Below are 144,179 nucleotides of genomic sequence, written 5' to 3' on the forward strand. Positions count from 1 at the left end.
CCTAGTCATTGAAGGTATTCAAAAATATCGAAGAATTTGAACAGAGTCTATCTAGAAAATATTGAGAATTGAATTTGACATAAGAAAATTCTAGTGAACATTTTTCTGTTGCAAATTTCATCTAGAAACTATGGTCTTCGGCTTTTACACCTTTCGTGGGACACTATATATTTGTCGATGCACAATTCAAAAAGCAAAATACTTATCAAATATCATGGAAATCTATTGCACGTTTCGCCGTAAATGCGAAACAGACATATAAACATACAAACATATATATGAAAAAAACATCTTACCTCGCTTGGTAAAACTTACTTACTATGACCTTACTTCGCTTGGTCAACAAGTTTATTGATCGATTTTTCTTATTATTCTTGTAGTATTGGAAGAATACTGAAAATTCTGTACCATTTGTCTCTCATTTAACATTTTTATAATCACAGAAAATATGGAACTGGAATCCTTAGGAAACAGGAACTGCAATCGACTTTCTTGTATCGAAATAATGTACCATTTGGATAAGGAGAAGAATCGCAGAGAAATTATTTGGGGATCTCTTATGTGATCACCATAGTGATTATCATTTTTCGAGTTAAAGTTCCTAAAGGGCTGCTCTCATTCGTTTAAATGGGTAAATTAACTGATTGGAGCATTACATTTTTTTAGTAATGTACTCTTTCAAATCAAATATCTCAACTCATCATTCTTTAATCATCATCTTTCCAATATAGTCATACAACTATGAACTTTAATTGTTTGGCTTGTCAAAAAAATTTCTCTCTCCAAGATCAATTTCTTTAGAATATCACTGAATCAAGGCTTCCGAATTGCCCACAGAGAGGCACTTATCCTTTGTACCGGTAACTGACTGAATATATTCCCACTCATGTAAAATATTATGCCTGGAATATAATTCGTTAGCAATAGGTTGTGATTATCGGTAGAATTTGAAACAGAGTCTTCTATACAAGAAAGTGGATTCCAGTTCCATATTTTTTGTGATTATAAAAATGTTGAATAGGAGACTAACAATTTCATTTCACTCACATCAAAGATGAAAAAACTCAAATCTTATAAGATTTTTGATTTTATAAAATAGCTGGCAGGCACTGAGTCTCCATATACGATAACATCTCTTCGTTTTTCTAGGTTACAGTTAACGATCTACTTAGTCGGAGGGTTTACTATGTGCAAGTAGGGTGTGGTTAGCTGGTGGCAAAGTCTATAGCTTATTGCTGAAAGAATTGTTCGACAACGGCCCATGTCTAGGCTATAACCTTCAAGGTATATCTATCTATATGATATTATAATTCTATAGTCGGCACATGGGTCAGCCTAGTGCCTAATAGTGTCTAGGTGGCAAGTGGTAAACATAGAGCTCAATATATATATACATAAAGCTAATTTGTAGAGTTCTTTGGTGGTAAGGCACATACACATTCCTCTCTAGGAGTGGCATGGAGGCGTTATCCATTCTACCATTACCACTGCCCTAGATGTTAACCGTGTGCCTTGATAAGAGTCCACCTTATGCCTGCAGATATAGCTGTGCAGATCTATTTTGTCCTTTGATTGGCCAAACCACTGTCTCCATTTACTACCCTACTGTTGCTCCATGCTGTGCTCTGGCCTTTGCTGAGATTCACCTCAAACTGTCAGTATTCTTAATGAATAACAGCAATGATCCCCATTCAACAAATGCTGACAATTAAACAAATTATCACTGTAGTAGGCTCGCCTAAATAATGCACTTATAATGGACTCACTCGTTTGTATTTTCCACGTGAATGAACAACTAATAAGTGCAAAATAGGGAGGATATATGACCTGAAGTATCAGTGCAGTATGTAACAGTAAATTTTCATTGAAGTCATGTGCGATTGGCACTCTTTGTTCATAATACTGGAGAACGTTCACCTGTAGTGGAATTTATGCTGTATCCATACTTATCTATGCTGTATCTAACCAGCAATCTAGTTGTTCATAACTTGAAAATTCATTTATTTATTCGTGGACAGAATCACAAATCATATAAATATGATTAGGAAGGAACAACAGGCTTGGCCCAAATCTATTCCATTCCCAAATTTTGATAAGTTAATAAAATGTCCAAAAAATAGGTTATGTTTCTACTGTAAAACGTTCAAGTTCAATTTTCGTCCAAAAATATATAAGCTAAACATTTTGAATTTAGAGAAATTAAAACACCAAACTATATTTAAATATAACACTTAATTATCACTTCATATTGAATTAATCAAGTTATTTTATAAAATTTTTAACCCAGAAATACACACAACTTCTCTCACTAAAAATTGAATTATTGTACATTAAAAACATCAATATTCTTATTAGAAAGGAAGTATTATTGATTCATTTGTTATTTGAAGCTTTTCATGATTAATTGGAAATTTATTCAGTATGTATTATCCAGCAAAATCATTTAATTCTAAATTTAGAGCTTTACCGTTAACCTAAACCTTGGAGTAATGTATTACCTTTTCTCCTTGGAGTAATGAGTAGGGGTGGAGCAGTGAAAGTACATAAGTACATTTCAGTCCACTACAGAAATTACAGAAGTAATTTATCGAAGAGAGCCTTCCTTTCCACTTTTCCAAACACTGCGTATTTTCCCACTTCAGGATTTATTTACTTTCAAAGTATTAAGAATTTTCTTTTTGCGTAGTGGTAATGATGGGTTTTTCTGACCTTGCTTTTCTGAAAGACTAAGAGAGAATTCCATCTCACGACTACCTAGAATAAACTTAAGTTTTTTTTGTGAAATCCGTTGTTTATCTAGGTCTAAAACTATAGAACACTATACCCAATGATGGCAGGAGGAAAACCTCCCTTACATATTTTACCAAAATTATAAAACCGTAATTGTTTCAACAACATTATTTAGACAGTTCACTTCAAGTGTTATCTTAACATATCAGATTGTAGACTCAATCTTATTGTAATCTCTTCATGGATATATTAGTGCATTATAAGGCTTCTAAGCTGTATTACTTTCCTTGCCCTATTACCATAGGTAGTGTACACGATATCTCATCAGCCAATTAAGCCCTATTACCATAAGTAAGGAAAGTTCAGCTTTCTAAAAAAAATTAAGGTACCCAAATAGCTAAATTTCTATACGTTGCAAGGTCCCCTGAGTCCAAAAAAGTTTTTTTTTGGGTATTGATCTGTATGTGTTTTTGTGTGTATATGTCTGTGTACACGATATCTCATCAGCCAATTAACGGGATTACTTGAAATTTGAAACTTAAGGTCCTTACACTATAAGGATCTGACACGAACAATTTCGATCAAATGCAATTCAAGATGGCGATTAAATGGCGAAAATGATGTCAAAAACAGGGTTTTTTCGTGATTTTCTCAGAAATAGCTTCAACGATTTTGATCAAATGTATACCTAAAATAGGCATTGATAAGCTCTATCAACTGCCACACGTCCCATATCTGTTTCAGGAAAAATTTCAGGAAATCTGATGCAAAGTTTGATTTTAGATTTCCAATATTATCAGGCTCCAGATACAATTTAAACGAAAAATTTCAAGTGCAAAAGATTAAACATGAAAATTTCCACAATTAATCTCCAGTAACATTTTCACCTAATAATCAAAATAAGCTCGAAAATCGAGAAAATGTGATTATTCAAATACAAACTTTATGAGAGAGGCAACTGTTGATTCCAATGCACCTAGAATGTATTCAAGGTACCTTGGTTGATTCTATTAAATGATTCCCGCTTCGCTCGCCATATCTGTCTAGCCAGGGGGATCCGCCCCCTTGACCACCGAATGGATCGTCCATAAATGAGATCAGCGGGCTCGCCTGCATTTTTCATTTGAACATGCTTCGTTCCATCAGTAAGTCAAAGTACTGAGAAAACGCAGAAAAGCTGAGGAAAACGTTGGAAAAACGCTGATTTTGGGCGTATCTTTGGCGTAATTTCAAATTCCTTCTAACAAAACATTATTACACCCTAGCTTAGCTTCTGTACTAAATTTGAACAATTTCTGTTCATTTGTTCTCGATAAATCTGAGAAAATGAAAAAAAACGCTAATTTTGGGCGTATCTTTGACGCTATTACAAATTTCTTCTAACACAATATTATTACACCCTAGCTGAGCTTCTGTACTAAATTTGAACATTTTATGTTCATTTGTTCTCGATAAAGCTGAGAAAACGCTAAAAAACGCTGGAAAACGCAGTTTTTGGGCGTATCTTTGGAAATTCTTCCAAATCCGTTCTTAGTGCGCCTCTAAAGGGCCAACTGAAAATACCTACCAAATTTGAACGTTTTTGGTCCGGTAGATTGTTAGATCTGCGAGTGAGTCAGTCAGTCAGTCAGTGAATGCCATTTCGCATTTATTTATAGATTCACTGGAAGAGATAGCAGAATTTATTATTGATCTCGTCAGCTGATTGATTTTAAATTATAATCGAAAATTTCGACAAGGAAAGTTGTCTGAGTGCGCCACACCAGATTTTTCAAACTGTTTTATGTTTCTGAATTGTTGTGCTTTGTTGCTCCTAGTATAATTTTGAAACCATGATTGTATTATTTAACTCTTGTATTATTCAAAGGGAGAATAAAGTTGATTTTCATTCTCATTGTACTGTACTGTCTGATAGCAGAAGATGGAATAAGTCCAATGGAAACTGCGGCTTGATTCTAGATACGAAAAAATATTGTTGTATAATACATTTACCCATTTAAACAGACTTTCTCAACCTCTATCAATTTTGAGAAACAAGAATAGCACATCAACGATCAACCCAGAAAGGTCATCAACTGGTCTAATAAAAACTACTCATTAGCTATTCAGCAGTACTGGTTTATCACACCAGTAGTGTTTTATGTGATCACTTTCGTTGTAATATGCAATCTTGTATGAATTGATTGCATCGATCTGTATCAAAGTTGAGGATAAAAAAATGATCTCATAAAAAATCCTCGAAGACCGCTATTGAACCTGTGAAATCTCGTGAATCAAGGCTTGTCATGGACCGTCCTGTTATCTGGTACACCACGCCCCTTCAAATACTTGTGCAACACGCTATGCACTCAAAGTCAAGTGTTTAGATTAATGTAGGTGGTAATTATTACTATGCAGAAGATATAGAGCCATTAATTTAGAGATTATGACCGTAACCCGGTCTAGCTGTTGAGGGAGAGTTACTATTTTATTTGTAATGGAATCCTCCAGTTTGAGAATTCATAACAAACGTCTCACCTTGTCCTCATCTAATGCAAAGCAGAAAAATATCTAGGTTGCGTTTAGACAGATTCGCCTTGAATTTGACGTCCTTCAGATCTAGATCTTAGAACATTCGGAGATCTAATCTAACTGTAGATTTGCTCCACTAACAATCGCCTAAAATCAACACTGTTTTCGATTGAAATTTTAAAACAATGAAATTCACTGTATTATTGCAATATTATAATGCTCCTTATTAGAAAGTTTGTCTCCAAGAGAGGATACAAGCGGAACTTGAAATAGAATAATAGCAAGACTTTCGCCTTGCTTTATACCACGTATAAAGGTAAGAATTAGCTTTTAAATAAATGTACAGCATACGAAATTACTGATTGACGCCTCATCATGGACTACTAAATTGATTAACTTGAAACTTTGCATAAATATTCTTAATTCACTAAAGATGCTCATATCATGACTATTTTTATTTTTATCAATCGATTCATTATAGTTTTAATAATTGAGATGAATTTATCCAAATTGTGATACAGAGTTTACGTGAGATAGAAGCCCAATCAAATAGATTTTTATTGTAAATTATAACAGTTTTGTATTATTTTCTATTCGACTTTGAAGTGGAACCAGAGCTATCTATCTATCTATATTTTTAATTCCAGCATCGAACAATAAAATTTATTTCCTGAGTGTGATTCCATCATGAGCTCCAGGATCGTGCTTGGGTGATGATCATGATAGTGATTATAATGATGATGAGATACTACAGCTTTAGGTAGGTTCGAGCCACCAGAAAGCTATTCGAACATATCAATAATCATATTTCGTGGATTCAGCTCTATAAGTGGTCATCCTTTAAGAAGAGTAGCAAGTGCATGAATCAGCGCGACCACAGTACTTTCTCCAATAAATTGTAAGGTGGAAGCTCCAATAAATTTCTCCCTGAACAAAGTTTCTGTTATAATTTTTGGGTTATGAAAATCTGTAGGTGTGTAGGCTTGGAGAGAAGCGAAGCTTTGAAAATAGAGTAAATGCTTTGTGAGAATGCTTTGAGCTTTGTAAAATATCACTCATACAAATTAATGTATTATAATATTAAATCATAATATTAGCGAATTGTTTTCATATCACATCATTTGAATTGTGTCAACAAATTTTGATTGGAGTAGGGTAAGTTATTTGTTACGTGCTTCTGTGAAATGAGAGGTCAATGTATGATATTGGAGAAGAGAATGGTGAAAAAAGTATAGTTCATAGATAGGTTCGTGAGAGCATAGCTTTATATCAGCCTCAATAGAATAGAATTAATAAACAATACAGGATGTCTCCGGCTATGATGGATTACTCGAAACAGGTTTCTGAGAGAATTCAAGTTTTCTTGTCATGGACATGATGTGATACCGTAGCGGCTTCAACATTGGTGAAGACATCTGCAAAAAAGTTGGCCTAACATTCTTTCACCGATTGTAGATCTACAAACAAGGTTGCTGGAAAAAGTTGTAATCTCCTTTAACAGATGTTTGGAGTGTTGACCACTCAGAAGTCATAGAGACACTGTTCAATGAAATATTCTCCATCAGCAGCAGGATAATGATTATTTATTATCAACCGTTGATCAATCTTCTCGATTCTCAACTGACCAATAAATCATCAGCTAAGATTTACGTTACTTCTTCTCGCTGGAATTAGATTTAAAGCTTCGCAAGCAATGTGAATGATGATCTAGTTCTTGTATTCAACACATATATTTGCATGAAACATGAATAATTTGCATGAAACAGAATACTTTTCGAATGGGCAAAATGCATGTCATCAGAGAGTATGTCTTGAATAGCTAGTTTTACTACTGTGATATCAGGGATGTAAAATTACAAGTGTTGCGAAATCGATTGATTTTGCCCCAATTGAAGTTTGATGGCTCTGGTAGGGAATCGTTCATAATCCCGTCAAGTCAAAGTGTTATATTCACTAAGATTGAAGCATAGAATGATAGAATCCAGTTACATCCAGTCATATTCAAAGCATAGAATAAAAAAACTCATGTATAGCCCAGTCAATGAACGTCCAAAAAAGCAGTTTCGATCCGAAAATTAAATAAAAGCTGAATTTCCCACCATCGATAGAACCCTCCCAGAGGGTCATTCTCCCAAAAGTCCCAAGAAATCCCCTTGGAGCTTTCCGCCCCAGCCCCCTAAAACATGAAAAATGCAGGTAAACACGGAAAATCAATTATATCTGTAACCATTGATCGGACACAGTTCTATTATATGTCATTCGATTTGTTACATTATGGACTACAATAATAGTTATATTCATTTTTTCAATAAAATTAACAGTTTTCTTGATAAAATAATATATATGTAAAAATTTAGGGGGTTTGCGATTTGATTTTTTTGTTTTCTTCGATTAACTTCAAAGCAAGTAGTTTTAAAGAAAAATGAGCCAGATAATTAATGTAGCCACTCTCATTGCAAATTCGTTGATGTATATTGTTTTGTATTTGCGATTCGATTTGACGCCGTGGAAGGGGAATCAGTCGACGCGGAACGGCGCGGCTGACTGTCTTAGCCATAGTAAACAGCAAACTGGAAATCAATTATCTCTGTAACCATTATTCAGAAAAAAATCTATTATATGTCATTCGATTCGTTAAATTAAGGATTACAATATTACTCAGATTCATTTCCTCAATAAATCGAACAGTTTTCTTGATAAAATAATATATATGTAAAAATTTAGGGGTTTTTCGATTTCATTTTTGTTTTCTCCGATTAACTTCGAAGCAAATAATCTAAAGGAAATTAGACAAATAATTAATGTAGCCAAATTCATTGCGAATCAATTGATATTTATTGTTATTTATTTGCGATTTGATTTGATGCTGTGGAAGGGGAAACAGTCGACGCGGTACGGCGTGGCTGACTCTTCACCATTGTATACAGTAAAATACAGTAGTAGGCCTACGGTACTGCTTTCTAAGTTGCATCTTATTCACACTATGGCGCTCGAAACAATCAATTTTGTCTATTGTTTTGACATGCGATGAAACTAATTTTTCACATTTTTATTCTCTAAATTCTCTAAAATCATTTTGTTGTTATATATGTGCTAAATCATGCATTCTATGACAGACAAAGATATTGTTTGCAACCGATAAAATAAATAGTCATACTATTACATAATATAATACATATTTAAAATATGTGTGTATGATCATAATTCTATGCTAGAATTTATCATAGGTTATGAATGTCAAAAACTGAGATAAATCATAGATTACAATAGTGTTAACAGTGGCAATTTCCTGAAAAATCATAGCGTGCAGTGTTTGCTGTTTTCTACTGTTAATATTCACATTTTCACAAATGTTTCACATTTAACCACGAAGTACCCTACCGTATAAGATTAATAATTGAAAGATGATTCATCATCTTCTATTATTTTTGTTAACATATCGATTTTTCACCTCCACTCGCATCTTGTCATTCATTACACAAGGTTGGCAGAAGCTTTTCTTTGTGTCGATTAATGTTGATTGAAATTAATTTTGATTAGGGCACCAAAAGAATAGATCATTTTCTATTTGAAGCATTCAAATTAAATCTATTGAACATGATTTTTTATGACTTAGCATTCACAGATTAAGTTGGGTGAAGCTATTTGAAAAATGTACCTGATTATCAATTTCATGGTTTTTATACCATTCTAGTTCATTGTGATCATTGAAGGGTTGAAGTGATGAGTTAGTTCAAGTGAATTCTAGTACACAAGTATATTGTGCTTATAATGGGATCTCTTTATTTTCTATTGATGTTTTGCTCCAGTAGAGAAAATTTTAAATGTTGGTTTTACATTTTATAAGCTTTATAAATAATATAAATTAACGGTAATATAAATTTGATAAGTCCAGTATTAAATTAATCGATGTTGATTTTCATTGTATCGCTTTGTATCAATGTTACTTGCACTGTTTGCAATTCATCACTATTTTCTCAAGAATTAGTTTTTTATGAATTCAAATGCTATTTGGATGGCGTTCACATTCCACTGGTTTTTTACAATAATTGTTACGTTGAAGAGTAATTCAATCCATTTTGGAAGTAAAAGGGAATCACAGTGCGATTTGAACAGTGGATAGTAACTTTGAAATTCAATTGCTCAATTCATTTCGGCTTGATACTATCATTTGTAATTATAGTTGATCAGAAATATGCATTGTATATAATGTTTATATTTCAGTTTGACTAATCTTCTATGACAGTCTCGCTTTCATTCATAAACATGATAATCCTAAATACGTTGATTACCTTAAAGATGTAGCTTATCTTACGTCGAACAATGTACAATAGAAACAATTTCCATTAAATTACTATTATTATGATCATTGGAATTTCTGCCTGTGATTGAGGAAAAGTCATTTTATGAACTTGAAATTCGTACCTAGAAAAAGTTGCATTATTACTAGAAATTTTGTAATTTTCACTATTTATTATAGCTACTGTACATTGATTTTTGTGATTATAGATATCAACTACTTTATTCTGAATCAGGATAAGGATAAATAGGGAAATTGTGAGATGGGGATGACATCCATAGTTAAATTTACATAGCATCAATTTGAAAGCTCTTATAATAATGATTTAAAACGGAACTGCGATTCTGGCTTGGTATTGCCTCTTCATGTTCAGTAAGAATAGAAAGCTTCAGAGTAATTCGTTCTCACTATATGATAGATAATATTGGTGATATTTGGTAACATTTGTTAATATTTGAACCGAATGTGCAACAAATTAATCTACTTTCAGCTTGAAAATTTTCAACTTATCAGGAGTACAGTGTTATCATATAGTATCTCAGGTGGGCCCACCCTTTTATTTATTTTTTTTTTTTGTTCACGTGATCTGATTATATTCATTCCATTATCAAGTATTTAAATTATAAAGAGTGATGAAACAAGATAAAACGCAAGAAAAGCTATGAAAAGAAATTTTGAATCTTCATTTTTCACAAAATAAGGATAAGATGAAGGAGTCGGATACATAATATATTATGAAACTTCGTTGAAAAACATCAATATCTGAAACTAGAGTTATCAAATTGTGTTACCTCTGACTCGTATGGAGAAGGCACAATTCAAATTAATATAATAAATTCTGTGAGCAAACAACGAAATCCTGATTTTTATCATGAGCATGGTTAAATCAAGAAAATTGTAATATTTTTTTAGAGTATTTGAAAGTGAAAATCTATATACAGCGCATGTCAAAACAATAGAAAAAATTAATTGTTTCGAGCGTCATAGTGTAAATGAGATGCAATGTAGACAGCAGTATTATTCTGTTTACTATGGTGAAGGGAGTCAGCCGCGTCGGCTGTTTCCCCTTCCACAGCGTCAACTTGAATAGAAAATACATAACAATATACATCAATGAATTCGCAATGAATGTGGCTACAATAATTGTTCGTTACATTGTTCTTTAAAATTACTTGCTTCGAAATTAATCGGAGAAAACAAAAAAATCAAATCGAAAAACCCCTAAATTTTACATTATATTATTTTATCAAAAAAACTGTTAATTTTATTGAAAAAATGAATATAACTATTATTGTAGTCCATAATTTAACGAATCGAATGGCATATAATAGATTTTTTTTCTGATTAATGGTTACAGAGATAATTGATTTCCAGTTTGCTGTTTACTATGGCTAAGAGAGTCAGCCGCGCCGTTCCGCGTCGACTGTTTCCCCTTCCAAGGCGTCAAATCGAATCGCAAATACATGACAATATACATCAATGGATTTGCAATGAGAGTGGCTACATTAATTATTTGACTCATTTTTCTTTAAAACTACTTGCTTTGAAGTTAATCGAAGAAAACAAAAAAATCAAATCGCAAACCCCCTAAATTTTTACATATATATTATTTTATCAAAAAAACTGTTAATTTTATTGAAAAAATGAATATAACTATTATTGTAGTCCATAATATAACGAATCGAATGGCATATAATAGAACTGTTTCCGATCAATGGGTACAGAGATAATTGATTTTCCGTGATTACCTGCATTTTTCAACTTTGAGGGGGGCTAGGGGGGAAAGCTCCAAGGGGATTTCTTGGGACTTTTGGGAGAATGACCCTCTGGGAGGGTTCTATCGATGGTGGAAGATTCAGCTTTTATTTAATTTTCGGATCGAAAAAACCTTTATTGACTGGGCTAGTTCCATCATGGTCCTCGACGGATGATTGAATATTCCAAAAAAAACTATCTTTGTTCAAAGACACTGTTCTTTATTCAGTAGGGAATTCAGAAGATTTAGGAGAGTGTAATCTCCCAAATGTTTCGTTTCATCAAGTATTTCATTTAATTTTACCAAACCGTATTCCAAGAACATCCGAGTTGTCTGAAATTCACAAGACTTCTCTACTGGAATCTGAAAATCATACGTAATTTTTCATTTACCTGAAGTTTCTTCTTTTAGAAACCGCGATAATCAACTTTGTTCCAAAAGAAAATAATGACAATCTTATTCTCCCTCTCTCTGACACTGATGAGATCTCTCTCCATTCCATCATAAAAACAGTAATTGTAGATTCCATACAATTGAAGACGTATATTATCGTTCTACTAAATTTAAATTGCAAGTTGTAAGCTGTAAATCGATCATGGAGAGAATTGCAGCTGCAGGACGTAAGAGTGCTTTTCAAAACAACATGAAAAAGAGCTTCCAGTTATTGAGGAGCATAAAATTGGAAAATCCAAGTAATGTCGCCATATACTATATAGAATTCTTCATCCAATTTCATATGGGTGGTCTTTTTTATTTTGTTCCTTTTGTGAAAACAGAAGGTCTGAACACATTCCTTTCTCACTAGGCTACTGTATTTATAATAAGCATATAATTCATACTGCGGGCTACGTGAGGTAATAAAACCAGGTCAATATCACTGAATTTCAATTGAACCTGCTTCCATTTCATTATTATTGGCAGGTACTGTACATTATCTGTCTTCTGTGACGGTCGGAAATGTAGCGGCATATCTTGGACACGACCAGCCGTCCTTCCAATGCCAGGCTACTCTGGTGCAGTGCAGAGCAGCCAAGCCCACAATGACTACTGTCCAACTTATAATCATTCTCAATATTATTGTTATTATCATCTCTGATCCAGGTTAACTCCCCCTCATTCGTAATAATAGGTTTTTTTTTTCAAATTCACAAGGATATCCAGTCACTTGATAAATTGAGATCACTTATCTTGAGGCTTGAGATAGAACATCATCATAACTATTCATGAAAATACGAATTTGTCAATATCAAAAATCATTCAGCTAGGCTATAAGCGGGTTGTTATCGATTTTTATCAGGGTTTTGGCTTAAATCTAACCTAGAAAATTATCATTCAGACCATAGTTCATTCAAATTTGATTAGTAACAGATAAAGTAATAAAATTTATTGTTGTACAGGTACTAAAGATTGTTAAACCTTCTCAATGAATATTTTAAGAAACATGGTAGACTCAGTGAGTGAGAATGTGAGTATGGAATCAACATTATTATCACCAACAATGTTAACTCTATTCTCTGAGGAAACGAGGAACGATAGTTATGAGGAAACGAGGAGTGAGAGTGATGAGGAAACGAGGACGACCACGAACGGTTTGGCAGCAAAACATAGAAGAGGCCATGGAGAGCAGAGGCATCCAACAAGACGTATGGAGAGATAGAGGCGGATGGCGTGTTGAGTGCGGGAAACGGCCGGGAAGGCTGTAAAAACCAGCGTATAAGGTATATACATAATGTAAGGTATTTACTATGAAATAATTATTATCCTCTCAATGATGAGAAATACTCTAGGAGTAAATGAAAAATTCAATTTTCATGTTATATCTTGAATTATAGAGATATACAAATTAGAACAGCATATCTGAGCATATTTCTTAACACAATGATAAAAAATGAGCTATTTCATTTTTCAGAAAGGCAGTAGGTGACCTATGAACATTTTTTTGGTATTTGAATGTTTGTTGTCGACCATAAGTATATATTATATTATTATGAAATTTCATGACAATGTTTATTGTGTTTCAGCCGGATAGGAGGATGTGGCACGACTCCTTGTCGACAACGGGGCATCTGTCAGTGAACTAAGCCAGAATGACTTCACACCGTTTTCTGATATCACTTCATAGTGATATTTAAATTGTTTTGAATATGAACCTTAACTCATGCAATCGCTGATATTGGAATCGCATTGGACTTGTTAATATTCATTCCATCAGCGAACGTAATTGTATCAATTTATTTGCTATTCTGTAGATGCTGCACGCAATGTTTTTAAGAACGTTGGGTATAGTAGCACCGTATAAAACGATAAGTTCTGTCAACTTGTGTGTTACAATATTGAGATATATTTTATCGAATTTCCTGCAACATTCGTCAACTAATTCTCAGCTACATATAACAAAAAACGGTAGTGATTTCGAATAAATAATATTATAGATTTCGTTAACGTTATTAGGATGAGTGAAGCAATCGTTCAACGACACCGAATGAGTCGCCAAAATATGCATGATGAGTCTCTCTGTCTACTAAATATCTTCCGCGTTCTTTTCCGCTTGGGCAATGGAGGAAATAAACAGTCTCTGCTAAGCTTTCTGACCATCATTAAGTACAGAGCCCACTCATTCTATCAGTTTGATTCGAGGTTCATCAGATTAGTTTTGAAATTGAGCAAAAAACCACAAATTCAAAGTTGTTGATCTCTTTTTGTGGTTGAAAAACACATTATTTTATTCGGAGGTTTCCTATCAATTTTTCGATTGAAAACTTCCAATTTCCAGATAGTTATGTAACAAGATGAACTAACGAATTTTTTTCTAGTGACATGAGGTAGATAACTTGTACGATAAATATTGGGTTTAGAAGTGTAGAACTAGAGCTTTTGAAGTGGCGTAATCTAATTTAGTAATACTACAGTGCATATTATGGAATGCTACAAAGTTGAAGTGTACATTGTAGATAGTAACACGTCTTGAGAATTGAAACATGAATCATTCCGGTATAACTTATTCAAGTAGAGAGCTCTAGGCCATGTTCAACAAAGAGATTAATGCGAATGAGTTATCGATGAATTACCAAATTGAACTTTGTACTTTCAAGCCAACCATATGTAGTTAGATGACTTCAGGGCATTACTACTTACACTACTCCATGGAGCTTACACATTGAAAATCTCTTCTAGAACGTGACCATTCAATTTGAGGTAGTCTCAATTCTTACATGCTGGACCTTAAAAAATAATCAGGACTGTCTGGTGAGCCATGAATCACTTGAAGTGTTGGCCAATTCAATCATGATACCATTTTAAGAGAGTATCTATCATTAGAAGATCTTAGAGCAATATTTTGTGATTCTTCTATATCATCGAGAGAAGAAGAAGAAAGGAGAAAGTAATAAATATTATGTAACCTGGTTACCTGATATAAGGCAAAAGAATTTCAAAAGAAATTGTAATAGTTTCGAATAACTACAATCCGGGTATATAATATGAAAAATGATAAATTTCTCTTACCTCAAATTTTGAAACAAGAAGTTCTTCTTTCACGAATTATTTCTCAAAAGTTGGAATAGTCACGAGGGTATAAATCAATGAAACAAGTAGAGATGAACTACTTGAAGTAGTTCAACTAGTTGACCCACAAGTATTTTACCCACTCATCAGTGAATGACACTGGTAAGTATCAGTGTATTACACTGATAAGTTAGAAAATACACTGTTACAGACACGATGTAACCGTGAAAATATTATTCTCATGAGTCCTTATGGGAATATTCATACTTGCTCGAACTGGCTGATTGGGATTAGTCGCATTAGAGCTCATGGAAATAATATTTCCACTAAACCGGACACGTATGGGTACCGATTCTGATGTAGTAATTGACATTGAGTGGGAATCATCCCAATTCTCATCAATCAGTTAAATTTAGATTGAGATATGGAGAAACTGTTATTTGTCATTTGTAATTCCACTTTCATTCCACTCTAATTTTCATCATGCATGATAAAACCTACTTTGAACTTTTTGGATCAAAAACTACTGCGATTAGCTGATGAACAGATATTGTGTTCTCGACCTACAAAATCAATCAAAAATGCAAAAATGTACTTCGCTCTTCGATGATTCACTGGTAGAGGATATCAATTCGAAAACACTTGAAAATCGCTAAAAAGTAAATGTAAGACATCTTCGACGCCAAACTGTGAACTATCATAACAAGAAATTACTATTTACAAGACAAAACATGAGTTTCAATACTCATGCGATATGGGCCAGATGAATTTTTCAGTTGATAATGACAGAAACACCTTCATACCAAGCAATAATTGTCAAGGGCGTTCAAAAGGCTTGGCCCGGAACCAGAACAGTATTTCTTGGTGATAAAAAATGATATAGCTTTTGAGGCTGTCAGCTTCTCTTACATGCATTACAGCATTATATCGTTCTCTCTCTATTTTCGTTCCTCTTTCTTGTATATCTCAAACACACTACTTTGGTGCAAAGAAAATACTAGAAGACAAGATTTGCAACGTTGTTTTAAAACAATACATTTTTGAACATTATTTATTAGTTATCAACACGGAAACAATTTCTGTTTGTGGAAGTAGATATTTTGATGTAGAGTGGGGTATCCATTTTCTACGTGGATGAACTTGAACTATGCTTGAAGGGGCATTAAACTTGAAGCATTCAATGTTGGCTTGCTCTATTGAAGAATGGCTTTGACATTACACCATGACTGAGCTTAACATTTTAGAGATTTCTTTTGGAATGATTAGTATGGTATCAAATAAAGAACATAATGCGATGACTTGCATTAAGCAGTAAGTGATGCCTGGTTCTGAGAGCCGGGAAGTGGCCTACTGGTGATAGACCTTGTATTCAGGATAGTACATTAAAGCTTATTGTTTTATCAGCTTATTGCAATGTAATATCACAATAATAACAACTATTATCAATAGTTTAGTGGACTTGGCAATGAATTTTTAGTTGTAGGAACTTGTCTCACATAGTTATCTTCCGAAGAGTGTTCATGTACAAAAAACTTTAGTGTATTAACTGATTCAAATAAGATAATGGATAATAAGAATAACATTATTTCAGTTGATGAAGTGAATATAAATGGATATTACAGTAACAATTAAACACTCAAATCAAAAATGACAATGTAAAAATCATAAATTCATATGCTAATATATAATCAATTCTATATGCTAATATAATTATAACATATTGCATTTTATGGCATCCAATTAAAAAAAACGCGTTTATTGGGAAGTTCCTATAAAATTTCCGATGGAAATTATACACACATTACCACATTAATCAATGAAACTGCATTTGTGACCTATTGAAGATTCTCATTGTTCTTAGTAGATTGGATTCTGTATCTTTGTCCAATTATTCGATCCCTTTTATCAGTGCAACCAATCTGAAGCACGCTCGTATTTCATTTTCCAAGTGAATAAATTCTCTCCTATCGGTTTTGCAACACATTAAATAACGAAGATCTCATCAATTTAATTGGATAAAAATGAACCTCCATGTTTGCTTGGTGCTGAGTTATAGCACTTAACTGGGTTGTGAGCTTAGCCATCATGGCTTCACCCTACCACAAAGCAATGGACTTTGCTTGTTACTTATCTCTGCACATTTACGTAACCGACATGAAATCGGCTATCTTGGTAAAAGGAGTGAACGTTAGCTCTTGATAATCTCAGATCACTCACACTTCATTGTGAGTACAACCGATGACAAAAGTAACAAAGGAGAATTACCATATTGTACGCTTTTACAATGTGGCAGTGAATCAGTGTCGCTTTATGGTATGACTATCAACAACCTTGGAAACAATACTTTTAAATTTACAGCAACCGATTGAGAGCAGAATTGCAATATGCTCAGAGGTAGTTTACAATTCATATTCCATAGCATTCTTACAAGATTTTTTTTCATGCAGTGCCATTTTGGATCCTGAGAAAATTTTGAATGACTGAATTCGTATATTATTTTTATTTCAAAACTTGATACTCGTAGCTCAGATCAACTGTCTGTCAACTGTCAACGATTCATCATTATTCACATGAAGAAAGGTGAATTGTTAAATTTTTTACCATCACCTTCCCGTTAGTTCAGAACTTACCTATATAGGTCAAATAGGAACTTAGCCATATAGTCAATATTGAATTTTAAAAAATCTAAGAAACAGGCCTTGTATTCGAAATGGAAATCGAAGACCAGTCGACGAGTTGACACCAACTTGTTCACTGTTGGTGAAGTACCGACAGGGTAAAACCTCGTATAAAGAATTTATTTTATCAATACTGATACAGGTATCTGATTTTTGCAATCCTCGACTAAAGATTACAAGCCTTTCCCACAAAACTGTCATTATGATCCCATATTGGATAGTTCTAGGTTGAGAGGAGCCAATCAATCGTACAAGTCTTGAAATTCTAGTTTCATGAGAAACAATTTCACAGCTCTTGGCGAGACTGATAGTTTGCTGAGCTTTGGTGGTAATCACCACCACCACACAGGGAATGGACGTGAGCGACTCCATTACCCTCCTTGCTTGCCAATTACCCACCTCTATTTATGGAGCTCTGAATCCCCATGAACGCAACCAACACTTGTTGTGGGTTCCTCACCCACCTCTGCTCTGGTATTTGAATGTAAATAATAGTCTTTCTTCAGAATGTTGTTCTATTTTCAGGGCGGTTGCGAAGAATTGCAATGAACTCAAATACTGTAACCGAATCTGTACGGTACCGTACTGTTTGTGATAAGGTCCATACAGTTAATAATGTCAAAAGAAAGTTGGTTTGTTCATATTCTCTGATTGTAACCTACATGAGTTTTAGAATAATCCTAGATAATGATAATAATGTCAGTTGGTGTGACTTTCATTGGTGGATACCTATTCATAGAATATGTTCATCTTACCGTTTGTATCATGTTTTGAGGAATATAAAAGTTTTTCTCATAATTGAAAGAAATCATTCATTCACATACTTTACATCGTCAAACTACATCCTATTGAAACTAAACCATATAGCTTCAGACATTTAAAAATGATACATTCTCTTCATGATCTATTATCTCAGTCGAAAATTTTTATCTGCATAAATTTATTTAGGAATAGTATATGAATGTATTTATATTGAATAGCTGTGAACAAACACTTTATTGCTTTTATTGATGATTCTCACATACATTGAGAATCAATATATATACATAATATACATAGTATATTATTCACATACATTGAGAATCAATATATAACATAATATACATAGTATAATATGAACATAATGGTTCAGATTTTCAATCTCCGTTGCAAAAACAAGAAGGAGCTTATCGAATCATGTTGTATTGATAAGACTAGGCTTTCTTTGTATGGATAATTGCTGAAGCCTAATTGACTTTACATTAAACCATATTTATATGCAATTTTAATCCTCCAATGTTGAGTAGTAGTAACTGTTCAATTGTTGTCTGAAATTGCTCTCAGCATACCGACAACTGAGCAATGTAGAAGGAAAACGTCGAGAGAAATAGAAGCTATTGAAACAGTTCAAGTGTGTAGAAACTTTTCATTCCATGTGTAGTTCACCATAGTTTAGTATGCTTTAAAATTGTTATATAAAAATCAGTCCCATCTAGCTGTCCATTGAAATGAGAGAGATTCTTGAACGGACTCACTGTGCAAGAAGTGGCCTCCTTGTATTATTATCATAGCGAGAGAATTATTAAATTTACATCTAGTTACCCATTGAACCAAAAGATATAGGTAATCGGACAGAATCAATTTCTTGATGCGAATGCTCAGCCTACTGATGACAAGCAGTCTACAGTTGAATGGGCAATTTATTATTCATCGGCCAGATAGGTGGAATAATTATTTATTTGTGTGGGTGGTCCATATAGCTTCGACCTGCAGGTTGGTATGACGAAGGCCTCTATATAGGGAGGCAGGCCTCCATTCGGGCAGACAGGCCTAATAGCACAGGCCAAGTACGTCTTGTCGTGATAGCCAGCAGACCTGCCGAAGGGCACTCTTTCTCTCTCACTCATTGCCCAATGTATTGTTTGATAAAAGTCCAATTGGTGCTTGAATTTGTTCCACGTATTCACAAAAAAACCTATTGTGATACATAGGAATTGGAACAATATCATTGAGCAAGCAAAGGGTAACAGTTCAAGTGCATTAGAGAATAACTTCCTTGTTCGAGTGATAAAAAGAAGAGAGATCGACTTGTACTCGATCTTCTTCCATAGTCAAATTCACTATTCTATCTACGAGTAATGTCGAATTCATCTGGGATTTAAAGGGAGATGTAGAATAACTAGATCGAGAAGTCAACATTAATTTTGTTAGAAGATTTTAAAATAAAGTATAATAATAAATTTTATTTTTAGTATGTATCTAGCTGCAACTTGAATTGAAGATTAAAAGTGATCAACATATCACTGTGATGTAACAAATATCAATCACTCAATTATCATCAAAATAATGTCTTCTTGAAAGTGAGAAACGGAACATTAGCATCATTGAACAGAACAAGGCAGAGTACTAGGTAACTTTGCCAGAAAAGTATGAAAAACTGTTTGAAATTGTTTGAATTCTATTGATCTCAGGCCGTTGATAGTTCACTCCATTGAAAGAGTCACCTACTCACCTAGTTGAAATGATTTCATATAATTCTTACTACTTTGTCTTACTTCCAATTTAATTCGAGAAAATAGATCACTTAGAATGTTGATGGTCTCATCACGAATCTTCATATTGAAAATGGAGAACAAACGTTTATTAAGTTACAAATACTGTCAGATTATGTAGCTTTTAGATCACGAGCGTGACGCACAATCTTTTTCCTCCAGCCCGCTATCAAGGGATCACGATCTTTGAATGATCGCATTATCCTTTGTTCATCTGCAACAGGTAATAAATTCGTAGATTCGTAGCAATGTCCTTGAAATACTTATACTATACATTAAATGACGAATTTCTCGCTGGGAAACATCAATCTCACTATGGACTGTTCATCATTGCTAAGTGAGTCTAGAGCTGTAGGCCTACGATTGAAGAATGGAATCATGTCATAGAAGTTTACAGATTTTGTTCCACTTTCAATTTCAGTAAATAATCTGGTTAACAGTCTTATTTTTCACTCATTGAAAAAGGATTAACTTATGAGGGATTTTTTTCGTTATGTGAAAGATTTGAAAACACGGTGGAAGGATTGAAAATCCAACAAAATAGTAAAATAACAGTTATGAATTTACAAATTCGAACTAAGATTACTGCAGTTACAAGTTCAACCAGACTACTTGATTGAGAGTTATTCTAATAATATGATAATAAGTATTATAGAGTATAAATCAGTATGAAGCATAATGATAAAGATTATGATTATCATTATAATATAGTGGAAGTTGTGAAGTTGTGCTCCTGGGGGGGTTATCTCTTATGATAGAGTCCCACGTTATGAAGCTATTGTGAGAAGTTGTGGATTGTAATTCCTTCACAGATAATACGATGTTTCTGGTATTTATAAGAGCAGTCTCTAAATTCCCTCTTTTGCGAATAAATTCACAAAAAATTAAGGCCTTCCGGCTCGCAAAATTACTGGGCTCAAACCTCAGCTCTAGCTCAGTGGTAGAAACATGAATTTTATAAATACAAATAATCACCATAAGGTTCAGTGATCGGTATTGGTAATTCTTACCGCTGCTTCTATGAAGTTCTTGAAGAATACCAGTAAGGAAATTAAAAGAATATTTGATGACTGATTATCAGTAACCATGTACCACTAGAGAATAATCAGGACCAACTATAGTTGTTTCTAGTTGATTCTTAAAACGCTCGTCGTGAATACAAGTATTCACCAATATACCCTTTCAAAATTCCTTAGAACTTACAACGCCAGTTCTTGAAGCTCTCTGGATCCTTATATGATATAACTGGAACCTTATTAATATAATTTCTTAATATACTTGTTCTGGCTGATAAAATGAATATCATCAAAGGATGATAAATATTGAGTGCTCTGAATAAGGTTAATATTACTTGATTCTATGATTTTAAGTGCTGCTAAATATTTGTTGGTACCAAAACAGCTCAAACTATATAACACGAGATGAACTAGGATAAAATAAATTCTATGATTTGTATGCTGACATAAAACACAAAATATATTCCCACAAAACAGATGTGCATAAGATATTCGATAAATCTATAATTCACTTAAATAATCTACTTTTAAAATCTGAATAATTATCACAGGCTTTGCTAATATTCACAATAATGAGTTTCAAATTCATAAATATATTATATTTAATACTGGTACTTAGACTTCCAATCAATACAAAATTCTACCAATAAAAACCTGTTCGGTCTATAAGTTTGATATGATATACTTGGTTCAATTACAAAATTAATATTTAATAAATTAATATTCAAACATGAGATCTCAGGGCTTTATATGAATTCGGGCAGTGCATGGAAGTAAGCTTCCTACATATAATAAATAAATTTATAAAATGTTCTTGTGAACTATGTGATATTGTTCAACACGTGGTGACTCTTATTTTAATTCTAATTAATAGGAATAGCGCTTTTTTATTAATTATTACCCCACTGAACGTAGAAAAATGAGCTCATTTGGTTTGACTTATCACTCACTGACTGAAGTTCTAGATGTTCTCGTGGATTGAATTAATTATTTCCAATAATTAATTAGGTAGGCTCCTTTTCGTCACTGCTGGGCTAACGCGTGATCCAGATTTTTATAAGTTTCTTTCGAATTAAAGCTATTTTTATGGGAATCTTTACAATTACGAACTCCTTGACAGCACTGAGTTCACAAACAATTAACATTCAACAAACATACATTACATTTAAAAAAGGGTTTGGCTTAATAATTCATTAAAAATTTTTTAAAAGGAATAAGAAAAAACCCTAAACTCCATGTGCATCCTCTCGGGTTGGGATCTTAAGCCAGAAGAAAGAGGTTTTTAGAAAAATTTGCTTCTTCCTAGAATAATTCTGTAAGCTACTCTCTGATTGGCTTCAATTTAATAGACTCAATACAATTGGTTGCCTTGGGAATCAGGGCTTCCTCGGCTTTACAATAGAAAAAATTAAATAAAAGAAGTTTTTATACAAATATATGGAGTGTTTATCTTAAATTGAATTCATAATAAATCGTAACATACGATTTTAATAGATAATACATTTAGTTTTTATATGAGTTTTGTATACTCTTGATTTATCATGCTTTTTTAGATTATAATAAATATTTATACAGAAATAATAGTTATTTGTATTTCTACACATCGACTTCCTTTAGTATACATAATATATCCTTTATGAGTGAATTTTATATGATTCAACCGGTCATATGGGTTGATCGAATAATCAGCTGATTCGTTCAGTATTGGTTCTAATAATTATCGATTTATCCAAGATCGACTAATTCTTTTCAAAACGTAAACAAGTAACTCTAACCTCAATGTTCATGCATTTTATTTTATTTTTTTTTTTTGTAATCCGCCAATAATAATTATGCCGCTTTATAATTTTTTGATCTTACCAATGGGTTCTCATAATTATTAAATCACAATAATACATGTTTTCTTATCGTTGTTGATAATGCTATTACTCCTAATCGCTAATAATACTTGATTTGAGTTGATTTACTCTTTAGATAGGTCTAACCTTCTTTCCAATTTTATAGTTCTATTACATTTTATTGGCTCATTTAGAAATATTTGGTGGTTTCAAATTACCACGTGACACAAAACGCCCTCTGATTTCTGATTTAAAACGACAATTCGAGAATATAATATAAATTTTATGATCCAGTTGGTTTTGGATCAGAAATCATACATGTTACAAAGTCTGCTAATAACTCTACTGAGAATCCTACCTCCTAACAATTCAACAACATATACAACAATAAATAAATTCAATTCAAATACATACGCCTTACATCGGCCAATCTCCTTCTACACACAATACACAATATAAACTATCTCCTCCTCCATACATAATATAAATCTTTTTTCTAATCCACGCTCTGCCCTCAGGCCAGAAGCACATTTGAATGTTGGTGCAAAATCATTGCCAACCTAACAAACTGATAATTCTCCGACTTGCAGAGTATAACATATTTTCTCCCTCAACATAGAACAGTGACTTGTACATTTTCATTTCATTCTCTTGCAGAAATTGGGCTTTGTTTTCATATAATGGATATTTTTAAGGATAATCTTTGGTAGGTTTTATCAACAAGAACTTCTTATTCCTCTAATACATTGAGACTTGGGATTAATGCTTTTGGTGGTAACTATGCGGTTTGATCATTTGGCGGATAATTTTAGTGATTTTCTTAATAGTTATACATAAATAATAATAATATAATATCTTTATAATATCTCTACATGCAATTCACATTTATATGACACTTGATCTTCTTATTCGGGGTATCAACTTTGATGATTTAATAGGCATTGACTACTCTGGTTTTCGTAGTGTACAGCTGGTTTACGTTGGCTTCGGTTTGTCACTTGTCGCCATCTTGATGTCTCTTCCTGCTACATGAAGGTAAGTTGGCTTTTAACATTAGAAGTTATTTATTCTCTTGTTTCATTAATAAGAAAGGTGTTAAAAATGGTTTCTAAATTTTTCATTTCTTTATTTTCAGGTGTTGTTATTCGAAGTGGATACTCGTCTGCGAAATAAGTGTGTTGCCTGGTGTTTGTTTGGTACGTATTTGTTGACAGGTAGGTCCATGAATCCAAATATTATTGTTTATATTCTTATCGCTTATTGTCCCGATAATACGGCTTGAGATTAGAAATATTTTCCCACCAAGTTAAATTGGTTTGCTTTCTTCATACAACTGAACTGTATTACGTTCAGTTACGGCTGCTGTCCGGTTGTTATTTATAGATGAGGCGGTCCTGATAATGATTTATCCTTCATAAATATAAAACCTCGGTATCTGTATACCTTTTCAAACATTCTTTGTTCATTATTGGTAGTTTCTTTAATCTGTTCTTTTCCGATCATCCTGTAGTCTCAATTCATCTTTCCTCTTATTTTCATCTAATATTCTCGGTTTCAGTTCGTTATAAATTAGTAGGCTCACAACAATAACTATTTTATAATATTACCTTTCCATCATCAATAATAGATTCTTTAATAACAACAACATAATATCTTCTATCATACCTACAACGCAGTCCTTTATCCATATCACAGCCATAACAAATAGTATACAATACATCAGAACATTTATCATTTCTTTAACAATATAATCTCTCAACATGTAATAGTCAGGTACTTTCACTCTCTTATTATAATTTCTTATTTCTTTTACTCTTCTTAAACACTGTTTATCTTTCATCAAACTCAATACGTAGTCCACTTTATTATTATCATCCATGCATGTTTCAATCGTAGTTTTCCTTTCAGTTCCGTTTTTATCCCTGTATGAATCCCTATTAGTCCTTCCGTTAGCTCCAGTTTCTTTCCATTTATTAGATCCATTTTGCCGGTCACATCGCTGATCTTCTGCTTTAAAGCGAATGTGCCGCGGATGCATGCCGTCGATCTCCGGTCCTCCATCCTGGTTTCGGTCCGGTGTCCTCCTCGGGCGTTTGAAACGTGCATGCGGCTTCCATCGTCGCGCGCGGTACTTCTTTTCTTCCGCCTGACTTTCCGCCTCCGGGCCTTGCGGTGCATGCCTCTTTTCTCCTGTAGTCGGTCATGCAGTCGGTCGTCCGGTGTCTGCCTCGGGCGTTTCCGTCTCCGGGCCTTACGGTGTATGCTTCTTGTATCCCGAATGTTGTCCTCCCGGTACTCCCTGGTGTCATCCTTTTGTTCCTCCATCCTGGGTTCCTCGGGGTGCATAAGTCCTGTGCGCGGATGCTTGTGGTGGTCCCTTGATGCGCGGGTGTGGCATTCAAAACGGGTTGATCGCATGTTTGCTCCATATTGCATAACTCCTTTACTATAACCTGGTGTTCCTCGGTGGCGGGTTGCTCTTCCTGCGGTGATGGTTCTTCAGTGGGAAATATAAGGCTCAAGAGGGATTGATGTTTACAGGGCGTTTCAAGTGCATGGCGGGCGGCGGTTTTGTGTGGTAGGCTGTCTTGTATGGGCTCCTGTGTGTCTGGTGGTGGGTCATTTGCATGTTGATTTTGTGTTGTCCTTGTTGTATGTGCTATTGTATAAGATGTATTTGTTTGGTTATGATTTTGTTTATTTTCGTCCTGTTTTGTGAAGGTTATTTTCCGTTTATTGTTTCTATTCCAGCGATCTCTGTTATCATAATATGCCTCTTTGTGATGCTGTTTACTGTTTCGGTATTGAATCTTATTTCTATAATTATTATCAAATGATTGAACTCTGTTATTATTTTCAGTATACTTCGCTCTTTGCGCATTTGCTCTGGCATTTGCTATATGATTTTCATTATTACTGTTTTGTTTGAAATTACTATTCTGCTGATTAAAATTTCTTGCTTGTTTATTTATATGATTTGGTTCAGAAGTAGCTGATTGGATAGAATGTAAATGTTCTATCAGTTCTTCACAACTGGACATCGAAGATACTGCCAGTGTCATACGAACGTTGAAAGGAAGCTTTTTTGATAAGATGTGGACCAGTGATGAATCAGCTAGAGATTCGTCTAACTGATAGTTTCTGCTCATCAGATCTGTTATAAAATCAGTGTAGGATTGTCTATTTCTACTATCGTAAGTGCATAAAATAATTTCCGACAATGCGTCCATCTGTTTACATTTACTCCAATACTGTTGCAGGAACTGGGAGATGAAGTCCTCCAGGCTGTTGATATCTCGCATCCGGCTCTGGAAAAACATCAGTGGCTCGCCAAGTAGTAAACTGGACAATTGGAAACGCCACATTAACCAAGAGGTGTGTGTCAGTTCTTGAACGGCTCTTATTTGGTCCACAAATAATTTGGGTTGCATGTGACGGTAGGAATTATCAAATTTTCCAAGATTTTGGAAAGGTTGAGTGCTATTTACTGGTTCAATCGGTATATAATGTATTCTGCTGGCTGGAATATTTTCCATGGATGTCGCTAGTCTAGAGACTCTTTCTTCACTTAATACGTCTACCCGCTTCTCAATTTCTTTAGGCACTTCATCCAGCTCATCGTTTAACTATATAACATCATCAATATGATTTTCTAGGTTGTTTACGGCAGTAGATTGCATGTCTTTTTTACTGTCTCCTATGCTTTTTGTCTCTTCATTGAATTCAGAAAATTTTTCATCAAATTTCTCTTCCCTCTTTTCAACACCTTCGTGGTCAGTTTTGATATCTTTTTGGATGATTTTGGTATTTTCTTCCATTTTATCCTGGATGGTTTTAGCGCTTTCATAGATGTCTTCTTGTATTTTTTTAGTCATTTCTTCTAAGGCTTGGGCGAGTATAAGTTTGAATTCGTTTATGAAATCTTTCGTCATGAAATTGGTAGTATAATCGACTGAAGAATCTAATGTAACATTGTGCTTTTCCAGGTTGGTGACTGCGGGTGACGGTTGACTGGCGATATCGGATGGCGATTGGGTGGCGGCACTCTCCGTTCCTTCGGCGGCGCTTGGGGCGATCTGCGAAGACGCCGGTACCGGGTTGGACGCCCTCACTCCCTCATCTCCCTCAGCCGGACTCTCATCGGAATTACTCGCATCAACGACGTTATCAATCTTCGTAGAAGACAATTGGGCTAAGTTTTGCGGGTCGAAACTGATGGAGCATATGCTGCCTCCCTCTCTCTCTCGTGGGGTCTCCGCTGCATCGTCCTGGGGCTGTTGATTTGCCGGTGTCGTGGCTACATAGTTTTGGGGATGTTCGCTGAAGTAGGAAATTTGCGAGTTAGCCGGCGACTGGTTCATAGTGACGTTATTATGGAATACTTCGAGTAAATAGCCAAGTGTGTTGCCAAGTCTCAGGAATATTAAAATGGATTCAGTGATAGTGCCTAGTCTGGATAAAATTGTGTTGTGTTGAAGTTTCAAGTGTCATGTACATATATTACAAAAAGACCTTCGAGTGCTACAGGTACGCTTATCAACATAGACAGATATGGCTTACAAATTACACTAATATAGTTCTTAGAATTTTAATTAGGGTCTTATCCTCCTGAATAACGATAGTATTATAATGCCTCAAATAACCTATAACCCTGGTCAGCATACAATGTCTAGATTCAAAGATCAAAATCAAATTTTTACTATAACTTTTATGGAAATTTCCATCCAATTTTTTTTTTTTTTTCTATTATGAGAATTATATTATCAAACTCGTGTGATACAGTTTGTCTGTATTTATGCAGCTTGAAAAATTTTAATTTGTAGAGCAACTCAATTATTTTAGCCAGAAACTTACAATAGATCATCAGATATATCTTGTCGAAACAACTTCAGATTATGTTTCTTGCAGCTTTCAGTTTTATCAATAATTTCATTAATCATTGATAGTAAGATTGAGTAGGTAAGCTTTTCATCATGCCCCACGTTGGGCGCCATTGTGTGAAGTTGTGCTCCTGGGGGGGTTATCTCTTATGATAGAGTCCCACGTTATGAAGCTATTGTGAGAAGTTGTGGATTGTAATTCCTTCACAGATAATACGATGTTTCTGGTATTTATAAGAGCAGTCTCTAAATTCCCTCTTTTGCGAATAAATTCACAAAAAATTAAGGCCTTCCGGCTCGCAAAATTACTGGGCTCAAACCTCAGCTCTAGCTCAGTGGTAGAAACATGAATTTTATAAATACAAATAATCACCATAAGGTTCAGTGATCGGTAATTGGTAATTCTTACCGCTGCTTCTATGAAGTTCTTGAAGAATACCAGTAAGGAAATTAAAAGAATATTTGATGACTGATTATCAGTAACCATGTACCACTAGAGAATAATCAGGACCAACTATAGTTGTTTCTAGTTGATTCTTAAAACGCTCGTCGTGAATACAAGTATTCACCAATATACCCTTTCAAAATTCCTTAGAACTTACAACGCCAGTTCTTGAAGCTCTCTGGATCCTTATATGATATAACTGGAACCTTATTAATATAATTTCTTAATATACTTGTTCTGGCTGATAAAAAGAATATCATCAAAGGATGATAAATATTGAGTGCTCTGAATAAGGTTAATATTACTTGATTCTATGATTTTAAGTGCTGCTAAATATTTGTTGGTACCAAAACAGCTCAAACTATATAACACGAGATGAACTAGGATAAAATAAATTTCTATGATTTGTATGCTGACATAAAACACAAAATATATTCCCACAAAACAGATGTGCATAAGATATTCGATAAATCTATAATTCACTTAAATAATCTACTTTTAAAATCTGAATAATTATCACAGGCTTTGCTAATATTCACAATAATGAGTTTCAAATTCATAAATATATTATATTTAATGCTGGTACTTAGACTTCCAATCAATACAAAATTCTACCAATAAAAACCTGTTCGGTCTATAAGTTTGATATGATATACTTGGTTCAATTACAAAATTAATATTTAATAAATTAGTATTCAAACATGAGATCTCAGGGCTTTTAATATGAATTCGGGCAGTGCATGGAAGTAAGCTTCCTACATATAATAAATAAATTTATAAAATGTTCTTGTGAACTATGTGATATTGTTCAACACGTGGTGACTCTTAATTTTAATTCTAATTAATAGGAATAGCGCTTTTTTATTAATTATTACCCCACTGAACGTAGAAAAATGAGCTCATTTGGCTTGACTTATCACTCACTGACTGAAGTTCTAGATGTTCTCGTGGATTGAATTAATTATTTCCAATAATTAATTAGGTAGGCTCCTTTTCGTCACTGCTGGGCTAACGCGTGATCCAGATTTTTATAAGTTTCTTTCGAATTAAAGCTATTTTTATGGGAATCTTTACAATTACGAACTCCTTGACAGCACTGAGTTCACAAACAATTAACATTCAACAAACATACATTACATTTAAAAAAGGGTTTGGCTTAATAATTCATTAAAAATTTTTAAAAGGAATAAGAAAAAACCCTAAACTCCATGTGCATCCTCTCGGGTTGGGATCTTAAGCCAGAAGAAAGAGGTTTTTAGAAAAATTTGCTTCTTCCTAGAATAATTCTGTAAGCTACTCTCTGATTGGCCTTCAATTTAATAGACTCAATACAATTGGTTGCCTTGGGAATCAGGGCTTCCTCGGCTTTACAATAGAAAAAATTAAATAAAAGAAGTTTTTATACAAATATATGGAGTGTTTATCTTAAATTGAATTCATAAATAAATCGTAACATACGATTTTAATAGATAATACATTTAGTTTTTATATGAGTTTTGTATACTCTTGATTTATCATGCTTTTTTAGATTATAACAAATATTTATACAGAAATAATAGTTATTTGTATTTCTACACATCGACTTCCTTTAGTATACATAATATATCCTTTATGAGTGAATTTTATATGATTCAACCGGTCATATGGGTTGATCGAATAATCAGCTGATTCGTTCAGTATTGGTTCTAATAATTATCGATTTATCCAAGATCGACTAATTCTTTTCAAAACGTAAACAAGTAACTCTAACCTCAATGTTCATGCATTTTATTTTATTTTTTTTTTTTTGTAATCCGCCAATAATAATTATGCCGCTTTATAATTTTTTGATCTTACCAATGGGTTCTCATAATTATTAAATCACAATAATACATGTTTTCTTATCGTTGTTGATAATGCTATTACTCCTAATCGCTAATAATACTTGATTTGAGTTGATTTACTCTTTAGATAGGTCTAACCTTCTTTTCCAATTTTATAGTTCTATTACATTTTATTGGCTCATTTAGAAATATTTGGTGGTTTCAAATTACCACGTGACAAAGTTGAGTTTATTCATAGAAAGAAGATTATTTTATTCTTTGGTGAAAATTTCATGGGTAACTAGCTTCACAAACCGAGAGACCGAGTGAGTGGTGATTGTTATAGAGTGTTTTTCTCAAAAAATGTTTCTCAATAGAAGTTTTCAAACGAAAGATTCAGTCCTAATGATTCAGTCGACATTGTAATGATAGTAGCCTATTTGATTAAACATTGTTGTTGCTATTCCCGTCTATTTTTCCATTTCATTTTTATTATTCGACAAAGCAGATAGCGCTACCTCCGCAACTTTTTCAGTTCCTTTTTCAACAATTTATCATTAAATCATTGAAAACTATTTTTTCTTCAGGAATAAAAAATGATCATTTAAAAAAAATGAACAGTTAATATTCCATCAGATATAATGGTATAACATAGAGGCTGTGTCAAGGCAGAGAATCGACAACGCTGTTCTTTCTTCACTGATATCATAACATTGAACTCACTATAGGCTTGAGTAACTGAGTGATAAACTTTATGAATAATGATTTGGAAGCTCAGTATAGGTTTCATGTGCCTAGAAAAATGATTCCCGAGACGCGCTCGGAGTTGTGGAGGAGAGTGTAATGTAAATACTGATGTAAACCCCTTCACGATCCTTAACGATCAAGAAATACCTGAATGATGAAAAGAGTCATGTGAGTATATTCCTTCAGCTCGAATAGTTTGAGGAATGATAGTGGAGAATTATGAATGAAGAATATGAATGATGGAAGAGAATAATGAGGAATGATTGATGAAGTAGTAAAGACATAGCTTGGAGAATTTATCAAGCAAAGGATGCTTTCATTGATAAAAAGAGGGTATTGACTGCAAGAAAATTGAGTCTAGAGGTGAGAAAACGGTTGCTCAAAACGTATATATTGAGCATTGCAACACATGGAAGTAAAGTTTGAACGATGGGTGTGAATGAAGAGAGAAGAATTTCTGCTTTTGAGACATGGTGCTACAGAAGAATGCTGAGGATCTGTTGGAGAGAGAAGGTAACGAATGAAGAGGAGTTTCAAAGAGTTTGAAAGAGAGGTTGTCTACTGAAAGAAATAAATAAAGGATGCATAACTATATAGTTGGACATATTCTTCGACATGAGGGACTAACAAAGAGAATAATGGAGGGAATGACTGAGGGAAGGAATGCGCCAGGAAGGCCAAGACTGTGGAGTACATGGAATAACTGAAGAAGGACCTGAGATATGCCAACTAGAGACCCCAAAAGAATGGCAGATGACAGAGAGACATGGGGAGTTACTGCCAACCAGCCCATTGGCTGGTCAAAGAGAGAGAGAGTGGAAAAAGAAATACATTATATGAAAACTTGTAAAAAATATCCAGTAATTGTTCAAATACTGTGTTGAATAGTTATAAGTTCTTGATCACTATGTCTAGAGGCTTTTGTACACTTCCATCCGGAATAATGATTTCCCTTGCTTCAGAGACTCACGATGGAAAATTGACAAAAATATTTCAAACATTATAATAAGAAATCTAAATATAAGGAAATCTAATATTATGATGATGTGGTTATTGAAGACGTCTTCGCCTCCAAACTACTTTTTACATGTAGTTTCCATTCAAAAAATAATAGAAAATGTAATATTTGTAAGCAGTAATAGAAAAAGCTGATAAGTCGCCAGACTGGTCAAATGTTAGTATTTTTCTAATGCTTCATTCTTTCAACAATATTATTAATAAATTGGCAGAAACCATGTCAACGACTTAAATGATGGAATGTTTGAGTGAATTGTTGGAATTTGAAGCTGTTTAGTAAGACTTGGATGGTCTCACAACCTATCATTGACAACTGTCCTGTAAACCAGTGATAGCTCACAATAAACAATCTATAGAAGTTTTCTCTGGTGATAGGTTCAATGAGAGTTTGATAGTGTAGGTACTACAAACGTCTTCAAGCATGTAAATAAATCCTCAAAGAGTACAGCACGTCGATTCAATTTATATATTCCACACGAAAAGCCACAACCTTGTGTGAAGAGATCTCTCGATTCAAAGAGTTTACTATCTCAGTGTTGTTAGAATATACATTACGGTATTGAATGAGAAGACCGATAAGAACAAGCAAGACTTGTGAAAGCGACAGTGCTAGCAGCAGCCTACCCCCTCCGGGTGTCGTTCGGAGTTTGGGTAGCCCCCACACCAGGCTATCGTCTAAGGGTGGGCTCCCTCCCTCGCCAAATTCAGGTTAGCAGAGGACGCGAAGCTGTCATTGGATTGGCAGGAGAGAAAGGAAAGCAGTTGCTCAACTGTGGCAGAAAACATACACGCCGAGTCGTGGTGCCGGTAGTCTAGTCTGCTCGCTAGCTTCGTCGCGTTTGCCCGGTTAAATCGCGCTCGCTCTCAACTAACTTTAGAAATAGTGAGTGACAGTTTGGTGAATTCGACGGTGGATATTACAGGAGGTGACCAAATATGCTGCTAAGGTACTGCATCAAGCTTACTTCTATTTATTTGACAATATTAATCAAATAAATAAGATTATTTATTGAATTTTAAATTATACTGTTAAAAAAATAATAATTGTTGGAATCATTCATGATCAATCAAGATCCCCTGATCATGGAATCATCCCAAAATCCCCATGGTGAAATAATCTCCTGGCAACTATGATGTGTTCTATTTAATGTTTCTTGAAAAATAAATTATAAGAGGGATCTTAACATGTATCAGAGCAAATGTGTAAATTGAAACAATTAAGGATAATATATAGAAGCAATAATAAATGAGAATTCTTCTCTTCTCATTTTTGTGTACGAATTGAAGGAACCATGGTTCTTCTCCAATTGTGGAAAATCTTACGTATAGGGGATAGCAATGTACCTAGAAACAATGTATTCTAGGTACCTTGGGGATAGCAAGAAGAGACTATTTTTTATTCACTGAATGAAATTGGAAAGAGGAGAAATTCTTTGTTCATACTTCCATAAGTTTATTCATTCCCAAGAGGTTCTCACCTAATAAGAGATTTTAAGTAGATTTTTAGAAGATTCAAGTAGTATACTTTTCCACTTGGGGTATGAATATTTTTCAGATTGAGTAAGCATTAAGGGGAGATACTCCGCAAATCCTCAACTGGGGTGATTTTACGACAGACAAATTAACTTTTAGAAGCTTGATTCGATTTTGAAGTAGAAAGAATACATTAGAATAAGAAGTATAAGATACCAGAGAAGAGTTGGAAAGGGACTCCCCTATATCGTTAATTATTTACCCTTTGATTTTTCCCATACGAAGTAATTGATCTTTCTTGGAAGAGTACAGTATACGAATATAAATTTCTTCTACTATTGTATTCTATCGTGAATTGATCTAAATATTTAAAGAGTGAATCACAGGATATGCCGGTTGATCACTATTAATAGAGGGCTCCATCTAATCACCAATAATAATGAATAATTTTACAACTTGCTGGGAGGCACAACAGTCTTAAGCCCGAAACTGTTCCCTATCCTAATGAAATGTATACAACAGTACAAATTTGTAGGCTATGATATGACATATTTCTGAATTTGACGATTTACCTTTAAAACAAGAAACTTTTTGGAAATAGCTGGCACAAACATTGAAAAGAGATGAAATGAAAATTTAAAACTTTTTTTAACATAGTTTGAAGGTCTATCATTGGAACTGATCCCGTAATATAGTCACTACTCGTGCTTCGCGATCAGCAGGGGGCTTCGCCCCCTGCAACCCAGTAGGGTGGGTTAGCAACCTCCGCGCTTCGCGCTCGGGCTGGGAGGCGGGCTTCGCCCGCCCGATCGCCTTCTATGACTCTACAGTGCAGTGTAGCAGCCTCCGCGCTGGATGTACGCACACAAGTGAAATGCCCTGCTTAAAAACTGGGAAATGATTTTTTACTTATTGTTCGTCATAATTATAAAAGTGCATTTAAGAGAGCAACGCTCCCGCAGTATATCTATATATAGCAGGAGCCGTCAGCAATCTCTATTCTGTAAAATAAGGTCTGCAAGAACTCATTGTATTAATCTTAAAAATTATCCTAATAGCTTTCTTCTGCAGTATGAATATTCCATTATACTCGATACTTGCCCCCCCCCCCCACCAAAAAAAATTACTCCATATCTTATAACTGACAGAAAATAAGCGTGAAATACCAAAAGAACAGTTTTTTCACTCCATATTCTGGCCAATACTCTCTTTGGAAACACGGCTCTATTCAACTTACTAGTGACATGAGAAGTAATTATGAAGCTTCCATTTCGAATCACTCTCCACCATCAGACCCAAAGGCTCAAGATTCCAAGAAATGCATCGACATAAACTTGTGTCCATAAAAATTAAATAGACGCATGCTTTTCCTTCATACATAGTAGTGTAGGCCTAGATTACGCATATATGATTATTTCTCTATTATATTAGCTACAGTCTGTCGTTGTTACCAATGTCAGGAATGCATAATATTTTCGATCTTACCAGAGCTATGACTAGAAGAATTGGAAGCAAACTAAAAGCTGTTCTTGACCTATATAACTAATCTAGACTTCGAGAGGCTACAATGGAACCGCCTTTGGCACCGGTTAAGCATCTCTCCATACAAATGAAATAAATCTGTTGCGTCTAAGCACGAAAATGAACTGGTCTCCATCATCCAATTACTGGCACGAAAATCGTTCGGTTTAGCCAACTTCATTACCATAATTGTCCATCATCATTGACTCTGGCTTATCTGTCGCAATATAGGTAGCTCTTACTCTCGAAAAAATCATAGTCTGAATATTGAGCAGGTCTAGAGAGACTCAGTTTGATAAATGGATGAATTAAAGGTGGAGACTTATTGAATTGAATCTTGATAAAATGAGATTTAGTGACTGCTGAAGTGGGATAATAAGCTTCCAACCAAAATGATATTATTACAGTAGAGCTTAGTGTGTTACCACGTCTCCCATGAGAACAAGAGTTTGGCAAAAAGGCCGGATTATCAGATAAACTCACATAAAAACATACTCGAACTATACTATTGAACTAATGACTTATCTTTGACAACTTTTATCAAATGCCAAAATGGACGGAATCATTCACCAGATATGTCAAATAACATTGAAATTCTACAGCGTGGTTAGACTGACTAGATATTAAGATTAGAGATTCAAATATATTATAGATATGGGTAACTCAGATAACAAAATATCTATAGAATGGAATCATTCATTTTCTGTTCTGTTAGCCAGGATCAGATGTTTCTATCACATTCAACTACCTACCATTTCTAAAGAAATTTACTTTGCATCTCTTTTTTTATCAAAAATATATTTTATCTAATTTCACGTTTTTCTTTTCTTTTCCTCTCTTCTTATTCTCCACATCTTCTCTATCTCTTTCACCTCTCTTTCTAATTCTTCTTCTTCTTTCAATCAGGGATTAGGCTATTGCCTGTTCCGACTCACATTCAGCTTGTAATTAGAATGAAAAAATCTGGTGTGGTACACTCACACAACTTTCCTTGCTCATTGAACTGTAAGCCTCATTCTCAAACGAGAATAATTTAGGGGTCACAATAATTTAGGGGGGGGGGGGAATAAAATAGGGTCACATCATGACAATTATTGGCGGCAACATATTATTTGCAACTACGATCAGACTACTGTATATGTGTATATATAATTATTGTTTTCAGAGTACTTTTCCTTCGTGTAAATTGTGAAATTAGATGATTTTTTTAAGTCGTCAAAACAGCTGTTCTACAGATGAATTATCTTGACTATCACTGTGTACTTTTTATAAACTGCTCTACCTACCTACCTACCTACCTATCTCATGCACGAGATGGAGGTTACAAAGTCCATTTCTCAAGGATAGGGTGGACCCCCCATTAGTTTCCCAGGAAAAAGACTCATGCCAGTTGATAGATCTGATAAATAACTATACAGGGTATGAATTTGAAAAAAATCGTTAGAGCCGTTTTTGAGAAAATCGTGAAAAACATGGTTTTTGGTCATTATCCGCTATTTTTCTCAATAATATTACGGAGCTCCTGAAATTTTCCCGGAAATGAGACTCATGCCAGTTGATAGGGCTTATAGATAGCTATCTATGATATGAATTTGAAGAAAATCGTTAGAGCCGTTTTCGAGAAAACCGTGAAAAAAACATGGTTTTTTCGTCATTATCCGCCATTTTTCTCAAGAATATTACAGAGCTCCTGAAATTTTCCCAGTAATGAGACTCATGGCAGTTGATAGGGCTTATAAATAGCTATCCATGGTATGAATTTGAAGAAAATCGTTAGAGCGTTTTCGAGAAAAACGTGAAAAACATGGTTTTTTAGTAATTATCCGCCATTTTTTCCGCCATCTTGAATTGAATCATTCATTTTCTGTTTTGTTAGTCAGGATCAGATGTTTCTATCACATTCAACTACCTACCTTTTCTAAAGAAATTTACTTTGCATCTCTTTTTTTATCAAAAATATATTTTATCTAATTTCACGTTTTTCTTTTCTTTTCCTCTCTTCTTATTCTCTACATCTTCTCTATCTCTTTCACCTCTCTTTCTAATTCTTCTTCTTCTTTCAATCAGGGATTAGGCTATTGCCTGTTCCGACTCACATTCAGCTTGTAATTAGAATGAAAAAATAATAAAAAATTAAATCTATAAATATTACTAAAATAAATATAATCTAATCTAATATCATCATAAGCTAATATCATCATCTGTTTTTTTTTTATTTTAGAATAAATATAATGATCATTGTCATCTTTTCCGTGGCCTGCCTATGTCTCTTTTGCCTACCGGTTTATACTTGAAAATTCTGTGAGGAAGCCTATCAGCAGACATTCGTTCCACATGCTCTTTCCATTGCTGACGATAAGATGCAACTCTCTCATCCAGGCAGAAGATATTCAGCTCTTTCCGTATATCCTCATTCCTGATGTGAACTCTTCTGTCACAGCCCTTAGTTCTGCGAAGAGAAGCGTCCTCTTATAATACTTTTTCCATAGATTCACAAAAGTTATCGAAATCCATAGTGTCATTATTTCATAAAAGTTTGATAGAGAATGTAAATGTTGATAAAATGTCTCATCTTTCTCACTTCATTCATACTTTGTTACGAAACACAGCTATGGGGAAGCTTTCATGTAGCTTTTACCTTCTTATTCGATAATGCTTGATCTTTCATATAGATGCACTTTGAATGTTTCCAAACAAGAAGTGAATTGCTGATGCTATTGCTTATTTTCACATTTCCGGAACAGGAACGTTGTTGCAGGATATCTCCAGTCCTATAGACCTATCAGATGTACTCCAGTGGAAGTATTTGTTTTATATTTGGAAATAGTGAATTCACTTCCAAAGTGAGCCTGAGCAGAAGTCAGAACAATCTCTCAAATTACAGTGATGCTTTTAAGAGCGATATTAAATAGGAATTATAGTAGTTTGAATATTATTATTATTTTCGAAAAAATCGAAGATGAATGGTTTCTTTGATAGTACGAAATGAAATGAAAAAATTCTTTATTAGGCGGAGTTAGGACTTTTAGTATAGTATAGTATATATATATATATATTAAGATGGTTATCTCAGGAGGGAATAGGATATAGAGAAAGGTACACATATTTGAGAGAGTTCTAAGAGAGAGAGAGAGAGAGAGAGAGAGAGAGAGTAATTTGGACTTCACATGGAAAATAGGCTCAATCATCGTACTACATAATACAGGTAAGTGTTTCCTTCTAGCAAGAGTCAATTCTAATCAAATAGCTAGAAACATTTCTGTTTTGAAATAGCTGTCTGAACAAGGTACGAAATTATTGGTTTTCCAAGCATATAATCAACAGCGACAGATTGGATTGTTGGTCCAAGCGTTCTCTTACTACGGTCCAGTAATCTAATATTCCACTGGCAATCGAATAAAACAGGAAACAACGCACAGGTTGAAACTTACTCAACTTTACACGTGCTATTTCGAATTGAGAGTACAACTTTCCCAACAGCAGATACTTTCCATAAATGTTGATAGATTGCAATCTTAATTATTTTAATACGCAAGCTGTAAACTGAGAAAAGGTCTTGAGGGTTTTGGGACGTTCAAGGGCTTTCAAGGTTCTCTCAACTCTCATTCAGATGTACGAAGTAACATTATTTTCTGTGAGAAATCTGCCAAGTATGATACTATTTCTAGAATGAATTATTGATAATTGTGTTATCGTTAATTTTCAACACATTCCAGTTTCTCCTATCTTTATGTGGAATAGAAAATAGCCAACGACATGTCTCTTGTCTCATGGACAAGAACATCTTCTCCACAATAGAACAAAAGTTTTTTGAAGAGAAATTTTCCCATTGACTCCGTCCTCTGAAATAAAAAATGTCACTTTTGCCATGTTCAATAGACTCTCCAACTCTATATTCATCCTTATTAGTAGTTCAACATCCTGTTTTTGTTACAGTTCTTCCATAGTAATTTCCAGGTGGTGGATTTACTTAGATAGGTTTTACTCACTTAGTTTCGTAAATTTCTCGAAGCTCAACAAAATAAAATAACATGGTTGGACAAAAAACAATATTGTGATTCCTCACTAATCGAGTAGCAAAATGTGAATGCTATGACATTTCTGTGGAAGGAAATCATTGCAGATGTGTTAAGCTCATTCCATAATGATAAACATGTTTTGAAACGCGTATTTTGTAACTGTTCTTTTGATCCAGCGCTGCAGCTGCACGCTTCCACTCATTGGCGGCTCCTGTTCATACACTTCCAACTGTGATTAATGAAATGCATGTCCTTGGCAAAGAGCGATACACTTCTAACTGAGAATCATTAATCATATTCTGAAGTCAATAGCTCCTTATAGAGATGTGCCTGAATCGGTCCAATTATAATATTAGCTTCCATCTAGATGGACTTGAATAGGAGCGATTGCAGCAAGTAATCAAATGGAATTCAAAATAGGTGTGGCAACAAGTCAAAACTACTTGAATTAGCTTTTATAAGGTGGGCCAGAAAATTTGGGTACTAATTTCTCATAAGTATTGTTCACAGTATAGTTATAGAATTTATTCAAGTCATGTCGCTACAAGATGATATTGTTCTACAGGAAAAGAGATGAATCGTCTTAATACTTTTGCTTATTACTTGAGAAGAGAATCATTTCACTCTAAATCTGATAATATATTATCAGGTAATGCAGCAAAGGTATTACCACAGTGTCTCACTCATGTTTAATTCAAAGCAATAAGAATTATTGATAACAGTATTTCTTGTGGATGAGAATATCATTTCTCTATAACTTTGAATGGAAACATAATCTCAAATCTTCTGCTCATACTCCCGCACAAACCAAAAATATCCTTGCCACTGATTCGACTAATTTATAAACAATCCAACCATATTTAGAAAATCTGTGTGTTGTAGCATGCTAATTGTCAAGAGGCGCTCTCCAAGTGAAGGAGAGTGATAGAGCATATTACTGTAAAAAGTTATTCCGGTCAGCAAGACCCAATCTATTTTGTAATATCGTTCAAGTTATTGGTGCTTGTTACTCAACTAATTAAAATGAAATAATTTTTTCACGTACACTTGAAAGCCTTTCACTTTGGAGCAGTCACTTCAAGAGAAAGGTAGAACATAATAAGTGAGTTGGAGGGGGAACAAGTAACAGAACCTCCCTTTATGCTTTGATGTTTGATTGCACTCCGATATAGTCTCTCAGTTCAACACATTATGCTGTTGACATGATTGGTGAATGGACCAATATCTGGTGTGAACTTTTAATGGACAGTAGAGTGAACGGACTTTTAAAACTGTGTAATGACATCTGGTCATGTTGTAATCTAGTTGTAATGCACCTATAAATTTTGACAATATTTGGCCGAGGTCTCTGATTACGTAGCTGAGAGCTGGAACTCCATTATTTAACGAGAAATGAAAGTAAAATTGAAGAACTTGATGGATCAGTAATTATCACAGCAGTGTTCTCTTAAAAGAATCACTTAGTTTTGATGTCCAAATAACTATGATTGTCCAAACGTTTCATCATATTTCTGAATGATGAGAATTAAAGAAGGCACACAATAATTTTTATACGTAGAGCATAGTTTATACACTGTGACATTAATTCAAATCAGTTGTAATATTGGATACTACATAAATTTCATAGTGATAATTTTTTGGAATCATATAGATTAAATTCATTCTCCAAAATGCGAAATAATTATGTGTCACATACGAGTAAAAATCCGATTTATAGAGAAGCTAAAACATGATGTAGAAATTGATATAAAATCCAACCCATGAACCTGTAAAATCTCTTAGGGATAAATAGAAAAGGGTTATTGATAGCCACATAACAAACTATATGCGGAGAGAGCTGGCTGTCTCAGGTCTGATGTCAGAGATTCAAGGACAAATATGATCAATTTTAGGACCTCTTACATGACTCATGACTTCTGTACTTAGGGCCCCTGTCGAACCCGGGGCTTCCGTTCTACTTTTACTAAGCCAGCGACTAAAAATCTCGACTATGATACACATGAATCAAAACAATATTTAGTGAGATTCTGAAAGAATATCGCCAATATGAACTTGTGGAAGAATAATTCCAAAATTCAAACTACAGAAAATACTAAAAAGCAGAGAGACATTATAATCCTTCTTCAATCTCTTTGGAGTGACATTGATGCGAGTTTATAATAAAAGAATGGCTGTTTGAAGTGGACTCTTATTTTCGACAACTTCATTATTTAAGAACATAGCACAAGGTAGCTGTATCTACAGCAATTTTGAATCACATAAAACAAATATTGAACTGATACCTTGGCGATGGGCTCAGACAGCATTCCGATGTTTTAAAAAACGTGACGGACATTCCATTTCAATGTATCTATCAATGTTATTACTCTAGCATAGATATCAGGATTACTAACTGAAGAATTTTAGATACCTGATTACTTAGTACCTCATACTCCTTGAGAATTTTCTCATACCCATACGGGCAGAAGAAATGTAGTAACGTTCATCTACATTGGATTATGTGTGAAATAGACGGTGCTGGACGAGTTTGATAATAGCCTGCACTGCAACATGAATAGTCAATGCCCTCCCTCCCTTCTCATAAGCTCTCACTTCTCACTCACACTCTTTCTCTCTCAACTCTCGTTAAGGCGCAATGAAGTGATAGTGGGATGAGCGGCTATTATAAGAGATACAGTTATATCAACGATACATAGTGATAGGTACTATGAAGATACAGCTCACATGCAGTATGCAGTTGAATGTTGTTCGCAATATGTTGACGTTATTTCTAAATCATAGGTACCTACAACTTCGATAAACGCCCAAAACCATATACATATAATGATATTGCAGGGAGTATGGAATAAGAAACTCCTTCCCGGATCTGGTTGTCTGTGAACTAGCTTTTGCGAATCACTAGTGAATGTTCTTTTGCAATAACCTGTATGTGGATGAAACAGTTCTCAATTTACAACAATATGGAAGAGTATTCATTATTTTGAATGAGAAAAGAGAGTCAAACATTGATGTATTATAATATAATACACGGAAATTGAGCACTTATTATTATTATCATCATACAGGCTTCCTCCCAGTTTCAAATTGAGAAAATTGAATATCAACGCTAGTTGGAATTATGATTGAGCGAAGATAAAATTCAATTATAAAAAATATGGAACATTTCCTGGCACATGAATAATTTTGGTGATTGAATTTGTTAATGTTAGATAATGAACAACTTTGAATTTTATGGCAGAGGTAGAATATACCTTCATACTCACTGAATTCTCTTGAATTGGAGAGAATAGGTGGATACGGAAAAGGTGAGGAAGATAGAGAATCTCCTAAGATAGTACATATACATAGATGATACATAGTTCATCATATGAATGAAAGAAAATAATACTCTACATTTGAGAAAATCTGCACTTATTTTTAAGTTTTTTTGCATAGCTGATAATCTTTTTAGAAAATTAATGTTCTACAAAGAACCTTGAGCTAAAGGTTTTAAACACAAAAAAGGAGAGTCTTATAATTATTAAGCTCCAACAATCCTACGACTGTCTGAATATCAAGTTAAATGACGTTATTTACTCCAAACAGTTTGAAATTGAAATGGAATTGTATTTACTAAGGAATATAGGAAGTATATTCTCTGGAATTACATTTCACATATGATTCTCATATAACTTTTAATTGTCATATTGTACAAAGCAGTAGGCCTGCCATAAGAGAATACGATCGTTTTCAATTGCCTGACCGGAAGCATGGCTCAAGACTTCAGCAAGACAAACCAAGAATCAAGATTAAGACTTGGTCAGTCACATTTTGTCCAATTACTCAAGAAAAACCTGTTAGCGCAACTTAGCTAGTGTGTTGGAGCAGCATTGGTCGGCTTAAAAAACTAAATTGAAGTGCACAGTGTAAAACCTTCTTTCATGACCACTGAATCCTCATCTCATAAAAGGAATGATAAACTAATAGGAGTGAATAAACCTGTTTTATTGATGCCGGTCATGCCTCCGTAATTACAGTTACAAATCATAAACTGGTATATTTGATGGATACTAGTTTAATCCAATTTCTACGAAGCGTATAATAATCGCAAATGAGAGCCACCCGAATGAAAGGATTGATTTGAGGAGCAAGAAATACCCATTTAGGATTTTTACTTGAACGCGTTCGTACTCGTTTGATATAATAGTAGCTGAATCCATTGAAAACCATGATACTTTTCTAATGAAGTAGCTGAATAAAATTCGACCAAGCTACTTTCGATTTTTATCAATTTAGATCATTATAGTCCATGTCATTTTCATAGATAGTTTTACCATTTTTTTCAATCAGATCGGTCCCGATATCTAGTCATAATAACGGTGATGAATGAAATGGTTAAATGGTTCGATTGTAAAATTGGACTTAGCCAAGGCCTTTGATACTATTCCTCACATCTTTCTCTTGAGAAAGTTGGAGGGTATAGGTTTTCGTGGCACAGTTTTGAAATTTTTTGAGAATTATTTGAAAGACAGATCACAAATTCTGACTATAGATGGAAAAACAAGTAAACTAACTTTAACTGAGTTCGGCCTTCCACAGGGAACGGTTCTGTCACCAATTCTATTTCTCCTCTATATTAATGACCTATTGAGACTTGATATAGCTGGTTGTCATTCGATCTCTTTTGCTGATGACACGGCATTGGTCTTTACTGGTTCAAGCTGGGATGAAGCTAAGCGCTTGGCAGAGTCTGGTCTCACACGTGTTAAATCATGGCTTGACCAACACATTCTTACACTGAATGCCAATAAGAGTGTATATATGGTATTCTCACCAGCAGTGAGCTCTCTCCCCAGAGATATTCTGAATACTGGTATCAGAATACACTCTTCAATCTGTCTTGAACGGGAAAGATTGCGGACTGGTGATGGAGATTGTGATTGTCACTCATTAAAAAACGTGAAAGAAACTAAATATCTAGGAGTCTTTGTAGACTCTCATCTTAAATGGAATGCACATTTAAATAACATGTGTAAGAAAATAAAACACATAATACACAAATTCCATAGATTGAATGAGCTCAATGACCCAACTATAATAAAGATGGCTTATTCAGCATATGCCCAGTCCATATTGCAATATGGTATTGGGGTATGGGGTGGAGCATTGGACATCCATTTTAATAAAATCTCCGTGATTCAAAGATATATTTTAAAAGCTGCACTTGGAAGACCAAGACGATATCCCAGCCATAGCCTTTTTGCAGAGTTCCCAGTTTTAACAGTGAGACAACTTTACGTGAAACACTTAATTCTAGCCGTTCATAAGTAGTATAAAAATCTCTTTGAAACTAACATTCCGTCGTATAATTTCTGTTCATCATCTCATTACCGCATTCCTAGAACAAATTTAACAGTATGCCGCAGGCAGTTCATATACATGAGTAATAGATTGATGAATATTTTGCCAGACCAATTAATCTCAGATAGATTTAATAAATCAGCCATTAAAAATATAGAGAGATGGATCAGAAGTAACAATGTTTTTCGCCTCATGTACAGTTAGAATCTACTTTATTAAAAAAAAATTTTTCTTTGATATTATTTTCATTAAGTTATATTTTTTTCAGATATTATATTACTACAATTATTATTATTTAACTTATTTATTTATTATTACTACCATTCAAATAAAATGTTTAATCATCTTTTATGTTTACGTTAAATTAAATGAAATCTTTAGGTACTCGTTGCTAGCACACAAACTTAGGTTTTGCTGGCAACGCCAATTAAATTTTAAGTTAAAAATTTTATTTTTATTCTGTATAAGTATGAAGTATTTGTTTTATTCAATATTGTTATCTTTATAATTGGCGAATAAATGATTTTGATTTGATAAACATGGGATTGAAAGAAACAAAATGATTGTTGTTAATTGGCACGGCTTGTGCTGTTCCAACTGGCTAATGTAGACGCACCAGCTTGCATCAATGTGTTCCTTCAATCTTGAAGAATTGGTGATTTGACCATTACAAGCTTATAACTGGCGTAAGATAGTGTAGTCAGCCTTTAAATCCGCAGATCTAAGAAGTATTAACGTCTTTACAATTATTTTTGTGATTTATTTCATCATGTTTGCATTCCTAGTTTTAGAGAGAGCATGGTTCTTGGTAAACAAAAAATAGCTGAAAAGAAAAATGGTTAATTTTTGAATGAAAATGCAATATTTTATAATAAACTTGATCATCCAATTTATTCACTAATCCTCATTCATAGTTATTCCGGATAAAACCATCTTATCAGATTCCCCTTCTTCAATATCAGGATTGACATTCATGATAATTTTGCAAGCAATAATATCTCAAAGTCTAGATCGTATTAAGGTCACATTTTCAATCCTCATGATTTTGTTCATGCGCAACAGTTCCAGATTGTTAGCAAATCAAATCTAATCACGTTTAACGGTTTTCGTCGTCTTCATAGAATTTTTGTCTGTCGTGATGGATGTTCTCAGACTGTGGGACCTTCGTTTGAGCTGAATCGTCTAGTCTGGTATTTTGACGTATGCAAAACTTATCAAAATAACTGAGCCGGTGAGTTTCCTAACTACTACAGATCATCAAATCATTTCAGGATTTACTGGTGCTTTATAAGCTCTCCAATAGTGGAGAACTAGTTCATACTAGTTGAACAATGGGGTCCATAGGTGATGAATTAATGGATTCTGCTTGCCTTGTGCAGGTCTATTATACGGTTACTGATAAGTAAGCTTTATCGCTCGGTCGCTAGCTATTCCTTTAGCAAATTCTTTCCTTTTAAGAAGGTTAATCACAATTTTTTCTCTCTTCTCATGAGATCTATTTGAAAAATTCATCACAATATGTAAATAACATGTGTAAGAAAATAAAACACATAATACACAAATTCCATAGATTGAATGAGCTCAATGACCCAACTATAATAAAGATGGCTTATTCAGCATATGCCCAGTCCATATTGCAATATGGTATTGGGGTATGGGGTGGAGCATTGGACATCCATTTTAATAAAATCTCCGTGATTCAAAGATATATTTTAAAAGCTGCACTTGGAAGACCAAGACGATATCCCAGCCATAGCCTTTTTGCAGAGTTCCAGTTTTAACAGTGAGACAACTTTACGTGAAAAACTTAATTCTAGCCGTTCATAAGTATAAAAATCTCTTTGAAACTAACATTCCGTCGTATAATTTCCGTTCATCATCTCATTACCGCATTCCTAGAACAAATTTAACAGTATGCCGCAGGCAGTTCATATACATGAGTAATAGATTGATGAATATTTTGCCAGACCAATTAATCTCAGATAGATTTAATAAATCAGCCATTAAAAATATAGAGAGATGGATCAGAAGTAACAATGTTTTTCGCCTCATGTACAGTTAGAATCTACTTTATTAAAAAAAAATTTTTCTTTGATATTATTTTCACTAAGTTATATTTTTTTCAGATATTATATTACTACAATTATTATTATTTAACTTATTTATTTATTATTACTACCATTCAAATAAAATGTTTAATCATCTTTTATGTTTATGTTAAATTAAATGAAATCTTTAGGTACTCGTTGCTAGCACACAAACTTAGGTTTTGCTGGCAACGCCAATTAAATTTTAAGTTAAAAATTTTATTTTTATTCTGTATAAGTATGAAGTATTTGTTTTATTCAATATTGTTATCTTTATAATTGGCGAATAAATGATTTTGATTTGATTTTGATTTGATAAACATGGGATTGAAAGAAACAAAATGATTGTTGTTAATTGGCACGGCTTGTGCCGTTCCAACTTGCTAATGTAGACGCACCAGCTTGCATCAATGTGTTCCTTCAATCTTGAAGAATTGGTGATTTGACCATTACAAGCTTATAACTGGCGTAAGATAGTGTAGTCAGCCTTTAAATTCGCAGATCTAAGAAGTATTAACGTCTTTACAATTATTTTTGTGATTTATTTCATCATGTTTGCATTCCTAGTTTTAGAGAGAGCATGGTTCTTGGTAAACAAAAAATAGCTGAAAAGAAAAATGGTTAATTTTTGAATGAAAATGCAATATTTTATGATAAACTTGATCATCCAATTTATTTACTAATCCTCATTCATAGTTATTCCGGATAAAACCATCTTATCAGATTCCCCTTCTTCAATATCAGGATTGACATTCATGATAATTTTGCAAGCAATAATATCTCAAAGTCTAGATCGTATTAAGGTCACATTTTCAATCCTCATGATTTTGTTCATGCGCAACAGTTCCAGATTGTTAGCAAATCAAATCTAATCACGTTTAACGGTTTTCGTCGTCTTCATAGAATTTTTGTCTGTCGTGATGGATGTTCTCAGACTGTGGGACCTTCGTTTGAGCTGAATCGTCTAGTCTGGTATTTTGACGTATGCAAAGCTTATCAAAATAACTGAGCCGGTGAGTTTCCTAACTACTACAGATCATCAAATCATTTCAGGATTTACTGGTGCTTTATAAGCTGTCCAATAGTGGAGGACTAGTTCATACTAGTTGAACAATGGGGTCCATAGGTGATGAATTAATGGATTCTGCTTGCTGCCTTGTGCAGGTCTATTATACGGCTGGAAGAAGCTTCTCTCTATTGTTCCATTCTAATATATTATTGGATACAATAATAGTGAATATAGATGATCGGAAAAATAAAGGAACTGAAATTGTGGTGCTTTCAAGATGGAGTGGCGGTGGATCTTTGTTTTGAAAACATATTAGGGTATAGGGTGCTAAATGAAGAGGTCTATCACTGTATCAAATCATATTCAATTTCAATGTCTAATTCCCACTTAACTTCTTCCTATTGAATATTGAGACGTTCTTAAAGGAGAATATATATCCTATGATAGGTGATGAGTTCGATCATAGAGAAGCAAATAGCGAAATCAAAGTAACCGAGTTCAAATAATCATATTCTTTTATTATGAGTAACTCATCAATTACATGAAATCTCGAATCAGGTTCACGTTGAAATGGAATGGGTACACTTCCAGTGCAATCATATCAAATCTGATATTGTTCCACTATCTTAAAAGTGTTCATTTCCAAGAGTGTTCAAGTATGAGTAATCATGATGTTCTTCTGTACCGTACCTTTTTCTATAGCCAAGGAAATTATATTATAATAAAGTGCCTCAATACTCTCACTGATGATGTACATAATAGAGTATGTAATTGCTGTATAGGCTAATGAATCTTTCGAGGCTATAAATTAGATAGCTAAAATAAATAATTCAGTACATGATTCAAAATATACTGGATAATACTTAATGGGAAAATCAATCAAGGCAGAGTCAAGCAGTTGAGTAAAATCACGAAATTTATGAAATTTCATGACATATTGAAGCATATCTAACTCGAAGCCTGTTTAGCTGTCGTCATATAAATGACTTTTGCACAAGATAAGTTAGCTATTCAAATTAGGATTAAGTAATTTCCGCTTTTTCTTCAATTAAAGGCAATCAGGAGATCTTCACCAACCGGTTCTGGAAATGACCGATGTTCTTTTCGGTTGAGATTATCAAAATGTAGAAATTGGGAAAAAGCTGTTTGAGGAGAAAATAGATGACTGACGGTATATAGTTTGTTTGGACTATTAGTACAGTAATACTTATTGAAATTTACAGATCGTTCACTCAAATTTAATTTTTGTGGTTTTTCAGCTCAGAGCTTTGTTCACGTGATTTTTAACTTATACTTTGTTGGTGATGAAAATGACAATTGGATATAGTTTTACAGACGGTCGAAGTATGATAGAGTTAGTGTTTGATGTGTTTGGATCCAGGAACATAGTTTTTAAATTCATCAGAAATATGCCAGCTGGTCTCAATTATCGAAATATGAAATAATGACTATCTACCACATAGTTTGGTGTCCCACTTCCATGAAAACTTCATGTACAATTTCAGTTGAGATTTTCCCAATTCTAAAATCTTCAAGGATGTATTCACAAAAAAATATTATTACAGAGCCTTATCAATAAGAACTTCCTCTCATTATTATTGAAGACTGTCAGATTACTATAAGACCCAATTTCAATTTTTCACGGATTAAAGAGATATGAATTGTACAACGATTTATTAGTTCAGTGAAGAAGGATTCTCGAAAGAAACAAACTTATATCATAAATATTCTTATAATAACTTGGTTAACAGTTCGAAAGGAGAATAGTAGAATAGAATATATGAGTTGATCCACTGGCCAAGTTGCATTCTCTAGGTTTTGACACTTCCTTACTTCCTGGAAGAATTGTTACAAAACAAACTCTTCCAGTTTCCGTCATCATCTGGTTCAATCGTCACAGTTGACGAATCCCTTTAAATCCATCAACAAATAGTTTGCACTCGCGAAAGCAAAGCTTATTCAAACAGGAAATAAATTCAATTGTGCTTGTATTATACTGTAATTTACTGAACTCAAACAAATGATATTGTTGGGTCCACATTTTGGTCAGTTTAATAAAGGGGGAGGGTTGTGAGATGAGAAGCAATATCTGAAGGAGGTTGCAGGAAGTGATGGAGATTGGCACATTTCAGTTACATTTTTGAAGTAAAAAAATATTATTCTCACAGATTGTTGGAGTTTTGATGTGTCAATGAAGATTGAATGTGGAATCTGTACTCTAAAGGAATGCCTTGAGTTGAGACTGATTGAAGAATGACATCTTGAATATCTTCTTCAATGAAAAATAGTTGTTCAAGAATGCTCATATTCATAATGTTTTAACACTAGGCTACATAGCTGCATAGCTTCCTAGTCCTATTCATTTTATCAGGCGAACTTCTTGATTCCAAATAGGAATCTTAAGAGCATTCAGAATAGTTTTTAAGCACGTTCTAAGCCAAGCATGCTTTGGTTGTCTGGAACCAATTAGTCCAGGCGCTGGCTTACATTGAGCATACATGAGAGAGGCAGAGAATTTGACTTCGGATTATTGTTAGGGGGTCTTTAGTGTATATGAAACTCGATGTCGTCACGTCCCAGGGTGGTCGACAGCTTGGGTGGGAGGGGGGTAAGTTGTAAAAAACGCGCGTTTATAAAATCGCCTGTCCTGCAGTTACTATTCATAGTACAGCTTTTAATTTTTTCTCAATATTATGTACACATAACTGGCTTTCAATGTGGTCCTATACTTTTTGCGATAAACCGCATAGTTTTTCCGTAAAAAAATAAAATATCTCGAAAAATGTATTTTTTATTATGGACTTTTTGTTATTTCTCGAATATTTAAGTGATTAGCCGACTTAGAGGAAAAGGCTCCCAATAAACGTTGTAGGCCGTTTCTTGCTGAATCCAATGATATATATAGTTTGGGGGTTACGATCATAGATGCGGCGGTGGGAGGGGGATAAGTAGCACTGTTACGCTGCGGCGCGGTCCTCCCCCATGATTAATGTGCGTAATGGCCTGTCTATCGCATCGCTCCTACTAGTCTATGCATTCAAATTATGTATTTCAGGAACGCTATCTTATGTATTTTCGGTCGCTGAACACGATTTTTCAACTCTCAAGCCTTAATAATTGATAATTCTCATCATAATATACTAATTATGGTCAAAATTACAAACTTCATCTCATTATCATTATTTATGATTACATTGTAATGATAAACCATCCTGTTAGGAATCCTATATGTGTTTCTCAATCGATAAAAAACTGATATTCCATTAAGAGAGAATAATTATTCGATTTAGTTCAATGATCACTTTGGAATTGCGAAAGTCAAGTAATGGAGTAAGTTAAACAAATAATATAGGCTACCCCATATAGAGCACCGTGTAACAGGAGTAAAATATTTTCTTAATATAAATTGACAGTTGAAACACAAATAATGCCAATTACTCCCATGTTATATGACTAAATATTTGATTACAAAGGAAATACAACTCTAAAGCTGAGTTTACACCAAAGTTATTAAGGAGATGTTAATATAACTTAATCTTTATAGATTCTATTAGATTGAACATAACTTATCATACATATGATAGACATATGTGTTTGCCAAGTTCCGTTCAATCTAATAGAATCTATAAAGATTAAGTTATTAACATTTTGTTACGTGTAAACGCAGCTTTATCAACTGATTTCTGTAACTTATATCTACTCATCTGGCTGAGTTTGACTGATTGTCTTGGGGTGGTACTTGAATGAAAGTGGAATGAGAGATATCTTTGTTGAATTTGAAATATTTGGAGAGAATACTGTTGGAAATCTATTGAGGGGAGATCAGTATAATTAAGGTGTGAGAGCAAGCAATCAATTCAATGAAACAACTACAAGGACTCATGAACGGTTCAAATATGAGAGATTGTCAAAGTATATTTGAAAGAAGTCAGGAGCTATTTGTAGAGTTTTTTAGAATCAAAATCAATGACTACTTGAAATATTTATGACTGATTATTGTAACATAGTTTAAATTATCTTAAATTGTATTCATGCTCATAAGGATGGACTCTGGTATTGCACATAGAAACTGTTCGAGAAAAGATCCCATAATTTTTTCATTCAATCACACAAACTATGTTATAAAGTCTGTGTCATATCTAGAAAATATAAAAAATACCCATAGAAGTGAAAAATAATTTCCAATAAGAAAACATTAACTCTATACAGTCAATACATTGACTCTCTGTCAAATGAAACCTTGAAAATTTAATAAATGTGACAACCGATCATGCTTTAGAGCAAACCCTCATTAGATCATCCAAAACTGAGTGATTGGAATAGCTAGTTCTTCAAAGGCTTTCCTAAAATGGCTGCTACTACATAAATAAATCTTCCATCAAAGATATTCTGTTCAAGTATGTTGACATCATTATGGATATCACTGGAGACTGTGAAGAAAGTCATATAATGAAGTAAAACAAGAATAATGAGAGATGAGATGATTTCCAGAAGCATAATCTTCTCAAGAGAACATAACATTTTTCTTCAAGACTCTGATGGACAACAGAATCTGCATAATGTTATCAATGGTCTGGAAGCGAGTGAAGAAGTGTGTGATTCTCTTTTGAACGTATAGAAAGAAATAGTTATTCGGTCTCCTACGATTTTTATCTGAACATAGTTGTGGCAAATTGTAAAAGTGTATTCTCACCTATAAAAAGAAACAAAGTTCTTTCATTCTCCACGATGCAATCAAACAAAAATCCTAGTCCTAGTTAATTCTAGAACAAAAAGATCTGATCTCTGTATTTTTACTAGGTAGCTGTTTAAAGATAATTCAGCATTGAAGTTTTAGTGCAGCATGCATTTCTACAATAACCGCAATCTCTGTCAACATCTGATGGATATTTGAAAAAAAACTCTCAATCTCACTTGGCCTATGAAATTGTAAGTGAAACTAGTTGTGGATTTAATTAAATCCCTAAATATCGTTGACAAATTCGCATAATGATGACATGGCTCTCCTGAATTCAACTCCTACTTCACTTTTCAAAACTTCAATACGCTGCAAGATTATGGAAACTTTGTGATGAGAAGAGTTATGAAAAATCTCAATAAAGATGGAGTGATACAGGTGGACATAGCTTTTTATGTCTATGATCTAAAATCAAACAAAGGTAGTGAACATATTAGAAGCAGCAGAGTAAAAGAATCACTCCAATAATATGCTCTCCAAACCATCGAGACTTGATTTCTAAATCTGTGGCAGAGATTTATTAATGTGACATGCAAGAATCTATAAAAGAATTATCCATACGTTAGCTACGTGCAGGAATACATACATTCATTCATTTGTGGATGAAATTACAAATCATATAAATATGTTTCGGAAAGAATAGCAGGCATGGCCCAAAACTATTCGAATCCCAAATTTTGATACTGAATAACTTGATACCATTTCAAAACAGTCTGAACGGGAATACCATAATGGATGAATCAAACAAAAGTTAGTGAAATATTATCATAATAACTTGGTTAACAGTTCGAAAGGAGAATAGTAGAATAGAATATATGAGTTGATCCACTGGCCAAATTGCATTCTCTAGGTTTTGACACTTCCTCACTTCCTGGAAGAATTGTTACAAAACAAACTCTTCCAGTTTCCGTCATCATCTGGTTCAATCGTCACAGTTGACGAATCCCTTTAAATCCATCAACAAATAGTTTGCACTCGCGAAAGCAAAGCTTATTCAAACAGGAAATAAATTCAATTGTGCTTGTATTATACTGTAATTTACTGAACTCAAACAAATAATATTGTTGGGTCCACATTTTTGGTCAGTTTAATAAAGGGGGAGGGTTGTGAGATGAGAAGCAATATTTGAAGGAGGTTGCAGGAAGTGATGGAGATTGGCACATTTCAGTTACATTTTTGAAGTAAAAAAATATTATTCTCACAGATTGTTGGAGTTTTGATGTGTCAATGAAGATTGAATGTGGAATCTGTACTCTAAAGGAATGCCTTGAGTTGAGACTGATTGAAGAATGACATCTTGAATATCTTCTTCAATGAAAAATAGTTGTTCAAGAATGCTCATATTCATAATGTTTTAACACTAGGCTACATAGCTGCATAGCTTCCTAGTCCTATTCATTTTATCAGGCGAACTTCTTGATTCCAAATAGGAATCTTAAGAGCATTCAGAATAGTTTTTTAAGCACGTTCTAAGCCAAGCATGCTTTGGTTGTCTGGAACCAATACAGAAACAAGAAACAAATCAAAACAATTTTACAGTTTGCAGGAATTATTTCAATTGGTTGCTGCTTTGTGCTTGAGTAAGACAAATTTTCCTGTACCGTCTTGATATTTGTATATAAATAACTAAATTTTATGTTTCATACGATTCTTGTCAAAACTGTGGTTCCAATGTAATTTATAGAACTGATTGTATAATTTATTTATTTATAGATTCATACATAAAATATGCAATATATATATATATATATATATAATCCAAGAATTATAAGATAATTTATTAATTCTGTAGAAGTAAGTATTCATTCAATGTGGCTGGATAATACACAGCACCTGATTTGGTTCTGCCTAAACAAAATTATTGGTACAAGTCTGACCTAATTGTTCACCTGCAAGATAAGAGCTCTATGATGAAGTCATAATCAAGAGGAAATTGAGCACGAAGTAATTTATCACAGCAGTTGAGCGTTCACATATATGGATCAGCAAACAAGTGAAAGTAATTGAAAAAATGTTACGAAATAATAAAAGGATGTTGAATGAACAGAAGGCGTGATTGAAGATCAAAGAGATTCAATGTTATTACTGAATCGTAAGGACCTTGAATCTGGTCAGGTATTCTGCTCACCTTCCATTCATGAAAAAGTAACTGTTCTTCAACTACTTTTTATAATAAGATTTGATGTAGATTTTGATCCACTTTCTCACTAAGCGGTTCTCCTTTTAACGTTTTTACAAGTGTGCGGATACGATTACTGTGCTAATTACTGAACACGTTCTGCCAAAATCTTGTCACTAATCCCTCACTTGAGAAATGCGGTACTATAAATACCTGAAATCTTATTTCATCAGCGAGTTTGAAGAAATTTGTAAATATTAATCATTCGTAATCAGATAACTGGCTCAAATATTGAGAAACCTCTGGTGAACTGAACCATTGACTTACTTACTGATGGTACCAGTCTTATGTTAACAGATTGTTACATGTTTCTGTTATTTTCATTGGTCAGAGTATGCTATGTTGACATGTTACAGTACCATAAAAATGCTATAGTGTCAGAGTAATAAAATGAATGACAAAAATCAGAAAACCAGATACAGAATCGGTGTTTCAATTAGTGCTGAAGTTGCGAATGTGACACATAATAATAATAGTAATTCCTTTTTCCCTCGTCCTGGTACCCCCAGAAGAAGGAAGTTTATTACAGAAAATATAACAAACAAAAATGAAAAATATACTTATAAAAAGAAATCTTACAGAAATATGAATAATAAGCAAAGTAAGAATCACAAATAATAAGAAAATTCATTTTCAGTGGAAAATTTCAAAAATTATACACCAGAATCATAATAATAATAAATGTTCAGATCAGATCGTACACTAAAAAATCTACCTATCAATGAAACTGTAAAGTACATTATCATAGAGTATTTTTCTCATGCATTAAGAAATTTGAGTTGAAGCATATTCATCAAAGAGGGTCCATTTGTTTACCAAATTGTTAATTCTTGGAGGAAATACAAGATTTATCTCTTTACAGATCTGCGTCATAGATAGTGAGAGATATGTTGGCTCGTAATATATGAATTATGAATATGATAATATAATAAGGTAATTCCAGGAGAGATGCCCCACCTAAGGAAATGACGTCATAAAAACCACTGGGACATCCAGAGGGAAATAGTATTTGGTGATTAAACATGGTTATCATTTGTCATCAACATCTGTTGGAAACATTACATGTTGGAAATCATACTGTTTTTAAATAATTCCATTTATAACACTAATACATTTGGCCATCTCTCCCATGTGTCCGGGTGAGATGCCCTTTCTGTTTGGGAGAGATGCCCCATTCATTAATATTGAGGTACTCTGAGAGAATGTAATTTTAAATTCTCAATGTTTTATTGTTTCAACAGAAATGAAATAAGAAATGTATTATTGAGTAAAAAATTACATGATTGATATAAGTGAATCATGAGTAAATCATTAAGTTGCATTATAAAATTCAATCAGCTTTTTCTTTTTTACTTTCCTTGCCCTATTACCATAGGTAAGGAAAGTATTGCTTTCCGAAAAAAATTAAGGTACCCCAATTTCTAAATTTCTATACGTTTCAAGGTCCCGTGAGTCCGAAAAAGTGGTTTTTGGGTATTGGTCTGTATGTGTGTGTGTGTGTGTGTGTGTGTGTGTGTGTGTGTGTGTGTGTGTGTGTGTGTGTGTGTGTGTGTGTGTGTGTGTGTGTGTGTGTGTGTGTGTGTGTATATGAGTGTATGTGCGTCTGTGTACACGATATCTCATCTCCCAGTTGACGGAATGACTTGAAATTTGGAACGTAAGGTCCTTACACTATAAGGATCCGACACGAACAATTTCAATCGAATGAAATCCAAGATGGCGGCTAAAATGGTGAAAATCTTGTCAAGAACAGGGTTTTTCACGATTTTCTCGAAAACGACTCCAACGATTTTGATCAAATTTATACCTGGAATAGTCATTGATGAGCTCTATCAACTGCAACAAGTCCTATATCTGTAAACATTTCAGGAGCTTTGCCCCATCTATGCAAAGTTTGATTTTAGATTCTCAATTATCAGCCTTCATATACAATTCAAACAAAAAATTTCAAGTGGAAAAGATTGAGCATGAAAATCTCTGCAATTAATGTCCAGTAACATTTCCACCTAGAATTGAAAATGAGCTTGAAATCCGAGAAAATGTGATTATTAAAGTGCAAACTGTTGGCAACTGTTGGTTCTATTAAATCATTCACTACGAAGAGATAGCAGACCTCGTGTGTTTCCAGCGTTATTGACCTATCACCAGCTGTCTCATATCTTTGAATAGTAGACTTGAGATGCGCGAGTACACTAGCGTCAGGTGATCAATTTTCATAACGGCAAGGAAAGTTGTGTGATTGCGCCACACCAGATTTTTAATCTGACGTATTTTCTTTTTGCCACAAATATTACAAAGTTCACCATACATGGTGCATGATTCATGCAACCAATGAGAGCATTCAAGACACTTAATCCAATCAACACTGTCTCTTGTAGTATAATAGTTCTCATCACATTCGATGCAGTTGTTTACTCTATCACTTTCATTTTCACTGTTTGTCTTCCTGAAACAATAAAATCATTAATTTATTTCATGAATAAATTCCTTTTTTTCTTAATACTGTGATCTGAAAAAACATTTCAAATAGGAAAAAGTCAAGAGCATCCTGAAATTCTAAATCAAATGTATTAGATCCTGTATTGGATTAAATTATTAAATAATTGAATACTAAATATATATGATTGAATCATATATTGAATGCCTAAAACCAGTTCTTATATTCATTTGAACTATCACATTGAATTTAATTCATATTTAATTGCAGTTTGAAATTTTGGGGCAACTCTCCCATACAGTTTGCTTGGGGCATCTCTCCCAGAATTCCATGGGGCATCTATCCTTTTGACAGGGGAGATATGCCCCAGCACCATGTCGATCTACAAAGGAAATAAGATGGCCGCCTACTACATAGAGATCAACACTACAAACGACTCACAACAAGTTCTCACCAAGTACATTTCAATATCCTCTTGGAAACGTTATTACCAGCCTCAAATATAACACCTTATCTTATAACGAAGGAAGAAAACACAATACTTACATGGATTTCGATTTTTACAGCCAAAAATAACAAAAGAAAACGGTCGTAATTTCTCTCTATTGTTGACTGGAGTTCAACTGACAGAATGAATGTACTAGAAGAGCCCTCTATCATTATGTTTGAGAACTACAGCAAGTGGGGCAACTCTCCCGGTGGGGCATCTCTCCTGGAATTAGCTTATTGAATATTTGTGAAAACTTTGAAGAGTAGAACACATAAGCTGTGCATTTGCATAGAATACATAAGCTGTGCTGATTACTACTTCTAGAGATCCATCTCAAATTCATGTTGTCAGTTAGTGGGAAGCTTGTCACGATAATCTGCCATCATTATCTTGCAGCATTATTGTCATGACATAACTGTGGCGATCAGTATTTTCCCGTTCATTAGCAACGGTAACAAGCTAGAGCTCACATGTTTGCATCCATCACGCAGCTCAATTCAGCTTATCAATCATCAGCATCCTACCATCTTCTTGTTGAGCCCAAGCTTTCTTCAGAGTCATATACGTGGACCGTGATGTAACCTGGCAGGAATTATGTAACTGAATGTCCGATTTAAGATTGATCGATCGATTAGCAGGCTATAATCGTGCTCGTCTTCTTCCACTTCATCAATTTTTTTTAGCCAATTTTACAAAAAGTTTATTCTTGATTAAACTGAAAAACAGTCACAAAATTCAAATTTATTCATTCCTTGTACAATATTACAAAAATAATCAAATTGACATGTTCAATGTATAAATACAAAAAATCAAAGTACAAGAGAATGTAAAGCTCACAAGACATGAGTCCGTGTTCGTGAGCTTAATTGAGAAATATATTAACTTCAATAACTAGAAAGTAAAATATAACGAAAATAAAAAAATAGAATGAGATACAGTTGAATGTAAGTAGTATACTATTGAAATATAAGTATAACAATGTTCCGAGTGAAGTTGTGAAGGATAAAAGACGTAAACTAGACAGCACAGCAACAACAAGATAAAAAAGTGTACTTTCTATAAAGTGTAATTTCATGGAAAGAAATTTTATTTCATTTTTTCTCCGATATTTTACTGATTTTTTCATTTACTTATTCTAGGGAGACTAACGAAGTGAGTACAAGAAGTCAAAGTTGTTGTTAATATGAACTTCATCATATAGGCTGCTTTTAGCATTGAGCCAAAGTCACTGTTATGCCATTCATTTCTTTCTCCAATTATTAAAACTCATTTGATATACGTGAGAAAGAATATTCTCACTTCCTATCAGTCTCACTGAACTGAAGTTCAGAAATTGTGGACTTGAACGAAACTGGATACAAGGCTTTACTACGTATTATTGTGCGATATTGCTGGTAGAGCAACCTTAAGTAGTCATAACTTTACTAAAGAGATAATAAATTCTCAAATGGCATAGCATTAAAGGTGCACTATAAATTTAGAGAAATATGGTATTTGGAGTCATTTCGCATTGAATCTCAATTTATTTCTAACAGATCAAACACTTATGAGATACTATCATGTTAACAAGAGAGAAAGGGCACCTAATAGGCTTCTGATAATGAATAATTTATAGTCAGATAGTAAGGGCCATTTGCACAGTGACAGTTTGAAGTAAATTTCATTTTAAACAGGATTAAATCCGTATCAAGTCTCGTTTGTTACAATTTGTTTCATTTTAAGCCACTAGCTGATTAAATTCAGTTTAAGCTTCGACTGTACAAACGGCCCTGAAAACGATTAGATTCCCCATAATGCAAAATTCAAGTCATTTCCAAGAGAAGCCCATATATTGCACTTCTAATGGGCTTTTGTATTGAACATGAAAGATCAGATTTCAAACCTAGCTCGACCAAACCTCACTAACCGCCAGAAGCCCCTCTATTGCACTAAAAACATTAGTATACTAATTGAAACATAGCTGAGAAATGAATGGTTTCTTCGATCCGGGATAAGTTAACTGATCCATGATCAGTTAACTGAAAATCTATGATTAGTTGATCCAGTATAGAATCACATTTCTAGTCAAATCAATTTGCTTCATCAAACCTTACTAACCGCCAGAACCCATCTAGTGCACTAAAACATTATGTACTTGGAACACAACTGAGAAATCAATGATTTCTTCTATGATCCGTGATAAGTTAACTGTTCTATGATCAGTTGACTGGAAATCGATGATTAGTTGATCCAGTTTTTAATAACTTCTCTAGTTGAATCGATTTTTCTCATTTAGATGAGGGAGATAAGATAGACCCGAGAATGCTGAGTTGAGGGCGGAGATGGAGTTAAGCTTGATTTGCCAGCTGAACAGATGTGATAAGTGGCCGGTCGATGAGAATTCAGAGGCCGCTTGTCGCAGATTCCAGCAGAGCCAAGATGTCGAGATAAGCTTCCATCAAGAGGAGAAGCTCCAAGCGTTGAACCAAACCTTAATGAGTCACGCAAGTGGTGGAGGGGAGAGGCCTTGTGTCGGCGTCACGTCACGTGTTCGTGCCGCGTGTCGTGACTTCCGGGCTGACGCGGTGCGACACAGGCTCCTCTATCTATCCATCTATCGATGCTACCGACTGTGCTCCACTCTCAAAGCTCCTCTGCATCTTATCAGACAACAATAATAATGCACTCTCAGTAATAGCCATTCAAAAACTTTGTCCCCCATCAATCAAGTCCCTTTGTACTCTCCAAGACTCAAATAACAATTCAATAAGCCTTTCTCCTGTGCTTACTTTCTTATATTTTATTTTTATTCCAAGTACAAAAGCAAATCATATACTATCTTCTGTTGTATAGGAAAAATCTTCATCGTCATTACCTCATACAGCTCACGGATGTGCCTACTATTAATCATTATACAAATTAGATCGAGTATTCCAAATGGGGTGCGACTCACTTTGTCTAACTTTTTTCTTGTGATTGATACATGAGTGCCCGTGTTTTGTAATGATGGTTGTCAACGTATGGTGGAGCTGTTAGTAGAGTACCAATTGAGTTGCAGATTCAACCTAATTTTAAAATAGTATTTCAATCGAGGATGAATTTTTTCGTGGATTTTCCTAGTGAGATTCTAATAGAGTCTGCTCCCCAATTCTCATAACCTCTGATATTATTGTACAGCCCTCTGTATTTGACAAATCTGAGAGAGATGAATTTATTTGAAAGGAAAAGGATATAAATGTTTCATATTGTTTGTGGCTGGAAGTCTGTCTGATAAATATTGCACAGTAATATTATTATTATAGTGTGATCAGCTGACCTTTCTTTGAAGACACCCCAAAGATTTGATTTTGAGCACACAAAACCCCCCCTCGCCAAAAAAAAAACATTTCGAGGACGCAATGTGCGCCCAAACCCCTTCTCCAACTCTGTGGTACCACTGGTGCAATTATTATTGAGCTTTGCTCGTTTCAAGTTGTTGAGATGGGATTTTTATACAGGTGAATGAGCTTCACCCATTTCACTCATTTACTCTCAAAATCAATATTTCACATTACCACTTTCCTATCGAAACAAACTGAGATTGATTCAAAATTAAGTTAGAGTCATGTCGGACAGATACAAGATGGCGGACAAAAATTGTGAAGTGACAGAGAAGTAGTTTTTAATTCGAATAGGATCCCCAATGAAACCTACTGTCAAATTATCATTTTAGATTATTATGTTGTTTCCATTATTTTTACCAACTCTGTATTACTAGTTGCGCTCTTGAAAAATCAATAGTTCATGAGCGACTCCTCCAACTCAGGGGGTCACTAGTAATTCATACTATCATATCAATACCAATATTTTATTAGTCCTATAATTATTATTATTGTTATTATAGTATCACATTGGTCATACGATCACTTATCACTCTGACCATATCTATTTACTTAACCATTCTATCTACTGTATTATCATTTTTTATACATTTAATCTAGTTGACATTCTTTTAGATTAAAGAGTTTGTCAAATTTATGGTTCACATCTTTCCAAACACTTCTAACCCCAATGAAACACTATAATCCTATAATGTTGTCTAGAAATATCACGAATATATTGAAAAATTACATACATGTTTCATTTATATACATACTTTTTCCCTGATCTTCTCAACTCTTGAATAACATTGTTCTGGTAACGGATAACCAAGTTGATAATAATGAGGAGCTTCTCTAAGATCAAATATTATTATCTACACTAAAAATGATCATCTGCACTCGAAATATTGAGTGAATGAAATCGATAGATGGATTTAGTGAAGAAAATACTCATATTGTTATGATTCTGTCAAAGAATAACTTCCTGGAGTTTTATCAACATATTTACGTGATCCCCAACAGACGTAACTCTGGGAAACCTGAGGTACTTCCTTAGAGAGCTGGAACAACAAGAATAGGTGAAAATCAGGGCGAATTTAATTGAATAACACATAATTTTCCAATTAAAAGAAGAATCTGTTATGTCGTTGTTTCATTTGGACAAAATGTCAAGCTGTCTCGAAGTAACTACACGTGGATATTATTACCGTAATTATTTCACTCTTGACAGAAGAATTTGTCACGCCTTATTAAAACGCAATCTCCACATAAAGAAAGTTTGAAGTGGTACCGTATATTGTTTATGGCTGTAGAGTTTCGACAGCCTTCTATTAGTCTCATTTACACGAAATTACTTTAAAATTGAATTCATATGAGTTGAATTCAATGTTGTGAGATGGAATTACTGCTGTCTCTCAAGTCAGTCATTTGTTTTTAAAGAAATCACTCTCTCTCTCTCCTTTTTGTCGTATTCTGAACTGTTGGGACTGACATTGAACATTGAAGCTATCAACTCTTTCAACTTTGATAGCTTGAAACTCTTCATTAATCTCAACTTTGAGATTTAATCAATATAAGAACTCATTTTGCGGATAATGTGATACAATACACTAGATTTCCAATTTACTTACAACGTGTCTTATGAAATCCATATTTCCAATGAAGAAAAGGTTTCGATTTTTTACATGATTGATTGAAACAGATTGGCTCAAGCTGAGATTCATGTGACGTGGCTCATGATTCGTATGTGGTACCAATTATTGCTTTCACGGGGCTGGGTAGGGTATACCTCTAACAATGACAATATTCTTCAAAATATTCCAATTTTATCATAATATTGAATCGTACGTATATTCTACACCTACTGTTCGATGAACCTAAATCACATTAAGTTTCTCTAGTATTGCTATAACTGTCCTTTACCGGAAGCATAATCATAGTATAAAAGTATAATTATTAGTCCACAAACATAAGATTTTACAAGATTTCTTGGAGAAGAAACATAACTAACTAATGCATTATTCAATACAAATTCTCAACGAACCATGCCGATATTTTTTTTTAATATTAAACCTCGTTTCTCACCATATCAAAGAAAGTGATTAAATATAACATATCAAGATCCATGTAAATAATCTCATTTTTCCGCTGTTCACTTCTCAAATTAGTTACTCATTACTATACTGAAATCATGAAATATCAAATATATAATAGTCTAAAATCATAATAGGAATGATTTATGACCACATTTCGCCAACAGAATTCTCCTTCAATTATCACTCAGTTTAGAAAATCAATTCAATAATTTTATGGTTTTCCAATAACGTTTCAATATTCGCTTGCAGCCGACTTATCAATATTATTTGCCTTATCCCTATATCGTATATCCACCAACTTAACTCAGCAAATGGGAAAATCTTAAACCCTCCATGTCATGATAGAATGGTGTGATTCAAGACATATTATTGTTTAATTTTTATTGTTGGTGTAATCTTCTTTAGAAATAATGTTTTTTCCTGTTTTTTAGGAGAGCGGGACTCCTGTTGGGGTGTCTTGCGTTATGTAGTGCCATCCAATACACACACCTGGACAGTGAGTGCGCTTTCTATCTTGATGGAGCCGGGAGAACGACGCTCTATGATTACTCATTGAATCTTTTGCGTGGACCAGTGTAAGTTTCCATTCCATCACTACTTCACTAATAACTCACTTGATTGCACTGAAGCTTCAATACTCGCACAGCTACTCACAAAACTATCACTAGCCGAAGTCGGAATATATCAAGATTGTAGCTAGATTTTTATTGGAAATACTTTACTTTAAAACAAGATAATAATATTTTAGAATACATATGTCAGGTAGAAGAAGAATAAAAATTATAGTTTTACTTATAACAGCTATGGAATGCTTCATTTGTTAATATTATGATGGAAGATGCGGTATCCATCATAACTAGTAATCAAATTTACAATGGATTTTAATTCTAGATCAATGTATTGTAAAGTATTCTAATCCATTTTAATCCTGATTGCCCACTCATTCATTCATTTTTTTCTCTTCCAACTGGGAAATACATTATTATCAAATGGAGGAATCCAACACAGGACTACCTTTTGGGTTTCCTATTCAGACAATAAACATTACGGTAATTATTGTACTTCGTTGTAAGAATATTGTATATTGTTTAATATTATCTATTCATGATTATTTTTTCAATATGTTTTTCAATGAAATAAATTCGAATCTGTTTAATAGAATTTCAATTCATATGAGCAATAGGTGAGTTAACACTATTACACTTGAGCAAAAAAACTGACATTTGGAGTTGATATTTCAAATGAAAACGTTTCCTTTATTTTGAGGTTCCAAGTGTGAATCAATAATTGATCAATCTGCATGAGGAATTTAGTTTTGTAGAAAAATTTCACACAAAGTATCGACACTACTTGATGAATTAAAATGTCATGCCCCTCACTACTAAAATCAATTTGAGTTTTAAGACTCACATTCTTACCACATTATCGTGGATGATCCACTATTTTCAGAACTTAAAACTCGATCGGTGGGTCTGTTGGTTCTCAGACCTATCCCAAATTATCCACGCTATTTTCTCTGAATGACTTGCCAGTCGTTATCGAGTTTGCACTTATAAATGGTAGATCGTTATCCTTAATGGCAGCGAAGGTTATAGTAACATATTGGTTCAAGTTTAGCGATACGTGCGGTCTTATTGTGGGAGAGATAACCATATTGATTGAAAGTAATATTATTATTGAAAACGTGTTCGATTCTTCACTGACCTTCGAGGTTCTATTGAAAGTGAAAGAAACATAAAAATAATAATGTAAGAATCGTGGTTGCTTCGAAAAAGCACTAGAGATTTACTGCTGTGCTTTCTTCTAGGTGAAGGCTAAATCTAATACAGTAATCCGTATAGCTGCCTGCAGCCGTTATGCTGCATTCTTGGCGGTAACAATTAAATTGTATTTCCCTCCATAAAGCAAACAGCAATCCAGTTTCAAGGCTTTCGAACATTATGGAGTTAGTACCTTTGGGATATATAGACTAGTTACGAAACATTGACACTGTTATTCTTTGTAGATATTCAGAGCATTGAATTTGCTAATCTTCAGAATTAGCAAGCAATCATTAACAATATTATAGTAAACATTCGAAATCGAATCGAATAGGTTGAAGCTTGAATGCATTGGCATATATGGTGGAATACAGTTATTTGTGAGGCTAGAGTCGAGTCAATCACAATATTATTTTATTGCTGCCCAAGTCATTGTACAACGCAAAATCATATCATCAGTCATATTGAATATAGTTTTACTTAATTTTTATAATAAAAAATAGTATATATTCACACTAGTCACAAATATGTTGTAGGAATCCTCCATATTAAGGTGAGACGAATAAATCTGAGAGTCAGCTTCTTTTGTCTTTTGTCAGTTTCATAAAAGAAAATCTAATTCATTTCAAATATCAATATTATCATCCACAGACTAAGACCTAAAGGTCCCATAGAAGCAACATCTAGTGTCATCCAACGTCAAGAAGACATCACAGTGTTAGAATTCTATTGGACATCCATTACTGCTAAAATTTTGTATTACTTAATATATGAGAATTTTTGTACAGTGTATGATGATGATATGACATGTTTAGTTAACAGGACCTGCGGTCTCTATAATCATAACTGCTAATAATTTACAATACCTCATACGTTCAAGATGGGTTCAGTTCGGAATGCGAACAAATAAAGTTGGGGAAATTCCTGATGCAATGGACATATAGACGGTCATCGTCCGATCAGTGAGTACTGTAGGGTGCCTGGTGTCTGGTTGTGGTGGCCTGTTGAATAATTCATGCACCACTGAGGTGCAGAGTACATGATTGCGGAATGGAGAGCATACAAACCACTTTTGCTATTTATAGGTGCATGACTTGCACAGCTGGGAGGATATAAAAATAAAATAATAGCATAAGATATCTCTATTACTTGTGAATTAACCAGGCGTTCAATAGAATAGAGCAGGTGTGTTTGATCGAAACGAACACATGAGTGCCTTAAAAATTGTCATTCTTGGGAAAAATCTTTGCTTGTCAATTACTTTTTTCTATTTCACTATTTGACAATCATATACTATTAAACGAGCAACTTCTGTTTATATGTTTATATGTTTGGATGTTCAGATGTTTATATGTTTGTATGTTTGTATTTCACCGGATCTCGAAAACGGCTCTAACGATTCTCACGAAATTCAGAACATAGTAGGTTTATAATATAAAGATTCGATTGCAATAGGTCTCATCCCTGGGAAAACTCGCTGAAGGACATTAAAAGGATAATTATTATTCATCCTTGGAAAACAGCTGATAATAATTATTTCGTCGTCTGTTGGTGATGGAAGTGAGTGAGCGAGTTCATGTGTGTGGGACTGTGTCAAAATTATGACTCAGCTGTTGAACTTTTGTAATCATTCAATCAGGTACTTAGTGCCGGCTGCAAAAAAGCCGGGTTATTTCGAATCCTCATTAATTCCAGTAGATCCATCTTTTTGAAATGGTCTTTTTTGATTTGGTTCATGTGAAGTTAATCAGGATTAAAATTTAAGGCTTTTGTGAAACTGGGCCTTTGTGGGGGAAATTTTTGCATTTCTCTGGGAATTAATCTCAATTTACTGTGATTAGATAGAACATTTCTTTATGAATGTTATTATAATTACTTCTTTCGTAATAATTTTTTCATGCTTTTGTACTCCAGAGCGAAGCTCAGTCCCCGATATTATGGTATAGAAAGAGCATTATTCGACAAAGCCATTAACATATGATGATATTAGATTGTCATGATATAATTAATTGGTGCACATTGTTTTACATTTCATCTCAATTGAAAATAGATACGTGTAATAGAAGATCGAATCAAAACTCAAGCCATCAAATTGTCTGATGACACAAACTAAATTCTAACCGGCATTCAGCCTTGCGAACGTTGAGAAAGCTCTTCACCTCCCAACTAGAACAATTTACATTTTAATGGGTAATGGAACAGAGTTATGTGTCGCATCAAATTATGCCATTTTCATAAGTCTTCAACAACAGATCTGTCTCTTCAAGGTTCTCGATGATGTTAACTAGAGCTGAGGCTCATTAATTTTGTAGAGAGTGATCATGGTTCTGACCTCCATTCACTCCAAGACGAGCGATCAACCTAATAATTTCATCTTCTTCAGATTTATTCCTCCAGGACTGTCATGATGTTGGCTATCATTAAATAGCATATATTATGCTATCATGCATAATAATAATAATAGAGAAAGTAATTTCTTCAAACGTTTGAACGTTTAAACTGAAAAAAATTATTTTATCTTGAAATGCTCGAATGGATGAATTGGGATTCATATTGCAAAGTCATAGATTTATTGTTGCAAAATAGCATGAATTGTTCTCCAGTACCCTGACCACAATAAAAAATAAATGAACTGTCCTGTCTTCAAGTCCATATAGATATGATTTATCGTTCTTAAATCAATAGTTACTGAGCAAATGTTGAATTGATTTTCTAAATGCCTTCTTTGGTAATAATATTTATTACTATGGATTTATCCTTCAATAAAGATGATAATTTAAATCTTCATTACTTCATTCTATTTCTTCCTGGAAGTTGTAGAAGTAATATAGATAAATCATTCAATAGTACGCTATGGTGATGACAGAATTGCTATAGCTCTTATTGACAAGGACAAGATCCAAACTTGGACATGAACACATTGAACTCAAATAACATTTTTTTTTCAACTTATTGCATGAAGATACAGCGATTATTGGGAGTATGTCAATTCATTATCATCCAAGCTAAGAAACGTGTCAATTAGTTGTAAGCTTCTTACCAGTATATGAGAATGCCTCATATTGTTATAGATTTGAGTAATCTGGAAAGCTTCACATGAAACTATGAAACCAACATTTTGAAAATAATGAAAATTCTGCTCTATACTTGGGAAAAATCTTTGCTTGTCAATCACATGAATAATATATGAAGAAATAAATAAGATTATATGAAATCGAATTATGAATTACCTCACTGTACAGAAATTATTTTTGAGTAACTTATCAAGCACTGTTTAAATTGTTCGGTAAAATTCAGATTCGAGTAGGTTTTATTGTATGAACATTGTACGAGATTGGATCAACTCAATCGACCATTTCTGGCTGGAAGATTGGATTTCATGCATTGGAGATTTTGTCATGCTATGCGGTGTTTCGTAGAGACCTCCCGCTGTTTTGGTGACACGAACATTTCCTTTTCACCTCCACACCTCGGCGATGCAGGAGCGAAAGAACATATCAAAAACTCAAGCTTATTCAGGAAGCTGAAAACTTTCGTCTGAGGTGTTTCTGGAATTCTTATTCCTCACATCAGCATAATAAATAATATAGCGAACATGGTTTTCACACCGTTTGTGAGCATTCGCATAAATCTTCCAATAAAAAGATTTCACAGATGTTCTCAACGCACAGAATGAACGAAATGGAGGAAAATTACAGAATTATTTATTACCCCAGAGTATGAGTCGTATTAATTATGGTTAAGACGATTCAGAAAAGCCATAAATAAAATATACCCTTCAAGAACGATGCACTTCCCGCTGCAAATCCACATGGTGGATTCTGCTGGATTCTGCCTCATAAAATATAGTTTGAATCAACTGGGTGTTAAGATGAAATACGAGTTACATAAAAATAATGAAGTATCTATTAAAACATTATATTGATACATTAAGCTCAAATTTAAACTCTACATCGATGAATAATTCTGTTGTTTGTCTGGAGTAATAAATTGCATAATTATCTTTTGAGTTCAAAATCAGATCTGTGATCATTCTCATGAATGAGTAGTGACAATTTATCAAGATAATGCCATTATCATAAAAGATCAATCTCTCAAGAGAACACATTCCGCTAATAGCTTGTTCTTCAAATTTTTCAAATGGATTTCCATATTAATCCTGTCACTATAACTTCACCTCGGTCACACTGATATGAAGTAGAAACACTCCTCATTTTTTGGCCCGTCTTCATCTGTTAGTTTCCATGAAATGCGATACTTTAAAGAATGCATCGCATTGTGGAGTAATCGCATATGGAATTACATTTAATTGGGTCACATGCAGCCAACCTGCAGAAGCATAATGTTGAAAACCGGAGTAAGTTGAGAGTCCTGTTTGCGTAAGTTGGGTAGGTCTTCTACAAGGGGAGCCAACTTCTTCTATTTCGGAGCCTGCTGTATCTACTATGCAACAAATGATGTAACTAGGAGCAAGTTTTCAAGTTTCATCTTCCTCATGAATATACATACTTGACACTCATCGTTACAAAGTGCCGACGGACTGAGGATCCCATTCAGAGAACCTGTTAGCCGATTGCGAATGTTGGATTAAGATAGTGACAACATGTTTCCTGGTGTACCATCAAATTCAATCTTCCTCGATTCTATTCGCATTTTCACTCTTAATTTAGAGAGAAGTTCTTCCATTCTTAATGATAAATTAAAAATTTTATACTGACGAGTTCAATTTTAGGTAAGAAACTAATTTTATCGAAGATCATAAATGAAAGCTTTTTTGTATAATATTCTCAATCATAAATTAAGATTATTATATTCTAAATCATGCTTTAGAGTTCTAAACTGTATTATCAGTGAAGTTATAGCACTAACGATGGCTTGCTATTCCAGTCTTCTTCTTTAGCTTCTATCATTCGATTGGTGAGCAGCTTTCCATCGTTTTATGTCCAGAGCTGTACTTTTCAGTTGGATATAGCTCTGGATCCCTAGATCTTTGGTAACTTGCTTCTGATATTGTAGCCGGGGTCTTCCACAAACCCTTTTCACAATTAATATACGTTCCAGTTTTCTCAACGTGAATTCGTTGTGTCTAATTACATGGCCAAGCCAAGAATGTCGTCTATCTTTTAGAGAAAGTAGATCGCTTTTCCTCAACCCTTCAAAATACTCCCTCATTAGTAATTCTATCAGTCCAGCTATTGCATTAACACTTCTAAATTATGAGTCCAATTTAAATTAAATGAAATATTACGAGCTCAGTAATTGAAATTTAAAGAAAAATGGAGAAATTTGAAGCAATGAGTGATCAATTAAGAATAGATCTAGATTCTATTAGATAAAATTCTAATATCTAATATCAAGATCCAATAGAATATGAATAGATAAAGAATAAGGTTGGAAAATAACATGATATGCATGATAGTAAATAGTCTGAGAATAATTGTGAAGGAGTTCATAATTCAGTTAATTAGGTGAGATATAGCAAAATGTAAACTCCATAATTATTAATAATAAATAATTTCAGTTTTCATACTTACAAGAGTACTTACTAACATGATTCATTTTTGCAGAGGTTTTGGTGCTGCCCAGCCGTGCATAACATTCGATGCTATCAACCAAGCTTACATTGATGCGAGGAAAAGAATACGTAAGTTACTCCTATTATTCAGTTCTAGCTCTTTTCAAGCAATAGACATAGACGATCAATAATTATTATTGTTATTGAATAACGCCATTCATCAGTTAATCAATAAGAGTGATCAGTGTATGTGGAATTGGTCACATTTCGTTGTCCAATTGGTTTAGAGTTCTATCTCTAGGCTGTTATCAATTCTTAATTATTGGAACGATCTTCTTTCAGTTGTATAAATAGGTGAGATAATCATTATGACTGGATCATTCCTCATTTGACAAATTCAGTCAGTATTACGCATAAATATCTGGTTTATTGCCATTACATCTCGAACCAAGGAGTATAAGGAGTTCATTAACTATGATTGATGCTATGAATGGGGAAGTGATGAAGAATGAATGAATCATCAGATGATTCGAGATAAATAGTAAAAGATTCTAGTAAAAGCAGAAGCAATAGAATGAAAATATTACAATACTTTTTACTGCTGGTGGGTTATCGCCAACGAATATACAGAGCTCACATTTTTAAAACATGTTCGCTATTCTTAGTAGCTTCTAAGGATTCCTGCTTGAGATTCTTTAGTGGTATTGTCCCGATCCATGAAGACACAATCTATAAAAAACAGTATTGAAGATCCATGATTTGTTACTCTTGTACACACGAATGCCTAAATAAGGCAATGATGCAACCAAGCATGCTTGGTCATGCAGTTGTCTTCCTGTATTCCTGTACCGTATCTGTTCAATGCTGATCCGCGAAAGCAATTAGAGGTGCTAAGCTCTTTATTCGGACCAGTTTGGGTCATCGTGTACGCTGAGAAAGCGTTTCCGAAAAGAGTAATCATTTCGTAACACTATAAGAATGGACAGTGGAGGTTTTCCAACTGCTTATTCTCAAACGCTCGGTAATTAAATAGAAAGTGAACTCAGATTGAAATACTTACTGTAATTCACGTGCGAAAGATTCCATCGTCTTGACACTACGTGAGATTATACAGTAGCGTTGCACATAGGGAATGCTACAGTTAACTTGTAGGCGTCAATGTTCCAGGTGTCAAGGTGACAACAATGGAGTAACATATTACGAGCCTACACTGGATTTTTAATTAGCTTGCTTAACTTCACTTCTATTTTCTCACCACTAGAATAATGAACTGAAAAACAAATCACTCGGGTTGAAAAACAAATTATCGCTAAGGATGAAAATTACAAATCATCTTCAGGGCATACAATAGTTGGAAAAGGGCATAAAAGCAACAATAATTATTAATTTAGTTCTTGTGTGATGACAGATGCTGAACGATTAAAATCAAACTACGAGTTACAAACCCATTGATTTTATCCTGGAGAGGAAAATAGTAAAAAAGACGCGAATCATTATTATAATTTATTTACTAATCGAGGCTAATACTAGTGTACTCTCCAAAACCCATTAGCTTCAATTATTCCTTCCATAAACGATTAAGCTATTCTGTGCAATACGAATGAATTGAAATACGGATTAAGCTTCCATCAGTTATGTGATGTTCAAAAATGTCTCTCTAGAATAATTTTCTACATTCCCAGTAGTAGGCTACGTTTTGCAAATTCTGTAAACGGCTCATAAAGGCAGTGGGTCCCATCTACAGTGTGAAGGGAGACTTGTGTGAAAAGGATTGCTTGCTTAGAACATTAGTACTCCCTGAAGACAGGAGTGTCTTCACAGTAGATCTTAATAATAATATTATATAACGATTTTCAGCGATATTTTTATCCATTACTTGTTTTCTATTCAAAATCACTATATGTATGAGCTCCTTCTTGTTATAATAAATTATAGTAGCTTCTTTCTTCTGTCTTATTCCTACTTCGTCCTCCTTTTCATATTCCTTATTGTTATTTCTTTATTGATTTCAAGATAGCAGTTCAGTTCTATGGAGAAGTATATAAGCTCACAGTAGCAGGTTAATAAATCATTGCTTGATGACTATACTTGATAAAATAATTTTGAATTGATTTTATCAAAACCTAATCCAATCATCAAAAACATCTCTCGATCTTAATATCGTTTCCTACTCTTCAAAGAGAACTTTTGCAATCAGCCACTAGGAAGATTCGATTGAAGAATACCGATGCTACAAAAACCTATCTCGGTCAACAATAAAGATCGTGGGATTATTTTGATTGAAGTTACCGATAATAATCAATCATCATCGCCCCAGAAAGTACTCTTTGTACCATAAATACTATTCGGCAAGTTTTTGATCTGTCTGAATTTCGAGAATAGACCTTTCACTTAAATGCTTGCATGGGTACCGCACTTTATTTTAGGTTGCTTTATTTCTTGACTCAACTCAGACAATTAATTCGAGAACTCAGTTACAACACGCCCTACTTTCCCCAAGAGTTGAAACATGCTCTTACAGCGTTAATTACAAATTACAATCATTCTTCAAGTATTTATTAACATTACAATGCCCACAACAGCATTGTTCCACGTAATCACCCATTGAAGCTGTTCGATATTGAAATTATCACCACATTGGAATTGTAGCTCAACAATGTTGCTTGGCAAGTTGACAAGCTGTAGAAATGTGAGCGTTCACCTATTTAAGAATTCTGAGTTATGAAATTGTTGCGATCTCTAAGGACATGGAAGTACAGTACAATGATCTTTCTTTGTTCATTAAATACTAGGGATAGTGCAAAGATTATTGGAAGTTTTATTGTAAAGTTACAGGGGGTTGGAGTTCATGTGAATTATATGAGTATAATTCAAAATCTAAATATATAAAAGCGAAATGGCACTCACTCACAGACTCACCCACTCACTCACACACTCACTCGCAGAACTAAAAATCTACCGGACCAAAAACGTTCAAATTTGGTAGGTATGTTCAGTTGGCCCGTTAGAGGCGCACTAAGAACGGATTTGGAAAAATTTCCGATGATACGCCCAAAATCTGCGTTTTTTAGCGTTTTCTCAGCTTTATCGAGAACAAATGAACAGAAATTATTTCAATTTAGTACACAAGCTAAGCTAGGATGTAATAATGTTGTGTTGGAAGGAATTTGAAATAACACCAAAGATACGCCCAAAATTAGCGGTTTTTTGCGTTTTCTCAGTTCTTTCATCAAGTAATAGACAGAAAATGTTCAAATTTGGTACAGAGGTTGAAAAATTTTGTGATGAGGTGATTTTAATATTTCATCAAAGATACGCCCAAAATCAGCGTTTTTCCAACGTTTTTCTCAGCTTTTCTGCGTTTTCTCAGTACTTTGACTTTCTGATGGAATGAAGCACGCTCAAATGAAAAATGCAGGCGAGCGAAGCGAGCCCGCTGATCGCATTTTTGGACGATCCAGTCGGGTGTCCAGGGGGCGGAGCCCCCTGGCTAGACCGTTATGGCGAGCGAAGCGAGCCTGACGGCTAGTAATACTACAAGGCATATTCGAAAGAACAAATTGGGAAACGTATGAATTCTCCGATAGATAAACAAGTATTGCAGTATTACATTGGAGCTGTCAATAACTTCTAATTCCATCAACCTTTCACTCTCCATTCCTCAAATAGTTCAAATGTAATAATAGTCAAATTGATTTCACACCTAAATTCAATAGACTTTTATATGAATAAACCTATGTGGATGAATTGTACGACAGTACTCGTACTGTGTTTCATGCTTGATCGAATAAATCACAAGATTAATAATGGTGTTTCATTATTCTCGCTTCAGGTCACAATAATTACGAAATTATTCAACTCGCATCTTGAATCTCCATTCATTTTCACTTCAATTTGAAGGTTACTACGAGACAAATAGTAATTGGCAATAAAAGAGCGATAACAAATAAAATAAACTTAGAGTTATAGTATTACTGAAAATACAAAATCTCTACGAGAAGTAAGTGACCTAGTGATTGTATGGTAATCACTACATCTTTGAATCGATCGGTCGACTTCCATTTTGAATGGACCTCTGGATTTTCTGGGGAGAGTTGAACAATTTGTTATTCATTCATTCCTTTCTACATTCAATTAGTAAAATTTGTGGTCGTACTGATAAGCTGTCAGTTAAAGTTAAGATACATGCGACTGTGACTCCCTTTGGAAGGTGGCCACTTGCAGGGAGCCAATTTGCGCTGATCCATTACTTTTTACATATGCTGCAAAAATTTGCGTCGCGACGCGTTGTGCCACACTTACCAGTCGCGTCTCAATTTGCAACAAGGCTAATGCCTAATGCATAAAGCCATTGATTGGAATTAATGTCAATAATATACATTCCCTAATATTATCTTCAAAATACACTTATATTCAGTAATGACAAGAAAATAACATTTTACAAATATAGTATTATTAGTATTATTATTTATTATACTGATCATTTTCCGTTTCTAACAGAGCTTTCTCACTTTTCAGCTCTGAAAGCCCCAGCTGAAAATGAAGAATGGATGCCTCATCATGTAGGTTCATTTGGAGAGCTACTTTTGGACATTACCAAGCAGCTAACCAGAACGTGAGTTGATTGATAATATTATTATCATATCATCACTTTCACAATCATGCATAATAATATTTAGATGGATAAAGAATTCAGAAAGATATTTATTTCCAAAAAATGCAATTCACAAAATAAAAAACCTTTATAATCAAACACATTTTCAATACAAACAACGACAAAAAAAAACAATCTAATGAATATACTAAGCTAGAGAGCTTTTTATATAATAGTCTGCATGGGCAAATGCCTTTGCGTGAACCAGAGTGGCATACTCAGATGTTCACGGAGAGGAAGGAAGCACTAACTTTGATGCATTTAGAAGCTTATGGCTTTTAACACATCACTGATTGTACTCAGATTAGGATCCCGACTCCATTATTGCTCTATTTGTACCACATGGCGTTCTTCAAGGTTCCATACCAGGACCACTACTTTTCTTGTTGATGATAAAATATATCGACTTGAAAATGGCATGATGTCCGAAACATATTGTGATAAAATAATCAAAAAAGAGTACTGATATTTGTATTTCTATTTCTATTGAGTTCAGTATAGGGTCGAGGCTTGTGTGCTATGCTGATGATTCGTCTATAGTTGCTGTTGATGATGATCGAAGTGCCCTCAAGCAGAAAATGTCCAGACATCAGGATGAGGCAGCAGCTTGGTTCAGAACAAACCGCCTTTCCCTGAACACAAAGAAGACTAAAATGTTGGTGCTCAGCTTTAGGCAGGGAGCAAAGAATGCAAAGCTTCTAGGTACCACTCTAGATCAGAAACTCACTTGGATCTCCCACATTGAAAATTTCTGTTCCAAGCTCAGCTGAGTGACTTAGCTACTTCGCAATATGAAAGATTGTGTACCTGAGCACCATATTATGAGAATGCATTATATTGCATTCTTTCAGAGCATTTATACATATGGAATGGTCTTGTGGAGTTGTGCTCCAGAAGTTCAAAGGGTGCAGCTGTTACAAAAGAAGGCATTGAGTATCATTTCTGGTGCAGCTTATCTAGAGCACTGTAAGCCACTATTCATAAGTGAAAATATTATGAGTATTTCTGTGATGATATCTTTTAAACTCTTAATGAATGTGAGGAAGAATATTGACACCCATCATTATAGAAAAGATATCCACAGCTACAATACAAGGAATAAATGATAAGAATAGACGTACCCTATACAAGATTGAGCAACTTTTCGACAAGTCCTGGCAATTAATCTTTCCAATATACTCCCCATCACAGTTAGGAATCTACTTTCGAAGAATTCTATTTATTTTCTTTCTGAACTCTTTCATATGCCCGTGTAAGAATTTTAAACTTGAGAATTGTTTGTTCTGCCATTTCTCTTGTATTTTGTTTACTTTTATCAATTCGTGCTTTATATTATCAACTTCATATTTTATGTATTCTTTTTCATTTTGTTTTTGTAATAATTTTATTGACATCTTGTTATATTTTTATCGACGTTTCCTATTGCATTGCATATTCCTAATTGGAATTGGAGTATTCTTATTCCTGCTGGTTTTCTTTTTTTGTAGAACTTCGTTGATTTATTGATTTATCCAGACCCTACTATCAATCAATCTTCATTAACATCAAACAAGTCGTTGTTTAATATTATAAAATTTCGGAATTAGATAACTGATTCAAATAAATCAACAATAATCAATAGATAAACCGATTGACATTGTCGTCTATTAAAAATTTGAGACTGAAGCTACGCAATAAAATTCCAGTATTATTTTTCCTCTTTCAGATGTGTAAATTATGACAAAAAATACTGTCGGGGTCAATCATGCTGGAATCCATACCTTTGTCAGACTTGTAGTCCATAATCATATCTATACTTTATTATAAAATATAATAGAGATCATATTTACTGTACCCTCAACCGATTCACTACCGCAGTTGGCAATTTCTAGTCACTATCTCCGTCTGCTAATGAATGGGCGAATCGAATGAATGAGATTGAAGAAAGACATGCATCTCAAAGACTTCACGAAGCCATCTACTCGATCAGTATGTTGAAATTATTAAACTCAACTGGAATGATAGCTGATACACCTGTTACCAGTGAAGTTTGATAGCTGGGATCTCAATGGTTCGAGTTGAGCCCATTCCTATCCAAATGCAACATGACTCTACCATTTAAGGTTCTGGATTAGCCGACCTGTTCTGATCTGATATCATCGAAACTCGACGTCATCAGTAGTTATTGATATTTGAAATGCCACCGAGGCGTTGGTCCATTAACGGGTGACTACTCAATATTCCAAACAACTATATTCTCGTATCTTAAAGATCAAGTACTCCACTTGATTTACACAAATTCGTCCATCTACGTTCCTGTAGTAATTGACTCCTTACTATGCAAATTGCATTCCGACGGATCCATTATGGTAGTGGTTTATAACTCGGGAAACCTTTTCATAGACTCTCCAAGCATTGTGACTGAAATATTGGTGCATAATCTGGAGATGAAGAATGAATAGATGACTATGAACAATAATGAAGTATCCAACAGCATCAATGCTAATTATTGTCTCGAAACTACGAGTTACGTTTATAACCAGATAACCTTTTCGTTGACTTCTCAAGCAATGTAACTTATATTCTGATCAATAATCTGCCGATATGAAATATGAATAGATAAACTTCATTCCAATTGGGTTTGCAACAAGATCAATGTTGATTCAACTGCATTGAAATTGATTAAAATTTAAATTGTAAGCCAATTCTTTTGACTCAATTTCTATCAGTGGTAGATTACCTTCTACGAATCTAGGCTACGATAGTATCGATGCTATCTATAATTGGTTTGAACATAATATGGAACTGCACCTACACCAGTAATGAAGGAGAACTGTATTAAATACGTTGTAATTGTAAGAAAGTGTGAGATGATGATATCTATGTGGGGTTGATTGTTGCTAATTGTAGGCAGCTGCGTTTGCTTGCATTATCACGGGATGCAGAAATAGTGTGCATTGCATTATTGAACTATTAAGTTGAGTCCAGATGGTGATTAGCGACCCTTCGTTTGCGTGATCCTTTCTGTGGAAGTGATTTTGTGAGTGAATGAAGTGAATAATGGATTATCTTGAATATTTGAATTATTACGAACCAATACCTCAAGTCGGCCAGTATGGTGTCCGAATTTAAAACTGAAGAGAAGTGCTGATTGCTCTCAGATTTTTGCTGATGGTAGTCCACAGAGAGACTGGCGATTTATGTGAGTACTGCAGCATCATGTTGCATTGTACATAGTGTTGCAGCGATAGCTATTATTTGTTTAGTAATGAAAAAATATTACATTAAATTACTAGCTGGACAATATGCTAGAAAAAAAACTCAATTTTTGAAATAGATGAAAATGAATTTCAAATGAACACCAAAAAGGTGAGGAGTTGTTCATGTGTTAACTATAACTACATTTGAAAGAGTTTAGAAGATTATCTAATAGCAGATGATCATTATAATGACGGTCAAGAGAGGATCGAGACTGAAAAAGAGATAGAATGGGAGTAAGTGGGGGAAAGAGAGAGAGAGAGAATGAGATTGATTTTTCTTTTTCCCCCTCTCCGTCACTCACTCTCTCTCTCACACACACACACACACACACTCTCTCTCTCTCTCTCAGGCATAATATGGCTTTATTAGGATAGAGAGTGAGAGTGAGGAAGAAGAAAAGAACAAGAAAAAAACGAATGATGGGAGAGTGTGTGAGTGTGAGTGAGAGAGTGCAAAAGCAATACGCAAAGACAGCGTGTGAGAGCCAAAGTAGCATTCGAGATGGCTGTTGCCAACTTCGTCCTCCTTTTCATATTCCTTATTGTTATTTCTTTATTGATTTCAAGATAGCAGTTCAGTTCTATGGAGAAGTATATAAGCTCACAGTAGCAGGTTAATAAATCATTGCTTGATGACTATACTTGATAAAATAATTTTGAATTGATTTTATCAAAACCTAATCCAATCATCAAAAACATCTCTCGATCTTAATATCGTTTCCTACTCTTCAAAGAGAACTTTTGCAATCAGCCACTAGGAAGATTCGATTGAAGAATACCGATGCTACAAAACCTATCTCGGTCAACAATAAAGATCGTGGGATTATTTTGATTGAAGTTACCGATAATAATCAATCATCATCGCCCCAGAAAGTACTCTTTGTACCATAAATACTATTCGGCAAGTTTTTGATCTGTCTGAATTTCGAGAATAGACCTTTCACTTAAATGCTTGCATGGGTACCGCACTTTATTTTAGGTTGCTTTATTTCTTGACTCAACTCAGACAATTAATTCGAGAACTCAGTTACAACACGCCCTACTTTCCCCAAGAGTTGAAACATGCTCTTACAGCGTTAATTACAAATTACAATCATTCTTCAAGTATTTATTAACATTACAATGCCCACAACAGCATTGTTCCACGTAATCACCCATTGAAGCTGTTCGATATTGAAATTATCACCACATTGGAATTGTAGCTCAACAATGTTGCTTGGCAAGTTGACAAGCTGTAGAAATGTGAGCGTTCGTTCACCTATTTAAGAATTCTGAGTTATGAAATTGTTGCGATCTCTAAGGACATGGAAGTACAGTACAATGATCTTTCTTTGTTCATTAAATACTAGGGATAGTGCAAAGATTATTGGAAGTTTTATTGTAAAGTTACAGGGGGTTGGAGTTCACGTGAATTATATGAGTATAATTCAAAATCTAAATATATAAAAGCGAAATGGCACTCACTCACAGACTCACCCACTCACTCACACACTCACTCGCAGAACTAAAAATCTACCGGACCAAAAACGTTCAAATTTGGTAGGTATGTTCAGTTGGCCCGTTAGAGGCGCACTAAGAACGGATTTGGAAAAATTTCCGATGATACGCCCAAAATCTGCGTTTTTCCTGCGTTTTTTAGCGTTTTCTCAGCTTTATCGAGAACAAATGAACAGAAATTATTTCAATTTAGTACACAAGCTAAGCTAGGATGTAATAATGTTGTGTTGGAAGGAATTTGAAATAACACCAAAGATACCCCCAAAATTAGCGGTTTTTTGCGTTTTCTCAGTTCTTTCATCAAGTAATAGACAGAAAATGTTCAAATTTGGTACAGAGGTTGAAAAATTTTGTGATGAGGTGATTTTAATATTTCATCAAAGATACGCCCAAAATCAGCGTTTTTCCAACGTTTTTTTCAGCTTTTCTGCGTTTTCTCAGTACTTTGACTTTCTGATGGAATGAAGCACGCTCAAATGAAAAATGCAGGCGAGCGAAGCGAGCCCGCTGATCGCATTTTTGGACGATCCAGTCGGGTGTCCAGGGGGCGGAGCCCCCTGGCTAGACCGTTATGGCAAGCGAAGCGAGCCTGACGGCTAGTAATACTACAAGGCATATTCGAAAGAACAAATTGGGAAACGTATGAATTCTCCGATAGATAAACAAGTATTGCAGTATTACATTGGAGCTGTCAATAACTTCTAATTCCATCAACCTTTCACTCTCCATTCCTCAAATAGTTCAAATGTAATAATAGTCAAATTGATTTCACACCTAAATTCAATAGACTTTTATATGAATAAACCTATGTGGATGAATTTATTGTACGACAGTACTCGTACTGTGTTTCATGCTTGATCGAATAAATCACAAGATTAATAATGGTGTTTCATTATTCTCGCTTCAGGTCACAATAATTACGAAATTATTCAACTCGCATCTTGAATCTCCATTCATTTTCACTTCAATTTGAAGGTTACTACGAGACAAATAGTAATTGGCAATAAAAGAGCGATAACAAATAAAATAAACTTAGAGTTATAGTATTACTGAAAATACAAAATCTCTACGAGAAGTAAGTGACCTAGTGATTGTATGGTAATCACTACATCTTTGAATCGATCGGTCGACTTCCATTTTGAATGGACCTCTGGATTTTCTGGGGAGAGTTGAACAATTTGTTATTCATTCATTCCTTTCTACATTCAATTAGTAAAATTTGTGGTCGTACTGATAAGCTGTCAGTTAAAGTTAAGATACATGCGACTGTGACTCCCTTTGGAAGGTGGCCACTTGCAGGGAGCCAATTTGCGCTGATCCATTACTTTTCTTGTTGATGATAAAATATATCGACTTGAAAATGGCATGATGTCCGAAACATATTGTGATAAAATAATCAAAAAAGAGTACTGATATTTGTATTTCTATTTCTATTGAGTTCAGTATAGGGTCGAGGCTTGTGTGCTATGCTGATGATTCGTCTATAGTTGCTGTTGATGATGATCGAAGTGCCCTCAAGCAGAAAATGTCCAGACATCAGGATGAGGCAGCAGCTTGGTTCAGAACAAACCGCCTTTCCCTGAACACAAAGAAGACTAAAATGTTGGTGCTCAGCTTTAGGCAGGGAGCAAAGAATGCAAAGCTTCTAGGTACCACTCTAGATCAGAAACTCACTTGGATCTCCCACATTGAAAATTTCTGTTCCAAGCTCAGCTGAGTGACTTAGCTACTTCGCAATATGAAAGATTGTGTACCTGAGCACCATATTATGAGAATGCATTATATTGCATTCTTTCAGAGCATTTATACATATGGAATGGTCTTGTGGAGTTGTGCTCCAGAAGTTCAAAGGGTGCAGCTGTTACAAAAGAAGGCATTGAGTATCATTTCTGGTGCAGCTTATCTAGAGCACTGTAAGCCACTATTCATAAGTGAAAATATTATGAGTATTTCTGTGATGATATCTTTTAAACTCTTAATGAATGTGAGGAAGAATATTGACACCCATCATTATAGAAAAGATATCCACAGCTACAATACAAGGAATAAATGATAAGAATAGACGTACCCTATACAAGATTGAGCAACTTTTCGACAAGTCCTGGCAATTAATCTTTCCAATATACTCCCCATCACAGTTAGGAATCTACTTTCGAAGAATTCTATTTATTTTCTTTCTGAACTCTTTCATATGCCCGTGTAAGAATTTTAAACTTGAGAATTGTTTGTTCTGCCATTTCTCTTGTATTTTGTTTACTTTTATCAATTCGTGCTTTATATTATCAACTTCATATTTTATGTATTCTTTTTCATTTTGTTTTTGTAATAATTTTATTGACATCTTGTTATATTTTTATCGACGTTTCCTATTGCATTGCATATTCCTAATTGGAATTGGAGTATTCTTATTCCTGCTGGTTTTCTTTTTTTGTAGAACTTCGTTGATTTATTGATTTATCCAGACCCTACTATCAATCAATCTTCATTAACATCAAACAAGTCGTTGTTTAATATTATAAAATTTCGGAATTAGATAACTGATTCAAATAAATCAACAATAATCAATAGATAAACCGATTGACATTGTCGTCTATTAAAAATTTGAGACTGAAGCTACGCAATAAAATTCCAGTATTATTTTTCCTCTTTCAGATGTGTAAATTATGACAAAAAATACTGTCGGGGTCAATCATGCTGGAATCCATACCTTTGTCAGACTTGTAGTCCATAATCATATCTATACTTTATTATAAAATATAATAGAGATCATATTTACTGTACCCTCAACCGATTCACTACCGCAGTTGGCAATTTCTAGTCACTATCTCCGTCTGCTAATGAATGGGCGAATCGAATGAATGAGATTGAAGAAAGACATGCATCTCAAAGACTTCACGAAGCCATCTACTCGATCAGTATGTTGAAATTATTAAACTCAACTGGAATGATAGCTGATACACCTGTTACCAGTGAAGTTTGATAGCTGGGATCTCAATGGTTCGAGTTGAGCCCATTCCTATCCAAATGCAACATGACTCTACCATTTAAGGTTCTGGATTAGCCGACCTGTTCTGATCTGATATCATCGAAACTCGACGTCATCAGTAGTTATTGATATTTGAAATGCCACCGAGGCGTTGGTCCATTAACGGGTGACTACTCAATATTCCAAACAACTATATTCTCGTATCTTAAAGATCAAGTACTCCACTTGATTTACACAAATTCGTCCATCTACGTTCCTGTAGTAATTGACTCCTTACTATGCAAATTGCATTCCGACGGATCCATTATGGTAGTGGTTTATAACTCGGGAAACCTTTTCATAGACTCTCCAAGCATTGTGACTGAAATATTGGTGCATAATCTGGAGATGAAGAATGAATAGATGACTATGAACAATAATGAAGTATCCAACAGCATCAATGCTAATTATTGTCTCGAAACTACGAGTTACGTTTATAACCAGATAACCTTTTCGTTGACTTCTCAAGCAATGTAACTTATATTCTGATCAATAATCTGCCGATATGAAATATGAATAGATAAACTTCATTCCAATTGGGTTTGCAACAAGATCAATGTTGATTCAACTGCATTGAAATTGATTAAAATTTAAATTGTACAATCTAGATAAATCTCTTTTCAGGATTAGTAATGAATTGAAATTTCAAGACTGCATTTCTACTAATTTGACATTTTGCTCACGAAAATGAAAATAAATGATTGAATGAGAAGAACCTGAAACTGGATGACAGGACATCTTGTTCCATTATCATAAGGATTACACTCTGCAGTTGTTTACTGTACCTAGTACCACGTGTGATACTTATACATGATTTGATGATACAAGCCTTGAACACATCATGCGGGATGAGAATAGTAAATGACGCGAAACATGGACGGGAGCGAGACAATTGAAACCGTGGTCGAATACGGGAGTTGGAATCGACCTGCATCACGATCTCATACCGTGAAGATGTGTTCAAACTCAAAAATCAATAGAGAATCTGCATATAAGGTCTGGTTATTGAACGTCAGTGCGACCTATTCCACAACCCATCACTTATTTATTGGAAGGCACATGATAAAAGAATAGCATTAGGAAGACATCATTCTAACAGAACGGTCAGGTCGATATGTAGATTTCTGTTTGCAATCGACTCCCTATATATGTATCTATTATATCGATATCAATGACTCCAAATGTTTATATCATTGCCAGCTTAGTGGCATCGATCTACACCGCGACTTTCTCCTCTGTTCGCACTATAAGTGGAGAAGCGGTTACCTCCGTGGTCGCTTTGGTATCTTGTCACTCACTGAAATTGTTGAGAAGATTCTTGCACTTGCTACTCTTGTTTGACAGACCACTTGAGGAGCTGAGTCTGCAAAAAAGCATGAGTTTGAAAATCACTCTACGGAGCTACGGAACTATCTGATGCAGTAGTATAAGTCCAATATAGGTCCATCTCTCATCATCATCCTTCCACGCACAACCTTGGAGTTTATGTGGTCAACTACCATCAGAGCAAAGAATACGAATATTATCTAATCACGCCCTGCTCTTGTTGGGATGATACAAAATACTTTTGAAAAAATATAGTAACAATGACTGATGGTGCAATGATGATAATTGAATACAACAATTTTAATCATGTAGAAGAAATTAGGAGAGTAGATAAGAGAGGAACAAATACTTGGAAAGTAAGAGAGAAATAGCCAAGATGAAACACGAAAGATATGCATTGAATATCAATATACGTTCAAGACCTATCGAATGAGGATTTATTGTACTATAAACCTGCACTTGTCTCAGCGGTCTTGAATTGGTTGTGGCCTGAGATTTGTAAGTCATAGTAAACATACGTTAGCTTACTCTTGTATATTAGCTGAGTTAGGAGCACTAATCAGGTCAAGGACGTTCAGTTTAAATCTCATTACAACAGCTTATATGCAAATCGAAAAACAATACTAGTACACATGTCAGGGACTATAGCCTCATTTAATAATCGAGTGCGGCTTTTGGAGACTTTAATTAATTTTTTTAATTGAATGAACAAACTGAATTATGGTCTACGATTCGACCCATGCCTCAACAAGCTTTGGATAAACGTGTAATGTGTTTGATTACATTTACTCAATCCCACCTTACACTAATTAGCACTATCAGTTAGTGTAGTTTCGTAACATGGGCGTGTATATACTGTTCAAGATGCAAGGGCCCCTATAAACAGACAAGCCATCAGCCTACTGTTAGCTCACAACTCACAGAAACCTACAATCATTGATTAACAATTGAACAGACAGGTGCTTTAGATAGTAGAGGTGGTTTTAATTGTTACTACTATATCCCATCAACCATTATAAATGCTACCAGACAATCTTTTGATTCCTGATAGTTTCATCTTTTATTGTTTTATTTGACACGTTATTTCTCATCATGTTCTGAAATCTTCAAGAATAGTGTTTCTTCAATTTTCTAAATGTTCTTGGAATCAATCAACAGAACATCTTCAATAAACCTGATTGAACGGAAATCTAAATTGAATGATTGATGACGTGATGAATCTCACGTTACACAAACTGCTTTAAATATTTTACCAAACTGAATGTTAATTTAAAGAAATTTCCAAGACTTTTCAACTCCTCATATCTAATTTGATGGTAGTTTGATCATGTAAAAACAGCTTTAGGAAGTGATAGGGAAAATTTCAACCGAATAAATCATTGGTTAGTCATGAATGAATAAATGCATTTGATTAAAAGTCTATCAACCAATGTTATTTGAGAAGTGAATAATATGAAAGTACAAATCGGTAGGCCCATGCAATTTCAAGGTAGCTCTCATTCTTTCGTTTCCCATTTGTCAACTTGATGCAATCCATATACATCGCCTTGATTGTACCCAAACAATCAAAAGTGAGAGACCGCAAAAAGAATTGGATCAAGCCTGTCTCTTGAATGCAGCAGTAGACACATATTGATTGATGTTCCGATAAATTTGTTGTGATCGGAGGTCGGATCCCTTTTGTCCCCGTAAATAACCTCAAGCAGAGATAATATATTTGTAGGCCTAACAATGTCATATACATATAGAGCACTATAAACATTATATTATATTATGAGTGTCTCTGGTGAAGGTAATTGACGAAAGTGTGCACTAGTTAGTGTTGGATGATAATCAGAATAGAAGGATAGCTGGGTTTCGTATAATGGAATAATCATGTTGCAGGTACGGTCTGACAGTGGACGAGGTTGAGAAAGGACTGCCACTGATTGACACTTCCAAGACGCTCATCAAGGAAGTTTGCCCGCCTTACCTTGGCGAGGTGGAATGTCGTCCTGGAAAGTACAGACGCCTCGACGGTCTCTGCAATAACGTGCGAAATCCCACATGGGGCGCCGCTAATACACCGTTCACAAGGTCACACCTCATTCAACTCCATCATCATTTCGTCAACATCTATTACCTACCGTATTCAATCAATCTAATAAGTCAATAAAGATAGCACTCATTTGTAGATTAATCGATTAAGACAGTAAATATAAGTTGAAGTGAGTTTGAGCACGATGAATGGAGGATTGACTGTACATTAGAGTTGTTGTAAGCGAACACTCAATTTTCCTCTATTGTTATGCTCTTACATCTTCTCTGTTCCTGTTCTAGAATAACCTTTTTTATTTGTTGATCCTTATGAATTAATATTCTCGCAAACAGAAAATAAATTACTTGACTTCATAAAAGAAAGAGCGAATTTGAAATCAGTAGTCTTAATATTCTAATGTAAACATGGATGAAAATTACAAAAATTAATTCTAATTGTAGTCATAATCGAGCTTTCAACAGATATTCACATCCATTTCAAAAACAAAGTCCTTTAAACATCACAATCAACTCAAAAGATTGTTTAAAAGAATGAAAAGTATCTCATATTTATTGAATTGATTGTTCATATTTATTATTTAGATTGAAAATAAATAAATAATCATAAATATTTAGATTTCTCATATTTATTATTGATTGTTTAAAAGTAATCTCATATTTGAAGGAGAAAATTAGTCAAGGGAATTCAGTACCTAGGATAAAAAAATAATCAATAATAGAAATCGAAAGTGATTGAAGATTCTCTGATAAAATGAGTACTACTACATTGGACCCGTATTATTTGCAATCACTGAATCAATTAGTGGGTATTGTTGAGTTTGATATGAAGGGAAATAGTCTCCACTTCCCAGTCAGTTTTAATTATGTTACGTGAAGAATGATGATGAACTCATGAAGTATAAACAATAATTAATAATATATAATTTATTAAATATCTCATCTTGTTTGATGGACAGACTAGTCTCGCCGCAATTCGCCGACGGAATAGACGCACCTCGTGCAAGTGTACTCGGCCATCCTCTGCCCATTCCGCGTATCGTCTCGCGCACCATGCATCCAGACGAGGGCTTCCACGACCATGCTGGCACTGTCATGGTTGTCGCCTGGGGTCAGTTCATGGACCACGACTTCACGCTCACTGCCACTCCACTGGGTGGGTTGCACGTACTTCATCATTCTCTAGTTTAAGTCGTTTCTGGATTTGATTGATTAAAACATTAAATATAAGTTGAAGTACAGAATTTGAGCACGGAGAATGGGAGCTATCTATGTATGGAGGAATCAAACTGACTTTATCCCAAATGGAAAACCCATATCAAAAAATTATGCCTAATAGTTATGAGTTTTCAATAATTATTAATTCTCAGATATTATGCCCAATTAGTATTAATATTATGCTTTTTATATTAATATTAAAACTATTATATTCAAATAAACTATTAATATCAAACTATTATAAACTATTAATATTCAAATTATTTTGTGTTAATATTAAATAGTATGCGTTTTCAATTGACTACTCGTTATTGAAATTCCAAAATGTAATTTTAAGACATTTTGAAATCATTATATTATAGTTTTGATGGAATGGAATAATTCCATTATTTCTAACTTTTTTCAAGTCAATCAGGTCTTCACATTTTCTATCAATTCTATATCTCCAAGCTGCTCACAATCACTGTCATTATCCTACCATTCTATTCAAGATGTCAATGTAAAAAATATTATTACATACTTCGCCTGGCTCTATCATATTCAAAAATTTGCTATTTTTGTAGATCCAAGAGACAAGAACGAGCCAGAGGAATGTTGCAAGAGGCCACCTCATCTGAAGCACCCCTACTGCTTGGAAATTGAAATCCCAGATGACGATTACTTCTATCACAAATACGGAGTCAAGTGTCAAGATTTCGTCAGATCATTCCCAGCACCTAGACCAGGATGTAGACTTGGTGAGTTTGAAATATTATGTAACTATTTGTTCCATTTCCTGAAAACTTACGAGTATAGTTATAAACACTTCCGATGTTTAATCATGAAAATTCTCCTGATATCAATCAATTGTGAATGAGTGTGAGTCCTGGGAGAAGAGTTTGAGGGAAAATTATCTAGAAAGGTGATAGTAGGAGTAGGAAATACATTTAATAGCAAGCACGATTTCAGAAGCTGCATTGAGAACAATTATTAGGCTAAAATAATTATTATTGAAGTAAAAGTTACTCTATAGACAAGACCTGAGTGAAAGGACGATGGAAAGCTTTTATTGTCTTGAGTATTTTTAAATTAATGATTAGTTGGCAGGATAAATAATAAAAGAGTCATCGACTCCTTTAAAAGGCAATAAAATTCAGTTGTGACGAGCTTGATAAATTTGTTCAACTGAGTTCTCTCGAGAAAGAAAAATTACGTTACAAGACAATTTGATGAATGATTCATTTCACAATTTTTTCACACCTGTGATTTCTTAGAATCATTCAAGAGTAATCACTAATTTTTCACAAGAATGATCTTAATAACAGCCATTTTTCCGAGTTGATTCCAAAAAAACCTTAATAAGAAGTCCATCCAATATCATTCAAGCTCTGTAACTGACAAAGATTATCGATTAGAAATCAGCATTCAACTGATATGAAACTGATCTTCGCTTCTTTGAATGATTACCTACATCAAACTCCTTTATTGTGTACTTTACTAGTTATTCTTATGGAGTTCGATTGTTGAATTATTGCCTTATTGGAGAAATAAATGTGTACAATAACAAATGTTCAATCCCTTAATAACATTAAAGTTTGAGTTTTGAAACTTCCGTGGACTACAGCACATAAAACGTAGAAGTTTATACTTTACCATAATATAATCTGTGTCTGCAATATTATTTATCCTCCTATTACTATCATACCTACACTATACTCACAGTAGATTTAGTGTTCACAATATTATTATTCTATTAACTGAATCCAGAGTTCAAGCCTTGAATTCTATATGAAATAACAAAGTGAAATTTCAAGGAACAAATCCATAATTACGTCACACATTTATGATAAAACTATTGAAAATTCATCAACTATCGTTGTATATGAGTTATTTTCAAATTTCAAAGCTAAAATACATGTCGTTCCTCTTCTAACGTCCACATTTGATGCAATACACTCTACTACTGGATTACTTAGTTCTATTTCATTCTAATATTATCAGTTGAATGTAATATAATTCAGCGTTTGTGCCTAGTGAAAAGTTGCGTGTATATTTTTGGCTTCAAAATTTTCTGAAATAACTTAATTTATTCAAAGTGCGGTGATATTAAGTGCAATATTTGACTATAATTTGGTATTTTAAACATTATAAATTCAAAATTTCTAGCTCATATATATGTTTGGACAGAAATTGAACTTTAACTTTCCTCAGTATAAGAACATAACCTATTTTTCCGCACATTTTATTATTTATCAAAATTTGGGAACAGAATAGTTTTGGGCTATGCCTGTTGTTCTATCCCGATCATATTCATTATGATTTGTAATTGTATGAACAAATAAATAAATAAATATCTATCAGTGGATCAGGACCGTTCTCTGCAAATTATTATTATCACTTATGAATGCAGCACGTTGTAGCCTCCACTCTGCCTGAGCGTTGAACAATATATGAGTTTGAATGCGCATTGTTCCTAGATTAGCATCATTAGTAATTAGAAATTGCACGAGTCGGAATAATAATTATTGCAGGTTATGAAGCAGATGCTGAACGGTACCATACCGGTAGTGAGAGTGGAGTCAACACACCTCACCGCTGGTTATCATAACATCTTCGTGATATTCATGTTCGCCAACACCAACACATAAATCGCAGACCGCCGTTGTCTCATAAGCGCAACTTTCTACTATGTATGATAGTCAGATTTAATTATGAACTTTCTACGAAAAAATAAGTTGCTCCGTCTTATTGCATTACAGTATTCCTTTGTAAGACTTCTAATCTGCAATGTTCTATTTCAATATTTATTTACCATCCAAGCCACAGAACGTTAGGCCATGGAGAAAAAATAGCATAAGATCTTATTATGCTATTGTTTCTCTATGGATAAGCTCTGAAAATCAGTTTTTTCAAGTAATCTGATCCATAGGATTGCTTGAGAGGGTCTATGTCGAACAATCTCTTCAAAATTGAAATCTATTATTCATAAAATCTACAATTACTCCAAATGTAATCGAATAAAAACATTTTCGAATCGGAATTTTTCAAATTTTCAGGATCAAAGGTGCCATACAATACACTGACTGGAGTCATTGATGGAAACACTGTCTATGGAGTTACCGATGAATTTGGCAGGTGAGTTAACAATTATTGACAAAAACATTAATTTAAAGTGTTTTTTTCCGTGAAATCTCACAATGGCAGCTTTTCAATCTTTCACGGTTAACCGTTGATCAACTTGGCTATCCGTTGGAGATCTTAGAAAGAGTCCGAATTGAAATGCAAACAGTCATAGGGAGTTTATAATTATTATTTATTTATTAATAATCATTACATTACATCAATTTTGGGAATAATCCCATTTGACAGGTAACTTGTCAGTACTAATACTAATCCTAATACTATAATACATACAATCAAAATAATAAAACATTTATTCAGGTATCAAGTGTCAAGTATCATTAAGGATGGTAATGATATATATTATATATAAAAAAATCAATTTTCTTGTGAATAAAATTCTGAGTTTGCGTATAGGCTTTTCTCTAATAACATTTTTTGACTGCCTGTTTGAATAAAATGACTGATTCAATGTTTCGAATGTCTGTTGGCAGCCTATTATAGAGTCCCATTCCTGAATAAAATGGAGTTTTTTCAAAAGCTACATTTCTATGGATTGGAAATGCAATAATATTTCTATTTCGAGTATTATATTTATGATTATCTGTACAAAATTGGAACTTATTGATATTTACTTTAACAAAAACTACTAGCTGGTAAATGTAAATGGAAGGAAGTGTGAGTATGTTAAGGTCTTTGAAAAATGCTTTACATTAGTCCCTTGATCTCAGTCTACAGATAACTCTCAATATATTTTTCTGCATGATGAAGATTCTACGGCTGTCTACAGAATTACCCCAAAATATTGTGCCATAGCTCAAGTGGGAGTAAACATATGCATAATAGACGGTCAATAATGTGTTTCTGTCGAGTGAGTTGGAAAGAGTTGAAATTACAAAATAGGCTTGATTCAATTTTTTCATTAAACTCTTAATGTGCTCCTTCCAGGAAAAATTCTGGTCGATTACAAGTCCCAAGAATTTAGTTGAGGAGGAGAGTATTAAGCTATTTCTATAATGGTTGGAAGGTGAGTCTCGTCTATCCTCGTTTGATTGCGTATGGAACGAAATTGTATAAGGTGTGTTTTACTGCAATTTAAGGAAAGTCCATTCACTTTAAACCACTCGTTGATTTCTATAAGTGTATTCTTTAATTGAGTTACCAATGTGATCTGATCAGCGTTTGATGCTATACAAGTTGTGTCATCCGCATACATAATTAACTTTGAATTGGTTGTTGCCTTAGGTAAATCATTAATGTACGACAAAAAGAGCAAAGGTCCGAGGACAGATCCTTGTGGTACTCCATTATTATTCTGTGATCAAGAATGAATGTCAATACGTATATTGGGAAACAATTCCATTTAAAACGGTGGTTCTGTTCAATTATATAATCATTTTTTAGCAGTACCAGATCAAATGCTACAATAAGCGATCTGTTTCAGACATTTGCGTTCTGGATATGGAGGCCAGCTGCGCATGAATCCAGTGTTCTCTGAGTACGGTTTGAAAGATCTGCTGCCGCTGAAGCTGGATGTTCCCGATGAAGGATGCACCAGAACCAACGCATCGCAGTTCTGCTTTGAGGCCGGTCAGTCTGGCAGGTCAATAGTGAATGAACATTCTGCCATTTATTCAATAAAATCAATTATTCCTCTCACATTAAAAACTCCCTTCACTTCACTTCTAAAAAGGCCCATTTCAATACATTCAAATAACCAAACACTCACGCACTTCTCTGGTTACACACACATCGATTTCGGAACATTGGTTCGAAATCCCACCCCCTACATTAACAACGAAAGGAAAAAATCAATAAATCAGAGAGAATTTTATTTCCTACAAACCTACAATGAGCATTAATTTTTAAGATGTATTGTTGGAGAGTTATAACCCCTGAAACCGCAGAAAATTGGATGAAAACCTGTTATTTCAACAGTTTTACATTTTCAAGAGTGAATACGGTATCTCAACAGCTGTTTATTTATTTATTCATTTTGTTAGCACAAACAATACAATGATCGGAAAAGAAAAAACAGGCTATTGCCCAAAACTTTTTCAATTTCCTAATTTAGTTTCAAATTGTCCAAATATTATATATAGGTTATGTCCATTTCAATTTTCTACACCAAATCACAATCTGAGAATATAGATTAGAATAAAACAAACAATTTTAAATTTGGATAGATTGATAGTAAACTTTTGTAAAAACATGAAACAAACTTTAAATTCACAAAATAAAGAATAAAATCACTTAAATTTTAAGCTCAAAAATATCACGAATAAGAATATCAGAACATCTGAATATCAGAATATCTGAACAAAAATTGTAGAAAATTTATCAAGCTTTAGGTCATAACGGTTGAATGCATTGTTCCAAGCGTGTGAGCGAAATGCAAAAAATGCAATATTCAAACCACCCTTATCCTTTCAGCATAAAGGGTAGGGATGAGGACTTTTGATATTTTCTACACCTAACTGGTCACAAAGGCAAAGGCTGCAAAGTAAAAAAATATTGTGTTCAAAACATTCCTTCCGATTTCCTTTGTCAATTGTTGCAGAACTGCAGGGTCAAAAATTGCCTTTCAAACTTTTCCCCCTATAGGCCTACCCTTTTCGAGCATTCATTGCCTGGACTATTCTGTATACGTGACTAGATGGATTACCATGGATTGTCATATTAATCAAATGGAATTCGATCCAGTAATTTCTCTAGGACTGTATGTAAGCTTTGAAATTTCAATGGGTTGAAGTTATGAATTTGTTCTTCTATGGGAATATTATTATTTCAATTGATTTTTCTGGCAGGTGAGATAAGAGTGAACGAACAGCTCGTCCTGACATGCATGCACACTTTGATGGCTCGCGAACATAACCGCATAGCTGCAGAACTGGCAACAATTAATCCTCATTGGGACGATGAAACACTGTATCAAGTAAGTTAAAGTTCAGTCTATTTTAATCGTTCATTTCTATCTCTTCCAAGAATCTTCAATATGGAATTATGTAGGGAAAACTCTAATGAATAGAACGTTCACTATTAATGATATTGGAATTCCTTTCACATGATTCCAGTGCTAATTTGAGATGTGCATCAAAGAATATAATGTATGTGCGAATTCAGATCCTTCATTTTTAGCAAACATTCATGCAATAGAAATTCTGATGCCACAGAGTTTAGAGTTCCTGAAAGATACAAGTTATCAATTGAAATAATTTATTCATCTGAAATATAACTCAACTTTAGACAAGCTTGGATTATGCATGACTTTTCCAATGATGATGCTCCAAGTCCTAGATAAGTAGACTGAATTATTCTCTGCTTTATGTTGGAGATATTATCAAGTGGAATCAATTTTATGCAATTTCTTGTTTCATCTTTTTTGTCAATTCTAGGAGTCAAGAAGGATTGTTATAGCCGAGATCCAACACATCACTTTCAATGAGTTCCTACCAATCATTCTAGGAAAGGAAGTTATGCAGAAATTCGATCTTATCCCACAAAAAGATGTGAGTACTGATCAGCTATTAAATAAATATCAATTCAATCATTCATTCATTAAGATTTAATTGCACTCAAACTGTCTGAGTTAAAATTTGAGTAATGATTCCATAATAAATATTATATTCATTTATAAAAGTATTCATCAAAGTTATTTGGAGTAAATGCTATTATATTATGGTAATGTTGTCGCAGGGCTATTGGGATGGATATGACACAGAGATAAACCCAAATATCATTGATGCTTTCTCAGCAGCTGCATTCAGATTTGGACATTCCCTGCTGCCAACAGCGGTCGAACGCTGGAGTAAAGCACACAAATTCATTGGTAAGTCACACAAGGTATACTGTAGCATTTCTTGTTTGAAAATTGAATTTATCAAAAATTTTCACTGATAAAATTCACAGCTCAAATATAAAAATTCAATACACTCAATTGTTGTTCCCTTCCTAAATTAATATATCATTTGTAAGAGGTGGAATTCTTTACTTACTTGATAACATATTCATCTCAATAATAATTATCATCTTATTTTCAAGTAATTTTAAAGAGAAACCTGCAAATGGATAAATTCATTCTAGAGCAATGATTTCAATCAAAACAATTTCATGCTATGAAAATGATATCTTAAATCCCTACAACTGGAACTCACAAGCTATAATAAACATTTGATAAAAAATGTTTATCTATTTCTTCTCATATAATATCTGACGAAGGAGCTGTCATTTGAGCTTATCCATTCATTCATTATTATTCCAATTGAAGAAAATTATGGATATTTCAGCATCAAAACGACTTTCCGATCTGATAAGAAGACCATACGATCTCTACCGTGCTGGAGTGATGGACGAATACTTCATGGGATTGATGAACCAAGTTGCACAAGCTATGGACGATTCCATCACACAGGAGTTAAGTAGTAATCAATGTCAAAATATTATATTTACTTGTTTACGAGTAATTATGATAATCATTGTTACATTTTTTGAAACTCAAAAATGAATTGAAGAAGTTCTTGAATATTGATTCAACTACGAGTAGAATACCTAAATAGACTGATTAATTTATCCTCACTAGTAAGAACTTATGTCAAATAATCAAGTAATCTAATTGAGGGAAGACCAGTGAGGTAGGATTTTGACGCAGACAGCCTCAATAACGACGTTTCTATTCTTTTGCATGGTTGCCTTTTTTATTTTTTTAGGAGCCAAATTTGGCTGAAATTGGAGGTGGGAAGGTTATATACCCCTTGTATAATCTATTCATCATGGCAAGACTCATAGCCTTGTTCAATTACGCACGGGTACCGGTAGCATAACTGCATAAGCAGTTCGTGATGGAAAACAACATTCAACAAAAATATTATATAATGAGATAATGACGTATTGTACAATTTTTGTTTTGTGGTCGAATAAATTATTGGGCCTATTATAATGTCTGATTCAATGCATGTGTTCAATTTGAAATGGAAATAACCATTACGAATAAGACAATATTTCTTAAAATATTGAGAAAACCAAACTGCTTTTTGATTGCACTTGAAAACATTCGAATGAAATGTCTTTTATAACAATAGTATAGCTACTTTTTTAGAAAAAGCTTCAAATTGTATAGAATGTTTCATAACTATTTTTATTGTCCTTGAACAGGTAACAAACCATCTATTAAAGAAGCCCGGCAATAGATTTGGTCTTGATTTGGTTGCATTCAATATGCAGAGAGGAAGAGAATTTGGTGTGCCTGGCTATATGGAGTTCAGGTATATTTGATACACGAGCATTTTTTCACGTTTCATATTTATATTTCATTTTACATGCTCTTGGAGAATATAAAAGTGAAGAGCAGCACTGAATCTCTTATACTAAACAAAAAGAAGGAGTTAGCTTATAATTATCTTTATGAGATACTAATTACATGTCTGACACATCATAATGTCTGAAATACTTAATTGATTAACTTCGAATTTAACATTAAGATTCTTAATTCACCAATGATGTTTACAGGACTTTATTCATTTCCATTAATAAATTGATTAACATTTTAACGATTGGAACAAATTTATTCAATTTTGAGATACAACGTTTTCGTAAGATAAAAGCCAAATCAATTGCTTTTCTATCCCATACTATTAAACGAGCAACTTCTGTTTATATGTTCAAATGTTTGTATTCACCGGATCTCGAAAACGGCTCTAACGATTCTCACGAAATTCAGAACATAATATGTTTATAATATAAAGATTCGATTGCATTAGGTATCATCCCTGGGAAAACTCGCTGAAGGACATTAAAAGGATGATTATTATTCATCCTTGGGAGAACAGCTGATAATAATTATTTCGTCGTTTGTTGGTGATGGAAGTGAATGAGCGAGTTCATGTGTGTGGGACTGTGTCAAAATATTATGACTCAGCTGTTGAACTTTTGTAATCATTCAATCAGGTACTTAGTGCCGGTTGCAAAGAAGCCGGGTTATTTTCAATCCTGATTAATTCCAGTAGATCCATCTTTTTGAAATGGTCTTCTCTGATTTGGTTCACGTGGAGTTAATCAGGATTAGAATTTAACCGGCTTTTGTGCAACTGGGCCTTTGTGAGGGAAATTTTTGCATTCCTCTGGGAATTAATCTTGATTTACTGTTATTAGATAACATTTCATTTCTGTATGAATGTTATTATAATTTCTTCAGTCGTAATATTTTGTTTATGCTTTTTTACTCCAGAGCGAAGCTCGGTCCCCGATATTTGTAAATTATTCAAGATGTTTACACTTTTGATATCATCTGCATGGGAATATAACTGAATTCAATCTGTCTGTGCTTCCAACAGACCACGGGTAACACCTGCTTGTACCTGATATGATTGGAAAATAAAAAATTATGTATATAAGTAATGTTACGTATTTAAGTGTCATTACAATGGCGATTACGATTATGTTAACCTTTCGAACCTTCAATATTTATTATAAACAAGATAAATTGTTGGAGCTGATCGAATCTTATCTACAAATAATACACTTTCTTAGTGGTAATGGAATACCATACAAAAAGTAGTAACGGAGTTAATATTATTTTCCCATTGTTTCAGGAAATTCTGTGGTCTTCCAGCTGGTGAAACTTTTGAAGAGTTGTTTGGAACAATGCCAAATACAACAGTTTTCCGATATCTGTCTATTTTTGAGTGAGTACTGTTTCTTCCATCATAATTTATCGGAATAAAACGCAAATATCGTTTCATTTCTTCTGCGAGGTTGATGACAATATCAAAAGTTCTGAGCTGTCGGTTATAGGAAGGACGATGAGACACAAATTAACCTGCAGATTTAGGTGGGTTCCGAACCGGAAAGCGATTTTCAAACTCAAAGATGGAATTTAAAGATGTTTGCGCTTTATGTGGTCACCTGTCCTGAAACAGTCAAACTTGAGGTTGATTCACATCTTTTGATCTGTTCAAAATTATGAAAAAATATAGCCAAAATTGATAATTAATATAATAGTTTACATGATGAAGTAGCCATAATATGTGAAACAATCTTTCAGGCTTTCAACTGATAATTTTATTTAATTTTTATTTATTTTTTTAAGATTTCGTCTTGGAGATTCCAGGAGGGAGTATAAGACAAGTCATTCTTATGAATACTCAATTCCATACAGTACAGAACAGTCAAAGTGTATAAATCACCAATCCCTACGGAATAGTCAAGTGAACATATAAGTCGATAATACAGCCCTACTCTAGTTACTCGTCATATTTTAATTCTTTGAAGCTAGTTCAATCTGAAAGGAACTCTTGTAAGCTATAAAAAGCTGCATCAATTAAAATAATACTTTTTCAATTGATTTTTAAATGTCTGGGTATTTTCAATAATTCTTTTCAGCATGAGCGGTAGCTTGTTATAGAATAATCTACCAGTATAGCTTGGTTTTTTCTCGAATAGTCTACTATTATGCCTCACCAAGTGATAGTCAGATCGGTTTCGCGTGTTGTAGTCATGAACGTCAAGATTTTGGCTCAAATTCCTTGCTCTTACGAATAAAATAACCTCATAGATGAACAAGCTAGGCACTGTTAGTAGACCCAGTGACCTGAACAGTGGCCTGCAAGAATCTAGCCTATTCGCTTCTCCTATACACCTAACCGCTCTCTTTTGCATCTTAAATACTCTATCCATATTTTTCTTTGAAGAGTTACCCCACACTATGATGGCATACCTTATATGCGACAATAAGAGACCATGGTAGGCTGTTATTAGTAGCTTTTTATCTTTGAGCCTTGCAAGCTGTCTCATTACAAATACTCCAGATGCTATTTTGGCACACAATTTTTCAATATAAGGAGTCCAAGTCAGTCGCCTATCTAATAAAATACCCAAAAATTGAACCTGATCTTCATCATTAAGTTGACAATCATTTACAAAAATGTTTATCTTCCTATCTTCTATTATATTATGTTTGTTTTTGAATTGGAGGTATTGACATTTCTTGCTATTAATTGTCAGCTTCAGTAGATTCAAAAACTGTACAATGGACTGCACCCCTAAGTGGGCATTTATTTCGAGATTATCCAACACAGAACTGCTGAAAATAAGTGACGTATCGTCTGCAAATAAGAGAGCTCTACCATTCATCAGTTCTTTGGGTAGTTGGTCAACATAAAGCAGAAAAAGCAATGGTCCCAGCACCGAGCCCTGGGGCACTCCAGCCTGAACCTGCACTCTGTCAGACTTAATCTTTACAATGCTGTTGCCCTTTACTGTGGTAAGCTCTACACATTGACTCCTGCCAACAACATATGACTCAAACCATTTTAGTTCGACCTCATTTACCCCTAAGTTCTGGAGAATTTCCAATAAAATTTTATGATTGACACAATCGAACGCCTTAGATAAGTCTAAGAATATTGCAGCGGCCTTATTACCTGAATCTATTTCCTCTATCAGTCTTTCCACAAGAGCAACTGTAGCGGTTTTAGTTGATTTCCCCTTCTGAAACCCATGCTGCTCATCACAGATGAGCTTATTCTCTTTCAGGTGCAGAAGTAGCCTGTTCAGGACTGCCCTAATCAATAGCCTGTAGCTGAGAGTAACCTGTTCTGGACTCTCTTTATCAACAAGAACATACTTTGTTTACACATTATTCCGTCTAATCCAATAGAACCTGGCTCTTTGATTCTGAACGTTTTCAACATCAAACATAACATGAGATACTAAAAACAGTTATTATTTTCAATTTTCCAATACAAAAAATGTTTTGAAACGATACTTTATAATATTGTCTCCATTGATAAAAATGACAATTTTCTCATTGGACAGTCATCCATCTGATGTGGACCTGTGGTCGGGTGGTGTGTCGGAGCGCCCCCTGCCGGGAAGCATGATTGGACCCACATTTGCCTGCATCATCGCCACCCAGATGAGCTACATTCGTCGCGGAGATCGGTTCTGGTATGAACTGCCCAATCAGCCTTCATCTTTCACTCCAGGTTAGATACTGCCTCACAATAAACACATTCAAAAACACGTCCACCATGCCTCCTATGTTCTAAATTCAGAAATGATTACTACGCAAAATAGTTGTGTGTTGTCTGTTGCTATTGTAAAAGTAACAGTAATATTAGTAAGGCATTTCTTCCATCAATCCCTTATTCCCAAAAATAATTGGTTTGATAAAGAAAATAGATTGTAGAATGAAAATCGGGGATTGTATGCATGTTTTTAATTTATTGTTTTCTGTGGAATACCTACACTCATATTTTTCAAGATTTAATTTATTGTTCTCTGTGGCACCTACACTCATTTATTCTATTTCATACGTCAACCTTCTAAATTCAAAATTTTCAAATAAATTATTCCTGGACCAAAAATTAAGTGCCGAAGCAGTGATCTGTGATTCCATAAACCTATAATGATTGTTTTTTTTGTTAGGGCTACACTTGAATATGAATAAAAATATAAATACACGATTTTAACCTTCATAAATAACATTTAAACCTTCTTTAACCTCAAAATTGTTCCAGCAATCAGTTTTTTAACTTAACTATGTGTAACGCTAGTTCGCCGCCATGGTGCACATTGGGTACCTAAATGGACTAGCAAATAATGGCGGTCAGACAAACTTATGTTCTCCTGATCGAAAACTTCACAGCATCTCAAAGAATTTGGAAATGTACAGTGTATATCTAGGCATTTGAGACTCATGAGCTATATATTTGTTGTGTATCTGCCATACGCTGAATAAATAAATATAAATACAAGTAAATCCTACCCTTCTTAAAATTGTTTACTCAAAACATGTTTGGGCTATATGATGCCATTGTCAAGTCATCATAATTTATTGAAATAAAACGCAGATAATGTGTCTTGATAATGGCATCATATAGCCGAAACAAGTTGTGAGTAAACAATCTTGAAAAGGGTACTACAGTCTGTGTGAAATAAGTTGAGACTTGGCCCTCCATCCCAAGAAATTACAAGGTTGCCAAATCATGTAAAATTGCAACTTTCTCAAATTTCCAATTCAACGTTAGAATTGGATGAAGAATATAGTCCCCGATGGTCCTAGTAGTGCTAAAAAAGTTTCAGGGTTGAAGAATTAAAAGGAAATTTAACTTTCATGATAAAATTGGAAACATCGCAAAGATTTGTTTTTCTTTTTTTCAATATCACTTCTCTCAGAATCATGGGGCGCCGTAATGCGTAAAAATTTTATATCGAATAAACTGGGAGAAAGTCGCCTCTCTATTGGTGTCTCGATCCTTTTTATCCGACCAATAGTTATTTCCAAATTAATGGTTATGTTAGTCAATGTCCAGACATGAAACATGAAATTTTCGACATGTTAGAAACTTTTATGTTTCAAAAGATAAGTAGGTGGTGAAAGTGAGAAAGTTTTTCAAAAATAATTGGAATTATTTTTCCAATTGTCAAACATACTCGGAAGAATGTATTTTGGTCTAGGAAAAGGAGTCTCCTTCGAACGCCAATATTACCTTGAAAATCAGACTATAGAATTTTTCATCATAAATCAGCTGTCGAGTGGATTATTAATTGCATGCAATGACGCATGCAACTACTACTGGAAGTTAGACATAATTCATAATCAATCAGCTGACAAGTGGATTACACTGATGTCTGGAAAAGCCGTGTCTATTTCCACTAGTAGTTCTGTGAACAGTAGACCTCACGCAGTAATAAACCACAACCTCCTCCGGCTCCAGACATGCATCATTCGACAAGCACCGAATGTTGGGCGTTCGGCGAAATATTCATCTTGCTATTAATTTGCCGATTAACGAGGAGACATCGTCACACATGCGTGGTTTGCCGAGCACTTGATCGTTTTGGGAATAGCGAATACTTATCAAGTGAATGTCATCTACCATCAATGTCAACATGGATGTCGATGTTGATGTTGCTCTTTTTGCTTATCCTGCTTTTATAAATAAACCAAACGAATTTTCACTGCTTGCCGAATAGACACACACAATCTATCCACACTACTTGCGATTCGGCAAGTCTCTGTTCGGTGTTTGCTGAATGACGCATGTCTGGAGCTGGTTTAACATAGACCTTTCTCTGCTTTCAACTCGAGCTGACCTTTTGCCAGTATGTCTCGAAGGAGATTGACTATTTTTATGTTAGCATTTTCGATACACCAACTCCAACAGACAGGATTTACTCTGATGAATAGTATAAAGCCAGCTCCAGACATGCATCATTCGGCAAACACCGAGCAGCGACTCGCCGAATCGCGAGTAGTGTGGATGGATGTTTGTCTGTTCGGCAAGCAGCGAACATTCGTGCTCGTTGTTCCAGCCAGCTCCAGACATGCGGCATTCGGCGAACACCTAGCATACTCGCCGAATCACGAATAGTGTAGATTGATTTTTGGTATTCGGCAAACAGCGAGCATTCGTGCTCATTGTTTTCCCGTTTAATGTCGGTCTTTTGCACACATCAAAACGAAAGAATGTTCGGCAAAAGGCAAACTTTCCCTCATCCACACTTTCGGCTTGGTGCTTGTGTCATTTTTGTGTTTGTTTTTGGATTTGTATCTACATTGAGGTTAAGTTAATTTGTAGATAAGATTTTTATTTTATTACAGTCTGTGAATGATCATCAAGTATTAATATAAATCACTTTTAATATGATAAAGAAGCTCATTCAATGAATTCAATTCTTGATGAGAACTAGATAATAACCAATCCCATCCAGGTTACTGAATTATAAACTGAATTCTTTAAATGTTTTGAAAATTTCCACAAAAATATTCATTTTCAATCAATTGAAGTTGAAATTCTAGGGCTTTTCATGTCCTATAGCCTGCAGTTATTGACAGGGGTTAGTTTGGTTTATTTATGAAAGCAGGATAAGCAAGAAGAGCATCATCAACATCCATGTAGATGACATTCAGTTTACGAATATTTGCTATTCCCAAAACGATGTATATATACACGCATGAGTATAGATGTCTGCTCGTTAATCGGCAAATAGAAGACGAATAGTTCGCCGAACGCTAAACATTCAGTGCTTGCCGAATGATGCATGTCTGGAGCCGGAGGAGGTTGTGGTTTATTACTGCATGAGGTCTACTGTTCACAGAACTACTAGTAGAAATAAATACGGCTTATCCAGACATCTGTGTAATCCACTTGTCAGCTTATTGATTATGAATAATTCTATAGTCTGATGAATCCCATCTTCAGAGTAGATTATTTATATATTTATAGTGATATCAGAGTATGGAGGAAATTCTTTTTCCTTTCATATTATCCTTAAAATGCATAATTTTAAAAAACCTCGAGTATGTATCGACATGCAGTTGAATGAGAAATATTCCTGACAAATCTCATAGAATTCTATTAATGCGTTTTGCCGTTAATGCATTACATACATACAGAAAGATGAGAGAAAATCCGAGTTAAAACATAGATCTCACTGCGTTCGGTCAATAATTTGATATGAGCAGGGGTGCCTATCCCCCCCAACGTCTAAGACGCCAATCCTCCCCCCTCCCCCGAATGAACTAAAGATCCCCCTTATTTTTGGTTCTTCCTGTTAAACAAGTGAGAGTGGGATGTGGGACTATTGAATAAAAAGTAAGCTGAATGTTGAGGCTGTACGCCTCACAAACTACAACTTTAGGAATCCTAAATACAATATATTATAGCTTCAAGTACGTACGGTACGTCGACTGGGGTGTCTTTGTCCCACCTCGCGGAAAAATATTCAAATCAGTTTATCTCCGATCTCTGTAATCCGAAATCGATGTTAATCATATCATATGAGAGCGAAATATTATGAAATTCAAGTCAAATGATCAAATAATAACTTAAATTAGAAGTTATAAGAATTCGTATTGAAATTATGTCATTCAAATGTATCATATAAAAAAGTTGATTCTACAATCATTAGAAGGTACTCAGCCGTTCCAATTTCCATCAGATTATTTTCGTGCGGTTGACTATGGCCTGTATGAAGATACTCTGCTTAAATGAAGAAATTTCAGCTGATTGTTTAAAGCCCGTATTACTATTTCATAATAAACTAGCAGGTAACCCGTGCTTCGCAAGGGTCTTTCTTAAAACTTGACGTAATGAGATCTAGAAGAATTCAAAATAGGCCTATAAGAATCCTCGGTTGATTAAGAATTTATATGCTGCATTTCAAGTAAATCAGTATGACCACCTTTCAATATTATAAAAAGAAGTTGGATTCAAAATGGCGGAAAAATATTGGGTGTGACGGAAAACCTGTTTTTATCATTACCCCAATCATACCTATCTTCTAATTTCCCTTTTAAGAGAAATCTTCTGCTGCTTCCATACAAACTGGAAGCATGACAAATAATTGAAAACTTGACAAACTGAAAACTTGATGTAATCAAATCTTGAAGAATTTAAAATTGGTCTATAACCACCCTCGGTTAAGCAAGAATCTATATGCAAAATTTCAAGTTGATCAGTCCAGTAGTTCTGACAAACATAAGCGTCAAACATAATTTCCCTATACTTTACATCTGTATAGGCTACGTTTATAATCCAGTTCTTTCCTTTATTATAGTATAGGAGATGAAACATGGATGGATGATCATTGTTATTTTACTAAAAGATAGAATAAGTTGAATAGTTTCCCTTTCAGAGGGAGTTTTGACAACCCACAAAACTCATTTTTCATTTGAAGATATAACGAAAAGGTGCATATGACCTTATTTTTTTCTCAGCTTGCCAAAATACCCCTCATTCAATATTAAAATTTTCGACTGACTGTACAGTGAGTCAGTCATTCAATCAGGGCTCGAATAATTTTGAAATTTTAATTAAATAAAAATGGAAGAATATAATTTCTTTATGTAAATAACAACACCTTCATTCAAAGACATATTAACTGCATGCGTTTTCATATTGCCGACACAGCATTGATGAAACTGTATACGTTTATTTAGCACTTTGTCTCAAAAATTGTTCTAGCTGAAAAATTAATAATCCATGCCACGTGTAGGTCTAAACATTGCATCAGGAAAACGAAGTTTCAAAACTATGTTTTTCAGGTAGAAAGCAATATAGAAACAGATGTTCCTTTTTTAATTTCGACCTTATGATTTGGTGATTTTTTAATGAAATCGAATGTACCATTAATAAAATTTAAAGATAAATTTGAAAAATCTAGAAGGAAAATAAAAATTTGGGCTTCCAGGTGCACGAGATTGATATTTTTAGAATCTATGTGCAACATTTGGAGATCTAAATCATTCCCGTTCTTCCGGTATGCAATCCACAAGTTGACATGTTTTGATGCGAACAAACGAACAATCACAACCCTACTCTCTCTTATTATATAGAAGATGATGTAACCATTTCTACAAGTAAACGTGGTTCAGCGTTAAACGTAGTGTTAACGTAATGGCTCTTAGTATACTGTATAGTCAGCCTCTATACCTGTTTGCTCCACAGTTTTGGCGGTCTACCTCTTTGTTTTTCTCTTGGCGGATTCCAATGTAGATCATAATCTATTCATGACATAATTATATTTAAAGAAAAATTAGTATAGGATTCAGATCTGAGAAGGTTCATGAATTAATCAAAAAGTTGGATCAGGTGTAACACAGTTCAAGTCCATATCTCATAGCATTGTTTTAATGAGAAAGAACTTCTTGATTGGAAATTGAATAAATAGAGAAGCATATTATCATAAATGGAACAATGATATTAAAAGCCCACCATTTATGTACAGGTAATGAAAAAACTATTAACTATTATTAATATATGCAATTACGGTAAGGGAAAAACTTTATGAATTTTGCAAATTCAAGCCGTATATTTTTTGTTTTCATGATACAGAGCAACTCCAGGAAATTAGGAAGATAAAGTTGTCCAGGGTTATTTGCGATAACACAGACTTGATCGATACGATTCAAATTTATCCCATGGTTCTTCCAGATCACGAAATGTAAGTACAATTCATGAACATATTATGATGCTTCAAATACAGCTCACACAATTTTTCATATCCACCTTTTAAACACCACTGGAGTAGAGTGAACACAGCTTTGAGACATTCTGAGTTTGTCTTAGCTTTGAGACAAAGCGCTTAGACAGTGCTCAGTAGAAGTCGGCCAAAGTAGTGGAGGCATCAATTTACGATCACCTATCTCCCATACTGTAGAATGTGTATTTCTGTCCATACATAAGGGCGCAATGTGCTAAGATCAAAGATCAAATATTACAGTTTTTTCTTCTCCTGCTATCCTTACTAATCCACCTACTAATATTACTTCTCAGTCTTCTTATATTTTTCACGCTTTCTGCACAATTATTGATAAACTTATCTCTTCCTCTTCTATCAATTTCTCCTCCTGCCTCTTCTTCTTCTTCTCTCTTCCATATTTCTTTGTCCTCATACCCTTGTACTCTATTTCTCACCTACCTCCTTGTATCCTCTTTTCAAATTATTTTGATTCCATTCTACCCTGCACTATTATCCCAAACCTATTATTTCTAAGTTACAGGATATTCTTCAGATCTCTGATTCGCCGTTCATCTTTTGCCGACTGCTACCACGCACTATCAATTGAATTGCTTTTTAGAACAAAATTTTAAAAACTGTATATTTTTTTTCAAAACAAAAGAGCCTGCTATTGATTGATTGATTGATTGAATGCTATGTGATAGGACTAGAATCAATGAACTACGAATTTTTCATCATTCTTTAGAAGTTGACTTGAAAGGAAAGGCAGTTCTCACTCATAATATTAAGTTAAAAGCTGAATAATATGTTTTTGTTGGTTTTAAGCTGTAGTAATAAGCTGTATGTAATAAGTTGTAATCTTATAGTCTTAGTAGTTGCAAGTTTTATGGAGAGACGAAAACTCTCTTATTACCTAAATATAAAATTATCATAAAATTGAATGGTTGCAGGAACAAATGATCTTGAGTTGGTATAAACAATGATAGTTTTCTGTTTTTTCATGTTTTCAATCTCCAATTACATAATACAAGAAAAAGAAACTCAAAAATCTCATAAACTCAATATCAATCACATAAACTAACACAAGACAACATATTAATTTCCTGCATCTCATTATACATTACAGAGATCACACATTACATTTTTATATACCTACTAGCCGTCAGGCTCGCTTCGCTCGCCATATCCGTCTAGCAAGGGGGCTCCGCCCCCTGGACCCCCGACTGGATCGTCCAAGAATGAGATCAGCAGGCGAGCTTCGCTCGCCTGCATTTTTCATTTTGGCATTTTTATCATATGTTAGGACAATCCAGTCGGGGGTCCAGACTAAACGGCTGGCTAAAAGGATATGGCGAGCGAAGCGAGCCTGACTGCTAGTAATATAATATTCCCAGGATTGAAGTAGCAGTGCCCAATCAATTTTTCCGCGATAAATGCATTTAAATCTTCAACTTGGTGCCAACCTAACGAAGTCAACTCAACTTAATGCCAACCTGACAAAATTATTAATTTAGTTGCCAGTTAACAACTGTTTCGAAGAGAACTGTTTCTATCTAGATTATAGTTCTATAGTAACATATGATATGGAAATTTCAATTATAATTAAGAGATTGGGAGAAGAAGAATATACATGCTAAAAGACGAACTTTAAACCCTTAAAAACAACCCTTAGAGTTAAAATATTGCCAAAAGATTTCTTAGTGCGCCTCTAAAGGGTCAACTGAACATACCTACCAAATTTGAACGTTTTTGGTCCGGTAGATTTTCAGTTATGCGAGTGAGTGAGTGAGTGAGTGAGTGAGTGAGTCAGTCAGTGAGTGAGTGCCATTTCGCTTTTATATATATAGATAATCAATCTGAACTTTATGAACATTCCGTCAATTATTATTATATTATGGTATATTGTGAATAAAATAAGTATATTAATGTAGCCTAGGCTACATTGAATTAATTATTATCCAAATAAAACGAATAATATGAAAATGATAACATTTGAAATAAAAATTTTGGCAGTTCTAATGGGTACATGACTGTAAGAGAGGAGCGAGTTGAGATAGAAAAGTATTGAAAGTTGAAGAATGTTCTTGCAACCTACAATTAGATAAAAGGTGAACTGAATACAGTAGTGAGTTTATTATTTGGAATTATACATTACATGATTATGTTAAACATAATGATTTCGTTGAACAATATTTAGACTACCTATTATAATATTGTGGATTGAATAATATTATAATGTAGAATAGTGACTAGACAAGGCCTACGTTGCAATAACAATTGTATGGTCCTATTCCAGCAATCCCCGAGTACCTTGTAAGAGCAGCATTATTCCAAGCATTGATTTGACGAAGTGGGCTGAATTCCCACACGCAGCAGAGTCGCAACATGTGCCCTATGTGAGTACCCTTGATGGTTCCTACAGCGCTTATTTGAAAAAATGAAAGCATCAAGCAACTGTAAATAACAAGGAGTCAAATCCACAGTTGTACGTCTCTAGATATGCCACACACCTTCTCAACAGCAGCAATCAAATTCCGCTTTTAATTAATTCAAATAGTTGGATGAATCAATTGAAACCAGCTAGAGTGTAAATTGTTCAAATAATTGAGTCTTGTGTAAGAAATTACTTATGAAAAAGAGCCTCTTTTGAATGAATAAATGTGCCAAATTGAACTAATTGTATAGAGCATACAATTACAAGCTTACATGCACTGTAACTTATATTAAGTGGAAAGTTGAAAATTGTTGGACGCAGTACATAGTACAATATTATGTTTTATTAATATATCAGAGTGAGTATCACGCCTCAAACACTCATTTATTTGAACATTTCTATAAAGATGATAAGTTTGGGTTCTTACTAAAAAGTTCTCGGAAAAAAGAACAGAATCCATACAAAATATAATCATCAAAGTAAAGATTTTTTGGGTGTGGTAACAGAAAAATCAGAAAATATTTTTTAAATGTTCAGAAACCTCTTACATAGAAATTTAGTTGCATTATAAACAGGATGAAGCTGTCCTCACACAAAACGCAAAAATACCATTAAAAGCTCGCAAAACAAGTTTAGAGTGTGCCATGTTTCTCCTTTGTTATGACTTTATTTTTTAAATGGCTTATAGTATTGGAACCGGATTCTTTCCATTATAGATTGGGGGAAAAATTACACCATGGTATTAATTTGTGATTTTGTGTAGTATAGAATTGAATAGATAATTTTATTGCTGCTCTTGAGGCACATGCATTTGTGAACACAAAAATTCAAATCCTACTTGCATATATATGTAGGAAGAGGGAAATTAGGTTTAGTTTCTTTTGAGAGAAATTTTGTAAATAAGTTGAAGTAAGTTGTATCAAAATTTATTGTAGTATCAAACCTCATCAAGAGCTGTATATAGATATCACAATATAGCGTAATGAATAAAAGATGGAAGTTTTTTAAAATTTAGGAATTTCATTCATTTAAGACTATTTTCATATTTTCCATTTACTAATGGAGAATCATTCCATAATCACACATTCTCTCATCAAACAGCTCATATATCATGAAAATTAAAATATTCATAGAATTAGTTGATTGTATTAATTTTATTACCAATACATTTCAAAACTTGAAAAATATATTGAAATTCAGTAAATATTGATAATTTTACGAGTAGAATTATTGAATTATTGTATTTATTATGAAAATAATATGAATTCTTTTTTGTATAAGCCATATTAGTTTTAATATAATATGAGTTACCAATTGCAAAATGTAGATTTATCAGATTACCTGGAAGATACCAAGATTGATAAAAGATTCAGGAAATGAAATTGGCGTAATCTGAAGACACTATAAAGTTACTAGTACCGTACTAGATTTTGCTCAAGTTATGAGTGACTAGTTTTGTGAATTCTATATTATAATATATTTGCGAGGAGTACCCAAAATCTGATATCATTTAACGTGAAATCAAAATTTGTAATATGAAAATCTTGTTTACAAAGTTTTAGTTTTATTTCATTGATTTCTCATTATGTGAACTTGTTTTAGCTTATAAAATAAATCATAAAGTCCAAGAGTAAATCTTGATTAAATCACATAAATATATGAAGAGATACACAGAGTGTTCCAGAAGTAGTGTCGAATATTTTAGGGTATTGTTCCTGGATGATAGGGCACTACAAATGTCGTATTTTGAGTGTCCAAAACTCAGCGGTTATCCTTATAGCTCCCATTTTGTTTTGTTTTCTTCATTTGAGAATTTTTATCTCAAAAACGAAATGATGAATTGATCTGAAATTTGGCGTAAATATTTATGCTATAAAGACTCAACTTTGAAAAATAAAATAAAAACTTTTCGATGTGAATTTTCAAAATGACAGCTATTTTAAATTTTTGTTTGCAAATTTCACAAAAATCATTAACTTTACAGAAAATTTACAAGAGACCAAAAAGTAAGCAAATGTTATCAAATTTTCAAGAATACCTCATTTATCAAGATTGGTCGAAGAATAACAGAGAAATTAATTATTTTCGTATTGCATGCATGACCACTTTCCACAATTTAAACATCAATATTCCTTTTTCAATTCCAATTGTATTTAAGATGAAGCTTTGAAACTCGGTATGGCTCCATATGACCATCCAGCTGATTTTACAATGTTTTTCAGATGATTTTGTTTGTTCATGATCATGCATGCTGTACGAAAGTAATTAATTTCTCTGTTATTTTTGATCAATCTTAAGAAATGAGGAATTCTTGTAATCTTGATAAAATTTTCTAACTTTTCTGTCTCTTGTAAATTTTCTGTAAAGTGAACGGATTTCGTGAAATTTGCAATAGAAAATTTAAAATGGCCGCCATTTTGAAAATTTACAGCAAAAAATTTTATTTTATTTCTTAGAGTTAAGTCTTCATAGCATAAATATTCATCCCAAATTTCAGATCAATTCATCATTTCGTTCTTGAGATAAAAATTCTCAAGTGGAAAAAAAACAAAATGGCAGCTATAAGGATAACTGCTGAGTTTTGGACATTTAAAATACATTAATTGTAGACTCCTATTATCCAGGAAAAATACCCTAAAATGTTCGACACTACTTCTGAAACATTCTGTATAATATTGATGAGAAGATACATAACATTCTCTTAGTATTATAATATGAGTGAGACATTATCACTCTATAATAGCTTTGAGTAGCAAAAGCTGAATAACTGAGATTAAAAGCAGATCTTAAAGTTGAATAGGCCTATTCAAGTGGGTAAATCTGAATTCATAGGAAAAACTAAATGATATGAATTGTAAAAACTATCAAATCATCGAACTTTAGACATTTCTCCAATAGAATTATAGATTTTATTGAATATTTTAATGTTGGCTACATTAGAAGCAACTTATTCTCAAAAGTCATGTTCAATTATTATATATATATATATATATATATATATATATATATATATATATATATATATTTACTATACAAGTATCATTTCTCTAGAGTCATAATGTTTTTGCATGTACCTTCACTCCACTTCCTCTCAATCTTCAATTCTTAATTTCCATGTTAATATGACCGTCACTAGAATTCAAAATATGATTAATGGGAGAAACGTTCCTCCGCACTCCGCATAGATAATGGGAGGAGTTGTACAGTGTAAATCAGTCAATAATTATTGATGTGAACGTAGCTTGATAAGTTGAGCGCAGCCTGTTCAGCATGAGTGGAGTATAGATGCATGATAGATCTGTACATATCATATTATTCCAAGATCATATTGTTCCAAGACAGATATTCTTATACTTATCAATAATATAAGAAATGAACTCTCTTTTAAAAAGTGATGAGTAGCCTTCGATTGTCAATCATGCTTTCACTTTGATAGGCTATCTGGTCAACCATTATCAACCGATGCAGTTTCATTGTTGTTTAAGCAGCCTGCCGAGAAGGTCTTACAGCAAAGTGATTTAATAAGTTATATACAATTGAATTCTATAATCAAGATAGAAGTAATTTACTTTTATTAAGAGATAGAGAATGGCACCGTATCTTGAACAGAGTAATAATAATTATTGGAAAAGCGTGAAGCAGTAAAATTGTATCAAGAGGCAGATAGTCCAGGCGCTGGCTTACATTGAGCATACATGAGAGAGGCAGAGAATTTGACTTCGGATTATTGTTAGGGGGTCTTTAGTGTATATGAAACTCGATGTCGTCACGTCCCAGGGTGGTCGACAGCTTGGGAGGGAGGGGGGTAAGTTGTAAAAAACGCGCGCTTATAAAATCGCCTGTCCTGCAGTTAGTATTCATAGTACAGCTTTTAATTTTTTCTCAAAATTATGTACACATAACTGGCTTTCAATGTGGTCCTGTACATTTTTGCGATAAACCGCATAGTTTTTCCGTAAAAAAATAAAATATCTCGAAAAATGTATTTTTTTATTATGGACTTTTTGTTATTTCTCGAATATTTAAGTCATTAGCCGACTTAGAGGAAAATGCTCTCAATAAACGTTGTAGGACGTTTCTTCCTGAATCTAATGATATATATAGTTTGGGGGTTACGATCATAGATGCGGCGGTGGGAGGGGGATAAATAGCACTGTTACGCTGCGGCGCGGTCCTCCCTCATGATTAATGCGCGTAATGGCCTGTCTATCGCATCGCTCCTACTAGTCTATGCATTCAAATTATGTATTTCAGGAACTATATCTTATGTATTTTCGGTCGCTGAACACGATTTTTCAACTCTCAAGCCTCAATAATTGATAATTCTCATCATAATATACAAATTATGGTCAGAATTACAAACTTCATCTCAGTCTGCAAGGAAACTAAGAAATGACTGTTTGAAATAAACGAAACTTGGGTTTCAACAAATATATTACGATTGAATAATGATAATATTTATATGTGTTCATGTTTTATTTCAAATTAGTTTATTGTGATGTGCAGCAGGCTAAATTATTAATTACACACTGGCCACGCTTACTTGATATAGTGGTCAGTTAATTTCCATGAAATGTTTGTGGAATTTCTCAGTTCTTCATGGTGGAAATGGAATTCATCATTCATTCATTATCATAATGATTATGTTTAGAATGAAAATGTTAATCTTTCGTGAATCTTCAGTTTGTCGTGAACTTTTGAGAAATATAATATTTTGAGGAACAGTATTTTTATAATGATATTTCACCAACTTTTGATTGATTCATCCATTATGGTATTCCCGTTCAGACTGTTTTGAAATGGTAACAAGTTATTCAGTATCAAAATTTGTGGATTCCAATAGTTTTGGGCCATGCCTGTTATTCCTCCCCAAACATATTTATATGATTTGTAATTTTATCCACAAATGAATGAATGAATGTATGTATTCCTGCACTTAGCTAACGTATGGATTATTCCTTTATAGATTCTTGTATGTCACATTAATAAATCCCTGCCACAGATTTAGAAATCAAGTCTCGATGGTTTGGAGAGCATATTATTGGAGTGATTCTTTTACTCTGCTGCTTCTAATATGTTCACTACCGTACCTTTGTTTGATTTTAGACCATAGACATGAAAAGCTATGTCCACCTGTATCACTCCATCTTTATTGAGAATTTTCATAACTCTTCTCATCACAAAGTTTCCATAATCTTGCAGCGTATTGAAGTTTTGAAAAGTGAAGTAGGAGTTGAATTCAGGAGAGCCATGTCATCATTATGCGAATTTGTCAACGATATTTAGGGATTTAGTCAAATCCACAACTAGTTTCACTTACAATTTCATGGGCCAAGTGAGATTAAGAGTTTTTTTTCAAATATCCATCAGATGTTGACAGAGATTGTGGTTATTGTAGAAATGCATGCTGCACTAAAACTTCAATGCTGAATTATCTTTAAACAGCTACCTAGTAAAAATACAGAGATCAGATCTTTTTGTTCTAGAATTAACTAAGACTAGGATTTTTGTTTGATTGCATCGTGGAGAATGAAAGAACTCTGTTTCTTTTTATAGGTGAGAATACACTTTTACAATTTGCCACAACTATGTTCAGATAAAATTCGTTGGAGACCGAATAACTATTTCTTTCTATACGTTCAAAAGAGAATCACACACTTCTTCACTTGCTTCCAGATTCTGTTACATTATGCAGATTCTGTTGTCCATCAGAGTCTTGAAGAAAAATGTTATGTTCTTTTGAGAAGGTTATGCTTCTGAAAATCATTCTCATCTCTCATTATTCTTGTTTTACTTCATTCGATGACTTTCTTCACAATCTCCAGTGATATCCATAATGATGTCAACATACTTGAACAGAATATCTTTGATGGAAGATTTATATAGTAGCAGCCATTTTAGGAAAGCCTTTGAAGAACTAGCTATTCCATTCACTCAGTTTTGGATGATCGAATGAGGGTTTGCTCCAAAGCATGATCGGTTGTCACATTTATTAAATTTTCAAGGTTTCATTTGACAGAGTGTCAATGTATTGACTGTATAGAGTTAATGTTTCCTTATTGGAAATTATCTTCTACTTCTATGGGTATTTTTTTAAATTTTTTAGATATAACACAGACTCCATAACATAGTTTGTGTGATTGAATGAAAAAAGTATGGGATCTTTTCTCGTACAGTTTCTATGTGCAATACCAGAGTCCTTCCTTATGAGCATGAATACAATTTAAGATAATTTAAACTATGTTACAATAATCAGTCATAAATTTCAAGTAGTCATTGATTTTGCATTGTGATTCTAAAAAATTCCACAAATAGCTCCTGACTTCTTTCAAATATACTTTGACAATCTCTCATATTTGAACCGTTCATGAGTCCTTGTAGTTGTTTCATTGAATTGATTGCTTGCTCTCACACCTTAATAATACTGATCTCCCCTCAATAGATTTCCAACAGTATTCTCTCCAAATATATCAAATTCAACAAAGATATCTCCCATTCCACTTTCATTCAAGTACCACCCCAAAACAATCAGTCAAACTCAGCCAGATGAAAAGTATCTATTCATAGATATAAGTTACAGAAATCAGATGATAAAGCTGCGTTTACACCAAAGTTATTAACAAAATGTTAATAACTCAATCTTTATAGATTCTATTAGATTGAACGGAACTTGGCAAACACATATGTCCATCATGTGTATGATAAGTTATGTTCAATCTAATAGAATCTATAAAAATTAAGTTATATTAACATCTCGTTAATAACTTTGGTGTAAACGCAGCTTTAGAGTTGTATTTCCTTTGTAATAAAATATTTAGTCATATCACATGGGAGTAATTGGCATTATTTGTGCTTCAACTGTAAATTTATATTAGAAAATATTTTACTCCTGTTACGGTGCTCTATATGGGGTAGCCTATATTATTTGTTTAACTTACTCCATTACTTGACTTTCGCAATTCCAAAGTGATCATTGAACTAAATCGAATAATTATTCTCTCTTAATGGAATGTCAGTTTTTTATCGACTGAGAAACACAATAGGATTCCTAACAAGATGGTTTATCATTACAATGTAATCATAAATAATGATAATGAGATGAAGTTTGTAATTTTGACCATAATTTGTATATTATGATGAGAATTATCAATTATTGAGGCTTGAGAGTTGAAAAATCGTGTTCAGTGACCGAAAATACATAAGATAGCGTTCCTGAAATACATAATTTGAATGCATAGACTAGTAGGAGCGATGCGATAGACAGGCCATTACGCGCATTAATCATGAGGGAGGACCGCGCCGCAGCGTAACAGTGCTACTTATCCCCCTCCCACCGCCGCATCTATGATCGTAACCCCCAAACTATATATATCATTGGATTCAGGAAGAAACGGCCTACAACGTTTATTGAGAGCATTTTCCTCTAAGTCGGCTAATGACTTAAATATTCGAGAAATAACAAAAAGTCCATAATAAAAAAATACATTTTTCGAGATATTTTATTTTTTTACGGAAAAACTATGCGGTTTATCGCAAAAATGTACAGGACCACATTGAAAGCCAGTTCTGTGTACATAATTTTGAGAAAAAATTAAAAGCTGTACTATGAATACTAACTGCAGGACAGGCGATTTTATAAGCGCGCGTTTTTTACAACTTACCCCCCTCCCCCCCAAGCTGTCGACCACCCTGGGACGTGACGACATCGAGTTTCATATACACTAAAGACCCCCTAACAATAATCCGAAGTCAAATTCTCTGCCTCTCTCATGTATGCTCAATGTAAGCCAGCGCCTGGACTAAGAGAGAAGGAACCTGTACAGTGGTGTCGACTTCGGGGGGGGGGTGAGCAAGGCACTCTGTCTCCCGATAACTCTGGGGGGCAATGCATGCATTTGCTTCCCCCCCCCCAATATTCCCATGAAAAACGTAAAATCGAAGTGGAATGTATAAAATTTAATTAAACTATTCCAATGACCTGGGATTTAGAAACTGCAATTATTATTGAGCTTATATTTCAATTCCATTGATATCTTATTCTGCTCAGAGCTTGTAAAATTGAACAAACCTGTGAAAAAACAGTATCATTGATAACAATTCTATATTTGGGCAAACCCCTAACACCTCACTTGCATCGGACCTTAACCAAACCACACCTCCCTCACCTCTAACATTCTATGAAGTCGGCACCGCTGGACATGTATGATGGTGGTTAGGATAGGCCTATCCGTCAGATTCAACTTGATGAATTACAAATCTATATAAGCTAGTGTTTGAACTTTTTTCAATTACTGAATTTCATGGGTTTCCTGTATGAAGGCAATAATCCATTTTCATTACGGTATTAAATTTCCAAAAGATTTGCTAATTCAACTATTCAACTATCCATATCATCCTTAAATTTATTAATATTACAAAAATTTTATTACAGTTGGGGAATAAGAAGACCACTGCAATTGTGAGGGACTTTGACAACAGATCCACCTTGAAAGATTGCGGTAACTTTACAACAGACTCCAAATGTCTTGGGAAGATTGGTTTTTCTATGAAGAATGAAATGGAATTGTTCAAAAACTTCACTAATTCTGCTCTCAGTTCTGATACGGTATCAGAGAGTAGTTTTACAAACAGTCTTGGAGATCAAACAAATAAACTGAGAAAAAAACGTAACACAAAGAATGTTACATCGAGTTTCATGAACACAGACGGGAGTGATAATTCAAACAATGACATTGAAGAAATTGCTGATAGCTCATATGTGAATCCAGTTCTTGAAAGAGCACCTCTACCTTATACTGATTTGCAAGCTGATAAAATCAAACCTAAAACTTCAAAACCGGCAGATACGGCGACAGTTCACCTTAGATCGGAAACTCAAGACAAAGTTAAGAGACAAGAAAGTGCAAAAGACAATAGTACAGACGATATCCATCCATTGCCAAGCAAGCCAAAGTACGTTTTTGCTCCAGTAACCCCCACACATAAGAAATACAAAGTTATTCAGAGGAAGCCCGATTCCAAATTTCAAGAATCATCGCCTCCCCACGTAATCTACAGCGATGAAAGTGACGATTCCCTTTTCGATTACATAGAAGATATGCGTACAAAAAACACAAACCTGTATCCATATAAATTTCCAGATTTCAATTTCCCAAATTTGAATCATGCAAGTTTCAATTTTGATGACAGTGATGAGGATAATGAGGCATTACAAGGGAGAGAGGAGGGAGTGAAGAAAAGGAAGCCAGTACCTCTAATAATTGACGCTCACGATTCGCATGACATGGAACATGAATATGTTGCTAGTGAAGAAGGACTAGAATCTGAGAAGAGAGAAAAAACCCAACAGCCAGAAAATGACAATGATCATGAAGAAAAGGAAGGAGAGGGAGAGGAGGAAGCGGAAGAAGAAGAAAACGATGATGATTATAATGAGGAAAATAATAGAAATAAAAATAAACAAGAAGATGAGGAAGAGGAGGACTATACAGAAAAAGAAGAAGGAGAGCATAACAGTGAAGAAGAAACTGAGACTGAAGAAGAAGAAGAAGAGAACAAAGAGGATGAGGGGAATGAGGAAGAAGGGAGAGCAAAAGATTATCCCAATAATCATAAACAAATTTCTGCCCAAATACCGGAATCAACGTGGAGACCAAGTGATTTTCCAATGAATTATCGCCCTCAACATAATTCACAACTGCAAAGCAATGTGAGAGATGGATATGACATTCCAGTAACAAGATTTCCTTACTCGTCCACAGATGACATCAAACAATCATTCATCTCGCATCCTTTAGCTGGTCCGTCCGCCAGCAAGGGTTTCAATCATGATTTCACACCTCTTAGAGGAGGAAAAATTAAGGGGCCTTTCGGGGTTGAACCTCCTCATAAGTACCCTATTGTACCCTTATTCAATAAGGACACTCTTCACAAACCACTCAGTACCACCATTCCTGCTGGTCCTGTCTCACCAATCAATCTCAGTGGTTTCAACGGCTACAAGCACTTTGTGGCTCCACTGGTGAGTGCAGAGGACCAGACTCCATTCAACGAATACAACAACCCCAGGCAGAGTGGCAGTAGGTACAGAGCAGCTTACAGAGGTGGAATGCCTCATGGCCTGCAATTGAAAAAGGCTCAAAGAGGTAATGGACCAGTGAGAGAGGAGGAAGTAACGGAGGAAGAAAATGAAGCAGAAAAAGAAGATGATTTCCCACTAGATGGAGTAAAAGAAGATGGTGGTAATTTGAACTATCCTGACTTTGACGATTTTGACTTGCCCCCAAACCCATACATTCTTGATAATAGCAGCAGCACACAAGCTACCATAAATCATAGACTAAAGCCCTCATTTTCCACAAATAACAATCCAAATAGCTTCAATTTTCTCAACTTCGAAGGACAGCATCAGCAAAAAAGTAAGTCCAGCTATCAAAAATTCAAACCTAGTATGAAAGAAGAGAGTTTAAATTATTACCAGAGTCCTCACAATGATCATCCTGATCTCTACAGAAAGCCAAAAAGTACTTTCGACCATCATTCACAGCAATCCTCCACTGGTTCTAAAAATAAAAATAATTTTCCCACTCAAGACAAAAATAATCAGCCTGGTGAGCCATTTATTGATAATTTACAGGGAGATTACATGAAAGCCCCTGTTATCCAAGAAAGTGGAAAATATGATTATCCACATGGAAGTGATGAGAATAGTTATATTGCTAAAACAAATCCTCATGATGGTCTCTCAAATCCATCAAATTACCCTATCAAGACAAACAATGAAGACTATCCATTCCCAAAGAATATAAAGTACAATAACTTTCACTACCCTACAATCAAACCACACCACAAATCCAACCACAAAGATTATGATGGTTTGAGAGAGGCCACCAAATACAATAGATTTGAAAATTATCCAGTTGTGAATGATTCCAGTTTCGAATTCCATTCTCAAAATAGCCCTGAATCACATCCAGATTTCAAATCTGAGAGTGTACCATACAACTTCACAAGTGGACTTTTCGGAGATTTGACAAAGAAACAAAAATATCATAACATGAAAAACAATAACCCATTTGATAGATTGCATAATCCATCCTCAGACACAGATAATGGTAAAGAATTCCTGCCAAATGGATACAAATATCCTTTCAGCGCAAATGAACACTTCCAAAATGCACATTACAGTACACAGAGACCATCTGAGTCATATCATGGACACTACAATGTTCCACCATATGAATCCATCAGTAACTATAGAAATAAGAATTTGGGCGACTTGTCTCCAACTCAAGCCTCAAATGAATTTGAGATGTTTGATGATTTGAATGGGAAACATAAAAATCATAAGCCTATCAAACCAGTAAACAAAAAAAGAAACAAGTCAAAGTCGAAGAAGAAATCTCAAGTTAAGAAAAATAACAGTAATTCTAAAATGAAAACACAAAAAAATCGACCAAAAACGGATTCAAAATTCTTCCCAACCCAACAAGCATTGAATGAAGACACAATTAGAAATTTTGATACAATTCCCAACCCATCAATTCCATTGAGAACGTTTGATAATAATAGATTGAAACAGGATTTTACAGACCCTTCTGATTTTGATAGAAGCAATGTTAAACCATCGACTAAAACGTTCAATGTTGATCAGACCAAAAACAGATTACCGCCTAAGAAGTTAATATATGATTTGCATGGACTATATCATGGTAAAAACCATAAGGCCAGTGACAATATTGATGCAAATAATGGAATGAGATCGAAATTAATCAATAATCAAGATAGGAGAAACATTATTGGAACTAGAGGAACAACTTCCACGACTAATTCTGCAAAATTCCACTATGAATCTCCTATTTTAAAGTACAATGTTGGTCCAAGAGAGAAGCAACAACCAACAGGCTACTCATATGATGAAGAGTTAGATGAACCAAGTACAGCGGCCCCAGAAGTAGGGTTTCTGAGAAAGCTATCAGAAAAAAGTACTGGTGATGAAGAAAGTAAAGCCAAGTCTCTTTCAAGAAAAGAGCTGGTCAATACACTGAATAAGATTTTAGATAAAAAGGACGCAATATCTAGAGATAAAAATATCGACGAGAATGGTGATAAACTCAAGAAGTATAGTAATTATTGGGTTCTAGAATACTCTATGCCAACTGAATAGACAATCATAAGTGTTAAGATTATTATATTCATAATACTTTATTTAATAAAATGAGCAGATTTTATGAGTAACTGCATTTTCCCAATTTTATTGAAAACATTCTGTTGTATTTCATTGTATCTAAAATACAGTGTTGTAATCACTTGGATATTTTTAATAGTGTGTAACACATTGGTTAGGTCTAATCAAAATGGAAATTTTCAATTAATGTAAATATTCAGAATAGGTATAATTCCTCGTAAAATGTAATATTTTTGTGAGATAACTCTTCTCACCTTATGATTATGATTGTTGGAGATTTGTGTAACAAAAAGACTGATTAAATTTGTTTATTTTCAAACAATTGTATTCTTTCTAATAATTCATATTATTGATAAGTTGAGAAATTATATAGATATCAATGAATACATTTCTATGTGTAGGCCTCAATAATAACATTTACTTCTAGTCAGGCATTACTTTGCTGCGTTTCACCGTAAATGCGGAACATATAAAATATATAAATATGAACATATATAGACATATAAACATAAAGAGAAATGCAAAACAATCGAATTGAATCTTAGACCTCACTTCGTTCGGTCAATAAAACAAAGCAACAATATTTTGAATCACTTGAACTACTTTTATAGTCCAGGCGCAAATGTCATTCCATGGTCATTTTTGGGTAACAGCTGTCGAAGATGTCTCAAGATGTCACAATCATTTCTTCGTTTGGACTGGCGTACGGTAATAAAGATCGTGATGATGATAAGTTTAAATCACAGGCAAACACCTCGAAAACAAGATGGCCGCCAAAAGTTTCAGGGTTTTGCTATATCGCTTGTATTTCAAGATATTACCGTTCAAGATATTCAACCATTTTTTGAACGAAAATAAAAAAAAATTCTTTCTCTAAAAAAATTTTGTTCTATTGAATTTCTCTCTAAAACGCATATTTTATTAGTTATAACCTTCAAGAGCCCAAAAAAACGGTTCTGAATTTTTCAAAATTTCTTTCTATTATAACTTTAGCTTTAGAAAGATATATATTGATAAAAATGCGCTTTTTTATTAATAAAAAGAACGCTTTATATTAATAAAAAGAATGCGCTGTACGTCAAAAAATGTGTTCTCCAGCGCCCTCCAAAGGAAACACTGCTTGATTTCTGGTGCGGCTTACCATACCACAAAAAAAGTTAGAAATAAATTTAAAAAAATTCAGTTATATGCGAGAAACCAAAAAATGATACATTTGAACCACCCCCACCCCCTTAGCACAGGAGGTAGGGATGTGGACTTTTGATATGTTCACCTCCTCACTACCCTCAACAGAACTGCGGGGTCAAAAATTGTCTTCCAAGCTTTTTCCTCTATAACACTTCGTTGACTGGGCTATTAGTCCAGTCGATTGTACATTTTACTGGACATAGTCCATTCTATTTTACATTGGTGCTTCCATTATTATGTATATTGTAGTTCTGATTTTTTAATATATTGGTTACATGAGAACCAAATTTCATGCAAAATTTCTTTGTGCTAAATAACGAGTGTCCCAAAAAAACTTGTATTTATGGTTCATTTTCCAGTTCTCAGATACTCCCGCCGAATCCAATCATTGGACAAAAAAATCACTTGCACCTTTTCTTAGATTATAAAATTTCTAAAAATATTATTCTGATTCCCTTGACGAGCTGAAAATAATGAGCTGTACAGCTGTAGTACCAAGAGATCCAATCATATCTAAAAAAATGAGCTTTTGAAATGTTTGTCCTTAAGGTGTCCTTATGAGCTACGAGAAAATACTATAAGTGCATGATTATGATAGAACATGATCATATGAACCTATATTATCATTATATGAAATCTCAATGTGAGGACAATGAAGTAAGTGGTGATGGTTACAGCTTAAAATTGTATGTTTTCCAAAGTTCAAGAAGCATTGTTATCAGGTGTACCAGGAAATCTATATGAGATGCAGCGCTCTACCTGGTGTCAGGTTGTAGAACTCAAAATTACGCAAAGGGTAAAGTATTCATTCAAATCGTGACAAAAAGAAGATATTGTTGATTCAAAACTGAAATTCATCAAAATTGACTTTTTCTTAAAATTTCACAATCTGGTGTGGCGCACTCACACAACTTCCCTTGCCTTTAAGAAAATTGATCACCTGACGCTAGTGTACGCGCGCATCTCAAGTCTACTATTCAAAGATAAGAGACAGATGGTGATAGGTCAATAACGCTGGTAACACACGAGGTCTGAATGATTTAATAGAACTAACAGTTTGCAATTTAATACACATTTTCTCGGATTTCAAGATCATTTTCAATTCTAGGTGGAAATGTTACTGGACATTAATTATTGCAGCGATTTTCATGTTCAATCTTTTCCACTTGAATTTTTTGTTTAAATTGTATATGAAGGCTGATAATTGAGAATCTACAATCAAACTTTGCATAGATGGGGCAAAGCTCCTGAAATTTTTACAGATATAGGACTTGCAGTTGATACAGCTTATCAATGACTATTCCAGGTATAAATTTGATCAAAATCGTTGGAGCCGTTTTTGAGAAAATCGCGAAAAACCCTGTTTTTGACAACATTTTCGCCATTTTAGCCGCCATCTTGGATTGCATATGATCGAAATTGTTCGTGTCGGATCCTTATAGTGTAAGGATTTTACGTTCCAAATTTCAAGTCATTCCGTTAACTGGGAGATGAGATATCGTGTACACAGACGCACATACACTCATACACACACACACACACACACACACACACACCACACACACACACACACAACACACACACACACACACACACACAGACCAATACCCAAAAACCACTTTTTCGGACTCAGGGGACCTTGAAACGTATAGAAATTTAGAAATTGGGGTACCTTAATTTTTTTCGGAAAGCAATACTTTCCTTACCTATGGTAATAGGGCAAGGAAAGTAAAAAACCGTCAAGTGTGAAATTTCCTGTCCAATGACTGGATTTGGCGGAAACAGCTGAGAATTGGAAAATGAACCTAAAATACGAGGTTTTTGAGACTCTGTACTTATAATAGCACAAGGATATTTTGCATGAAAAAATTGGTTTTGGACTTCTATTACTTAATCCAAACAATACATCAAATAACAGAACTAAACTATAGATTGCAAGCACACACCCTTTCTCATTTCTATATTGACTTGACTATTTGCTTATCAAGGGCTGTAGAAATCTTGGTTGTGGAAATCTTGAGAAATTTCCTATGGATCTTTTTTGCTTATACAGAGTTGGTGAAAAGTATGGAAACAGCTTATTTTCTTTTACAAGGGACATTTGAGGAGAGGTCTGATTGGGGATCCAATTTGAAAAGAAAAACTACTTTACTGTAGCATCAAAATTCTGGTTCACCATCTTGGAACCTCCATTTTTTTAAAAAAGGGTGGTTGTCATATGATACATAATTTCGATACAAAATTTTAAGAGAAAAATAATGTTGAAAACCGCACATCGATATCTCAAACCGTTTCAAAGTTATTCACATTCAAAGATACTAATAAATCAAATTTCACTTTTTCAAGAGAGTTAGTAAAAATCTTATACTAACTTCTACTCACATATTCAGCACTTTGAACAGAAAGACCTCTCGTAAAATTTCCAGTTTAGAAGAAATATTTAATGGTTACCATACTTCTCACCAACTCCTGTATAGTGTGTGGTGCTGTATTTTAAATGCCTCACATGGCGTCGGCAGATTGTGTTGTGCTGCAAATATATAGCTCCACGTATAACGAATCTTGCACTGAGTCACCAGTATTGAGGTTAGAAATTTAAAAATGCGTGCGTGGACGCTAAGTGAATACCAGACTGATTGAGTCACTACAAGATTCGATACAATCGTCTGAATCGCGGGAGGCATAAACACTCGCTCACCCTTGATTCTTCTTATGACTGATTGTATAATAATAAAATTTTCAGAGGTAGTGTAGCGGTCGCTAAACACTGAATGAAGATGTCTTAAAACTATTACCTGTGATGAAACAGCATATAAAATCATACAGGTCGAGCAAAAATCCTGATGTAGATAATTTACGGGACTGCGTCTCTAATAAGTTCCGAAGGATTAAGATAGGGTACTAAGGACCAGAGATCGTTCGGAATATATTTCGAGAACAGAATCTTGTCGGGCTTTATGCTCTATTGTAGGAAATTATATGATCTCCAGCTGCATCTGCTATTTGGTCAAAAAATTTGCTCCCAAGCCGAAGTTGGTAACAGAGAAAAGCTGATATATGAGCAGGTAAGGACAGAGAGTAGGTAATCTCGATCTGACCCCACAGACTACATCCACTTAGATCTGTTCCAATATCCAGGTTGAATCAATTATTTCAATGATCGTACTTGATCGGTTCTTGATAATATAGAACATGTCAGACACAATAATTGACAGGCTTAAGAAATAATCGAACTCAGAAGACAAATTGACAAAATTTGAATATAATATAATAAAATATATGGTTTGACAGTGCAGATTTAGAGCATGGATTACAGATTGAAAATAGTTTAACATTAACAAAATAATTGGAAATTTTCTTGTACTCGCATGATCCAGAATTTTATAATTGATAAATTTAACAGATTTTGAAAAATAGTGAAAACAAATTATAAAAGATTTTAAAAATTACTCAGGTCGGGGTTCTGGCAGCAGAGGATAGTTAATCAACTACAAGTTCTTATAAATTCTATATCAGGTAAAATCTAGGATCTTAATGGTTATAAGCGCTTGTTGGCATGCCCATTACTTTAACAAAGAAAAATTTTATATTTTTTGCACTGTATTTTCTTTCGAAGCGTAGATTGGGGCCCCAAAATATAAAACTCACGTGAATCCTCTTGGCGGTCGTGGTACCTTTAGATCAAATTTTGTTTGATCGGTGGCTGGTCCAGGCTTCTGTTTTAGCATGTGTGGAATTTTAATTAAATATTTCCTTCACCAATTAAATCAGGGAATAATTAAATTTGAATTTCTAGAATAATCAATTGATGAATAAATTTACAAAAATAATAGATAAATTAGCCTAAAATATTGGCTCACAGATGAAAAATACAAAAATCGAACGAAATCTCACTAATAGGTCTTTGGTAACTTTTCAACAAGGTCTTAGTGGTGAGGATTTTAAAAGGGAAGTGTCTTGCCTTCTCTTAAGCCTTTGGCTAGAACCCTTTTCTGGGAATCTCTGTGTAATTAATTTGCATGAAAATTTGCCATTGGTAGAATGATTATGACGTAGGCATGACGTCAGTGGCAAGCAGTAAAATATAATTCCTTTGATTACAATAATAACTTAATTTGTATAATTTTTTAAATTGCTTAATTCTCTAGATACAGTTCCCCTATACAGTGTACATGCACCAGCATATATGATAGGGCAAGTTTGCTGTCTGATAACAGATTAACATATGATGTTTTTAAACGATCATCCTTTTTGGTGTCATTTCTATGACATATGATTGACTTAGACTTGCCAAAGAGATTCATTCACCATGTGACTCAGTTGAATCAATCTATATAAATAAAAAATGTTATGTTGGTTTGTGTGTAATGCAAAAACTCCAAAAGTACTGGACCGATTGAGTTGAAATTTTAACATGATATAAAATCCGCATCAAGGATGGTTTTTATCTACTTTTTACAATTTTCAGGGGCGCTACGCTCACCCGAAAATTTTTAACTTTTTTGTTTATGGATTTTTCCGATTTTTGACTTCACATTCGGGGTCAGCTCGCGAAAATAAGTCGATTAAAAAAAAAAAAATTGACCGGGCTCGCAGGAAGGCTCGGGGGGAGGGGGTGAAACTTTGGCCATTTTTGGCCAGATTTGAGCTGAGCGCTGCTGCAATCAAAGTGCAAAATCTGACCGCTAGATAGCGCGCATGTTTCAAAACGCAGCTTCAACAGGTTTGTGAGATATAGAGTACCGGTAAACTACACTCTTGATTACCGTATGTTTTCCGGTACAATTATTGGATTTCAATTACTTTCGCAATTCAGAACAAAGAAAGCATACCGATGCTTTTTTTTCGATAATAAATTCGTGTTTCAGTGCAAATAATCGTGTTACTTGTGTTAATATTGTAGTAATTTCAATCAGTGAATGGATCGATACCGGTACCGTGCTACAATCAATTGGCGATTCAGTCGATAGTGTGAGTATAATCTTATCGATGTAAATCAATCTTGTAATGAATAATAATTATTGAGGCTTTTATTCTTGCATTTGTGTATTCATAATTTCTCAATTGTCAATGTTTCATAATCCTCCAAACCTTAGTTCATAAGCTGATCGGCTTATCTTATAGTTTCAATATCTTATTTCTATTTCATATTCATGCTATGTTTCCTTCTATCATAAAACAACGAGAAATAAAAAAAAATTCTTATCTCTTTTCTACTAACATACCGGCATTTGACAACGGTGTTGTTGATAATACAATCTGGGCTGTGTTGCATGCTAAAATACAAAGTAGGCTAATATTTTAGTAGTCAGCTGGTTATTTGATCATATAAACAAAATGAAGGGATAGATTATAATAATATATTAGTCTATTAAATAATTGATATAAGTTGATTGTTGGAAAGGATTTATGTACAGTAGTTTCAATACGCAATGCGAGATGATCACTCAACGTGACCAGCGTTTAATGCTCAGCCGGTCAGTTTCATTCCCGTTGCATCAGAGGCTCAGCATCAAAGATCCTCGCGTCGGTACCACTTGGAAAGTTACCGAGTGAGAGCGCTTATCAAAAACTGTTTTTGTCTTTAAAACGCTCTATCACCGGAACCACTGGTCGGAAAATTTTCGTTGACCACCCGTTTTGTAGGGAATTTAATTGTCTTTATTTCTGATATAGTGAGATTTTTCATTAAATTGAGTATAAATATATAAAATTTATTTTATTCGATAAAAAATATAATATATTTTTTGGTGGTATTAATTTTTTGGTAGGCTTATAAATCTCAAAAAGGTTATTCAATATTGAGAATATATCGATTGTTTCCCTCATAACTATGCAATTATTTCTAAATATCTATTATAAGTTATATTTGAATAACTGAATCGCTGACAACCGCGATTTATTTTTTTGTAATTATTATTTATTTAATATTAAATACGTAATATATATACGAAATAAATACGTGAAATATTAGTTTACTAATTTAACAATAACAAAACTTCTTACGTGTGTAAAGTAATACACACACATATTTTCCTTTCTTCTCTTTCAGTAAAAACCAAAATAATGCCTCGCAGAAAGTCAAATTTGGGCCGTCGCACTCACAATGCAGAAGGATTAAGGAGATGGCGTTCGAATATCACTGAGGAAGAGCAAACATCTTTACGAGAGAGGAACAGGCTAAACACCATCCAGACACGTAACGTGGACCCAGCAGAAAGACGAGCAGCCAGGCTTGAGGATGCACGATTGCGAGCATGTCAGTCGCGTTCTGCAGCAACAGATTTGGTTCGTTTTGAACGCAATGAACGCGAAAGGGTGAGGATAGCTGAAACACGAACAGAAAGAACAGCTGATCTGCATCTGGAATACAATCGTCTTGCGTTCCAGTACAATCCAGCTATTGATTATAGTTGAAGTCAGCATGTTGTCAATGGTCAGATGAGTCATGTATGTAGCTACTGCCAGGCTCTAAAGTTTAATAATGAAACGAAAGGGATGTGTTGTGCTGGCGGAAAAATCAAATTGCCTCAACTTGATGCACCACCAGAGCCATTGAAAACTTTACTTACTGGATCTACCGCTGAATCAAAGCATTTCTTATCGAACATCAGGAAATATAACTCTTGCTTCCAAATGACATCATTTGGTGCGGAAATCGTGACTGCTCAATTCATGCCAACTTTTAAAATCAAAGGGCAAATATATCACAAAGCTGGCTCCCTGCTCCCATTCTCAGATAGTGACAATAAATTTCTACAAATGTACTTCATTGGTGATGATAGACATGAAGTAGATGCACGTTGTGGAATACATAACTCGCTAAGAAGATCCATTATTTTGCAGCTGCAGGAGCTTCTTCACGAAAGGAACAGTTTGGTGCGTTTGTTCAAAACAGCAATTGATATGATGCCATCAGATACCCACAAAATTGTTATTCACGCAGACAAAACTCCTGCTGGAGACATGTCCGGAGATATAATGCTCCAACTATAGACGAAGTAGCAATTGTCATAGTTGGTGATCAGTTCCAACCTAGAGATATTGTTCTCCATTGAAGAAATAATCAATTAATAAATGTAGCAGAAACTCACCGTTGTTACGATGCTTTACAATATCCATTGATCTTTTGGGATGGTGCTGATGGATATCATTTCAATGTGAAAATGATAAATCCAGTAAATGGTGCAGAAATGAATAAAAAGTGCAGCTCAATGAACTTTTACGCATACCGCTTAATGATTCGGATGAACGAGGACAATCATATTCTAAAATTCCGTCAGTTATTTCACCAGTACCTTGTGGATATGTATGCAAAAATTGAAACGGAACGTTTGCTATTTCTTCGTTTGAATCAGACTAAACTACGCTCTGAAGAATATATTCATTTGCGAGATGCAGTTGTGAATGATGGTAATACAACCAACGTTGGAAAGCTAACTATTTTGCCATCTTCATTCATTGGCAGTCCACGTCACATGCAAGAATATGCTCAAGATGCAATGTCATATGTTCGTCATTATGGGCGTCCAGATTTATTTATCACTTTCACTTGCAATCCAGTTTGGGACGAGATACAGCAGCTGTTATTTCCTGGGCAATCACACGTGGATAGGCATGACATTATAGCACGTGTTTTCCGGCAAAAGCTTAAATCGCTGATGGATTTCATTGTGAAACTTGAAGTATTTGGATCTGTGCGCTGCTGGATGTATTCAGTGGAATGGCAGAAGAGAGGATTACCACATGCGCATATACTAATCTGGCTCTACAATAAAATAACTTCAGATGAAATTGATGACGTGATATGCGCTGAGATTCCACGGGCTGACAGCGATAAGGATTTGCATGCAGTGATCATCAAAAACATGATACATGGACCATGTGGTACACTAAATCCAAATTCACCATGCATGGTAGATGGGAAATGCTCTAAGCAATATCCTCGAGCATTTACAGCAAACACAGTAACAGGCGACGATGGATATCCTCGGTATAGAAGACGATCAACTGAAGATGGTGGAAATTCGGCAACTATACACATGCGAAATGGTGATATTGATGTAGACAACCGTTGGGTGGTTCCATATTCTCCTTTACTGTCAAAAACATACCAAGCCCACATAAACGTAGAATATTGCAATTCTGTGAAATCGATTAAATATATCTGTAAATATGTAAATAAGGCAGCGATATGGCAGTTTTAGTGTGCAATCTGATAATTGTGACAATAATGCAGTACGAGATATTGATGAATTGCTCAATACCAGGCTGGAAGATACATAAGCAGCAATGAGGCTGCATGGCGAATTTTTTCATTTCCCATGCATGAACGCAATCCAGCTGTGGTTCACTTGGCAGTACATTTAGAAAATGGACAGCGTGTTTATTTCACAGATGCAAATGTGCAAGAAAGAGCCCTTAATCCACCTGGTACAACTCTGACTGCTTTTTTCACCTTATGCCAGGAAGACGCTTTTGCCAGAACACTAATGTATTCAGAAGTTCCCTCTTACTACACGTGGAATGTAACTAGAAAAGTATTTGTACGGCGCAAACGAGGGGAGCCAGTCAACGGTCACCCTGGCATTTTCAAAGAAAATACAATTGGTAGACTTTATACAGTGCATCCCAATCAGGATGAATGTTTTTACCTTCACATGCTATGGTAAATGTGCCTGGTCCTACATCTTTCCAGCAATTAAAAATAGTTGATGGCGTCACACATGCCACTTTTCGCGCTACGTGTCAAGCTCTGAATTTATTAGAAATGACCAACAATAAATAATAATAATAAATAAATCTTTATTCTATGACAAGTACATTACAGAATAACAATAATCAAATATTGAATTCAACAAAAATGCTTAGTGTACAGTCAAAGAATACAATACTGTTTGCTAAAGAGTGAACTTTGTCTGCAAACAGGAGCATATCTCACAATTGAAAATAAAATAGGAATTCGCTTAGCATACACACATGAGATATTATAAACTGAAAATAATGGGAATAAAATAATAATGACAATGAACATGAATGATACCAAATAGTAAATATAATAAATAATTAAAACCACACACACACACACACACACTCATACAACATGGAGCTGATTTTGTTAAATCATAGCTTACACCTTCCAATGGTGTATCAAAAAAAAAGAAGAACGAGTGAATAAAGTTCAGATTAAAATTCCAAAAAGATCCTCAATCTCTCCCGGTGAACGATTCATCAACCACAATCTTAATCTAGATTTAAAAGAAGCAATTCTAGCTACATTTTTGACTTCAGTGGGAAGACAGTTGAAAAATTTCGGGCCCAAAAAAACGAAGCTCTTCTGAAACAAAGTACAATGAGAACTAGGCAATGTTATGAACCCCCTCTCAGCATTCCTAGTGTAATAGGGTAGGCCTACATCAGGTCCATGGTTACCACTTTTCTTATAAAATAGTGCTAGAACCTTGAAGACATACAGATATCTCAACGGCAGGATGGATCTTGCTTTAAAAAGTGGGAATGAGTGGACTCGCCCACCCTCACCGCAAATAACACGGATAATTGCCTTCTGCAGCCTAATCAAAGGCAAGAAATGAGATATATAAGTGGATGCCCAGCACGAAATACCATACCCAAGTCTGGACTGCACAAATGCATAGTACATATTAGAGACAACATTACCGGGAAACAGATGCCTTATGTGATAGAATTTCCGCAGCATCAGAAAGAGAACCTGCTTCAGCTTCTTGATATGGAGCCTCCAAGTTAGAGTATCATCTAAAATTAACCCCAGGTACTTGATAGAATTGGTCCGGCAGACAACATCACAATTACAATTCCGCTGCCCCATCAAGCAATCCATATCATGATACCTGAGCGGGGTAGGGAGGTCAACCGAGGTAGACAAGGAAAAGCACATATACTTAGTTTTGTTCGAATTCAGAGCCAACCTGTTCATTCCAAACCACAAGCTAAGATCATTTAGATCTCTCTGCATCATATTGCACAAAATATGAGAATCCTTAGCAACATAAACCAGGGCTGTGTCATCAGCAAATGATGTAACACATCCCTTGAATTTATGGTTGAACAAGTCATTAATATAAACCAGAAATAGAACCGGCCCAGTACAGATCCTTGGGGAACACCACAATTCAACAAAGTCAAAGTATTACTTTTTACACCTTGCACTGTAACACATTGCTTTCTTCCACTCAGGTAAGAATGGAACCACTGGAGAATGTTTCCTCTAATTCCAGCCCTACGCAGTTTCTCCAGCAATATAGAGTGACAGACTGTGTCAAAGGCTTTTCTAATATCCAAGAAAAGGCCTGAGACCCTGCAGCCTTCCGGACTATTCAAACCTGTATAAATACCCTTCAAAAAGCAGTTCAATGCCATTTCGGTGCTTAAACCTTCCTGAAATCCAACTGACATTCATGAATAAGTTTTGTCTTATCGAAAAATCTAATAAGGCGTTTCTTTACCAGTCTCTCAAAATCTTTGAAAAAACTGAGAGAAGAGGGACTGGTCTAAAGTTACCTACATCATATTCATCACCACTTTTGTATATAGGTACAACCTTTGCAAATTTCAAATCAGAGGGAACCTACCATTCATGATGCTACAATTAAATATATCAACTAGAACTGGAATAATAGGCACACATATTTCCTTGATGAGACGTGTCGAAAATTTATCTATTCCAGGGGACTTATGATCAGCTAAGGAATTGATCAAAGAACAGACTTCATAGTAGTGAATGGGCTCAAAGAAGAAGGATTTACTAGGTGTGTTATTTTTGAAAATATCATAATATAAAGCTGTAGCATCTTCACTGGATTACAGATAGCATCAATTACATCTTAGGTACATTTACAAATATTCATTGAAAATATTAGCTATGGAGGGCAAGTCCCTAAACTCAATGCCATCCCTTTTAATAAAAGTTATGGATTTTTTCCTCGCTGAGGACATACCTGTTACATCATTTATAACTTTCCATTGCCTTTTAGCTGGCATCTGATTTATATTCCAACAGTGGAACATATGCATCAATGACGCGTGCAACACTGCACATTCAAACCAAATTCGCGCATTATTTGCGATTATATTGACCGCTTGCTTTCCTTCATCTCCCACAGAGTTATGGGAAAGATATCGTTCGCATATGGCTGAAGATATTTTGCATAGAGTACGCCTTGAAAATGCCAATATGACCTTAGAATTTACAGAAGCCATTTACAACGAAGCATTGATAATATTGAGGACAAGTGCTTAGCTATTGCAAATAAAGTTCTTAGTCAATTAGGAATGCCAGCACCAACCCGAACTGCGACTGCTGCATTTGATGTAGATTTACGCCGTGAACAGAGTTACAACATTAATGATCTTCAGGCATATGTCCAATCGAACATTCCCAAATTAACGTGGGAACAGAAAGGCATTTATGATCGCATAATGCAAATGATAAATGACAGAGTTGGGGGGACCTTCTTCTTGGATGCGCCAGGAGGAACTGGGAAAACATTCCTCATTGGATTGATTCTAGCAACGGTTCGATCAAAAAGTGATATAGCCTTAGCTCTTGCTTCATCTGGAATAGCTGCAACATTGTTACCAGGTGGAAGAACGGCGCATTCAGCTCTAAAGTTGCCATTAAACATGCAAATCATTGAGACTCCTACGTGCAATATTTCTAAAGCATCCGTATGGGAAAAGTATTACAAAAATGTAAACTAATTGTTTGGGATGAATGCACAATGGCACATAAAAAATCGCTCGAAGCTCTTGATCGATCATTACGAGACTTGCGTGGAAACGTTCAACCATTCGGGAATGCATTGATATTGCTCGCAGGAGATTTTAGGCAAACATTGCCTGTAATTTCTCGATCGACACCAGCAGACGAAATTAATGCTTGCCTGAAATATTCAACACTATGGCGGCACGTACATACATTGGAGTTGACTACGAATATGCGTGTCCAGTTGCAGAATGATCCATCAGCTGAGGTATTCTCACGACAGTTACTGGAAATTGGAAACGGTCAGCTGCCAGTCGATGAGACGTCTAGACAAATATCACTCCCGATAATTTTTGTAATTTAGTTACATCAAAAGAAGAACTGATCGAAAAAGTATTTCCTGACATTCAGATAAATCATAGAAATCATGATTGGCTCAGTGAACGAGCTATCCTTGCCGCAAAGAATAAAGATGTCTATCAACTTAATAATGTTATACAATCCAGTATTCAAAGTGATGAAACTACATATAAGTCGATAGACACTGTTGTGGAAGCTGATGAAGTAGTTAATTATCCAACAGAATTTCTAAACTCACTTGATCTGCCAGGATACCACCACACATATTGAAATTGAAAGTGGTGTGCCAATTATCCTCTTGCGGAATATTAATCAGCCAAAACTCTGCAACGGCACGCGACTTGCAGTTAAGAGATTAATGAATAATGTAGTGGAAGCAACGATTTCACAGGGCCTTTCAAGGTGAAGATGTCCTCATTCCTCAAATACCCACGATCCCGACCGATACACCATTTCAATTAAAAGATTGCAATTCCCAATTCGATTGGCATTTGCAATCACAATCAACAAAGCTCAAGGTCAATCTTTAGAATTGTGTGGTCTAGATTTAGATGTGGATTGCTTTTCACATGGACAACTGTATGTTGCATGTTCCCGAGTTGGCAAACCAGATAGTCTTTATATTTACGCAGACAGTGGAAAAACAAAAAATAATGTATATAAACAAGTATTGCAAAATTAAACTTATATGAAATGTATTCTTTGTTTTTTCTCATTTCTCAACCATTCGCAAACAGAGAGTGAGAATATCACTGACGGACTCCAAAAAACCTGTACGAAATACAATCAAGTTACATCACTGCAAAATAAATCGCATAGACTGCAATTGTCCATCAGTAGAACGAACAGATAATATAAAATATTTAGGAGTTATAATGGACGACTTACTTTGGTGGGACAAACACATCATACAGCAAACAACAAAACTCAGGAAACTGGTTTACAGTTTCATTCAACTCCGACAGATACTCACACTGGATACGTTAAAAATTGTATATCACGCATTGGTAGAGTCAATAGCAAGATATGGAATCCTGGCATGGGGAGCTACGTATTTCTGCCATATCAATCCTGTTTTTAAAGTCCAGAAACTCATCCTCAGAATAATGGGACAGAAACATCCACTCTACCCTTCAGATTCTCTATATAAAGAGCTCCAACTACTGAGCATCCGACAAATTTACATTCACAAATTACTCACATTCATCAGGAAAAACCCGCAGTTCTTTCTCAACATGGACCACACCCACAGCACGCGAAGAAGGAATATTGATCTAGCAGTCCCCAGGATGACAACAACTGCCGCCCAGAGAACAGTCACATACTTAGGACCGAAGATTTACAACAGGCTGCCAATGGACATCAAGGAAATGGTACTGGTTAATATATTTAAAGCAAAAACAAAACTTGGATAATTGAAAATAGAATAAATTATAGTGAAGACCTTATTACAAACTAGATATTATGAATATTATTAATTCATTTTTTTATCAATCCTTTTTAAGAGACTATTCTCAAATATTTTTTTCTTTTAGAATCTAATTATTTTCCATCAATAATTTTCTATTTTATATATAGGTATTCATTTACTCATTTTAATTTCTTTTTTCTAAAAATTTTGCTTTTTTTCATTTTATTTCTCACATAAACATTATTTTTCCTTTTAGTTTTGTAATTGCACATAAACCAGATTTAACAGCTCACATAACACAGATGTTCATAATTATTTAACAAGCATAATAGATAAATTAGCCTAAAATATTGGCTCACAGATGAAAAATACAAAAATCGAACGAAATCTCACTAATAGGTCTTTGGTAACTTTTCAACAAGGTCTTAGCGGTGAGGATTTTAAAAGGGAAGTGTCTTGCCTTCTTTTAAGCCTTTGGCTAGAACCCTTTTCTGGGAATCTCTGTGTAATTAATTTGCATGAAAATTTGCCATTGGTAGAATGATTATGACATAGGCATGACATCAGTGGCAAGCAGTAAAATATAATTCCTTTGATTACAGTAATAACTTAATTTGTATAATTTTTTAAATTGCTTAATTCTCTAGATACAGTTCCCCTATACAGTGTACATGCACCAGCATATATGATACGGCAAGTTTGCTGTCTGATAACAGATTAACATATGATGTTTTTAAACGATCATATTTTTTGGTGCCATTTCTATGACATATGATTGGCTTAGACTTGCCAAAGAGATTCATTCACCATGTGACTCAGTTGAATCAATAATTTATAATTTAACTAGCCGTCAGGCTCGCTTCGCTCGCCATATCCGTCTAGCCAGGGGGCTCCGCCCCCTAGACCCCCGACTGGATAGTCCAAAAATGAGATCAGCAGGCTCGCTTCGCTCGCCTGCATTTTTCATTTGAGCATTTTTATCATATGTTAGGACAATCCAGTCGGGGGTCTAGACTAAAAGGTCTGGCTAAACGGATATGGCGAGCGAAGCGAGCCTGACAGCTAGTAATATAATATTCCCAGGAATAGCTCTGATTGAAGTAGTAGTGCCCAATCAATTTTTCCGCGATAGATGCATTTCAATCTTCAACTTGGTGCCAACCTAACAAAGTCAACTCAACTTAATGCCAACCTGACAAAATTATCAAATTAGTTGTCAGTTAACAACTGTTTCGAAGAGGTACTCTATCTAGATTATAGTTCTATAGTAACATATGATGTGGACAGACTAAAAGGTCTGGCTAAACGGATATGGCGAGCGAAGCGAGCCTGACAGCTAATAATATAATATTCCCAGGAATAGCTCTGATTGAAGTAGTAGTGCCCAATCAATTTTTCCACGATAAATGCATTTCAATCTTCAACTTGGTGCCAACCTAACAAAGTCAACTCAACTTAATGCCAACCTGACAAAATTATCAATTTAGTTGTCAGTTAACAACTGTTTCGAAGAGGTACTCTATCTAGATTATAGTTCTATAGTAACATATGATGTGGACATTTCAATATTATAATTAAGAGATTGGGAGAAGAAGAATATATATGCTAAAAGACGAACTTTAAACCCTTAAAAACGACCCTTAGGGTTAAAATATTGCCAAAATTATTTCTTAGTGCGCCTCTAAAGGGTCAACTGAACATACCTACCAAATTTGAAGTTCAGTTCTGCGAGTGAGTGAGTCAGTCAGTCAGTCAGTAAGTGAGTGCCATTTCGCTTTTATATATATATATATATATATATATATATATATATATATATATTTCTATACAATTCTTATTATATTCGAAACTGTTATAATTAATTTTTTCTGCTCTTATCAGTAATACAATATTCATTCATGCTATGACCTAGTTCGTTATAATAACATTTGACATTATAATGTAGTTTCGTGAGTAATAAATAATTTTAACAATAATACATACATTTTATTTTTCTATTTGAAATTCTTTGTCCTTTTTCAATAGTTCTTAATTTTAGGAATAATATTATAGCTTGCATGAAAACCTGGCATGACATTTATAATATATTGAGTCAATCAGCTGTGTCTGAGCTGCTACAAAACATCTGATCAATTGTAAACAAAAGTGTAACCTCTAAAAGTTCAATGAACAATTCATAAATGATTTGTACTTAATCTGCAAATAATTATTAAATAATTCTTTGAAAAAATGCATAGTACAAAACGGTACTCTTATCTTATACTCAGCTGTTGATAAGGAAGCCTTATCGCTCGGGGTGCTAACTATTCGTTTGGCAGATCTTTCATTCTATAAGGGTAATTACAATTTTTTCTAGTTAACTCTCCCCTTTCATGAGATTTACTCAAAAGATTCATCACAAGTGCGATGAAGATATTTAGATATTTGCTGTTAACTTTACTCTGTGTCAAAAGTGATTACCTCCTTCTATGAAATAGAAACACGATAAGATGTTTTTCTACTAAAAAGGTTCCATTTAACTCAACCTTCAAGAGAAATCCCTTTAGCAGAAAAAACAACTTATCATGTTTTGTTTTATATGTGGAAAAAATCAACATCTCTGACAGTAGTTTTCAATTAATTATACCTTCCTGCTTCCTCTCAGCATGAATACAGTAGATTAGATAATGCATATATTTTATGTAAGGAGGTAGTAACATTTTGAACACTATTATTGACCGAATGTTGTGAGGTCTATGTTTTAACTCGGATTTTCTTTTGTCTGTCTGTATGTAACGCGATTACGGCCAAACGCGTTGATAGAATGCCATGAGATTTGGCAGATTTGGAATATTCCTTTTTCAACTGTGCGTCAATGTATAAACAAGGTTTTCTGAAATTTTGAATTTTAAAGATAATATAAAAAGAAAAGGAATTCCTCCATACTCTGATATCACTATATATATAATCTACTTTGAAGATAGGATTAATCAGACTATAGAACTATTTATAACCATTCAGCTGATAAGTGGATTATTCATTGCATGCATTACACAGATGTCTGGCCGTGTCTATTTCTATAAGGTAGGGTTCCAATATTTTTTATGATGCATGCCCAACAAATTTAATAGGTGATTAAATGAACTAAATAATGCTGAAGAAATTATAATATTTTTGATTGAAAAAAAAAATAAAATAGTTGAGAAATATTTTTATTAGATGGAAAGATTATCACGGAACTGGATAAATTATCATATGGGATACTAACTCCATAAGAGAATTTTTGATCTTGGAGAAAACAAATAACAGTTTTTAAGAATAAATTATGATTCAACTGAATCAACTAGAACAGGTGACATCAGATACTTGTGGATGAGAAAAATGCATGAGGTCTACTGTTTACAGAACTACTAGTTATTATATTCAACAACTCAAATAGTGCGCAACTCTGCTTGGTAGCAGAATGTGGTTTATTTCAGCCCAATAATTCTTCTAAAGTGATAATCCCAAATATTTGAAAAATATGTTTTTGATTGAAAAAAGGAACTATTGAATCCTCAAGTTTCTTGAAACTGGATGAAATGTAATGTAAATATGTTTTCGCCACACTTGGATGTAATGAGCTGGTTTACGTGCGTCATATGGAGGCCGAAAGTGATTGTTTTCCGACCAGGCCGGTAAAACTTTACGGCCCTAGGGCTGTAAAATGACCTTGAATAACAGCTGATCGTGTCCGATCTCACAAAAATCATAGAGATAATCTCATAACGACTGTAATAATCCTTATAATTATGTATCGTGAATCGCGGTATCATGTCTATAATATATTTTATAAATTACTGTTTCATAATTTAATATTTATTATTGTGTTTTTGCTATCAAACAATAGAATACGATGCCTCCATAGCCTCAACAATAAATTTGTTGGCTGCATTGGCCATTGTCAGAAAGGTACGTATCGCAAGTATTTAAAAGTGAAGAATCGAATTTGAAATCAAAGTACAATAATTGTATCAATATTTAAAAGTGAGGTAGAGTAATAATTGTTTCTTTTTTATTATCGAATTCCACTTCTTAATGCAATACAATCAACAATAATAATAGGAAAATACAGCAGAGATCTGAAGTTTAAGGTAAGCCTACTGGTGAAACTCAGCCTTGACTGAAAAATTCCTAGTAATTTTTCCGTAATTCATTATTAAAACTTTTAGATAATTTTTCTTCAATATCAAACCATATAGAGAAAACATTAGGCCCACTCAAGATTGAATCTTCGAATGTTTTCTCTATGATTTAACTATTTTCAGAGCAATATTTTGTTGTGAAAATGCCGGCAAACCGGCTTCAAGTTTGCCGCTATACACTATATTATAGTAGCCTACATACGTTACCTGATTTACAGGCCCATACGATCAACATTATGCAATGGCCGAGAGCGTAAAGGCGTAATACATCAGAACTCAAAGCTCAGTGAATTACAAACATGATCTAGGTTCGAACCTCGGTCAATGACATTTTTTTTGTCGATGAATTTAGACTTTTGTTAGCTATTTTTTATATTAGTTACCGTAATTTAAATTTCAATCAATTTTTTAGATATAATTATTTTGAGACAAAACTGTGAAATATGCAATTATATTAATTTTTTAATCACATTATTTCAAAATAGTAATGAAAAATCTATTCATCCATCTATCCATGAGATATTGCACCAGGCGCAAAGCGCGAGCTATAAAAATTCAAACAATTATTGTCACTATTGTAAATTATTAATTAGTAATATTGAAATTAATTGACAGTGAAAGTTGTCATAACCAAGATTCAAACTATCAAAATAGGCTGTTTGAATTTTATTTATTTTTCAATTTCTTATATATTGGGAAGTTTTTTTTGGTGTGGCGAAAAATAGCATTTGCAACACGGGCAAAAATGTTTTTCAAGCTCTCGAACGCTTCAAGTTCTCGACTTCGTCTCGAACTTGAAAACCGCGATCTCGAGCCGGAAAACGTACATTTTCGACCCTAGGTGCGAAATATACTAATACATGTACAGTACTGAACAGCTCATCCAGGTTTAAGAAAATTGTAGATTTGATATAAGTTTCTTTTTTATTGAGGCCAAAACGGATGATCGCCCTGTGATGTTGTAATAGCTATCCTTATGGACTCATGGTCCATTGTAACTTTTAGATATGTGGAGCTTTTAAGTTGTAATAGTGTGAAATTGAGTGGGTATATTGTAGTTGTTTTTTTTGTGTCTTATTTCTCAGGTTTTACTGGAATTAACTTTGATTCATACTTTCAGATTTTAGTGTGAGAATATTTTTGACCATGTTTATTGAATTTGCTAACTTGTTGCTTAGTTGTCGAAATTAAAGCAATTTTTCAAGTACAGTTTCAATTGCATGTCGAAAAAGCCACTATATTTGAAAATTGTACGAGCATTGACCTTTTTGCACTTTGGCTTTTCCACTGGAAGTTATGCTCAATGCTCGTGGAGGGGGAATAATTTTCAGTGATAAGGCCACAGTTGGAATTGAGATGTAACCGGAAAATCATATAACGATGCGTGAGCCTCGGTCCTCTGAATGGGTCTGTTGCCCATCCAGAGGGAAAAAATTGGAAAACTTTTCATCATCAGTGCTTTTGTTGTAGTTTGGATAGTAATCTAGAATTATTGATAGAATCAGTAGATGTAAAATTAAGAGGTTGATTGTGTGCGTGAATTTAAGTAGAGTGTAGTGAGTTTCATTACGTCTGAGTTTATTGAGTTTTGGATTAAGTGTTCTCAAGAGTAGAATTTGAAATTGTTGAAATGGTGAGTGCCAAACTGTTGTTTTTATTCAGCTCAAAATTTAGTACATAGAATGACCGAGGCCCGAATTTAGCTGCAGCAAGTTAGCAGGTTCCCGAAATGTATAGATTAAAAATTGAGTATGTCTTCTTGACCTGAATCGATTGCTGAATAATTTTGTTCTGTTTGAAAATTTTGACATGTTACCTGACTTTTATTAATTCGTTCTACCTATTTAGAGTTCAATAAACCTGAAGTTGAATTTTATTAGTATTTTTCATTGAAGTTCCTGGCTCGTAGTTACTATAGTTGCTAGAATAGGTGACAATGATGATAATCTGTGCATTTGAATGGACGAATCCACTAAGAGCTCCCAACCAATCAAGGATTCAAACATAAGTTTAGTATTATAATTTCAGCAAATAGTATAGAAGAGTAGAAACACCCCCTCCGTTTACAAAGTCAAGCAACCTAATTTCAACGATGACTAGGATGAATTTAAACATCTATTTTATTTATAGATAAATGTGCTGTTGATAGTAATGTAAATCAGTCTGCTTTGGCTGACTCCCAGGACAAGCTTCTCACTGTTGAAACTTCGACTGTTGAAGTTGACGAGTAATATATAGTGTAACAAGATGATTAGGAACTAGTTAGCCTGGCCACGCAAAACCAAATTATTGCTAAGCATAATGAAAATTGTTTTTGTCTATGGAATTCTACCTTATTACACTAATTATGAATTGCATTGAAACTTAGATCTGGCAATCTTAGTTGTTTTCTTCACTACACCACAGCACCTTAATTCTTGATGGTTTATTATTTGATACGCACGCTTCAGCTCGAAACCACCAGATCGCGCCAACCGCTCACTGCCCAAGCGCAGAACTAGCCTAGGCGACTATCAGTCCCATTACTTGCTGGTGCGCACCTCCAACGCGCAGCATTTTTAGTCAGCTCATTCTCGCTTGCTGGAGGAGACTACCCTGCTATAGAGGGAATCAGAAGTTGGCTGGAAAATAAACTTACGCGATCTCTGGTGGTAAAAGTTCCCTATTGAAAGCTCACATATTCTCCATGGAAGCGCTGGTCTTCAAGCTAAGGACAAATATTTTTTAATACAAATTTAGATGTTTTGTAGGCTAAATTAGAATGTAGGCGCTCAGCCTCTGCCCACCACATCTTCTAACACGAAAGCGCTAGCGTTCCAGCTTCTGGTCCCCTATGCTATAAGCGGGCTCCTTCAGCGAGACAAGTCAGTTCTTCCTCCAATGGCGAACCAGTTTGACCTTAGAGCGGAGGTACCTGAAAGGTGATTCTCTTACTTGCGGTGAACTGGTGGAAGTTGAAGGGCTAAGCCGAGTTGAAGCATAACTTGTTTTTTCCTTTCCTTCCTAATCCGCTACATGCCGAAGTGAACCCGGAGCTTACACTCCATTCAGCGACGCCAAACCCAGAGGCTCCAGCGACAGGGAAGGAAGCTGATAGAACGTCTCTAACGGCTCGACGAGGTGGTACCTAGTGAGGCGCTCCCGGTAAATCGCGGAAGGGTACGGTACCTAACTTAGGGGCACCACGGCCTAAAGACCATGTGGCGGAACCTAAGTAAAACTACCGCGGTTTACTGGTGAGTGGGGTAGCTAGTGGGCCCTTTCCAGCCGGTGCCGACGTTCTGACGGCTTACGACCAGTCCTACCCGGGGTACAACGGGGAAGCGTTGCTGGACCTGTTGACACCGGAGGAAGAGGCTGACCTAGCCTATTGAAAGGCTGATTTCGAAGTCTTCAGCGGCGTTCCAGTTAGCCCAATCCATAGCCCAGTGAAGAGGACGATGCGGCCAGTTCCCTGGAGGCTGTCGCCCCCATTCCCGGCTATCTCTCCGGAAGGGCTGACCCCGGATCCAAGGACGCTTTCCCGTAGGTGTTCCTATCGCTGGAAAACGAGACGACCCATCGCTCTCCCGCCACTAGCTCAGCCAACATGTATCGTTCCCACAGCCCACAATAACAAATAATTAGTTCAGTCAATATATCATACATAAAAAGGGGGTATGCTTGCAATATTTATGTTGTAGTTCTATTTTTTATATATATTATTTGGATACATGAGAGAAGTCCAGAACAAATTTTTACATGCAAAATTCCCTTGTGCTAGATTCAGAGTGGCCAAAAACCTCTAATTTTCGGTTAATTTTCCAGTTTCCAGCTATTCCCGCCAAATCCAGTAATCGTTGCTCTCGCCAATTTCCAGATATAAAATTCTGAATAAGATGAGATCATTCGGAACTCTCTATCTCCAATGAGTACAGAGATATTATTTTTCAAAAATTAGTAAGATTAAAAAATCAACTTTCATGAATTTTAGTTTTTAGATGCACTTCATTTCAGTATTTCCTTGTGGAGAGGCGCGCATAAGAACACCTCAAGGATCAAATTTTCAAACTCTTATAACTTTTGACACAATGCTCGGAACTCGTACTACACCTCATTCTTCTCGGCTCGTCAAGGCGGTTCAAAATCATGCATCAAAAGTCGAATTCAGTCGGAAAATGGAAAATTTATTGTTCAGTGTAAGTACATATTCCAATACACAAAAAATGACCAATTTCTATAGATGTGATTCACACAAAAGTGATTCAAGGTGAATTTTAGGCAACTGAGCAACTAGAGGAGCAACTTATCTACAATTTGCAATCAATCGTGAGTTTCTATGATGTATCACTTGTTTTAGAAACTCTTGATCAACAGTAAAATCACAAAAAAGAACTAAAATCGCCATTCTTAAAATCTTGTGTAACCTTCGAATGGTATTGGAATGGAAAGTATTATTCATTGGACTGGGAAGAGAGGGAACATCTGAATTTGGAAATTTTATCTGAAGTATTTCACAAGATATGCAGCTTTGGATATATTTTGTATATTGGAATATGAGCTCAAGTACAGGGGACATCCTTTTCCCTATGTTTGACAATGTTAGCTTATTTTTATTTTACTAGGAAACCAGTAGATATTTTGATCTGTTTTTTCACTGATAAGTAGGCTCTTCATACACAAGTGGAACTAAAATATTATCCATTTCTCTCGAAATTTCAGCAAAAAAAGATTTTTTTTCATGACCACTGAAAAATCAAACCTTTAAAAATTTTTTACATATGCATTTATGATGTTATCTTCTTTATTTTAGTCCCAATTATACATCTCGTTGATATAAACAGTGTGACAGGCTAACTCCGGGGAGGGCACTCAGAAAATGGATATTAATAAACTTGGAGTCATTAAACAAAAAACCAAAATTATAATCATGAATCATGAGTACTGTTTCTCAGCGTTTAATGCCCCACGTTGTGTCGGCATGTGTGACAGGCCTAGCTCCAGGGAGGGCATGGACCACACAGAAAAATAGATAAATTTATGAAAATTCTCACTTTTATGGGTACATGAATATATGCCCCTCAGTGTAAAATCGGACTTAAGAATTTATTTAATTGGTTGAGAAATTTGTGGGTTATCCCAGATTTGGGATTGGAGTATTCCAATTGTACTGAGCTTAAATAAAGCAATCTTAAAATTATTACCTGTTTGTTGTTCTGATAAAGAGCCAATACAACCTGAACAAAGATATAGATCACATATCCATGTATGATCGTGTCTCTCACCGCTATCAGAATTAATAATGAATACTTTATTAAATAAATATAATTTCTGAAAAGAGGTTCGAGTACAGAATCTAATCCTATCAGTGTTGGGTTACATTGACTTAAATCTTGCAAAATGCCGCATAAACTGTTTAATTTAGTCTGGAAATTATAAGCTAAGCCGCCGACAGTGACCAATGTAAAAGCAAACGTAAACAGCATTATATTTATTAATCCCGATGTGATCCACTGATACATTAGCAACCATCCACAACCTTCCACTCAATTAATTTTCCGACTTTTTACACTGACCATATGAGGTCTATTACAATACCAATGGTAACGTGTCAAAGACGATATTAAGGTTTTCAGAAAAGAAACGAACTGGAAGATATGCTCAGTTATTTCAATATATTGACAATTTTCAAGATAAGCAGATAGTAAATTATAATTTTTAAGTGAATAGTGGTGATCAATATAATGTGTTCTGGTTTAACAATACCAGACATGTACAATTTATACTTTAAAATTATTTATGAATTGTAAGAGAACGATATGATAAAATGATAATTACAGGGTTGTGAGTTCTGCTTTAGAATAGCTTGATCGATAGACAGATTATAAATTAATTTAATTT

The 144,179-nt window shown here is 34.4% G+C and overlaps 1 protein-coding gene across 1 annotated transcript; it reads left to right on the top strand.

Annotated features, from left to right (window-relative positions):
• The first annotated feature begins 32,503 nt into the window (after positions 1-32,503).
• LOC111049592 (chorion peroxidase) lies at positions 32,504-107,437 on the top strand. The gene is made up of 18 exons (XM_039420928.1): positions 32,504-32,702; positions 62,914-63,057; positions 69,810-69,886; positions 74,276-74,372; positions 85,383-85,574; positions 86,492-86,688; positions 87,314-87,487; positions 89,786-89,864; positions 91,294-91,439; positions 92,657-92,784; positions 93,245-93,358; positions 93,546-93,678; positions 94,136-94,263; positions 95,001-95,110; positions 96,437-96,529; positions 98,661-98,830; positions 104,687-104,795; positions 107,110-107,437. Exons 1-18 carry the CDS (start codon positions 32,692-32,694, stop codon positions 107,252-107,254), a joined length of 2,247 nt encoding a protein of 748 aa, XP_039276862.1. The 5' UTR covers positions 32,504-32,691; the 3' UTR covers positions 107,255-107,437.
• The last annotated feature ends 36,742 nt before the right edge of the window (positions 107,438-144,179 follow it).

Source organism: Nilaparvata lugens, chromosome 1, assembly GCF_014356525.2.
Source record: "Nilaparvata lugens isolate BPH chromosome 1, ASM1435652v1, whole genome shotgun sequence".
NCBI classification, from domain to species: domain Eukaryota; kingdom Metazoa; phylum Arthropoda; class Insecta; order Hemiptera; family Delphacidae; genus Nilaparvata; species Nilaparvata lugens.

Bases quoted from the DNA above. Each gene is read 5' to 3' on its own strand.
- LOC111049592 (XM_039420928.1), top strand. The intron at 74,373-85,382 runs GTGAGTTGATTG...ATCATGTTGCAG, and splicing joins ACCAAGCAGCTAACCAGAAC to GTACGGTCTGACAGTGGACG. The intron at 91,440-92,656 runs GTCAGTCTGGCA...TTTTTCTGGCAG, and splicing joins GCAGTTCTGCTTTGAGGCCG to GTGAGATAAGAGTGAACGAA.